General features: G+C 43.3%; 2 protein-coding genes across 2 annotated transcripts; both read right to left on the bottom strand.

Moving 5' to 3' along the window:
* Positions 1 to 34,009: 34,009 nt before the first annotated feature.
* Positions 34,010 to 73,466, bottom strand: LOC138514518 (olfactory receptor 13G1-like). The gene is made up of 4 exons (XM_069629990.1): positions 72,947 to 73,466; positions 37,425 to 37,510; positions 34,598 to 35,517; positions 34,010 to 34,046 (listed from the first exon to the last, which is right to left on the bottom strand). Exons 1-4 carry the CDS (start codon positions 73,464 to 73,466, stop codon positions 34,010 to 34,012), a joined length of 1,563 nt encoding a protein of 520 aa, XP_069486091.1.
* Positions 73,467 to 120,425: 46,959 nt separating this feature from the next.
* Positions 120,426 to 121,562, bottom strand: LOC138514517 (uncharacterized protein F54H12.2-like). The gene has a single exon (XM_069629989.1). The coding sequence runs from the start codon at positions 121,560 to 121,562 to the stop codon at positions 120,426 to 120,428; it is 1,137 nt and encodes a 378-aa protein (XP_069486090.1).
* Positions 121,563 to 144,179: the final 22,617 nt, after the last annotated feature.

The following is a 144,179-nucleotide window of genomic DNA, read 5'->3' as shown; positions in this document are numbered from 1 at the left end:
GTTGGGAACTGTTTTATTTTTATGACCTGCCTTTTTCTCTCCCTTTAACCTAATTATTGGAGTGCCATCTAAGTTACGCGCTCACCTCTGTTTTAACAAAAAGTGGTGTTGTCTAGTGATTGTTAAGGGAGGTGTAAATACTTTTCTGATTGTGTTGGAACTTGCTTTTGATTCATAGTGCTAGTCTATTTTCTAAAGTGTGTGTTAAATAAATAATGATATACTTTTGATAACAAGCTCTGGTCAGTGTTTGCTTGCTCTACTGTGTTTTTGGCCCTATTGTGTATCCTGTGTATACTGCCTAACTCTTCTTGAGAGAAGTCTGACTGCTCAGCCACAGCTACCAGGTAATTCTGGGTGATACAGACTTCTACCAAATGGGTTTACTGCTTACTCCTGTAGTCTTAATCTTTTTGCAGTGGTCCCCAGGGGAACTGCACAGGATTCTGCCTAACAAGGGGGAAGATCAATGATGAAGTATGTGGTGAGATGGCTCCACAGCCATGTGGGGGGCTTATCCTGCTGGAGCAAACTGAGCGGTCTTTGGGTACTGTACTTTCCTCTACAACAAGTAGGACAGTAGATGACATACTGTTTGACTTCTGTGGTAAGACCCAGCCATCAGAACTGTCGCTGAAGGAGATCCATCGTAGAAGAAACCCCTCTATGTCCAGCCAGGGTACTATTGTGTCACCATTCCAGGGCAAACCGCCTTGAGACAGGATCAAGAAGGAAGAGGCATTTGTTGATGAATATAAGTCTGTCTTGTCTGTGGAGCGTATCCTGAGGTTTTTGAGCAGAGGTACCTGCTGGGTAGTAAGGGAGGTTTCCTTCACCTTCTTGAGAAATGAGGAAACATAACACACTATCTTATTACGCGGAAGAATGTATTCAGGTGTGTGGTCCATAGACACCCCTGGAGTGGGTATTCTGGAAAGGGAATCAGCCAGGACATTCTTACTCCCTGGTAGATAGGTTATTACAAAATCATATTGGGAGAAAAAGTGTGCCCATAGGGCCTTCCGGGAGTTGCACACTCCATCTGTTGGATGACTTTGAGATTTTTATGGCCCGTCCTGAGTTGGAAAGGGTGTATGGCACCTTGCAGCAAGTGGTGCCACTTTTGGTATTCCATTTTCATGGCTAGCAGTACCTTCTCTATAATGGAGTAATTTGCCTGGCTGGGGTTGAGCGTTCTGGAGAGATAGGCCATAGAATGTCCCACCCCGTCATGTTCTTGCAACAAGGCTGCCCCTAGGGCCGCTGCTGAGGCGTCGGCCTTGACAATAAAAGGAAGAGTCTGATCAGGCTGGCGAAAAACAGGAGCAAAACAGAACAATTTTTAAGGAGAAGGAAAGCTGCTTCAGCCTTGCTTTGCCAGACAAATGGAGCAGAAGTCTTCTTAAGGACTGTGGTGATGGGGAGGACAGCCTCTGAGAATCGGGGTATGAAGTGACGATAGAAATTGGCTAATCCCAGGAATCTCTGGACCTCTTTGATGGGGGTAGGTGAAGACCATTCAAGAATTGCAGACAGCTTTACAGGATCCATCTCCACTCTTTGTTCAGTAAGGACAAAGCCCAGATAAGGTACAGTTGATAACCCATTTCTCGGGATTGACCAACAAGTGATGTTCTTCGAGATGTTGAAGGACCTGATGGGGATGTTCCCGATGATCCTGTTTAGTCGTAGAATATACCAGGATGTCATCAAGGTACACGATAGAAAGAGTAGGTGGGAAAAATTACGGTCCATGACCGCTGAAAGATGGCGGGTGCGTTCACCAAACCAAAAGGTATAACCATATATTCATAGTGACCGAATGGGGTGCGAAAAGCAGTCTTGCACGCATCCCCCACCCAGACACGTAGCAGATGGTAGGCTTGTCTTAAGTCAAATTTAGAGAAAACCACCACTCCTTGGAACGCCTCCAGGATTTCTTTTATCAGAGGCATGGGATATCTATCCCTGATGGTAACTCGGTTAAGACCCCTGTAGTCAATGCATGGCCTTAACTCAAGGATGTAACAAAGAATAGCGAGGCCCCAGCCAGTGAGTGAGAGAGTTGTATCAACCGGTTTTGCAGTTTTAATTGAGGTACTTGCGGAGCTCCTCCTTCTCTTTGAGGGAGAGCGAAAACATGCTCCCAAAAGGTACCAAAGCATCGGGTACCAAGTCCATAGTGCAATCCTGCGGTCGGTGTGGTGGTAGTTCTTGGGGAATCTTCTCCAAAAAGACCTCACTATACCTGCACAATTCAGTGGGAATATGATGAACTCTGAGGGCAGGCAGAGAAGCTGTTGTGCCTTCTATGGCCTTCACTGTTTCATAGGCAGCACCACCGTAGCAGGGCTTGCGACAAAACCCGGAAGTGAAAGCAATGTTGTTCTTAGACCAGTCGATCACCGGGTTGTGCTTCCGAAGCCATGACACTCGAATGTATCACCGGAAAATGGGCTGCTCTGATAAGATCGAACTGGATGACCTCAGTGTGTTGCAGAATTTCCATTTCCATCATGATGGTGGTATGGGTAATCAAACCACCTTTTGGTCAGTTTCCTTTACAATTCGGTTAATTCCCATCTTGTTGGCCCACAAGATATCCATGAAGTTGCCGGCGGCACCACAATCGATGAGCGCCAGTGTGTCCACCAGTCCTTGCTTCACGAGGAGCTTTATAGCCACCACCATAAGTCTGTTGTCTTCAGTGGGAACAGCAGAAGAGGCTGTGATTGAAACATAGGGGGCCTCATTACCAGTTAGGGGGTAGCCATGCCCTTAATAAGTCTGATCAGATGTCCTTAGCGGGTCCCGCGAGCGGACCTCGTAATAAGGCGATAGGGGGTTAACAGTGCCGGCTTCTCTAACGGTGCCATTCACCCCCTACCACCAGGGTCATAATGAGGCCCAGGGACTTGGAAATAGACCTCAGTAACTTGTCCCTATCAGTTCCAAGGACGCCTGTGTCCCGGGTGACGAGGAGGCACCTCACAACATTCCCGTAATAAGTACTGTATTACTGTTTTACATACCATGTCATAGTAAGTGTGACAAATTGGAGAAACATAGAATATTGTGACACAGAATTGGTATACAGAGACATAAAGTATTGTAGTATTGTGAATTGCATTATCTGTGACGCAAAACTCATAAGGTGGGGGAGAACGTTTTGGGGACAGAATGGGTGCAGAAACACTGTTAGCCCACATCTGTCAAAGCTTGCCAGGTTATGCGGAAAAAAATCACTAAATACCATGATCAATGGATCACAGAGTTAAAATGGGAAGGCCTACCTCAGGTATGGCCCAAAGGAGGATTGTTCGATAAAAATGTCCTAGACATGGTAGCCACATGTCTGTATATGAAATATAAAGCCATACAGTACAATAGAAGAGAGATATTAGATCTGTGGAGGCTTTTTGAGGAAGTACCTACAATTAAGGGAAAAGAACCAATAAAAGAACAGAACTCATCTCCCCTGCGAGTAGGTAGCAATGGGAAGGAGGGGGAAGAAAGGGAAGGACAACAAGAGATTACACAAAACCTCCTGCAAAACCAGACCCAGCTGAGGGGTACAGTGACCCAGTGTATGTGTCAAAGACTACGCCCCCGCCCACGTCCCAACCCACAGCACCTCCCCCATACAAGTGTCCAAGACCAGGTGGACAGGCGAGTACCCCAGCCATAGATATTGAGAAATTCACACACAATCTAGACTCACGATTAACAATGGCCCGAACTGAACTATCCTGATTGAGAGATATATGCAAACAAGGGGATCTGGCACCTCTAGAACAGAACAGATGCAAATGTCTCTTGACAGGTCCATGGAAGAAGGAGGGAGGAAAAAGGGGGAAATACTGTTCCGGATAAATGACACACCAATGAAAATTATAGCGATAGGTCAGGAAATAAATGAGGGGGGCAGAAGGAGGGGGCATGGCATCAGACAGAGAGGAGGAATTTTGGTGCAAGATAGAAGAGCAAGAACAAGAAGAAAGGAGGTTGTGAATTGTAGCAGGTGGGGCACCAGCAGAGATAGAAAAGACCCCTTTGGGAAGGGTGATGGAGGAAGAATGGAATGGGAGGTTGAGAAAAAGAATGGGGCAAATGGCAACACAGGGGAAAAAGGGAACGACAGTGAGTACTAGAAAGATAGCAAAAAGCAAGTTGCAATTGCCACTGATACACAGGGGGGGAGGAAGACCTAATTACATACCCTGCACCCAAATGGATAAGGCAAATTTACTAAAATTATTGCCCCCACTTTCAGGAGGGGTAAGTAAACAGATACACGCATTTGAGAAAAACACTGCCGGGGTTCCCTTGGCAATAGGCGATGTTAAAAGTTTATTAGTGTCCACAGTAGGTGATCAAGCTGACAGGGTTTGGGCAAAGGCAGGTTTTCCTAGAATAACCCTAAAATGTGACCGCCATGATGGAGCATCCTTTAACACAGTAAGAGCAATGGTATGGGATGTACTAATAGACACTTTCCCTGACACACCAGATTTACAGTCTGTAATGCAGTGCACAATGGGAGAGGAGGAGGATGCAATGACCTTCATTTTATGGGTGCAGGAGATGTGGAGGGCAGAGACGGGAACAGCTTGGGCCAATCCACCTCCCTGTTCTACTTCATAATGAAAACAGGCCTCCGAAAAGAAGTTCAGAAGGCTTTTGATAAAATAGCTGGGATAGAAGCCAAAGGCTGGCCATAAATACACATCATTATAGTACATTGTTGCAAAAGAATCAAAGAAAGAGAAAGAGATAGTACAGAAGAGACTGGCCAACAAGGCTGAATTAATTAAGACAAAACTAGTGATGGTCACAGCAGCAGTAGCCGCCCTCCCCACAGAAAGAGAACAAAAGGAGGAGGAAGGGTCGGTAGCAATACAAGCCAGAATGGCAGCAGACTGGGCAGGAAATGGACTGGAGCAGTGGAATGAATGGTGAGGAACAATATGAGGGGCCACAATGGCAAGCAAGGAGCACCCAGGGAGGAAGAGGTGGGTACAGAGGATCAAGAGGTGGTGGATACGGGTACGGAGGGTATGGAGGTCAGGATCTCAGAGGAGGACAAGGGAATTGCTGGAACTCTGGGAGTTGGGGGCATTTCTAAAGGGAGTATCGAAGCCGCCCCATGAACAATTATTAAAATGAACAACGGTATGGACACCCCCACCCAGGGAACCCGCATGGGCTATTAATGGGTGATGGAAGGAGAGAAGAGCAACCTGATCAGAGGTACACAGATGATCGACGAGCAACACCCACAGTCTCGAGAACATATGGCCCCAGTTCGAGGTAACCCCTTTGCCACAACAGAAAATAGTGTCCCCACGCCCTTCGAGGAGTGCCAGTAGTATCAGGCAATGTTTTTGATAATGAGGGAAACACTAGATATTCAGCATAGGACAGCCCACAGAGATCACTTGCGTGTCCAGTACTATCAACTACCCTCAACGCAGCTTAGGAACCACTGGTTGGGCAGATATTGGAAACAAACAGTTCATTTTTATGGTAGATTCGGGAGCAGAAAAATCATGCCTTCGTGAAGGCATTTTTCCATTATCTAATCTTAAAATGGAGATGCAGGGGTTCTCTGGGGCGGTGGTCGAGGTTCCATACACAGAAGAATTGGATGTAACTATCAGTGGAAAAATAGTGCATGCACCCCTATTGTATTATGAAGAATCAGCAATAAATTTGCTTGGGAGGGACCTCCTTAGTAAACTCAATATTACCATTTCCTTTAGAGATCGAGTGATAGTGTGTTCTACCCCTGGGATCTGCAATGCGAGCAATGCATGTAATACACACACGAGCCACGGCACCAGAGGTCCGTGGAATACCAGTTGACTCAGATATGTTCATTCAAAGGCTAAAGACACTGGGGTGGGTTGTACCTGAACTGAAGCATCAGGAATGGTGTCATGATCTCTGCTTTCAAAAGATCAGGACTTGCCCGACTCCCTTGGAAGAAGACCCATAACCCCGGTTCCGAGTGCCAGCCAGTCCCAATTGAGACCTTTTGCACCCTGTCCTGGCGCCAGTGGCACCAGGCTCAAAGATGCCCAGTCCCAGCGCTGGAAGCGCCGGGCTCATAATGCTTGGGTGGACTTACCTGCAGCAGACCATGCTGCTTACTTACCTGCCAGTTGAACCCCTGATCCTCTTCTGTTTGGGACTACTTTTCCTGTTGGGTGGGGCAGGAGCCACTCCCTAGGTTCAGAACACTGGAACTCTTCTGGAAAGCAGGAACTCTTTTCTTACCTAGGCGTGGCTGTGGAAGGAGACACCTAAGCACTACAGGAGGCTATTTAAACCACACCCGATGGATGAATCTTGCTTTGTGTTATTCTGCATTCTCTGCAGCAGAACGTTCATCGTGTCTTCTGCTTCTGATCCTGGGCCTAAGGAAACAAAGGCTTACCATCCTGGAATCCAGTCTTCAGCAGCACCTGTAAAGACAAAGAAAGAACAGGTTAGCACTACGGTCTTCAGTGGCAGCGCATCTCTTACCTGGTCCATCGGCTGTCACCAACGCCTCGCGCTGCATTCCGGCATCTGAAAGACAAAGGCTTACCTACTCTTCGCATGTTCCGGAGGTCTTCGCACTGCATTCCGGCATCTGAAAGACAAAAGCTTACCAGCTCTTCGCACGCTCCGGAGGCCTTCGGCGCTGCATCCCGCATCTGAAAGACAAAAGAAGGTGCGTTTAAAGACATTGGACAACTTTATTACTCACGTGCCATTACTCCTTCCCACGCCGAATCCAGTGGGTATTCCAGCACCCTTCAGCTTCTCTAAAGCTCCGAACTTGTACCTGCAAGATAAAAGGGACAGTTAGTGCGCATCGTGAAGCAGGCAACAAGCGCTTACCTACGTGCTTCCAGGCGCTTCTATTCCTCACGCGGGTTCGATTCTCAACTCTCATCAGCCCGCCATCCGCCATCGCCGGAACTCTGCAAAACAAGAGATATCATTACAAAAGACTTTTAAGACATTTGAAGCGCCCAGAACTTACCGTTCGTGCAGTTAACGACGGACAGCAGTCCTCTGAGGTCAAGAGGCCTGCACCCTTACCCAGTGAAGGAACTGGTTACGGCACCCTGCCCCGAGGCAGATGGAGAGCTCGGCGTTCACTTACCTAAGGTGAGGGCGTTAAACTTTGGGGTTCTACAGGAGAAGAGAAAGGGAAGAGGAGAGAGGCACCCAATAACCCCAGTTCATTAATCCCATATTTTCTATCTGCAGACATCTTACTCTTCGAGTCAGACATACAGTGCACAGAGGTCCAGCCCAAAGAGCCAACCGTGTGTTACACATCACCTTTGAAGATACGGCATTCACCCAGTCAAGACCGGCGCCTCTGCGGGAATCAGGTGAGCGTTACAAATGGAGAGTGCCAGCAGAATTTGAGTTCTGTCTGTAGCATGCCCTGAAATAATGCCAGGAACAGTAATGTCCATAGATTTGCATGGGGTGCAGGTATCCGCACAAAGAAAAGCAGTGATCGGAGTAGACATACACAGATGTGAATGGCGTACAGTATTGTGTATAAATGAAAACATACCCCTGCGAGATTGATCTGATGAGGAGCTTTTCACTGACTCAGACAGTGATGGAGAAATAGTGATGGAGCTAGCAATCCCCTGTTACACAATGATTTGGAAAAGACAAGTGCCCGTAAAGCCTATGGTGGTGTTGGGTGCAAAACCCACATTTTCTAATGATGACATGCAACTGGTGCCACAGGAATTATGGACAACAGGCCCACATGACATAGGATTGCTGTGTTAAGTGACACCAGTAAAAATAAAACTTAAACCGGGGATATTGTTACCCCAGGTAAAACAGTACCCCCTTTCACGAGAAGCAGAAGAAGGGATAAAAGAAACAATATATGCCCTACTGCAGCACGGGATCATAGTGCCTTCAAATTCACCATGTAACACTTGTATTTATCTCATTAAAAAAGCAAAGGGAGGGGATTGGAGGATGATACAGGACCTACGCCCCCTCAATGACGTCATACAAAAAGAATTCCCACTTGTCCCAAATCCAGCATCAATTTTGTGCTGCATACCCAAAGATACATCTTGTTTCACAGTGGTAGATCTGAAGAACGCATTCTTCCCAGTGCCACTGGACCCTGAGTCACAATATTTGACAGCATTCACCCTGGGGGGAAAACATTATGCGCATTGCAGATTAGCCCAGGGATACTGTGAGACCCCAAGCATATTAAACAGAATCTTACATTAAGATCTTGGAAACATTGACACAAAGAGCACAATCATTCAATACATAGATGACCTCTTGATTTGTGGAAAAAATGAGGATGAGTGTAGACAGGACTCTGTAACACTATTGACATTGTTGGCACACAAAGGCTACAAAGTGGACAGAGAAAAATTACAATACTGCTTGACAGATGTATTGTATTTTGGTCAGCTAATATCAAAAGATGGAAAAAGATTAATAACCGATATAGCAGCTGCAGTGTGAGCTGTGAATGAGCCAAAAACAGTGAAGGAAATCCAGAAATTTCTGGGCATGTGCAACTACTGCTGCGCCTGGATATCAGAGTATGCAGGGTACACAAAGCCACTCCTACGAGGCCTCAAAGCACAGAGAGAGAGCGTAGCAATACAATGGACTCAAGAAATGCACACTGCCTTCAGTACACTGAAAGAACTGATATCAAAGGCACCTGTCCTAGCAAACCCAGAGTATGACGGCAAGTTTGATTTATTTTCGCATTGTGATGGGACACTCATGACAGCTGTACTGACACAAAAAAACATCATTGGGCCACAAGCCTATGGGGTACTACAATGGTACACTAGACACAGTGATGCAGGGACACGTCGCTTTGCGAACAAACTCTCACAGCCGCAGTGTTCGGAATTGAAAAAAGTACAAAAATTGCAACGGATGCTCTATGATGTTGTACATGGAGCATTCACTGTTCGCAATATTAGAAATGTCCAAGAGTACATTGACAACACAAAGGGCCACAGCATGTTAGATAATGCTATCAAGTGCAAATATACACATAGTGAGGTGTAACACAGTGAACCCAGTAACATTCCTCACAGAGGCATGCACAGTGGAAGAAATGTAAACACTCCATTGTACCACATACAGATAGGAAGATGATGATACACCCACGGCTAGCGAGGATGAATTGACTGGAGGAGAGGTATATTTCATAGATGGGTCAGCATCAATTAATTCTGAGAAAGGAGAAAAACATGTGGGGGCGGCACTGGTGTGACTAGAAGAAGGTGAATATGAAGTAATAGTGCAAAAGAGATTTACCTCCCATTTTTCAGCACAGGCAGCCGAATTAGTGGCACTAATTGAAGCACTGCACACAGGAAAGGGATGTGCAGTAACGATATACACTGATTCTGTATACATGACCACAACAGTACATGGGGGTTGGCATGCTGGGGAAGGAGAGGGTTTCGAAGGGCAGATGGATCCCCAGTGCAACACGCCAAATTATTAACAGAACTAATAGAAGCACTAAAAGAGCAAACGGTTGTGGCATTGCTGAAATGCCAGGCTCATACAAACAAGGATGATGTCATCTCATTAGGTAACGCAGCAGCGGATGCTGCTGCAAAAGAAGAGCCACATCTAATTAAGGAAACAACAAGTGAGTACATCTTACAAAAGCATGTAAAGGAAGAGCAGAGGGAGGGATACAACTCCATGCCAGTATCTCAAATAATAGAGTTACAGCAAGAAGCGCCAGCAGAAGAAAAAGAGTTACGAGAAAAAAGAGGGTGTAGCTAGTAATCCACTGATCTTCTTTGGCGACAAAAAAACACAGGTAAGGTAGTAATGACCCAGAAACTACTAGAATTAGCTTTCCAACAGCTTCATTTCCCAGCCACAATGTTAAATAACCCATAGCAGCTGAATTTCAGGAAAACTGGTTTGTACCAGGTTTGCAACAGCAAATATCCAAATTGGCAATAGAGTGTACGACATGCCAAATATGCAATTCAGGAATGACATTAACAAAATTACGAGGAACACTGCCTAAACCAATTGGACCATTTAGAGAGCTGCACATAGATTACGCTGATATGGGCGAAAGATGCAATGGATCCCGGTATATGATAGTGGTAGTGCGTCCCTTTTCAAGGTGGGTAGAAGCAGGTCCCTGCGGCCAAACCCAGACACGAAGTGTGCAGCCAAGTTCCTAGTACGGGAAGTGTTCCCGCGCTGGGGAATATGTGACGTGATACGCTCCAACAATGGAACGCATCTCGTTAATGATTTGTTCAAAGAAGTGACTGCATTGTTAGGAATTACTCACAAACTATATCAAATAAGTGACTGCAATGTTAGGAATTACTCACAAACTATGCACGATTTATGACCCGCAATCAAATGGCATTGTTTTGAAAATAAATTGACTTCTTAAGAGCAGACTATCCAAACTATGTTACACCCTGAAAAAGAATTGGGTATATTGTTTGCCCCTGGCCCTGTTCGAGTTAAGGAATCAACCCAGCAAGGACCACCATTTACCCCCCCACGAGATAGTGACAGGCAGACGCATGCACACAGCACACTCACCACTACGAAGGGTATCAGATGCACACGGAAGCGCAACAGTACGAAGAGAAGAGTTTCATGAGTATTTGAAAAAGCTTACAAAAGCAGAGCAGATGATTGCAAGACAGCTAGCATCCACATTTACACAAGAAGCAGCAAATGATACGGTAACACCAGCCACTGACAGCCCTACAGGTCAGCTTATGCCAGGGGAGATGGTATATGTGAGGAGTTTCGTTTGTCGGTGGAATACACCAAGATTTCATGGCCCATATGAAGTGGTGTACTGCACACCCACAGCTGTGAAAGTAAAAGGGCTGAGATATTGGATACATTTTTCTGATGTACGAAAAGCATATGGCAGTGTAGCACAAGATGAAGAGACAGACAGGTCAGAAGAGGTGACACAAACCTAAAAGGAAAAAATTAGACAACTGATGAAGTATGTGAAAGAAAACAAAAATTAAAATGAATATGTGTTGCAGGTGTCAACACTAAGAGAATTGCAGTGCAACTAAGTGGTTAAAAATGCTCTCTCTCTCTCTCTCTCTCTCTCTCTCTCTCTCTCTCTCTCTCTCTCTTTCCCTCTCTATCTCCCTCTCCATCTCCCTCTCCATCTCCCTCTTTTCTTATTTTTATCCATGATCGAGAATATAATGAAGTTGATGAAAGAAATTGAAATTAATATTTACCTTACTTAAAATTAACAGAAATGTGCATACAACAAAATGATATATGAATAACAAAGTATGAATATATATGTTTGCTTAATGCGCCTTTATGTCTCATTCTGTAGGAGCAACCATGGCAACGGAGGGGGCCCCGATGTTAACGACAGTAGAGTAGAAAGAAATGGAAATAGTGGTTTTAACTTGAGAAAGTACAGTTACGAGTGTGGACTTTTCTGTTGTGCAGTGATATTTTTCAATGTTGTTTGGTGCGGTAGCATACAGCGCCATAGCATTTATATCTATAGATCTAAATGAGGGGGGAAATGGGACCAACTTGGTAAAAAAGGGGACTCACTTCATATAGGACGAGTTCAAACTCATTTGGGAACACTATGCAGAATAAAAAATACTTTTCAAGCATACACCGTCTCTTTTGAAATGCTGCAAAATGAAAAGACATGCTACTCGAAAGCTAAAGGGGTAAAATGCCTGAAGGAACCTTTTCTAGTGATAAAAGGCAAATTATATTTGGACAATAAGTTACAAGACAAGCAGATAACATGCAAAGCATAGGCACTACGAGGGCTGGCAGTCGAAAAATTGCAATGGATCCAAAGAATGTGCGCCCGATATGGACTGAACACATTACAAAACTCACGTGGGTCACGGGCCTTGATAAGCCATTCAAGCTGCAGAAAGCAATATCCTACGAACTGTGCTTCCATGGAGAGGGAAAAGTAAAAAAAGTAAACATGGGCACAAACAAGAACTGTAACAAAACGCTCATCATTCCAGACATGAAAAAAGGGACGGCTGCATTAATGGACACTTACTGGGTTTGCGGCAGACAGGCATACATGCACCTCACACAGTCCTGGAGGGGCACGTGCTCTCTGGCAATGCTGCATTCTGCCCTGATGCTGATACCCAAAAGCCATATCCAAGGAGAGAAAAGGCTGTTGGCCGTCAATGATCCAGAACCCCTGCCACCAACTGAAGATGCCCCCATATATGCCCTATCTGATGAAAACATGCAAAGCACTGTCTCAAGAAAAAGAAGGTTGTCAAATTATATCTCCAGGGCATCCTCGGAACTCTTGGCTCAAATCCCAAACAATTTCCAGCTGTCTAACTCTACTGAGAAGTTCTTTGCCTCCCTCGTCCCAAGCATCCAGGCACGGGTCAACTCAAAATGGCTCCAAATAACCCGCTGGTAGCTAATCCAACAGGCCAACGACACAAAAGAAGGATTCAACGTAATCAAGGTGAAGCTAAGGGCCCTGCAGCTGATGACAATGCAGAACAGGTTTGTCCTAGACCTGTTGACAGCCATGGATGGCGGTATTTGCTGAAAGATCGAGCGCACATGCTGCAAGTTTGCACCTTTTGCAGACGCGGAGAATGGAACCCTTTCGCAAGTAATAGCAGCCATGCACAACCTTGGCGAGCATATGCAGGAAGAAGGAGGGGTGCAGCCCAGCACCTGGTTGGATGACATTTTTCATGGGTACCTTCCTGGCTTGGGATGGCTGTCATACTTTTAATACCTACCATCGTTTTCCTGCTTTTGATTTTTTGCGTGTGCCAATTAGGTCTTAGATGCTGCGCAGATGCAGTACCTAACAGTGCAATGATGATGGTGACAATGGGCAATGTAAAAGGAGTGGCACAGATGACACACAAGGCACATGTACAAACAGGGGATGTCTCAGGACCAAAATACAGGCTAACAGCCATATACAATAATGGGTACATTGTAGCCCCGTGAGCTAGCTTAGTATAATGAGGTGTGGATGGACCTGGAGGGAGATGGGGAATGTATCTACATGAGTTGTACTCCAGATGAGTATGCCAGGGCTGGGGAGAATCTCAAGGCAGTATGCAGAGCATGGATGCCACAAAAGGGAGCCCCTACATGGGATGAGGCAGTGGCCAAGGAGGAGGAACATAAAAGGTTGGGTGAACTACAATATTCATTACTTAAGTAACGAAAGGGGGGAATGTATGGGAGGAAAGGTCTTTAAGACCCCATCCCCTCCATTTTAATCCATGTTCAGATTATGTTCGTCCAACGGCCACGCATGCACCTGTGGCCAGGGATGCTGGATAGCTGTGGGACGATCCATATGGATGCAATACTCTGCCAGGAGGCTGACCCCAGACTCCATTTAGTACAACACTCCGACTCCATTTTGTACATGATAAAACAGGCCTCATGAGCTAAAGCAGCCTGCAGGGCTGCAGCTCTCCCCTTGGGATCACTGGGCCAGTTACTTCCCTCACACTCCTGCCCTCTGTGTGCCTGCAGCAGGCCTGTTCTCACAGGAGACTAGGCACGAACCAGCTACAAGAAAAACACTGTATCTTTCGCCTTCCGCAGTCCATCACTGACTTGCAATTGACTGGGCAAACGCTTGGGCTCGAGAAAAACAATAAATCTCCACAAGCATGTCTCATCCCCTTGCAGACCCTACATTTATGACATATGCTTTAGAAAACCCCCAAACCTCGCTCCCCTTTGAAGTAACAGATACATACCCCACACCTGTGTGGCACTCTGTTTCACCCACACTGCTAATCCCTCTGTAAAAGCTATAAATCCTCTTCTGTGGTTGTGTACTAAGGGGCTGATTCTATGTAATAAAACAAGACGATCTTTACCTATTTCACTGTGCATAAAGCTATGGTTTATATGTCTAGGCCCATGCTGTTGGTTGGACATTATACTTCACCAGAAACTCACACTGATGTATGATATGTTAATTTAATTATTCAATCTAATGCAAAGTATGAGGTCAAGATGCTCAATGGTTTTCTAATATTATGTAGGTACAAAAGTGTATTCAACTAAATATACTTTTCTCATATGTATAATATTGTAATTAGAAGCTCATTCATTATTCAATGTACTTACAGCTACAATGATCTAGTTTTACCTCATCCTAATGATCCACACATAACCCCACAGAGTGAACAGGACCCAGCTCAACAGGCTCCAGGGTCTTCTCTCTCTCTCTGCCTTACAGCGCCGCAAACTCAGCCCCCACCATCCTCCCCCCTCATGTGGGGCTGATGGATGAAGACCTTGTTCTCACTGATGCTCTGATGCTACAAATGTAACCTCTCACCCTTCCGCTGAGCCTGCACCAAGTATCCATCCTCCCCTCAGCCCCCTGACTCATGATGCCGCTATGAACTTGCCTTGCATCCCCAGACTCTGCTTAAAGAAATATGGGCAATAAGCCCCTCACCCCAATGCCTTTTTAAGTAAGATTGCATGCCCCTTATCAGCATACCACCCTAGCTCACCCAAGACCCCTGATCCCATGTGTGGCGATATATTCTCTTCACGATAACAAACAATAAATAATCATCTTGTGAGATCTAAAGGAATGGTTAATAAATGAGACAACATAATCTTGTGAATAGGTTAAGCACCTAGACCCATGTATTATTTATTGTCCAGGTCAGATGTCTAGTAACATATTTTTCATATGCCAAAGTGGATAGCTATTGTTCAGGGTATGTGTGGCCAAAAGGGCATCACTAAGTAGCATAAATTGGACATCATCTGACCCTGCACTCCACCCAGAGGAGCCTCGCTGATCCTCACTGGCACCACGTGGAGCACGGGGCATACAGAATACATAGTGTCTAGTCTTCACCATCCATTTCCCACGACTTATGTGCCCCTATAGTTTACATCATCGATGACGTGATTTTAATGTTTTCCTATTGTCTGGCACAGCAGTCTCAGAGTTTGCAGAGTACTCTGCTTGCCCTATTTGGTTTTGATAAACTACTTTTCATCTTCACCCGCACTTGGTCCTGGTCTCATTCCCTTCTGGGGTGTGTCCATTACTGACTTTCATTGGGGAGTTCTCATTGCATTTTTGGGAAACGCTCACTTTCACCGGGTTTGGCTCCAAGTGACAAAGCTGTGGCTCCCTTAGTTACCTAGTTACATTTGTATTAATAGGCTGAAGTATTTGTAACTAATTAATTAACCCTTTTGGTCTTGAACGAATGTATGGATTGCTAGATGTTACAGTTTTTTTTATAGTGCTTGGGTATACACCAAGCAGGTCTTAAAGTTGGAACACTTAAATATTTAAATGTGTTATTGTATTTATGTTCTTGTGTCGTTATGTGTTTATGTTCAATATTTAACGTTTTTGTAAACGAAGCTAAATTGACAACGAAGATGATTTGTTTTGAAAGCTAATTCTTGTGTAAAGTTCAATTTCAAATAATCACAATGAAGATTATTATTATTATTATTATAGGAGCATCAGACACCGCCAATTAATGCATTTTTCTGAAACCTGCATGCATGGGTGTGTGTGTGTAAAGAAAAAAAATAAACACACCCAACAATATCGACATTGTTGCAGCCCTCTGCTAGCGGAAATACTTTTCCTATTTCTTTGGTACCACAAATAAAGGAGAGCCAAACACTTGACAGTAATAGACCTTGCATATAGTATGCAGAGTGAAATTAATCGGCAACTCCCTTCGATCTACATAAACCCCACCGCTGAGCTCTGCCAAGAAGTCAAATGGGGATCAATTAGACATATGGACCACATGTCAAAAATTATAACATTTTCTTCAATGGCCTCTCCTTCGTTCAAATGAGTAAAGCGAACAAAAGGCAGTTACTTAGTCCAACAGTCTCAAATGTCTGCCTCCTCTGCAAGCGATCCGTTGTCTTTTTTCTTAGTCATGCGTATTTTGGTGTGGATACAAGTCTCCTGCTCTTTTTGTCACAATGTCCAATGTAATTGGCTTTACCTACTTTAGTGTCTCCTTGTGATCTTTCTGCAGAGGTCAACTGTTGCAAATACCCAAACCTCACTGGTTGAAAGGAAGCTAAAGGCTGCCACACACATTCAATAAGGTCTTCACCACTTATATCACTAAATGCTTCTCTTTAACCTCTAAGCCCAAATATCTTAAGAGCTACGCATTAATGTGAACTGCAGTTAATAATAAGGATGAATGTCATTGTTTGTAATTGCTTCTTTGGGGATTGCAGTGATTTCAAAGCAGAAAAGTCGTTCTTTTAAACCTGTTGTGATTACGTTCCAGCTGACACTTGCCATCCTTAGCCGTACTGCAAACTATCTGTTTAAATAAAGTATTTTTTTTAAATGTGCTAGCGATAAAGATTCAAAATCTTTTTTGATGGCCATGGCTCAGGGAATGACTCAATCCGAATCTTGCATTGACACCAAAATCTCCGAAGAGGAGTAGGTAGCTCACTTTGCACGTGCCTTTAGGGCTGTTGATGTAGACACCACAGGTCCGTTGGTGGACCTGATTTTACCCACACCTCTTGAGTCAGGGGTCACCACATCTGGATCAGATGACCAAGTCTTGATGACAATTTATTTGGGACAGTAAGATCTATAAAGCCATCAGTCATCTAGCAAGATGTGGCACTGCTGGACCACACATGATACCAGCAGACGTATTAAAGTATGTGTGTGATTGGTGGTCCCACTGCTTAAATCAGTCTTTCCATTCTTTGTTGGAAGCAAGGTTTATCCCACAGCAAGGACTAATTATGTCATCATTCCCCTCTAGAACAAAGGTCCTATCTATGAAGTATCTTTATAAAGATGGATCATTTTGATCGATATTGATTGCAAGATCTTCTGCCACATCAACTTGTCTTAATTAAATAAGTAGATTGGGGTAAATGCTATTCTGAACTTGGCACATGCTGGATGTTTTAGACCTGTGCTTTCTGTTGTGGAACAAGTTTTTGTTTTTTCGTATCTGGCCAAAAAATATTTTGTACCTAAGAAGATGTCTTTATATGGAGTCTTCCTGGATTTCTCATCAGTCTTTCACCTTGTGGACAGAGAGAGGTTATGGGCCAAACTGGCAAATATGGGAATTAACTGAAATGTACTCAATATCATCAGAGCTTTATATTGTAAGTCCACTGTTGCGATCTGATTTGGTCCATTTGGCCAATTCACAAACTAATAGCAATTGTTAAAGGGGTTAAGCAGGGCCTGTTAGCACTGCTCCTCTTCTGTCTGTATAATGGCATGCCAAAATATCACTAAAGACTCCAAAGACGACATGTTATATGTTGGAAGCCAGTGCAGATGATCCTATGTGTGGATGTCTCAGTCCTCCTCCCTAGGATGCCTAATACTTTCAGTGCTCAATTACAGGCATCAGTGACCAATTGCAAAACAATAAACAATGTTATAATGACTCTAAGGTTAATGTGAAATGAGTCACGCATAGACTAAAACGGACACAAAGAACCCATCCACTCATACTATTAAAAAGCTGTTCATTATTTAATTTTATTAACAGTTCAACTTGATTATTTGATAACAATATATCATCCCACCGGTTTTATAACCATGTGGACTTCATAAGATATTTACAAGTCAATTCTCAACATCGTATATTCCTAAAATACATAAATACATACTAAATTCTTCGAACATTGATAATAACATACATTACAACAATGTAACCTAAAAGAACCATTCATATGTACATTTTACTCACCCTACCCAAGTACAAGTATTCAAAAACTCAAAAACACAATATAGTGACAGTATGTGACACGTTTCTAACAGATTATTCATTAAATCGAGAGTGAATCTTGATTTAGCTTGTGTATCAATCAGCCAATATCCTCCTCATATAGTGTCAATAGCTTCTCATTGCACATATCACTACATATTGTAAAACAATATTTGGACCTTTCCCAATGGTTATAAACCTGTTTGGTCGATATGATTGTATCAAATAATCAAGTCCTATTGCAAAACAAACAAACCATCTAATCGATAAATATGAAAGTGAAAATATGTTTGTTTGTTGTGGGATTTGTGGTGAAACATTGTTTCTTATGGAATTGCACACCATTTCACCTATCTGCACCAAATGTTGCATAGTTGTCTGTCAGTACCCTCCAGATATCACTGGCTAAATGATATTTGGACACCCCATCCCATTCCCTGGATTTCATCAAAAGTCAACATTTTTTAGTGGGTTTGTGGCTTGGTGAAATGTTGTTCCTTATACAATTCCACTCTGTTTCACCAATCTACACCACATCTTGCACAGTTACCTGGTGCAACCCTCTGGACATTACTAGCTACATTACATTTGGCCACCCCACCTATTTCCCCTGTTTCAGCACCTTCACACATGAGACGGTTGCCTGAAATCAGGAGAACAACAATGTGGTCGTAGAAGGACTGGTCCCAACATGAGGAACAAAACTCGAGGTTCAGGTCCTAGGATGCACGGTTTCTGAGATATTTGCACTGAAATGCACCACAATGAACCACACCATGCGAGGGTGAGGCAACATGTGGGGAGAGTGCACAGAAGGTCTCAGTATGCAGCAGCACACCAACTCTCACCTACGTCTGCTCTGGGGTATGTCAGCCAGCCACACGCACCCATTCTCAGTGCAGTTTACTTCAGTGTACATCAAGTGATAAGTTAATCAGAACAGCAACCTACAGGATCAGTGTTATTATATCTGTCTACAGAACCCTGTCAGAGAACGGGTACTTCTGCCATTATTGAATAAAGGCAAATCACAAGTTATGGTCCTCAACAACCACCAAAGAAAGAAACAAAAGCTACTTTTCATGATGGCGGGAGAACATATTTTCATTTAGTTGTATGTATTGTGTATTTGTATGGTGCCTATACAACAAATGGTGTTTCAGGGTGCCACAAGGCACAAAAGGGGGGGGGCAAGGGAGAACGATAAGAGAAAACGGTCCTACTAGGCGTTGTGACATTCAGATGGTGCAAGTGCAGTAACAAGAAGTGCGAGGGAGAGGGGGGTGTGAAGTGTTAGGGTGGGAAGGGAAGTGCAGGGCAAAGAGTGCAAGAGAAACACGGGTGGTGGAGGAGGAGGGGAGAAGCCTCGGGGCTAGACAGGGGAGGCCAGGGGGCAAGTTCAGAGAATTGCATGGAGTTCAGAGTAGAAGGTGCACATGCTAAGTGCGAGGAATGGGTGGACTGTACTGGATTCCTGGTGCCCTGCAGCACTCAGAGGGAGACAGTCAGTCAGTCAGTCACTAAGGCAGAGGGAGTGTTAGCAGGGGAGGGGGAGAGGGACGGAAGAGGAGAGAGGTTTCAGGCTGTTTGATCTACTTAGTGATATCAATATCTTCAAACCTTTCATGGAAACCAAACAGAGGATGCAACTAGGAAAGCAGCAGTGGCTGGGAAATCTATTGTCAATCACGTGTGTAATCATTGGGACAACATTGTATCTTAAGGAGAGATGGCTTCCCGAGGGCCAATTGGTGGCATAGTTACTTATGAGGCAGAGTTATGGGGCTGAGACAGAAATTATGCTAGAATCGACATATGCAAACTTTAATTTTGGAAACAGCTTTTATATCAACCCCAGGGTTTCCCGATTGAAGTCTTATATCTTGAGGTGGGCTTTCATAGTCAATGGAAGAGGGTTAAGGATTCTGCAGCCAGGTATGCTTTCAAGAGTGACAGCTCAGTCTAGAGGGCTGGTGGACATGGCCTGGCATGCACACTTCTCCCAATCCTTCATCTCCATATATAGGAAGCATCTTTCACAAGACCAGCAGTGGGTCTTGGGTGCATTCTGGACCCATCCTTCTGACCCATGGACCCATAGAGGTCCCTTTTGATTGAGGTAAAAAATAAATGACTTGCAAGAGCAAGGTCGACTGTGGAGGGTGGTTGGCTTGTCTTGCCCATTTAGAGTGGGTGAACATTTATGTAGCCTGTGCTAGACATATAACTCTATCTGCAAAACCTTGCAAAATTAGACTTCTTTGACACTCTATGATTGGCGAGCGACATGAAAACATTGAAAAGTGTAGTAAGTTATATGTGCAAAATGTGTGAGGCGGATGATGGAAATCTATATCGTTTTATTCTTGAATCTTCAGCCTATGATCTACTAAGGTCAAGTTGTTTTAACCCCCTATTAAGGGGGGTGGGGGGGGTGGCCCATCCTACAGTAACGTTTTGATCTCAGGCAACATAATCAGGGTCTCTGACTATGTGAAAAAATTAGGGGTCTATTTTGACCCCCATCTTTCTTTTATTAAACATGTACTCTATCTTAAATCCTCTTGCTCTTACTACACTCACTTGCTGTGGCAATTTCGTCCTTTTCCCTCAGAGACCAACGGGGCCATGATTGCAACTGCCATTATTAACACCAAGCTGGACTATTGTAACAGCCTATTTATTGGTTCATCTCAGGTAAACATAGGAAATCTCTAGATGATTCAGAACAGAGCGGTCCGGGCAGTCTGCAGCATCGGTCGAAGCACTCATGTTACTAGCGCCCGTAGGAAATTGTCCTGGCTTTTAAAGAATCAGATTTAAAGGCACTATTATTACTCGTCAGGAATTTCCAAAATGCCTTTTCATCGTAGCATCTGCTAGAATAAAGACATTCTTTTTCAGCAAACCTGTGTCCCGTTGAAGAAACTGGGCAGCTCAAGGTTCCATGCCTGGAGCCCACACCTCTGGAACAAGTTGCCGTCAGTTCTTAAGAGCAATGGGCCAATCGCTCAATTCAAAAAATTCAAAAAACAATTGAAGATCCAGATTAATTTCTATTTGCACCCCTATAGTCCGCCCCCTTCTTCTTCGACCTTACATGTTTTTCATTGTATTTGTCTTGTGAGTGCTTTGAGGCCTGTGGGTGTAAAGCGCAATACAAAAAGTGAATAGGTAGATAGATAGATAGATAGATAGATAGATAGATAGATAGATAGATAGATAGATAGATAGATAGATAGATAGATAGATAGATAGATATTACGGAATGAAGAGCTCTTTGAAAATCTGAATGCAGCAATGTCCTTCATTTTGGGGGACTTGATAGGGACACTACAAACTCAACTGCAAGTTGTATAGATGGGGCTTGGAGACAGAGAACAAGTAAGATCGGCAGCCACTGATTTCTGGGCTTACTGGTTTCTACCCACCAGGAGCTACAAGTGGTGAAGTTAAAATGCCTTATTTCTCTTTACCTTTCCCCTGGACTAATATTTATACATCCAGCTTGGCCTTGCAATACGATGAAGTACGATGGCCGATATGGGTGCATATGGTTTTAAATTGCTGTTGATGATATAATTGCTTTTTGTGGGTGGATTTTGTGTTTTAAATCACTGTATTTTGTATTTCACAGTACTGTCTTCTTGGAAATTGGGTGTATCGTGTATATGTTTTTATTATTTTATCTTTCTGTTACGAAAAGGCCTAATCAGTCAAAAGTGTAATAACATCAACCGATAAATCAATCAGTAACAGATTGATGGGATACATCTCGCAACAGCACCAGAAATGCTATTGGATTTTTATATTATTTTGTCCTACTTTTTGTAATTCTAAGAGACAATACATAATCCTCCTGTTGAAGAAAGTTAAGTTGACAAAATGTTGAAGGCTCCTTTAATTTGTAAGATCTTGGAATGTTTTCTTCAGGAAGCTCTGCTTTGCTAAGACGGTCTTCATTCCTTTTTAACATGTTTTTGTTTTTTCATTGTGTATTGTGAAATACATTCATATAAGAATGTTTCCACATTAGAAAAGAGAAAAAGAAGCAAAAAAAAAAAAATGACTAAAATGAACACACGGGCCTCATTACAAGTTTGGAGGTATCCATGTCTGTAATACAGGCAGGTTACCTCCAAACTTGCGAAAAAATCTGGCGCCCCCGAATGGGCAATTACCGGGGTATTCCAACCCAGCCGGATCTGGTTACTGCCCTTTCACGGGTGGCGGAATCGGGTTTTCCCCATTCTCATTTGATCCCCATAGGGCTCAATGGTAATGGGGATGCATCTAACACTGGCACGGTTCATTACTGTGCCGGTGCTACAGGCAAGCTGTGCTCGCGGGTGCCTTTCATTCTGCCAGGTCAGACGTGGCGGAATGAAAGGCACCCGCAAGCACAACTCAGAGTTTGTCCGTCCGGATACATCAGTACCGGAAAGCTTACCAGCACCGTTGTATCGGGACCGGCAAACTCGTAATGAGGCCCACTAACAATGCCTAAAATCCATTAAAAGAGCTTGACATTAAAATTCACAATCCATACAACAATGCTTAAAACATACTAATGTCTAAAATCCATTGAAAGAACCCAACATTACAATTTACAATCAGTAAATCAATAATAAAAACATACTGACCACAAGTTAGCTAAACATATCTTTCAAAAAATCCAAGTGCTGTTAAACCCAAACGGTTATCCCGAAATTTGTTGCCATACAAAACCAGGAGTAGAAGGAGTACTAAAATCACGAAAAAAGAGGTTAAAAGTACAAAATACACTGGTCTTTCAACGACTCACACTCTAGGTGCACATGAACAATAGTTTGAATGATAGTCCCAGAATTTCAAAACCTGCAAGTTCTGCGCCAACTCTCCACTCCCTCTCAGGCCCCCAAAATGTCTATTGTAAGGAGCAAATTATCCCAGAGGCGCAGAAGTTGAGGTCTCCATGAAGAACACGGGAACCAGAACATATATGGTAGCAGTAGCCCAAAGGCTCTAACATCAACAAACACTCCCGGAAATGACTTGAAACTACACACCTTTTGTATAGTAAAAATCCAGTCCCATTGCCTCATTTTCTTTTTTGACAGATGGGGGGGGGTTGTCTGTAAAAGTTGAAAGTCAACATCATATTTCACCATGATATAGTGCAGTCATCAACCCTTTTGTTGAGAGAAGAACAGGATTTCCCCTCCATCATCTGTCTCAATTACCACCACAATGTTGGTTTAACACCTGGCACTACTTTCAAGAATGAACATATTTGCCTCCACGACACATGGGCAGCAATAGGTAATAGGCCCAACTCATACTTAATAACTGAAGCAGGGGGCCCATGGGGCAATTTCAACACCCTGTGCCAAAATCGGCCTTCAACTTTAGACCAGTTCTCAGTCAGATAAAAAAACAAGGTTTTGGCCCCATAGCCACTACTAGAAGTACCTTTTTATTATAAAATGCAATGACTGGAGCCATTGAGAAGTGCCCACATTTGTATTAATTGAAGAGGCCTTTGCAGCTAAAGATGTAATCTTGGTCTTCTGATAAAGGCGGATTTCATTACAACTATGGCCCTCAGTTACATAAAAACCCAGATAAGCAAAATGCGGGACTTGCTCTAGAATTGACTCCCCTACAATCCACCTATGTGTGGAATAGTGTCACTTGTTGCCAGATCTAAATTGGAAGACCTTTGATTTGCTGATGTTGATTATGAGTTAATTACAACTTTTATACTTCGAAAGGGCCACAAGTTGTCTTTGCAGACCAATCAGAGTAAAGTCAATCAGAGCAAGATCATCTTCATACAGAAGATAATTGGCTCTATTGGCTGCTAAAAAAGGAGGGAAGCACTGTGTATCCTTAAAGGCATTGGACTTGTCAGAAATAAAAAGGTTAAAAAGAAGGGATGCTAGCACGCAGCCTTGTTTAAGTCCATGGGAGCTTTTGATCATATTTGAAAGTGTACCAGTAGTATTCGATCTAACCTAGACTGATGTGGTAGTGTGTAGCACAATAATCATGCTTAAAAGAGACATAGGGCTATACGGAACACATATGAGTGCTTGAATTGGGAGTTGGAGGGGGGTGGGATAGGGGGGACGTGTTATAATTGTGAGTGGGCGATTTATGTTCTATCAAGTTATGTATTGTTATAACGCAAAATCTTAATAAAATTTGATTTAAAAAAAAAAAAGAGACATAGGGCAACCCAAATAAAAAAGCTTTCAACACAAAAGGTCCATAGCCACACTGTTGAAAGCCATTGAGAAATCAATAAAAGTAATGAAAACCGGTTTCGACTTTGTTTCAAGAGGCTCAGAACAAAACTGTTTGCATTTGCCCCTACACCCATCATTAAGCCCGTTTGGTGGGGATCAAGTCTTTCTGCCCCCTTAGCTCATGCCAACAAATCCCGTAACAAAATTGATGCAAACGTCCAGTAGGGCAATCGGGCGATAGTTAGTTGAGTCATTTTGCGGTCCCTTTTTATGAATGGGGACCAGAATCAAAGTCAACCAGGAGGCAGGCAGCTTGTTGCGCTCCAAAATCTTCCCAATGATTTTTAATAACAAATCCTCCCAAAAACACAGATTTTCCTTCAACACCATCACAGACAACCCATCCAGGTCGGGAGCCTTACAGTTAGAACTTTGGGTAATAAGACCCATATGGTCTTCCTGATCTATGTTCAAGCACCAGGGTTCCCGACAGATGTAATTCATATGAAACCTATTTTCACGAGGGCCCCCATATATCTTGCTATACTGTTCAACCCATTCAGATTCTGTAATGAGTTTACCTGGGACTTAGTTTGTGAGTCGGAGTTAATAATGCTCCAAAAAGAGTATTTTTAATGGACATTAGGTTAAGCATTAGTTGGGCGTCCTTCAATAACTGGGTATGCCTATAATGACAAAGCCAATTTCCATAGGCAAGTCTAAGACATCTAGGCTCAGTAAGATCAATTATAGGGGTATAAAGCAGAGCTCTCCGTAAATCTTTTTAATTTCCCTGTATCGCAAGATCATAGACATGTCTGTGGTTTCCTATTCGGATTAATCTGATTAAAAAACGCATTCAGCATAGCCACATATGGGACCTGCCTTAACACAGCATGCAAGTCTGTTTTGCCCAAAAATTCCACCAAAATATGAATAAAGGACCTTATATTTTGGTCATTCCATGCCAGGTGATTTCCGCTGGAGTTTACCCTCAAATCCAGTGGAAAACAGTCTGGTTCATGCCCCGTCACATACTCGCCATTTCAAATAAACCGGTAAATGGTTTTAGACATTACATTAAGAGATACAACAGATGTAAATATCCCCTTTATATGCAGGAATTAACAAGAGGGTGTAGCCATCAACAAATGGCAATTCCTTGAGCCACATTTCCCGAAGACCAAAAACGTGTGCCTCAATCAAATTGACAGTACAGCTTTGGAATAAATGGATATACATTTAAGCTTTCTTCCAAGGGGATCTTGCATTTGCTACCCCTGGGAGGTTCCTGGAAACCAGAGATGCTGCCAACCAACTCCAATCTAAATTGTCATTTTCACCAATTGAACCCGCATCAAACACTTCCTCCTTCTGTCATTACCCAAAAAAAACATTTCATTTGGATGGCCAGCTGGGTGGCCAAAAAAGAGCCACCCTTCCTAGTCACTACAGCAGGGGTTTGTGCAGAAGTGGGCGGTTTTCAGTCAAAAGGGCTAATATCATAGCCCCACGTTCTTATACAGTAGGAGGCAGCTGAAATCTGGTTCAAGACCAGACATGAATGCAGTTGTAAAATAACCTTGTCCAAACGTTGGTCATTCCAGAACTCCACCTGGGTGATATCTCCTGCGATAATATGGGAGAGCATTGGAACACTCCTCAACATACTAAGGATGTTTGCTCTATTAAGAACCATAGCTTCCTGGTCTGGGATATATATTTTTTCCAACAGAATCAGATTGAGGGACAGTCTGACTAGAGGTGAGGCACCCCCCCTCCATTGGGCCGCTTGGGGCCCAGGCTTTGCCAATCAAACATTTCTCTCTACCAAAGTATGGAGTATAGGGCCCAGAGGGCCATGTCCAGACCAGACCTGATCACAAGAAAAGGTCAATTGACAAGGGGTTGCTACTTAACCCGCCACTTCTGGTATAGCGTCCAGGATAGCAGACCTCCTGCCGATCCCCTACGTGACGGGAACACCAGTCTAAATTCAACATCCAAGGGATCAAAACCCACCAAAGCGCTAATAGATGGCATCAACAGCCCAGCAAAGGAAGGCAAACTCGCCACTCCCTCACCTACAGCCAACCCTGAGCGCAGACACTCTCTGATGTCCCTCGAGATGACTGGTATGGCCGTCTCACTGGTGCCGCATCCAGGAGGAACATGTCCATTTTGTTGATTCTGGCCCCCAACCACCACTCCATCACCTATTTGAACAGAACCAGAATAGAGCCCCAAAATCTCACCATGTTTGACAGAGGGAGCCTGAGGCAGGAATAGTTTTCTCAAAAATGCACTGTAACACCCAGTGGGTTCTCTTTTTACCATCTTTTTATTTTAGGTTTTTTACTTTCTGCCTCTCCATCCCCCCTCTGATTTTTTTCCTACTTTTCCTCTGCTGAAAAATTGGGAATTTGTCCCTTGCATCGCTCCCACCTGCACCATCCAATACAATTACCTCCACCTCATTTTCCACACTTTCAATCCACTCCACAAGCAGATTCTCTGTCACCTGAAGTACACTTACAATAAGAGTAGAAGTACTGTGGGTGGGAGGCCCATGTTCAATAAAATAAACTTTGGTCAACCAATGGTAAGGCACAAAGAGTAGGTGAGTCTCAAACAACAATGGCCTGGGCCATTTCAAAACAGGGGGAATGCTGTTTTCGGTGCAAGTAACCTTTGCCGGCTGGGCTGCTGATGGGGCCATCTTGCAATCCGAAAATGCTGCCCAGTTGATAAATACTTCAATGTAAGAAAATCTCTAATGTAAACGATTTAAGGCAAGTGCCTGATGCCCAAGTTTCCCACCAACTCTTTTGTTGGTATCGATAAAGACTTTTAGGCTAAAATTAAAATTTGTATGCAGAGTAACAAGCACATGAGCCTCACGGCTGGCCTACGTATTTAAAACACACTCTTTCATCGGCCAGGCACTCACCATAGATAAAGCAGGCGAGGCATCATCAAAAAGTGTGGCTGACTGGTCAAAAGGTCTTACAGCCTCAGTCAGGTTCAACCTAATACTGGCAGTGGGCTGGGACACAGGAGCATCAGCTTTTTTGCCACTACTGACAAAGCCGGTGGCGGGAACCCACTGTTAGGTAAATGCGCAGGGAGAGGGACAGCTATATCACCTGACTCACCATATTTGTATGTTGTGAAATAGTGGTGGCAAAATCAGCCCCTGTAGCAGGGGTCTCCCTGAACGCCCATCAACTCCACCCCACACTCCCTCCCTGACGTTGCTGCATCACTAGAAGGAATGATCAAACCCATGTTTACATCTGATAATTTTAGAACATCCACATTCCCCCTTACAACTTAAGGGTCCTTATCATCATGAATAGGCAAAATGTCCATGTCAGTGAGGTCTCTTTAAAGGCCTTTGCTTGCTGACAGCAGGGCCAGAAACAAGTCATCCATGACTGCTCCATCCAGAATGATAGGGACCGACAAAATCGGATTAACAGGTGTGAGGGCTGCTGCGTATAATGGAATAGATGTTACATCAGTTTGTGGGAGGGCAGTTGCCACACACTCACAGACTTTCTTCTAAAAACAAATAGAGGCTGCTTCACTTTTTTTGCAACTGCCTTTTTCTTTATTAAAACCCCACAGTCAGCAATGTCAATAGACACGATGTTCTCAGTGGAGGCCCGTAAAGCCTCGCAGGGACTTTGAGAAGTGACCTGGGAGATCGGGGGGACATGAAAAATCCCGACTTTCCGGGATGGCAGAATGGGGGGGTCAGAGACAACAGAGCACGCGAAAGCTGTTCGTATACAGGTGCCAGTCACAGGGCCTCGTTACGAGTTTGGAGGCAGCCATGCCCTTAATAAGGGCATGGCTGCCTCCAAACTCGGGTCCGGGTTCCTTGAATGAGGAGTTATCGGGCCATTCCAACCTTGGAGGACCCGGTAATTCCTCATTAAATTTACCCATCCCCATTCCCATTTGAGCCCCCATAGGGCTCAATGGGAATGGGGAGGGAGCTAACAACGGGCCTGTTAATAACGGGCCCGTTGTTAGCTCCCTGGTCCACTTGTGGGACCCATAAAGGATGTCTGGTCTGACCAGACTTCCAGAGCAGGTCCTGCAAGGGAACCTCATAATAGGACGGAATGGGATTAACAGCACCGACACCTTTACCGGCGCCGTTAAACCCATTCCGCCTGCCTCGTAATGAGGCCCACAGTGTTAATGGGCAAATGAGGGAGGCGCAAAGAAAGTGGCTTAAGACTGCCCGTGAACTTGGAGTTAGACATAGGTCGGGCCGCTTCGATACTGAACCCTTCACAACTTTCCATCGAATCCTGAGGGACAGCTGGCACCATGGCTTAAGCACTCGTATTACCTCCGCGCTTCAAAGCATAAATAGAGGTCAACATCCCTGTACTGCAGTCTCCTGTTTATCCTGAATACCGGGATTGTAAGTTCAAAATATTTTTGCCGATGCCTCTCCCACGCCTCTTTTAGGGAACCTTGAATCACTCCAGATTAAAAAAAAGAGAAACACAGACACGTTGCATTCGGCGAACTGGCAAACTGGCTCTCTCAAACTGCCTCACACTGCCTCTTGTAACAATTATATCATTCATATCTGATGCTGTGTAGACATTTTTCATTGATTGCTTTATTCAATTCTAATTGTTTTATGCACGGGGTACATTTATGGTTCATTGTGCAAACTATTGATGATTGACAATTTAATGGTTTTCTTTATATCCTGAACAGTATATGTATTAAATATTTTTTATGGAACTTGTCATTCCTGAAAAAAGCTCATTCAATCAATGAATCATCTCCACAGGTCAGCTTCTTGATTCTTAGTAAATGTGGACTGGGAAACGTTTTCTAAAAATATATATTCATACTTCATGATAGAGTGGGGAGAACAATGCTTATGAGTTATTCTTGTGTAAGGAAACTATAAAAACCTTCTTGTGTTACAGGTTTTACTGGTTTTGCTTGATCTCTCAGGCTATGTCATACTGAGATGTTACATCAACTTTTAAACCCAGATCCCAGTGGCTGCAAACAGAAAGGACACACTGACCTCCCCCACATCACCCTGATTCATGTGGTTCTCCATCACTCCATTAAGTCACTCAAATCATGAAAGTCTTAGGGAGACCTGCATGTTCAACTTAGGCCAGAGGCAGCACCAAGAGGATGTTGACAATGCTCTGCCCTCGACGGCGAGACACTGCAGATGCTTTGCTTATTCAACAAGTGTCCTGTACAATCTACTTAATAATGTAAGTATTTTTTATTGTGAATTGGCTTATAAAAACCATGCACAACAGTCCAAATGTATAATACATTCCATACAACAAAATACAAATGTCCAGTTATTACAAATTACATTTTCCAACAATATAAAATAGCATACATCTTTTAAATCACAATATACAAACTACATAAAATAAGGAGCAAAGTGCAAATAGTCCGATAGTATTCCATATACGGTTTGTATTACTCTTCTATTTGGGAATTCTGATTCCGCACAATAAGACGTTGCCAAGAGATTTCAGAGTGATAAGCATCAAAATCATGTACAAATATCCCAAATGGCCTAATTCTATGTATATACATTTGCCCACACTCTAAGAGTAAATATTTCCAGGTTTCACATACATCGGGCCTTCTCCAAGAGACATCCCATACCTTTTATGGGAATTCCTGCACACTAAACCGGAAACACATATACAAAGGCTGAGATTTCCAATCCGGATATGAATTTAGATAGGAAGGTATATTATCATAGCTCTTTACTAGATTTGTATAATGTCTTTGCAGAGTATAGCTATTAAATAAGTTATACTGATGACTCCAGTCATACTGACAAACGTTATACTTTTCCTTGTTAGGATTACTTACTAAGTCAGCACAATTTCTTCATGTATTAAAAATACTTTATCTATAAACACAAAAACGTTCCTGTCTGAGATTGGAAAAAGTTGTCACTATAGAGAGTGTAATACAATTCCATTTATATATTATCAGATTAAAAGTATTTGTGTGAAAAAGTATCCAAATGCCTACATTTTAAAATGATACTTGTATTGTTTACTCATAGTTGCAATGCCACAGTTTCAGAAAGAACACAAGGGCCAACAATTGGTAATCATATGACAAAGCCCACCTACTGTGGAACAAGACTGCTCAACTGCACTCACACAATGCCCTCCTCTGCTATACTTAATTGGCTTACAGATTGTTCTTCAAACACACACATATACCCACTTCTACTGATATTTGTTAGCTTACAACTGCACAATGTGTAAATATGTTGCATTAGATTACAGTCTGGCCACACTTTCACATTCATCGAAAACAGTATGCAGTAAAATGAAGGCTGGAAATCAAACATGTAGGATACAGTACAGTCATTTTAGGTGGTTGATCACTGATCATTAAATATGACACTGCCAGTGTGGACCCATTGATCATAAAATAAAATAAATTGTAAACTAATAGGTATTGCACCAATTCAAAAAAATCCATTCGAAACTATCTTCTGGACTCTTTAAAATACGTATATTTATGATAAAAAAAATTGGACCCCCATAGTCTCACCACCATAAATAATACATGTCAGTGTGGTCAGTTGAGCTGTAGAGTTTGGTCCACAGAATTGGAAATATTTGGTTTGAATCCCTCACCCCCTAGACCATGTTGCCGCATGAACCACACTGTAGTGTACTTTTCACTTGTCTACAACAGGATGGTAGATAAGACTTGACATGAGTGATGCAAACAATGGGCACGGGATATACAGAAACCAGATTATGGTTGTAGAATACAAGGAAGACTGAAGTTATAAATGCATGTTTGTACAGCATAGTGCATTTTGTGAAGCAGGTTTAGGTGGTAATAGGTACCGAGGCTGTTACTGGAGTTATGTTCACTATTACGTTTCTATCATATAAATTACAGTGCACCAATCATTTGCTCTGTGTGTCAGACCGAGATGTATACGAAACGAAAGTATTCTTGCTGCTGAGTGAAAAAATAGAATTGAATGGCTTTCCTAAATTGGACTGAATACATGAACCGCTAACTAAAATCTTTCCATCTTTCCATTAAGTCCATTAAATATGCATCTACATATATAACATAGAAGCGTAAATGTGAACTGAAATAATATATATATTCTAATGACATTTTTTCGAGGTGACAATAAGAAATATGATAATGCATTCCTTTGGTGTTTACCAAACAGTACCAAAGAGTGAGCAGCATCAGAATACAAACAACAAGGCATTAGACTACATTTAACAAAGGAGCCCTTTGTCACTTCAATGATGGAGAAAATTAAAAAATATATGGACCATGGCGTTTGTGTCAGTCAATAGACAGCAGCATTGTGGAAGTGGCTGCCATACCTGTATAAAAGTATTCATATTGGGTGAGTTACTGTACTCTTGAGTCAACACACTAATAACCTAACATAACCTACATTGGTGTTCCAGGCTTAATAAAATGGAAATTCATTCTTGTTTTCGTTGCAGGAGGAACGGTTCAGTGACTGCTGAGATATGGTGCTAGCATAAATAAAAAGGAAACAGAATGGGTCTATGTCATCATAATTATAGAGTTCTTTAATGACTATCAAGCATATACCAGTCCAATTTTTAGATTGTTAAGGGATCATTCCATTACAGAAAACAAGGAATGGAATGAAATCATTGTCAAACAATTAATCAAAGCAAATCAAGATAATATGTTTACAGTAATATTGAGCAAGAAGTACAACTGAATAAAACAGCACATATTTGAATTTAGCAACAACACGCATACTCATACATTTTCTCACTAAAAATTGGTTATTTTTATTTATACACACAGGTTGTGAGGAAGTGCATGATTTGGGGTAATATTATGGCCAACAAAGCATTAAACATGTGTTGGGCAGTTTGTTTTATATAGTTAAGATGGTGACTGTATTACTGTAACTTTGATCCCTGCTGACATTTTGCTGAAGCAAGGCTAGTTAAATATATTGCACGTACAAATTAAGGTTTTTGCAATGAAGATACAAATCTTGAAAGAATTAAACGTCAATTATGAGATTGATAAATGAACTGTGGTGAACCATATTTAATATATATTAAACTACAATCTTTATGAAAACATCTCTACAGCCCTAAAATATGTGTATTCATATAATCCAGGGTCAAATGTGTCACAATAGACTCTGCAGCATTTACTCTGCATTGTATTTACCTTTCAATCGACCTACTAACATTACTTTCTGGACTTTGGACTTTTCTGCCGGTTAAATGAATACAAAATGATAATATTTCTGAACCACAATATAATTGTTTGCGTTTGTTAGCTTCAATATTTTTAATATTACATTGCAGTGGGATTTCTTACCATAAGCTGACAGACACCTCAGGATCCTTAATGAATGAGGGACACAGGATACTCAGAACAGAGCACTTGGGCGCCTAAACTCCAATGTTTATGTTAAAGAGATAACAGCAGATACTGCACCATCCAAAAATGGGCACATGTTTTTTTCATTTGCCACACTGTATGCCAGCCAGGATATCATTGTGAAGCTTCAGGCATAGTGAGGTAAAACCTTAGAGCGCATTTTTGTAGTGCCAAATTGTATACCAGCCATGTAGCCTTAACTGCTGCATTGGAATCACTAAAACGCCCTGACACTAGTTAGAAGGTGCAAAACCCTTTTTTAGACACTGTGATTAAAATAAAAACTGACTTTGTTTCCCAAATACATGTTTTGAAACTTCTCACTTCAATGCACCTTTCAAAACAAAATTACTAATTTTAGGAAACTAGCAGGGTCCACCTTAAAACTGCTTGCACCTAATTTATTGGTTACATATGAAATTTAATAATGTATTCACCTTTTTTCTGTTAAATGCAATTCTCAGAGTGTGTACTGTTTCTAACCCCTTGTGTCCCCTACTTCCAGGGGTTTTATGGCCTTTTAGATAAGAAAGTAATTTCAGGCCCACATCCCATCCATTATGTTCCACCAGCCAAATAAATGTTCTTTTTTAAAAATGTTGAGAATGATCTGTGCTGTGACTTTCCCTTACAAATCATTTCACTCTGCAACATCTGATGAAGTCTGTCAGACGTTGTAAGCTAATGTTTTGTCCCATCTCTGCCTAGATTTTTTAGTTGGTCCAATAAAAAATATTTGCAGTGAAATACCTTAAATGTTGCTAGAGAAAGTAATCATTTATAATATTCTGTGGATAGAAAAGTTGTGTTTATCACTGATGAGGGAAAAACATTTAATGAAATTGAAATCTTGGAATAGTTTATTACCAGAATGCATGTTCAAACATCAGAACCAACTATTGGAATCATTGATATATTCATACCGCCTCATGTATATTATACATCTGCAATCATGTATAGAACTGCACTTTGCGTAAACAAAACCCTCTTTGGGTGTCATACATGGAAAGCTAACTGTACTGTAACTAGAATTACTGTATGATTGTCAAATAAAGTACCGTCTAGCATAAACATACCTACAATTTTCTTTATACCTTTCAAAGCAGTTTTAACAGATTGCTCATCTGCTGTCATCAAATATTTCACCTAGAGAAGCGCACATTATTTACTATCTTTGATTTGGCAATGTTATAATTTTAGTCAAATTTTGAGATTAATTACATAAGATACCTTTGGTGCCAGAGAATTGCTGCGAGGAGATACCTTTGTACAGGAGCAGGGATATGCATTAATGGAGCATAACTTGCAAGTGCATACTGGTGAAGTGGCACTACTTTGCCAGAGAACAGAATGCAAAACGAAGAGGAGACATTATTGTCAGTGTGGCAACAGGAGGTCATAGTGATATATCAATGTAATGCAATTATGACATTGTCAGAAAGTGGGACATGATGTTGGTGGGGTTAGGAAAGATATTGTTAGGATGAGAAATAGAAAGAAATGCTTTCAGGCACAATAGAGGAAAGATACAATGTCAGAAATGCTCACATATTCTAGCAAAGGGAGACACCTTGATGGAAACATTTCAAGAACAATTTTCTGGGTATTTTGTCAGTAAACACAGTTCTCAGTAGTGGACATTACCCTACTTATATAACTGGTGCAGTTATGGAAAGGGCGAATTTACTGTATTCAATTAAGCAACCTCACGAAGATAAATGTCAGCACAATACATGCTTGAAACATGAATTAAAGCACAACTTAAAACACTAAACATACCATAGAAGGTCACAAGAAAAGAGAAAGTTAACAAACATACACAAAGTACAGAAATTGAAGATACCAATACATCAAACCAAATTGATTTAATAATCGATCATTGGGTAAGACATAGATTACATAATGAATGTTGAAAGAAAGGCCAGGAAACCATGAATCACCTGATGAAGTGAACAATTGTATTGTATTGAAAACATTTTGTCAGTATTGGGCTTTCAAAGATGTGAATAACTGTCTTTCTTTTAAAATATGAGTGTCAGTGGAGCATGCTACTATATCATTGGGAACATTTTTCTGGAAAAGTTCTTAATGAACGCTCGCTTAACCTCTTGGTTCCTTAGGCTGTAGATCAATGGGTTTATTAGGGGGGAAACAACAACATAGACAACAGATACTACTTTGTTCCTGGCACCAGCTCCAAAGTTCAGAGCAGGAAGAACATATGTATATATGATACCCCCGTAGAACAAAGTGACTACCAGTAGGTGAGAGGCACAAGTGGAGAAGGCCTTCTTCTTCTTCGCAGCAGAACGTATCTTCACAATTGATGAGAGAATGCATGTATATGAAATGACTGTAAGGAAGAAGCACATCATGCCCAAGAGGATATCTGCTACCAGGCACACACGGTCAACAATGTGAGTATCAGAGGAGGAAATCATTAGAATTAGTGGAATTTCACAGAAGAAATGGTCCAATTCAGCTCCTACAAAGAAGGACAGCTGCAGGATTAGGCCAGTGTGAATCATGGAGTTGAACATGCCAACAAGCCACACCATTGCTCCCAAAGAAATATAGACCTTCTTGCACATGAGTAATGCATAATGGAGAGGATGGCAGATGGCTACATACCTATCAAATGCCATCACTGCGAGAAGCAGAAGCTCAGTACCCAATGCCCAAGAAATCAGGAATAACTGGGTCATACAGGCAAAATACGAGATTGACTTTGACTCCGACAAGAGGTTCTCCAGGATCTTGGGGATGGTGATGGAAGTACAGCAGAGGTCCAAGACAGCAAGGTTGGCCAGAAAGAAGTACATAGGGGTGTGAAGATGAGTATCCGAGCATATGATAGAGATGATCAAGATGTTCCCCAACATTGCCAGTAGGTAGCTCAACAGGAAAGAAGCAAAGAAAGATGCCTGTAATTGTGGGTAACTCGAAAATCCCATAATGAAGAAATCTGTGGTGGTTGTATTATTTCTTAGTTCTGCTAGAGTGGGATGCATCATCTAGTGGAAGAAAAGCAACAGACATTGAATCAATTCAGACACATCTGGAGGCCATAGTGTCGAATTGTTAGCACCCTAGGAACAGTGTCTAGCTTACATGACATAAAGGAAGATTATACAAATTCTTCCGAATATAACAGTCCATTTGGTTTATAGGCATTGGTATTGGCTATTTGTACACAATACAAGGAAAAGGGATTGTGGGTTTACCTTGGCATGTATAAAAAATGATAAATAAGTTAAAACCAAGTATATCCTAACATTCAGCAGGTTTCACCAGCTTTTCTGGTCAGACCACACGTGCAGTCCGGCACTGGCAAGCAGAACTCGTAATGTGGCGGAGAGGTAACAACGGCGCCGGTAGCAATACTGGTGCCGTTGTTGCCTTTTCGCCACATTCTGAATGAGGCCCAATGTATCATTGATATGCCACAATTTTAAGGTAACTCTTTCAATGGTTTCAAGTGTTCCTAATTTCTCTATTTAGAATGTAATTTTATTTGAACTATCTCTTTCCACTGCGGGGTACCAGGCATTTGCCGACTGAAAGCGATTTTCTATCCGAAGATGGCTTGATAGTCCAATTTTACCAGTGTCAATGTTTTATCAAAGAGACATCTGTTGGCTGTCAGCTATTTGTCTGGTACTAAGTATATAATTTCCAATAATTCTGTCCAGAATTGTCACATTTTGATGCAGATGCAGCGAATGGGAGTGAAGCGTCCTTTGGCTGTATTACATCTGCAACATTTTTTGGAGTCTTGTCAGCACAGTTTAATCACTTTTTTGCATTGCCCTGTGAATCTTGTAGGTCATGTTTTCAGTTATTTTCTGCTTGCCAACTGTTGCGGTTAATATGTTTGTGTTTAATATGGCTATTGCCTTTCCTAACCTGGGGTTATCTCGACAGATGCCTTTGTTTCTCCAGAGCAATGCTCACTGATTGCTTTGAGGAAGTGTAAGCGCTTCAAATTTTTGCAGATTGGGAGTTCGAATTTTCTAGTAAGTTCTCTTACTTATTTAATTTTGCAGACTTCACACGTGAATTCCTGCATTGTCTCTGTGTCTAAGTTCCTCTCAAGTTAATCTCTTTGCAAATAATGCACATCTTGGAGTGCTTGACAACTTCAACACCTTGTGTATGTCCTAGTAAGCTTCCTTCTCTGTGGACCTTCTGATTCTTCTTACAATACAAATTTACTGATTATCCCCTTATATCTTGATATGTGTTTTACATCCACACTAGTCTTGCATTCTGCTTTTTCAGCATTGCTTTTTCCAGATTGACCAATTCCAGTGTCTGAGGCTTGGGCATCTGTACTACCCTGCTACTGTGTTCTAGAATTGTGGATTTATAGTAATATTTCATGTACAGGAGACCAAATCCCCCCTTGCACACAGGTATTTGTAGTGTCCTTATTGACAGGCTAGAGTGCCCCACATGAAATTAGAACATATTGGTTCAATCCAAAATGTTTGTTTTGGGAATTGAAGTGGGCCTTGTTAGAAGTCTGGCGGTCTGGAAATAAGGGTGCCGGTAGCAACGTACTGGCACCCTTTCCGCACCTCCAGACTTTGAGAATGCCTGCAGGGGCCAGTGCTCACGGCATGGTTAGTAACGGTGCCAGTGCTTCCGTGTCCCCATTCCTGTGGAGTCCCATGGGACTTCACTGGAATGGGGACATACACTTTCCACTGCCTGACATCCCGACCCATCACCACCTGGAATATCCCAGTGCCAAGGGATATCAGGCAGTGGAACCATGTTACGAGGTTGGCGGCCTTGTATTGAAGCATGTTTGAGATAGGGTAAATAAGTTTCAGAAATATGGTCATTTTGATAACATTCATTTTCCAACCATGGGATTTCAGTCATATGGCATTATCATTGGTTTTCCACAGTTTACTTTACAGCCTGCAACTTGGCAGTAGTCTTCAATTCCTTCAAAGATGATTTCTTTGACATGGTTAACCATGGCTTTATCCATGCAACCTGTGTGTAAAGATTGCATGTATGCAATTATTTCTGAAGTTCCTTTTGTGTAGGTCCTCGCATTGGAAAGGCCCAGAAGGTTTTTTCTCTGCATCCACACTTAATATTTTGGCTAGGAACTGTTTCTATTTACAGTAACACAGGATAACCACCTGGTTTTGGGTCTGATGGTTAGCTTTACTACAGCTGACAAACACTGCTTGGTCCAGGTGTAATAAATGTAGCATTTTGTCTTCAACTCTCAATCCTTTTTCTGAGAATGTATGTGAGGATCTTGCTTACCATGTTAATAAGAGATATTAACCTATACATGCAACATTTTTCAGCATAATTTCCTTGTTTTGAGGTCACATTTATGACTGACTTTGGTATCAATGACTCTTTGAACGTCTGATGAAAATATGTATTTGGAATTGCTTTATTAATTAATGATTGTCAAACACTACAGAATGGAGCAGATGCCAAACTCAATCAGTAGGCCGTGTGGGCCTGGCCACTTTCTTTTCTGCATTGATCCCATGTGCCAACCAACTTCACCTGTGGGAATGGAGGTGCAAATCTTTAATTTCTTGTGCTGTTAAGGAAAGACATGTGCATTTCCCCAGGTATGTCTACATCTCTGTCGTACCCGTAAATGTGTGTGGGCATAGCATTGTGAAACAAATCTGCAAAAATCACTGCTTTTTCCCTGTTTTTGAATCTTATATTCCTCTGCATGTCTTGGCAGTCTATTTTTTCCATCAAGAATGTGGCCACCTTAGTACCCATTTTCCAATTTGCACTGCCATATAAAGAATAGTTATCTTTCAATCTGTCAGTGTATTTCTAATTCATTTTATATTTGTGTCATTCTATGTTTTAGTTCTTCATGTGGAAATTGTTTCCATATACTTAATCACTTCTTGTAACATCTTTAGATGTGCGTTTCCCTCTGTTCTCCTTGGTCAGATGGCTCATGAATCTTCTGTCTATTGTGAGAAACCTGAGGGTATCCTCACTCCTACTCCCCCTTGATCCTCTTATCACGTGGCCAGGGAAAGCCATTTGCTCCCGAACCTGGGGGTGGAGAAACGAGAGGGGATCACCTGGCTGGAGGGGCCCTCAGGGATTGGAAGTGGGTACCCACAGGTATCCCACTTTCCCTATTCCACGTCATTCATGGGCTATTGTCAAGCAGCTCCCCTCATTTTCCTACATATTTCCTATGACACTACTGAGATGAGGAAGAAGCAACTAGCAGTAGGGAACACCAGTAACTCCTTTCACCACTGTTGGATGAGGAAAATGTTTGCAAAGTGCTGTGAAAGTCAGGCATGTTCCTCTAACTATAGTCAGGCAGGTTCAATTAAGAGCTCACACCTACAACCTGTAAAGAGGTTGCAGGTGTAAAGGAAGAGACCAAGAGAGCAGCACATTGAACAAAAGGGAGGCCTGTGTGGGAGAGGTCAGCAGGGGACCCTCCTCATGAGGAGGCAGCTGTGGTGGGTCCTGCAGAGATGCCAGGACACTGGCAGACAACCCCGGAGACCTGTGGAGCCCAGGAGAGGTTGGGCCATTGGACATCCTTAGGTGTGGGAGCCTATGTGGTCTGGCAAATGCAGCTGGAGCTGCGAGCAGGGGAGGCGCAAGAAACTGCTGACAGCATCAGCAGAAGCAGAGTGGATCTGCCAGCAATATCAGAGAGGCATCAAAGGTGCAAGTGGGGCGCCCAGTCAAAGGAAAACTAGCATGCGGAGCGGAAGGAGTTCAGCGCAACAGAACCAATGGGGACCGGTGAGTGAAAGGGAGCATCACTCGAGACCGGGCCGCTTTAAGGGTGCTGGATGTAAGCAGATTGAATGTCGAGTGAGCTGAAAATCAAACACAGAATGGGAACAAACACAAAGTCACAGGTGGATTGGGAATCAAGCAGCTAGTAAATAATGATTGAAAAGGCATGTATATAGAATATAGAACTAATGAAAATTTTATGATATCAAATACCAAACTGCATGAAAACTTTGAGAGCAAAGCTACGAGTTAATGAAAATTAAATGGGAAAGCACCCATTTGAAAGCAACACATGAAACATGAACACAAGTGCGAAAGAGCATGATGGAAAGGTGGGGAGTAAACTAAGACCACCGCAAAGTGAACCTTGTGAATAAATACAGTCCAGCAACAGCCAAAACTGGCATAGGATGTGAGACACCGTGTGGGGAAGCCAAGAGGCTAATCAGGAGAAGGCAGGAGAGTGTGAAACTGCACATAAAGCAATGAGGCTGATAAGAGGAAGCTAAGTGAATGTGAATTGGTACACGGGGCAGATGAAGAAGAACCTATGTGGGCTAAAGAGCTTAAGGTTCCTGGTTACAAGACCTGTGATGGGTGGACCATGTGGTCGGACAACTGTGCCTAAACCAGGGAACCCTCCATTGTGAATGTTAAAGACATTGCTAAACAAATAAAAAAGGAGCACTGTGAATGAACTTTTAATGCAATCCAGAAGGAGTATTGAGTTGATCTGGAGTTGTGTTAAACATTGAAAGACTGAGACCAATATAAGTTGCTGCATTTAAGTCTTGGGGAAGGGAACCCTGAGACTTGATGAACTGCCATGCTGCCTTGAGGACGGCACCTGAATACCCTTTTTCTTTTGAATGTGTTACCTTAAGCTTGGGGAAGGGAACCCCAAGGATTGTGCAGAACTGTATTGCCTTGAACTCGGGTAAGGAAACCTCAAGGATTTGTGAAACGTTCTTGAACTTGGAGAAGGGGAGCTGAAGAGGAAGCTAATAGCTGGAAGAAGCTCAGAACTTTGTGTTAATCACCATTTCATGTATTACTGACATCCCTACACATTTCTTAGCTTTAGTTGTGAGGGCAAGGATAGGTTTTGGACACAGACATACTTTTAAGTTGAACTTTCTGAATCAGACTTTTCTTAGTTTCGTTCAGGTAGGGAAATCCCACCTTAGCATAGGGCAAGTTAGGCCTTCAACCATCCTTCCATTTGATTCAATAAACCATCTTATTTTGAAATGTGTCTGTCGTCTGTGTCTTGCTTCATGATGCCTTCACAGTACATACACCTTCACTGTTAACCTGACTACATGTTTATCATCAATCCGGCCGCTGTTTGTTTCTAAGAAGAATTTAACAACTCCAGTTATGCTAGCTAAGCTTAGACAAATGTATTTGTTTATAAAGATTAAGATGACAGAGCCTCTTCATTGTTGTATATATTAAATTGACATAAATGAATAATACAATACCATAGTGATTACAGTGTTCAAGTGGAACATTGAAGAAATGTTTTAGATAATATGATGTCAAACTTATCTGGAGCTATATAGGTTGCCCGGGTTTGTGGGCACAAAGACTACAGCACTTTAGCTGATTTTTGTATAAGGTTTTTATGTTGTCTGAGGCCTTTTGGATAAAGCTGCTTTTAGGAAGACTTGATTTGCTAATTAGAGCAGTGACTGTTTTACGTGAAATACATTTGTTGGAAGATGAATAGAATGTGATAGTTTGTAGCTGTATGTACGATTTTATTATCTTTCTTTTGACTTTATTTAAGCAATAAGCACCGAGCCGCAGGGGCATTACTGAGTCAGGTAATGCTGTCACAACCACCAAACCTGCAACACTCGCCTCCACCAATTCTGTATCTCAGGCACACATGTTTGTTCCAAAGCGCCCCCATAGGGTTCATCGTGCATTTAGACCTCTCTACTGCTCCACCAAGAGAGTGTGGAATGAGCCCAGCTGGACCCAGGCATGGGGATTATGGCACCGGATACAACATAGGTTATTTAAGTGACCATCCAACATGGAGGGGAAAGAGCCCAAATGCTATTGAGGGCTGCTGTCTAGTCTCCAGGTGTGGCAGGGTGTGACTGCTATATAAGCCACACCCAGACTTGCGGTCACGCTTCACATTGTTCTGCCAGCAGGCAGTGGCACACTCGCCGTGATCAGCTCTGAGGATGCCAGCCAGCCTTAGAAGAGCCTCCCTTCGCTCTCCAGAGAAACTCATCACCTGTTGCCATCATTGGGTCTGCGGCCCCTCTGCAACATGCCCACTTTGCTCCGGCTCTTCGCAACAGCTGCTGATCGGGTCCGCGGCCCCTCTGCAACACGCCCAAGTCTGCTCCGGCTCTTCACATCAACTGATCGGGTCCGCAGCTCCTCCGCTTCACATCCACTTCGGCCCGGCTCTTCCATCAGCTGTCTTGGTCATCCGCAGGTAATCAGCTGCTTCAACATCCTCTTCAGCCATGCTCCTGTGTCCCGCCCAATCAAAGCCCTGCAAAGAGAAAGGGAACAGTAAGTTTAGGAAAGAAGTGTATAAAAACGGACATTGGCAACTTCTTCATTGTGCACACACAACGGTCCAAGGCAAAACAGACACAGACTCAAATAAGATAAAAGCTTGCCAACAAAGGACAATAACAGGCAAGCCAGCAGCAAGATAAGCTACTGAGCTACAATTGCATTCTCGAAAAGCGCAGCAGAGCTCCAAGCCACAGCAGGTCTGGGCAGGGCTATACACCAGTGAAGCGACTGGTGGATTGAACTATTGCGCCCCTGCTAGGGATACAAGCAGGATGGAGAGCTAATCTTATCACATAAGGTGAGCACGCATACACGCAAGCGGGGTGGTTAAGGGAAGTCAGGGGGGACAGGGCGGATTCCAGCTACCACTAAGCTTCTTAACCCATCTCTGTCTGTCTTCTTGGTTTCCCACAGACACAGTCGTCCAGTGAGCAAGAAAAGTGCCAAGGTGAGGTTCCTGATACTCCCGCAGACCGAAGTTGAGCGTGACAAATGCTCCGGGCCCATAGTTATAATGCTTAAAAGGGCTTTTTGCTATTAGTACCCCAGCCCGCAAAACCGGGGTACTAATAGCATTTTTTCTGTTCCGAAAGGCTACCGCATTTTGAAACAGAAAAAAATAATTTTGAAAAAAATGGATGTCAGGGAAGGGAAAATGGCATCCATTTTCCCTTTCCATGGTGGCCATCGGGAACTGACGCGCTGGGAACAGAATTGTTCCCAGTGTGTTCATGCTCGAAAAAGGAGAAATAAGAAGGTAAGTCGGGTTGCGAGGGCGGACAGTGGATTGTTTGCAGGGAAGGGAGAAGGATGAAAGAAAAAATGTACCTGAATCACCAGCGGGGGAGGATGGCAGCCTCCAGCCGTGTGGAGGCTCAGAGCGAGGATTGCCCGTTTCAAGCCTCATCATTGGCTGGGGGGCTGCCACACTTCCCGCCGGGAACAAAGACAAGGAATCGAGGGATTCCCGGTCGGGTAAAGCCCCGGCGAGGGCCAATCAGAATGTTTGTTAATTATATTTGAAATATTGTGAAAGGTTTGATATTAAACCAAAGCACAATAACAAAGGTTTAATGCCTTAATTTATTGTTTTTCTTAAAGCTTCATCATTAAGTAGTGACATATTGAACTGACCCTTCATGCCAATCAGTGTTATATTTATTGTATTGACAAGTGATGAGCCAGGCAAATGTTACCTCAGGTTGATTCTCATGAATCTTGTAGTACATCATGTGATATCTGAAGCATGAATATGCATCTTTTGTGATGCATAGAAAGTAAAGTCTTTACTTAAAACAAAGAATTGCCATCAAAAATCTGTTATGGCTAGTTCATATTGTAGGTGAATTGCCATTTTGTCTTTCTTTCTTTCTACTAATACCAAGACGTTTGTATCTATCCATTTACCTCATTCAAATATGAATTATTCTCTCATTACTGGTTTGTTTTAGTTAGGTTTTGTGAGTTTATTCAACTACTCATAAATATTTTTGTAAGTTGCTATTGGACATGTTTACAACAACTTAAGTGGTGTCTACATTGCTTAAGGGCGAGGCAGGCTTAAAAGAATCTGGCTTCTGTGTCACATATCTTACGGTTCAGGTTTTGGAGGAGCAATATCAAGCCTATTGACACAGTTCTGGATGTGCTATGTGGCATAGTCACATGCCTAGGGTTGGGGGAGGGGGCCTGAGAAATTCTGGAGGCAAGAGGAAACTGCAGGGTGATAAAAGTACTGGAGCTGGTACGTGAGCTATTCCCCAGTGCCCCTCTCCTCTCCACAACCTCAGAATGCAAGTGTTCCCTATACCACAGACAAAAGGGTGCCAGTACAGTCCATGAGTGCATCTGCAACAGATCAAGATGGATAAGAAATAGGACTTCACAATCTGCGAGTTCGGGACCACTCAACTCAGCAAGCTTGAATGGAAGTGGTCCTGTGATCAGCAGCACCTGGACCCTGGGATCCAATCCCTTGTCAGCAGATAGAGATAGGACTGAGGCATTCAGTTTAACATTTTGTGTACATAACTGTCATGATTCCTGCCCCTCATGTCCCCAGCCCTCCAAGATGTCAGGCTGGAGCCAGGCCACGATCACCTACATGGCCCTCAAGGGCCTCTCCATCCCTCCAAAGACCCACTTGGAGTCAGACTTGGCGCTTGTGGCACCAGACTCACTCACTCCCATAGGATAACATTGGGGAATGGACTTGTAGTGCATAGATGGGAACAAGATGGATGCCCCCACATATTTCGGTTCCCAGAACTGCATGTGCAGTCTAGTCTTTTGGGTGTGGTTTAGCCCAGAGACACCTGGGATACCCAGAGACTATTTAAACCACGCCCAGGATGAGAAACATGCTTTGTGTTTTCTGCACCTGCAGCGTGACACTCACCGTGTTCAGATTGGTCTCCAGTAGGCCTGCATCTTTCTTCTGCGCTCAGCTCCTGCAAGAACAAGAACACCGTTAGGAACAGCCTTACCTTGGGGTGCTTCTGCCCATCATTCATCGCTTCTTCTGTTCTGCGGGCATCTTCGGCGGTGTCATTCCCATCCCGGCACACCGCTTCCTAAGGAAAAGGAAAAGGAAAAGGAAAAGAACAGAAAAAAGGCATTAGTAAGCATTCAGCAAATCTTTGCTTATTTTTAAAGACTGTACAAGCTTCAAACGCTTACCTGAATCCTATCCGCTCTGGGGGAACTCTGTCTCCGGAAATTCTCATCCATCTGCAAGAGGGAAAAGACACTCCAGGTTAGCGTGGAAACATCTAGAGTCACTGCATACCGCGCTTACTCACCGCATTTCTTCTTCCTAACCGGCATCCATGCTGAAAATGTCACGGCACCTAAAAGACACAGAAAAAGAACTCAGTTCAATGCAAATACGAAAGGGTCACATCGCACATGCGCTCTCACTCACCTTCAGTGCTACTCATCTCAGCAGCACGTCGCCATCCCCGGACGCCGGCCATCATCTAAGGAAGGAGAGGAACGAAGTTAGAGAACTGTTCAAAAGACTCATTATACTTAACTTTCAGACTCTTGCCAGGGAATTAACTAGGCAGCAACGAGCCTGCATCAATCAACGCGCCCCTGCACTGAAAGCAGGATAGAGAGCACACTTTCCAAGAAAACAAGCTGAGCTGTGGATCAAAGGGAAGGGTTGGACCCTGGAGAAGAAGGGGTTTAAGCACACAGAGACAATAGGGAGTTAACCTCTACCAATCCTGTGCTTCAGGCCCAGTCTCCAGTCGAGTAGACTCCAGGGAAGGGTTCGAGATCGTAAAAGGTCAGAACAGGCTGAGTGACGTCCCCGTGGATACCAGGTGAGCGTTACAATAACCTGACAGAGTGAACTTACCAGGTCCACACTTTGAATGGACATTACAATGTTGTTAAAATGCCCAATAAAATTCCATTACCTAAAGTTAAGGCGAGAGCAGGCTTACCAACAAAGTGTGGCATGGTAGACGGGTAGGATAGACAAAGAGGCTGACACAGTGGTCGGTGTTGGAAACAGTAAAGAGTTTATTCCAAATGATGCCTATGTCAAAGGTCACAAAAAATGTCCACTTCATGGTTAAGCAAAATGTTCTGTCTACCCCAACCTGGGATTTCTCTTAACAACCCAGGACTTTGTCTTTGAGTTATGTGCATGCTCACTTCCAGATCAGTTGTTCATTGAGTGTGATGGTCAGGGCCATCCCTGCCCAGAGCCTGGATCACTCAGTAGGTCTCCTCCATCAGAGCTAGACAGTGGTTGAGCGTTGACAAGAATTGTCCACCTGTGTGAGGTCTAATGGGTTTGGGCCAAGGCCATCCTTGGTAGATTCACTAGCTGTCAAAATTGAACAAGCAAACTCACTGACTTGTTCTCTTTGTTGGAGTGAAGGATAGGTATAGTCACCTATGTAGCCCACAAAGTGTTCAAAAGGGGTACTGGGATGATACTGCATGAGTTTCAGGGAAACTAACTAGAGAACCCCTCAAGGGGAAGGAAACCATCATGACAGATGGTGAGGTCCAGGAGTCAGCGAATAGCAGAAGTCTGGGTTCTCTAACTTCCATATGAAACCAGGATTGCATGAGTAAGGAAGGGGGGAAAATAATGAAGGACACTAGCGGGAATGCTGGAAGGAGGAGGAATCCAATGCCAAAAGCTGGAAGAACCTAGGAAAAGGAACGCTGGTGAAGGAAGAATCTCAGAGAAAGCTAAGAGCATCTGCGAAAGACTAGTGTTGTGGTGCAACTGAGGCCGCCATCTTGGGTGAGGATGCACAATAATCCAGGTAAGTTTGATGCTTCCTGAGGCCTATCTAGGATCATGGTTACCAAGACAATCCCTGTATAATGACTCTTCTACCCCCACCCAAATCTGCACCATCTCTTATCTCCCCCCTCTTCTTCTTCATTCTGCTCTGGAACATCCTTGTTCTCTCTTGCTAATATAGGCCCTTGTTATTCTCCTGTCTCCTCAGGTATGGTGCTGATATCTTCCCCTCCTTGCTCCTTCACTTGGCCAGCTAGAAATTACTTCCACATTTAGCTCCCTCCATGGTGGGTGTAATGCAGATGGTATTGCGTTGCCCACCTTCCCACTACTCCTTCAGACAGTAACTTTCTTTTACTCCAAACTCCCCCAAAAAATTGTCCTCTCACTGATGATCCACCTCTCCATTCCTTAATAACTCCCCTCATTCCGATGGCATCTGTTTCTTCCTCCAGCCTCCTTCGTGCTCCCTACAACCTCCATCTATCCTTGCCTGCCCTCCTCTCACTACTCTTTTTCTTGCCACTTTCTGCCAAACTCCTTGCGCAAACTCCTACTTGAACATCCCACTAAGCCAGACCGATCTGGCTGGTTTTCATAGGAAAGTCATTCCTCTCCTTGACAATCCCCTTGTGTATTGAAAGAATTTCTGTTTTCTGATTCATGTATATGTTAGCTGTCATGTAGCTTTGAAAGGGGCTCAACTGTAATTACATGAAGGACCACCGCCATCTTGGATTCTGGTGGAGCCATAATCAAACATGAAGTTTCCATCATCTACCAGTAAGCCTTGCTGTTAAAGTCTGTATGAGTCTGGGTCACCCCATTCTGCTGGTATGCTGTTCGGGAGTCGCCAAGACATCTGGCAAGTATGAAAAATGGTTTAAGGTATACAAGTTCCTTTCATTGCAGAGAATTTGTAAATTGGTAAACCCCATGATGCTTGTACATTGTTGATCATTTGTGTCCATGTTCGTGTATTCTTATCACACCATTGAAAATTTGCTAATTTGCAGGACTTCTGAGTGATACTCATGTGCGAATAAAATTGTGAGAGGGCTTACCATCCCTTCGATTACACCCAATGGTTTGCATGCACAAATGGAAAGAATCGCCACTATCCTAGACAAGGATCTGCGTTTGCCAGACATAACAGTTGTGTATCTAACTATAACCCTAGCCCTGGAATACAGGCATTCAGGGGCCAATGATGGCCACCTCCTCTGACAGAGAGAGAGAGACACACAAGATGGTCTTGTGACCCCTGAGGTCTTTGAGGCAACAAAACAGCCTCATTTTGTGAAATGGAGAAGGGTTCAAAAGGGAAACAACCCAGTAAAATGGCTTCCATCTAGTGTCACCATTTTACACAAATCAAGAATAGCCTCTTGGATAGCAAAGAAAGAGGGTACCCTCTGAGGGCCACTAAGGGGTACCTATGGGCTACTGCTGCCTTAGGAACAATATGGACTTTTAATTAAAATAAAGACCAAACAGCATAAAAAGCAGCAAGAACTACAGATGCGGCTTCCTCATCACTTAAGAAGTAGGCTTTTTGCCTAACATCCAGTACTACAGCAGAGGGAGAGAATGGATGTTCCTGCTTCTCAGCTACCCAAAACATATGCAACTCTGTTTTCTTAAGAGTAAGGCTTCCACAAGGAGCCAGTGAAGAACATAGGAGAAAACATTTGAGAAGGAGAGAGAAACTGCTCAAAATACTTCAGCAGAATTAAAGGTAATTCAGTAAGGTAGGAATCAGTGAGAACAGGAAACAATACAATCAAATAATGTTCTGGATAGCAATTAGGTCATTACAGAAACAAAACAGTCTCTTTGAGGCAATGCAAGATGGATTAAACGTGTGCAGAGATGCCAAACCATGTTTAGAAAGAGAAACCTTGAATGATAATGACATTCACAGTGAGTGCTTACAGATACTTGACAAATTACAGAGTAAATTAAGTGCTCAACCCATTTATACCAATGATTTATTAGATGACAATGTGACAATACATATTCAATTCAAAGAAAGTCAGGAATTGTCTACAAAACCCATCATAAAAGATATGGTTTTGCAGGCTAAATTTGAACAGCTACAACAGAATATAATAATAATTAAAAAGCAATGGACCCAATCAGTCCAAGATGAAGACAATGGGCCTCATCACGACCCTGGCGGGCGCGGTATGAATGGTGCCAGTAAGGTACCGGCACCGTTCATACCGGGCCGCTACATTACGAGTTTGCTCGCGGGTTGCGGTATGCACGTCTGGTCTGGCCATACGTGCATACCGGCACCCACAAGCAGACCAGGATGCTAACAAAGGACCCGTCATTAATGGGTCCATTGTTAGCATCCTCCCCATTCCCATTGAGCCCTATCGGGGCTCAAATGGGAATGGGGACGTACCTGGTCCGGGTCCCGAAAATGGGAATTACCGAGCCTGCAAAAGTCAGAATGGCCCGGAAATTCCCTTTTTTCGGAACCCGGAGACACGAGTTTGGAGGTAGCCATGTCGTTAATGACGGCATGGCTACCTCCAAACTTCTAATGAAGCTCAATGTTATTCAAGAAATACACCAAAACAAATCACAATTGCATGCACGCAGTGCTCAAAGTAAGGTGTCTTCATGAGAGCTAGCGAAATGAAGAGAAGAGAATGTGACATTTGGAGAAAAGTCAGATACATAAAAATGCATGACTTGTCCAGATGGTGCAGTTGCTGATTGAAGAATTGAAGAAAGTTAGCTGGCAGTCCACGAATCATGAGACACTGAATGAAACACCTGCCTGTAAGTAAGTAAATGATTCCTGGCTAGATGTGTTACAAAAGCACTCAAGAAATACTGACCTAAAAACTAGAGTATAGTCAGACCACTGTGATTCAATGTAGGGAATAACTAGTGCAATGTAATCTACAAATAATTATTGATATGCATAACAATGCTATGTTAAGATGAGAAATTAAAGAATATATGTTGGGTTTAGCATCTGAAGAATGGAGACTCTCTTCTATTCCTGAAACAAACTCTCAACTGCCCTGATCTTTCCTGAGAAATACAAGTTGAGATGGTACATATGGCCATTGTGAAGACATATGGGGTGTCAGATATACCATTTCCCTTTCCCAAACACACTGCAACAAATAGGAAGAGCCAAGGCGTCCCAGGCATACACAGAGGAATATCTGTACCATCTGGGGAGAGGAGGGAGGTTGGCTCACTTGCTATATAAGGAGTGAACAGGATGGGGAATAAGAGTACTCCCAAGCTCAGAATCAGTAAGATAATGTTTCAACATGAGTTAAGAGATCAAGACGTGGAATGTATAATCTAACAGCGAGACAATTTAGCCCAACATGCCTAACCTTAAGCAACAAGGAATACAATCCAGAAATGGCATTTAAAAAAAACCCTCATGCACCAGGGAATACGAGTAAATCACAGATCCTCTAGTTAAATGTGGAAATACTGTTTCTGAGTGTCAACAGGACGAAGTGCCATATATTATTCACCAAATCAGAAAAGATTTGAGACCCCAAACCTAGAAAAGAATTGGTGAAAAAAGAAGAAAATGACCCCTGTACCATACACATAGGAAACCTTCCTAAAATCATTATGACAGAGAGAGTAAATATGTAAGCAGAGAGGGAGGTTCAAGCATTGGCTCGTATTCGGATGTGGGAAGTTGGATCCAAGTAAGGAGATATAGAAATCGAAAACCCCAATCACATTTTGTGAAAGACTCAGACAGATTAAGGCTACACAAAGCTCTATGACCCCCTATCATAAAAATGCAAAATAAACTGTTTGGGGGTTTCTAGAATTGGACCAACAGGTGATGGCATTGTTTGGTTTGAAAAATGACCAAAATAACTTTGAGAACATAATATTGAGTTTCTTTTGTTGACAAAATCATTATGAATGGCCCTGCTAAAAAGGAGCCATTTAAAAAAATATGTTCAACTCATGGTAACCCACTATAAGCCTGGAAGGCACCCTATAATGTAATGTTTTACTGAGGACCAACTAGGGAGTTTACTCAAGAACTCAAGCGTGCATCTGCCCACATTTTCAACATGTCAATACTGAAAGTTGGGACTTTAAACCTACTTTCTTTCATGCGCTTCCAAAATATGTAGTTACTCAGTCAATAATTTCGATGACTGGATGTCACTCAAATTGATTATCTCCTAAGCTACAAGGACCTAAAGGACCTATGGATTATCAAGCCCAATAATTCCCAAAATTAAAGAAAAGAACCCCTAACAAACGCCTACACAAGCCTCGAATTGGATAGCTCTGAAGTGAAAGGTACACGTCCATTGGATTTAAAAATGGGGCAAAGACTTACTCTTCTCTTCTGCTGATACTAACATGCAGGTAGAGAATAACTTTTGTTCTAATCTAGCCAACTAGTCTTCCACATGGCATGCAAAACACTGATCCAAAAAACTGAAAGCGTACATAGACCTCAGTATTTAGGTTCTAGGCCTATTCTGGGCTACAAACATTTTCCACCATCAGAGAGGTATACTCAAAATTCAGGATCAGGTTACCAAGGAATTTACAATCAGAATGTATCCCAGGACAGAAATATATCACCTCTTCCTAGAACCAACTTTTCTCTGTCCCCTACTAGGCTCCAGGATAACAGATCCCAGTACCAAGGTGAGTGAAGACCGAGCAATAGATACAATAATAGTTATCAGAGTTACCTGAATTTCTCCCCTAGAAGATATTGTTACATTATGGAAAAACAGAAATATGACAAAAGACCATCCTGTAGTCAAGTGGGTGCAGAATAGATTTCATATATTGAGCGACAGGTGAAACAATTGGCTTGTTGCATTGGTCAGATGATCTGATCTCAACACAGATATCCTTATCCTTATGCTCACTGTAGCATTGTCTAAACTGAGTAAACAAGTCAGAGTGGACAATAACAAGAGGGAAATATGCACAGTATAAATCTACAAGGAGAAGAGGAAGGGAAATCCTGTAGGCATTCAGATCAAACACTGGCAGAAGCTTATTTGACATCCCGTGAATATACCACTGAATTTTAAGAAAAATTGGTAAAGACCAAAATAACCCTTCTTCATCCATTTAGATAAAATCAGATAAAACAAGAGCGTAAAGTTAAGTGAATAGAAAAATGTGACAATTAATTTGAGAAATACAAGAACCTTTTGGAGACAGAACCAAGTGTTTTCTCTTTCAAAGATGAAATGCCACCTCCCAAAGAACAAAATCTGAACTCAAAGAAATGTGATAACAAGACTAAAGTAAATAACAAAATTAACCAACAAAAATCTGGAGAGCAGACCCAGAAAGTCGAAAATAGAGATAACAAAAAAAAGAGGTTAGTTCTTAATTTCCAGACCTTTCCATTGCTTACACTTCAAGCAGTGGCAGTGACCTTTAAATGAGACAGGAGATTAAGTGCTTGCTCATTATGTGATTTTGAAATAGATTTTTAATCCTAGGGAGTCCTTGACCAGCCCACCTGAATTTGAGCTTGTGGAAGATGCCTACGATGTGGCAGTCCAAGGTCAAAATAATGAAACTCTAAACATGAGAAATACATTCAGATATATCCATTAATTCACACTTTCTCTGTACGTTGGAATTGAAAGAGCAATGTTTTGTGCACATATCTAATTTCAGGGACAGTGTGACTTTTGGCTCTTATAGGTACAGGGTCTCAAGTCACCTTGATATCTTGAGAAGTATTTAATACTCTGCACCAAGAAAGATGGGAAAGTCATTATATTACCCTGAAACCCATCAATGGAGAACTACACAGTTTTGATGGAAAAGAGATTTCGGTGTACAGGGTTACTTTGATAGAAATCAGAATAGGGACACATAGACTCATCTGGTGATAGCCATGGCTGATTAGGGCATACATGTCTTACTGTGGAATGATTTAATTTGAAGGCTTACACATTTCATATATTGTGTGAAACTGGTTCTTTGGACCCAAACTTGCCCCCTGATCATTTTAAAAAGAAGTGCCAATTTATATCAGTATGAATTGTACTTTTCATCTAAATGAAATATATCCAGATTGAGTGGAAATTCATGTTCAAAATGCTCAAGTCACTGACATCACTATCATATATGTGTAAGAACAAGGTGAGAGTGGATAGTTTTCCAATCTGGATGGCAAGTTTTATCTGCAACGGATCTCCAGCAAATTTCTCATGCAACTGCTACATAACTCAGAAAATGAAATAAGAAGTCTAAGTAAGATACAAAGTAAAGGATAGCTCATATCCCTCCCTATTCAAATTACATTAAAGGTTGTAAGGGTCCTGTTCTCTCAAATGTTTGCTTTATTCAAGAAAGTAGCTTCATCAGTGAAAAACTGTTTAGAACATTACAGAAATATGAGAACGTTCCCACATTGAAACTAAAACATAAATAGGAAACTGGACTTGAAAAGATTAATTCAAAATACCTAGGTACTAGCCAGTGTATACTGAACATCATAATTGGAACCAAATCAATAAATCAATATTGCTGGGACACAAGAAATGTAATTTTGAAATGTTTATATCAGTGATGGCATATTGCATATAGCATTGATTAGCAATTAATTTGGATTTGATCAACCACAAAGTCTTGTCCAGAATCAAGGGAAACCTGATGGATTTGAATGAGCTTCAGGGGGCATTTAGGTCAGCTCAATTGCTGAAATATGCTTCTGAAGTTCAAAACAAAGTAGACATTATTATTCCTGGAAATGCTTGGCAATGCACATTGTCAATAAAAATCAGAAAAGGACAAGCCTTCTTTACTGAAGAAGCTTTTATTAATTTAAATGACATTCTTCAACAACAAGGACTGCCTCTGCATCCAACTCTACCATAAGATCTTAAAAACAATACCATTCTGACATTGGTTGACAGCAATGATCAAGAAACATCCATTTTAATGGCTGTCGATTCCAACACGTGTCAATGGACCTTACTAATCTAATCATTGGTCCAATACCTGAAGATTGTTATAACAATACTGATAGCAGACCAGAGACTCTCTATACTCGACAAGGAGGTAATGTTATGCTCTACTCCCTATACCCTTATGGGGTGGAGAATGTGACCTGTGACATTCTTGAATATGAGATAGTGTTCCGAGTCACCAGTAACAAGCTTGATGTTAAGTAATCCTCCAACAAGGTAGATGCCATAAATATAGATCTTTCTATACAAGTTGAAGATACTTACAAAGTTGCTAGTCCAGAAATATTTCCAGGCTTCTGTTAGATGTTTGCAGAACAGATCAAGATGACTGATGCCTGTGAGACAGATGAATAAAGACACAAATTGAGACAAGTGTTTTTAGATTTCTAGAAAATATTTAATGTTGAGTTATATGATTGTGGACAAATATCACTTCATTACATGGCAATACTTACATACCATAATAGGGTGAAAGTATTTGGAAAACAGCACAAGTTTCCTTTCGCATTAATGGAATCACTCACAGAGAATATCACAAAAGTTGAAACCTGTGGGATTATTCATAAGATCCAAAGTACCTTTGATAACCAGGTACCATGAATATAAAAACACAATTTTAAAATGACCTAAAGGAACTGAACAAGACGGTATACATTTCAAGGAGGCCTCTCCCTTATATCAATCAACAAGTCACATAGATCCATAGTTCTGAAGCATACTCTTCTCTCCATTTGACTAATGGGAAATTTACTGTTTAAATACACCAAAATAAATGTACCTTACATTTGGGGGCAGTAGTACGCATGGTACATTTTTACGTACATTAGAGTTGGAATGGGTAACATATTCCTACACTTAAGGCATGACTGACCTTGTACAAAAATGGAACTGCACCTATGTTGATAACCTATATATTAACATTTACATTTCCGAAGAGCCCTTGGTGGAGAGCGACTATGTGTTGAATGAATTGTTGAATGCAGGCACACATTTTTCTCTTCAGAAAGCACAGTGGTACAGAACCAAGGTAACCTTTCTAAACCGTGGAATTGCAGCCGTTAGCCTTAATCCTGAAAAAAATAAGGTTGAGGTTTTAGTGAAATTGAAGAATCCTACATACCTACATTGAGTTACTAAGTCTGTTACGAATGACCAACTGCAGTTGTAAATTCAGAGAGAATCATGCAGAGATCCCCCAGCCCACGGTCCATTTACTAAAGCAAGTCAGAGTATGGGGGACTTTCAAACATAGGTTGTGAAACAACTGAAAAGACATTTTTCACCGGTTCCTTGCTTGACCTACTCTATTAATAATAATACATTTTTCCTTCAAACAGGATTTTCCCACACTTGTTTAACTGCGGTCTTGTACCAGAAGCATGACCAGGTTAATACAATCATTTTACATGCAAGTAAAACACTGTCACCTATTGAAAGTATGTTTAATTTCTGCAATATATTGCCCCTGGCAATAGGACGGTGTTCAAAAACTATGACCCGTTGATCTGTGGCAGCATATTATAGCTGAGACCTACCGCAAGCCTCTACAATATTTCTAAAACAACTGAATGTGGTCTGGAAATATTGCAAATTCAAGGGTTAATTCCTGGATCCTTTAAATTCAGGGCTAACCTGTAGAAATTCAAAATAACTGATACTATGCAGGCAAATCAAAAATCTCTTCACATATTGTACAGAGGAAACACCTGTCAGGAAATGTCCATAGTTTATGTGGATGGGTGTTCTTTCCATATCACTGACCATAAAAAGAATGAACTATTATTGGAAATGCTGGCATGAATGACATTCCATAACCCATAGCTACTTATAAGCGTGTTCCCGGAGTGAAGGAACTAATGGCTGTGTATAAAGCTGTCCTTTCTCCTGTATATTACCAAATCCAGGAACTAGCAATAATTACTGATTTAGATTATGTCTGCAATGGATGTGTTGAACACTTGATCAATTTGCAAGACAGGGGTATGTTGTGTGTCATTAACAAATCCTTAAAACACAAGAAATTGAGAGCACTGCAGAGCAACCTTCAAGATGGCCACATCATACGTGAGCTCTGTGCCTATGCCCATCTTCTGTGCCACAGTGCCGGTAACGCCATTGATTCTCCAGAATGTAATAGCCTGGGAGACACTGGATGCCTCTTCACACCAATTGACTCTCTGAGGGGCACGGCTGAACCATGCCTGGTGCTGAGATTGCCCAGGCCTACTTCACGCCTACTGGCCCATGCTCCATGCGCGCCTGCAGTGCACGTGAATGGGGTTATCCATCCACTCCACTAAGCTCCAGGAACAAGCAGCCCGGCACATCGGACATAGCCTCTCCTCATAATCTTTGTCGCTGCTCCACCCCACTTTGCTGGGAACTCTGGCTGCTGTCCAAAGCTGGTGGTGACATTTAGACAGTAGGCATGCCTCAGTGGTGATCTTTATTCCTGCACCACGGGTACCCCAGTGAGGGGCGGCCTACTAATGCGTGTGTGAGACAGCGTGTCACCTGTCCTCCTCTCCCAATGGAGCTACTTCACATGGACCCTAGCAGCAGTAATTATACAAAGCCAACTACAGTGAGACTCTTCCACACTCTATGACCTAGTAGCGCAGGCCCATCCAGTTGTCCCCAGTTTAATATCCTTTGTCTCTCCTCGGCTTTGTATCTGGCACTTTGACTAAGGGCACCTGGTGCGCCAAGAGACATGAAAATGGATGTGTTCACACGGCAAGCCCCCAAATACAGACCAAAGGGGGATGGCAGTGTTGAGAGCAAATCACACCCCCCAGTCCCTGAGATGCCCAACGTCCATCTTCTTCCCAATAATATGCAAACTGGCTTCACCTCAGTCAATAGAAAATGTGATGATGTTACTGTTAGCATCAGTACACTGTAAAATAAACTCAACAAAGAGGTGGCTAGAATCACAGAGGTAGAGGGCAGGATCAGCACGTCAGAGGATGACCTGACAGCAGTGAAGGGAGGCCTCACCCAATTGACCCACAACACGCAACACACAGTGGCTAAGTGTGAGGACTTCTAGTCCCAATCCTGCCATAATAATATTTGTATAATCGGTGTCCCTGCACAGACACCCAGCGGCCAACTGGAAGACTTTGTAGAAAAGATATTGTTGGATATGTTGGGGGCTGTCTCACTGTCACTGCATTTTACAATGGTGCATGCACATCGAGCTATTGCACCCAAGTCCAAGCCTCAAATGCTACCTTGGCCAATTGTGGCTCAAACTTTTAATTACAGAGACTGCAACTTGATTCTGTATCAAGCCTGTGAATAAGGCTAGCTGAGATTTGAAGCTTGCAAGATTTACATCTACCCAGACTTCACGGCAGCAGTACAGGCAGAAAGGAAAATGTTCATCAGTTTCAAGAAGATTCTGCATGATAGATCTGTTCCAAATGCAATGCATTTTCCAACAAAACTGTGCTTCCAGCACAAAGGCCCTGTCTGGGTGCTCTCTGGTACAATCCACCTTAGATAATAAAATCCTCAACCTAAGAAACAAAACCATCCTCAGGAAACCACAAATCATCTGTATTAGCTAAGATATCCCCTCACTCTTCACACCCAGCTCTCTCCCTTTCAAATTCTCACATGTCTCCGCAGAAGACACTCTCCACATCCAATGCCTCAAAGCATCTAACTGAACAGGCGACATTTACCCGGCCCACATTGTCAAGCTTTTTGCGGAACCCCTCGACCTTACCATTGCCAAATTCATCAACGCCTCCTTCAGCTCCTGCTCTGTGCCCAATACCATAAAAAACGCCATGTGTGACACCACTGCTGAAAAAACCCTCCCTTGACCCCACCAAGCCGACCAACTACAGTCCTATCACAACAGTACCCTTCCTCCTGAAAATCCTAGATCACACCTAGAAACCCACTTAAAAACTAACAACTTACTTGGCATGCATTCATCTGGATTCAGAACCAGACATAGCGCAGAATCCACTCTCCTTGATCTAAAGACCCAACTCTGCAACATTTGTGATAAGACCTCTTGGCAGCCTTCGATTCCGTCAACCACAACATCCTCTGCCACCGCCTCCTGACCACCTTCAACCACTCCCAAGAAGCAGACAAATGGCTTGAGTCCTGACTGAGCGAGCGAACCTCTAGGATTCTCACTGAAGCCGAAGCTGCCAACCCCATCCCAGTATCCTACGCAATCCCACAAGAGTCCTGCCTCTCTCCCACTTTGTACAATATGTACACCAAGCCCTTCTTTGACCGCCTGGACAATCTGAACATACGCTATACAAATTTTGCTGACAATATGCAGATCCCTCTCAAACACACGGGCACCCATGAACTTAACTCTGCTAATAATAAACACTTTTACAGCATCATTCATGCATGGATGGCCAACCACCACCTCTGATGAATGATTTAATGGAACTGCTTATTGTCGGCTTCCTTCACCAACTCAAGCACCTCGACCCCAGCCTTCACCTCCTTTCTCAATCAGGGAAATAGCATCTTTATATCTCATGATGTCAAAACACTAGGGATCTACCTTGATGCAGAACTCAACATGCACCAACAAGTGAAAGCTGTAGCCTCATCCACGGCAGACTCGACTAAACTAATTAACCTTAGAAAGTAAAAAGATGCGCAAATTCAAAAGAAACACCTATGACTACTATAACAATGAGCTATACACCTGGATGGACAAGTATAGACAGCCTGGACAACCTCAACATTCTACGAATGCTTCTGATCATTCCAGCTCAGACTCAGACATTCAGTCTCGCCCAGGCACTTCAAGAATACCAACTCCTGGTAATGAAGAGCATATTACCGCTACAGAGAATACCACAAGAAATGAAGATTGAAAACCCAGAGAAGAGAGACCACTCAGGCAGCCTTTTTTAGACAAAGGGAAAGGAAGAATAGAACCAGGAGGGGCCACAGGAAAAGAAACCTTGCAGAAACCAGAGTCAAGGTATCCGAACAGGAGAGTCTAATTATTAAAATATCCAAACGGAATTTGAGCAATATAGATAAACAAATCCTCCAAAAGTGACTCAGATTTGTATCAAAGCATAGCACAAACCTTTTCAATACCAAAATAGAACTTTTCAAATTTGTTCGGAAATTGAAATTGAGGGCATTCTTCACTGATTTTGAGATACCCGATGAACATAGAACCAACAATTATCTCAAACTTAAATCCAAGAGCTCCTTCATACCACCATTACCTCACAGCACTACAGACATTTTCCATGAAGCAATCATACGAGATTTGAGGAAGATCTCCTTTAAGACGCCTAAATTTCGCAATCTGAACCGTAGGGATTTGTCAGTATTTAGGAATTTGTATGAGGATGAGATGATCACCATTCGACCGGCAGATAAAGGCGGCGCTCTAGTGGTAATGGACTCTACTGACCATCATGATGAATGTCTAAGACAATTGAGCGACACTAACATCTATAAAGCCTTACCTTGTAATCCAATCAGAGAGATTTCAAACAATCTCAAACACCACATCTCTATTTGCTCCCCAAAATCCATAAATCTCTTCTGAAACCTCCTGGACGACCAATTGTGGCTGCCACCCACAGCATTCTCAAACCTTTAGGCATCTATATTCACACAATTCTGCAGCCACTTATACAGAAACATCCAATCTACATCAAAGACACTACACATTTTTTGAACAGATTGTCGAACATCCAATTGGAAGAACATGATCTCTTAGTGACCATCGATGTGAACAGTCTATATACTTCCATTCCGCATTGTTTTGGAAAATTAGCAGTGGACTGGCTGCTTTTACAAGAAGAGGAAATAGGGGCATCTAAAGAATGGGTCATGATGCTACTTGAATTTATTGCACAAAATGCTTATTTTCAGTACGAGAAACAATATTTTTCACAAATCAGTGGCACGGCCATGGGGGCAACTATGGCTCCAGTGTATGCAAACTCATTTATTTTGAAATTTGAAGAAGATCATATCATTAAACATCCAGTCTGGCACCTTTACATCAAGCACTGGGGCTGGTACATTGACGATAACTTCCTAGTTTGGACTGGTCAACAGGCAAACCTTGATTCATTTCTAGAATATATCAACTTGATTGATAAAAGAATTCAATTGACATATGAAATAGGGCAGCCTAGTGTACACTTTCTAGATGTTGCAGTGACTCCAAATGGACCATTATTCAACACAGAAGTCTACCATAAACCGACCGATAGAAACAACCTACTTCATAGGATGAGTTTCCATCCAGCAGCCACTATACGTAGTTTACCATATAGTCAACTACTACGCATAAAAAGACTCACCAATATAGATTCCAAATATGAACAAGAAAAAGAAGAACTGCTCAATAAATTCAAAGCGACAAAAAGACCAAAAAGTAAAGATATCCCAAATGGTCTACGTCAGTAAATACAGTGTACAGTCCTCTAAAATCAAGAAAATAATCCTTAAGCATTGGCCGATGCTAACTTGCTATGACAAATTTCAGAATCTGTTTCAAGAAAGACCGTTTTTTGCTAATCAACGAAGTAGCAACTTGAGGGACCTGCTAGTCTACACCAAACCCAAAATGACTAAGAAAGTTCTGTCAAAAAGACAAGGGACATTCCCATGCATGTCATGCAGTAATTGCAATAAAATCATAAACGGCAATACAGTCACACACCTGAGAACTGTAGAAAAGATAAAAATCAAGGACTACTGAACTTGCATGTCAGAAGGTGTTTTATACTGCATCAAGTGCCCTTGCGGGTTATTGTACATTGGCCAGACAGGCAGAAAGGCACAAGTAAGATGGAATGAACATAAATCAAATGTTAGAACCAACAACCATCACTCTCCAGTGGCCAGACATTTTAATCAAGCAAAACATCAGATATCACAAATGCGATTTCAAATTCTTGAAGTAGTCCAAATGACAAACATCAGAACCAGTGCTACTAAAAGACTAGAGCAACGCAAAGCCTATTGGATTGAGAGGCTGGACACCGTATCGCCTTGTGGGCTCAATAAAGAGCTCAACATGCATTGCTTCATATGAAAAATACATTAAGTTGATATTGCTTGGTTTGAATTTAAGTATATCTTTTTCTCTATTATTTATTATTTTCTATGTTTCTTCTTTTTTCTTTTTTCTTTCCTTTCTTCTTAGCAAATACTCACAATGCAATTTCACTGGCTGGAGTTAAGCTAGAGATAATGCTGAAAGGTACGTTTAGCGTTATGCATAGACATGAGTGCTCTATTGCTTTGCAAACTTTCTAATTAGGTTATAAACATCGACAAAGAAAGACTGGTAAGGTCGACATCATTTGGCCATTGTATTTACCTTAATATTATGGCCTGTGTATTATCTGTATTAAGTCAGATTGTGTGTGTAGATTCAATATGGATTGAATATCTACATTTATCCTCAATATGTATGATGAAGTAATGACTCACCACTTGAACTGTATCATTGACCATTAACATGCCTTTGTATTTATATGTTTTCATGATTATTGAAATTAGCGTTGTGCTGCGCACAGGCATAACGTAATTACTTGCCGTTATAGTTTCCATGGGACAGAGTTTTAAGTAAACACCCAGTCTCTCTTGAAGTATTGACAGAATGCTTCACATATTAACATAAATAGGCTGCTTTACCAGTTTATTTTAACTTTGTAAGACGTAATGTTACCAAGCGTGCATATTCAAAATATACACTTTCAGCATTTCCGTACCTACGTATTCACAGCTTCAAGCCTATTGATTCTAACGTTGTGTTTTCAATAATTAGCAGGCGCTCTCTCACAGCTAAGGCTTGTTGAACTGTTACCATAGATACATAGACACATTAGCAGCAGTCTTTCTAGTCAGGTTGCTATGACAACCACTCTCACTAACGCTGAGCAACGTAATCACGTAACATTCTATACAAGAACGTTTCCTTGGCAATGCTCATGTTTAACCAGATCTGTCCGCCGCGCACGGATTTCCACAACGCTGAGAATTGTCTTCTTCTTTCAAACGCCACAAGGTAGGAGAACATTTTAAATAATAGCAAGCTTATTGAGCGTAGTACTGCAAGTCAGAGTCTCATTCTCGTTATTTATATTTCTTACAATGGACAGGCAGTTCCAACTGCGAACCTGCATGTTTATCATCACGGGTCGGCACATATACATCTAGGCTGTCAGGAACAATGCACGCCATGGCATCTTTCGCTACCTCCAATATTGATAGTTACAATATTCTATATGGTAAGCGCAATTCAATTTATGTAAACTCCTATTTAACACAATAAGATAAGTGGAATGATATCAATTGGATGTCTAAGTACCATACACAATCTGTTTTGCAGAGAGGATTGTTATAGCGGATTTACCATAGAGGAATTATTTGAAATGCGCAACATATGCGCCTAGAGCAGAAATGTGTATTAAATGAGAGCTTCTTGACATATCAACATGTAAAACGAGGTATGTGTACTTTTATTCAATATTAAGTGCAATTAAACATCGCAGTTTACAACAATATGAAACCGGATAATTTTATTTACAGGATTACATCTTTAATGTCTCATAGGCACAAACCTACGTATAATTAACTCAAGGCGATTATATGTGAAAACCAATGGGAAATTTGCGATACATTTCATCCCAGGAGATAATTCCCAGCTTTGATTGATGCAAATTGAAATATCACTATGATGACCAAGTAATAAGGAAGTACATAATTGCAGGTATTTCCTCATGGGCGTAGTTACTCATGGTAATCATTATGATTGTTTTTGTGTGTAAGTATTCCATATGATTTTTGTACTTTGTGTTTCCTTTTTTTGTACTATAGAAATTCGCCCTGATGAAGGACCAGGCAAAGGTCCGAAATGCATTGGCATATAATTTCTGCTTCTCTTAAATTGATGAATTAAAAAAGTTACTTATAACAAAACTCGATTGGGATTTCTTCTCCACACCAACTGCTGGAACAGCGGATACCTTGGATTAAATTAAGTCCATAATTTATTCATCATTAAGACATATATTGATTCAATATTTTTCAGTAGTTTTTACTACGATTGGCGACCCAAGGTCTGATGACAATTTTTCTCATCAGACATTACTCAAGTTTGTGTTTTCCCAGTTTAGTGTATACTGGTTCACTTGGTGACACTATTAATTGCTTATTCTACAATAGCTAATAGTTAATTTAAACCTCACATCTACCTAACCGGTGCGTCCCAACCTCTGTTTCGACTAAACTTATCAACCTTTCCAGAAAGTTCCTCACCCCTAGTAACTGCCTCACCCTAGCCAGAGCCATTAACAGCAGTAATGTTAATGATATATTATTTATATAGCGCCTTAATCCAAAGCGCTTTAAAGAGCACAGATTTACATACACTATCACCCAACCGAAATTTATCGACCTTGGAAGGATGAAAGGCTGAGTTGGCCTTGCCGGGATTCGAACCTGTGACCTGCAGATCACACTCAGATTGCAGCAGCGAGCGCTCAACCCGCTGAGCTATCTTGCCAGCAGTAAATTGGACTACTGCAATGCCATCCTCGCAGGGACCTCCTCCAACAAGCTGATTAAACTACAGCTGACCCAGAACAATGCCCTCAGAGCAGTATGGGGCTTTAAGTGATCATATCACATCTCCTCAATCTGACACAAAGTTCACTGACTTCCTATCAAGGCCCGTACTGAATTCAAAATACTGTCCATCACTCATCGATGCCTTCACAATACCGCCCCACGTTACCTCACCCACCGCATCACCAAAAAATCCAGCCAGGCATCCTGCGCTCCTACACCCCCCTATCCTCCAGAAAAAGAGCAGGTGGATCCAGCTTCTCTGTCATCGCACCTACATTATGGAACACTCTCCCTCCATCCATCAGAGATGAACGCTCTTACCTTATCTTTCACAAACAAATCAAAATAGCTCTGTTCAACACATTTTCATGAATCTGTACCATGAAACTGTACCAGTTGGTAGACCATCACTTTTCATGAAACGGAACCGTGTACCTGCCTAATGTATTTTCTACTCTGTAATCTAGCGTGGTGATACCTCGGGGTCTTGGGCACTAACAACAAATGAAACAAACACATAAATAAAATACTTAAAAAAGGCAAGACTTTTTTTTACACTACCAGAGGAAGCAGCCACCTAACATACATTGAGGCTAATATCCCCATACCTAATGCCGTTTCGAATGGATGTGTCATCACAACTGCAGACACCATTGAGTAGGCTGGAGTGCTACTTAACTTTGTTCTAAGTCACCCGACTGTATTTACTGCACTACACTCAGTTGTTCTGCCCATGTTGGCACCAAAGTGGATTCCTCATTTCAATCATTCCTCTGAATGCAACAGGCATGGATCCCGGGCCAGAGTGCCAAGAGCTACCCCCCCATGCATGACTGCTGATTTGATAATGGTTTTATGTTGTTGTTGGGGATATTCTAGGCGGACACCGCCGAATTGGGAATGGTGGTGAGGGTGGGTTGGGTTGTCGAAAGTACGGGGGAATGTTTAAATTGCTTGGCTAGCAACTATGACATTAATTGTAGCAGATTCTGGTCCTGTGAGCAGTGTTTCACTCCTTGTCTAAATCTTATAAGGAGTGATTCTGACATAGTGTGACACCCTGATGTGGCTGTATTGAGCTGGAGCGTGAGGTTTCTGGGTAACCCGGTGAAAGCCTGGAAACCTCTTGCTTATATGGACAGGCACAAGGCCCATTTCATCTTTTTGCAGGACATACATGCTACATTGTCTATTAACACAACATTCATTAGGGCCTGGGGAACCAGTTGGTACTGCACCTTATAGTCATCACAAGCTAGAGGGGCCATGACCATTATACATAAGTCACTGCAATTCACAATACTAGGCTCAAGGGTTGACTCAATGGGCTGCTACGTCATTGTGCAGGGTACGCTCCTCAATAGAGAGTTTTTACTCATAAACACTTACAGCCCAAATACTGATGACGCGGCCTTCTGGGAAAATAAACGCTATTTCTGAATCTCATCCAGAATCAGGTTTGTCTGTATAAGAAAGTCAATCAAACTGTATTGATGAAGGATGTCTCCAAGTCTAAAAAGAAATGCATGTGTTTCCGTGGCACGGGCCTATAGTTGGGTCCAATGCATTCCGCCTGCAAGTCCATCCTCAGGGACCAATATCTAAATAGAAATACAAAGATACAATAGCATAAAACAACTCCTGGAAAAATCTCATTCAACTATAGAAAACAATGTAAAGGAAAAAATGCAAACACAAGTGATCCTACCTGCATTTATATAATCTTCTAAGGATGTGTTCTCAATATTGTGAAAAGAGTAATGCGTTATACATCCAAATAACAGAGCAAAGTGATATCGATAACCCAAGAAAACACATACATATTTTATATGATAAAATTCCCTATTGGTGTACTCTGTAATGGTGCCACGTAGGGGCTAACAGTCCTGCAATTCAAGAATGAAAAAAAAAACAAGTATGAACAAAATGTTCTCAAGAATGACCAACAGGTAGCACCAGATGTATAATAATCTGCAAGCGTTCTTACCTCCATTCTATTGAGAAACAGCATCCTGGATGCAGTGAGTGCGAACTTTGGGTGATGAATACATTCTTTATATAAAGTTAGAATGAAAATGGCAGCAGACTACCAATGTGGTGACGTCATTGCGTGTGACAATGTTTTTAATACCAAAATACTGATTAACAATGAGTTAGTGAAATTAAAGTGACAAGTGGAAATGCCAATAGAAACAGATTACAATCATGTGACTATATGTCCTGCATGCTCCCTCCAAACCAGCTTCTGTATCACGCCAGACACAACATGCTCCCACACCTCACATTGCAAGCTTGCCCACAGCGAAGCGGCAGGGTTTGCGCCGGTTCTCTTCATGTCCTTATAGCACTATGCAATATGGAGGAGTCAACAACATCACCCTGGACTACGTTGGAAGTTACCATGGCGGCTGTATTTTCGCCGCAGCGGCGTCTGCTCCATTCTCACCGCTTTACGCGGCATGCCAGTCAGGTTACGCTATAAACAGACGCTGGGCGTGGCAAGCATTGCTTCTCAGCTGTGATTTTTCCAGCGTTTGGTGTTTCGTTTTGCTTCACTTACCTTCTTGGATCTTGACCTTGGATTTGGTTTTGGACTTCTTGTTTTTTCCCTTTGGTTACGGCACTTGGCTCTGAACATCATTTGTACTGCTACGACTCTGAACTTTCAATAAGGACTGCCTCTGCCTCTCCCTTGCGACGACGTTTCGGTATGATTCACCCGGCAAATGACGTGGATCCTGTTCTTTCCTGGAATGCCTCTAGATTCCCCTTTTTGTGCATCATCTGGTTTTTTGGAACTTGACTCTAACGGAGCTACCCCTTGAGATGCTGCTGCTGCTGCTGTTGGCATATATTGAGGTAAAATGTACACATCACTTAGTGGAACACTGTTGCAAAAGTCCTGCTCTTTTCTTAGAGCCCTGCCTTTGCTACCTGATTGGTAGGTGCCTTTGCTTACTCCAGTTACTGTGTGTAGTTCTTTACTTTACTTTATTACATTTATATAGTGCAGCCATAGACCCTGAGACATGGGGGTGGCGACTGAACACACACAACAAATAACAGAGATCATAGAGAAACATATGTAAGTGCTAAAAAAGACGTACTCCTCGTCAGATAAAAACTATATATAAGTTAATTTAAAAGGTGAGTCTTCAGCCTTTACTTAAAGAATTCAAGTGACTCGATGAATCTCATGTCCAAGGGGAGAGGCTTCCAGACCTTCGGTCCAATAGAGAAGAAAGCTAAGTTGGCCACTTTATTAGTTCGACATTTCGGAACGAGTTGTAGGTGGTGATTATTAAACCTTAGTGTTCTAATATTGTTTCTCTTGATAAGGAGCTGTTGTAGGTATTCAGGCATGTAGCCAAGTCTACATTTTTGTACAAGATTCTGGGCTACACGGGCAGCCAGTGGAGATCACGACGTGACGTGATATCTATATTTAAGTTTCATAACAGCTCTTATTGTCGGACGTTATTGGACGTTAGCTTGGACATGAGTTCTAAGAGCACAGTCTTAGTTCTAAAGCCAACCCAGAATCCAGACTGATGGTCGTTCAAAACAGGATATTTCTTTAGGTGATCTACAATTTGTAAAAAGGCCACGCGATCAAGGATCTTAAGAAGGAACGCCGTATTGGTAATAGGCTGATATGTGTTTGGGATGTCGACTGAAAGGCCAGGCTTTTTCAAGATGGGCATGACCCAGGCCTTCTTAAGATACTGTGGGACCGTAGGAGATTATAGAGGCATTAACAAATTTACAGATAGAGGTGATTAAGGAGGGGGCACAATTTTTAATCAACATGGTGGTGTAAATATCATTCTTACATTTCGTGGGCTTAAGTTGATTAATAATGATTCTTTTCCGTAACAGGGGATAGGTTAAAAATAGGAATGAGCGGAGATCTTTGAAAGGACCAATCCGCAGGCTTGGACTAAATACATTTTAGGTTGTTACTCTTTTCCAGGATGTTTTCCTTGATAGTATCACATTACTTATGCATAGCCTGTTGCATTACATTACACCAAGAGACATCATCCTTTTCATGTACTTACTGTCATAATCCTGTTTTCTTCCCCTGCTACAGACACCTGCGAATACAGTGCTCCCGCTCCTGTTCCAGCCACCTGTGGCTCCAATAACTGAACAGCGAGTATATTACTAACTCCCTGTTCGGTGCTTGGGGGTGGAGGTATATTTAACCTATGCTGCCTCAAGTCTAGACAACATGCAAATGGATATGGTCATAAACTGGAACATGTATCCGGTAAGTTAATATGCTAATATTACATTTAATTGAGACATTTGAAAAAAATAAAGATATGTGCATGTGTCATAGGATAAAATCAGGAACTGTAGTTAATAGCTAGTAAATGCATGTGGTAACATTACTAGAGTGCTAAGTACAAATACCAGAAATGTTTGAGAAAGATTAAAAATATATAAAAACAAAGTGGGGTAACCAATGGAGATTACATATGTGGAATAAGTTAATCAGTAAATGTCATTCGGTGGCAACAAATATCGCTACACGAAGCAGATCTTAACATGGAGGATCAAAGATAGTCATATTATAAGAAAGTACTTTAGGTTGACCAATATAGAAACAAAAAGTCAGTGCATAAATTAATCTTAACATGAAGGATCAAATAAAGTACTGTTACAATAGGAAGTACTTTGGGATAATTGCAGTCATGAAACAGGGTGGGGAAGAGAAAAAAAAGGGGGAAAGAAGAGGTACTCCTCAATTGAGTCCAAAATAGCAGTAGAAGTTACATTCCTTATTAAGACCACCTGGATACAGTGAATTCAAACACTTGATCCAAAATGCTTCCCATTAAACCAAAAATAATGCCAAGCCTTGTTCTCCAGGTTTGATGTTGGTAACTTCCAAAATGTGAAACTTCATTTGTGATATCTGGTGACCTTCTTCCAGAAAGTGCTGCATCTCTCTTGACTTCACATTTTTCATGCTTAGATTTGAACAATGCTCGTTCCACCTCAATTTGGCCTTCCTACCAGACTGTCTCACGTAATATTTGCCAAAAGGGCACGTGATACTGTAGATGATACTGTGGCTGTCAGAAGTAGAAGTTCTTTAGATGAATCTTCTTCCTCGATTATGGATGATGTACCAGATTCCCTTTAAATACAGTGCTACAATTGGTGCCTTAGAGGTGTGGAAAACTAACACTGTGTTTGGGGCGTGTTTTATCTTGTCCACTGTCATTCCTAACCAACATATCTTTCCGATTCATACTTTTAGTGTAAGCAAAAACTAGGGGATCTTTATACAAAGGACCGAGTAACTTGTCATCTGACAGAAAGTGCCAATAATTCTAGATACATCTTTTAATCTTGTCTGGGCCTGTCTGGGAATGGCTGGGCTATATTACATTTCTGTGAAAATGCCAGTCAGGTCCCATGTCCCTGCTCAAGGACTAGCCTTGATGCCATGCACTTCTCTACATCACATGAGCACACGTTGATGGAGCAACTCCACTGATAAGCATCAGAAGCACAATAGCATGACACCAAGTAAAAAGAGCATAAACTCTTCTCACTTATTCACGAGTGCTGTTTTCTTCAATTTCATGTTGCTGCACTACCGTAACAAAAGGTAGACTTGGCATGCTTTCCGCACCTGTTATGTCCAGCACTCCACGGCTGTGTCTCATGACATTATTTCATCCTCCCGTCTACCTGACCTACCAAAGCCATCCCCTCCCATCACCCCTCAGTGTCACTCCTAGAGCACGCTCTACAGCCCTCCAATACCTAGAGCTCACCCTGACGCTCTCTGTTCTGAAAGACTTCAGAAAAACATATGCTGCAGTAAGAGGAATACACAGATTCGGCATTCAAAGCCTTCTACTAACTGGGTGTGTGCCCATGACCCGCTTCTGCTGCGCCATTTGTTCCATTCATGCTCTTGCCATCCATGTCCGATGTAGCCTCCAGCCTACTAGAGTGGCTTTCCAGCTACATGCCCAGGTCCCAATATGCTACTTGAATCTCCTCACGCCAACCATACCTTGGTGTGAAGCATTCTAATGATACTCACTTGCGGGTGTTTTTGATAAATATACTTGTTTATGCACTGTACCGGCCAGTTTATGTAAATTGCCTGAAGCCGACCTAATTTGAGTGGTCAGCGTTGTGCTGTATTTGTAACGTAGTCTGTCTGAAATCTACCTACTTTGAATTGTCAGACTTGTGCTGTATCTGTAACTTAACTTGTCTGCAAGCGACCTGATTTGATTTGTCATCCTTGTACTGTTTTTTGCACACAAAAATAAATTAAATAAAGCCCTCTTTAGAGTATTTAGAAACTTTCACCAAAGAAGGTATAGCTGTAGTGCTCTTCTGAGTCAGAAGGGTATTTCTAGAATGCCTTCAGACCTTCTCTATGGATTCCTGTATCACTGATTCAAGATAACCTCTGGCAAATAAATGTTTGTCACCTGTCTTCCTAAAGTCTGGTGCATTCTTGTTCATCTTGTAGTATCCTCTTAACACACAGAAACTATCTGCATGGGAGAATCTTGATAGACTAGGAGGATGGAAGTTAAGTCTGTGGAGATGGTTATTCAGGTCTGTTGGTTAACGGAACAAATTAGTTGCAAGTGAATGATGCAAGTGAGCATAGAGTCTTCAGTGGGTTCATCAGGGAAATTAGGCTATTTTAGCCTAAAAGCAGTTTGCATTCTGTATTAGTGCAGTCTGAGCAACAGTGCCAAAATCTGAGTGAGAGCTAGTACACTTTACTACAAACGACTATACCCACACACTTGTGCCTGCTCTGTGAAAAGTGGGGAACCAACATTCTCGGTTTCATATTTTTCAATTTAAGGTACTGCACAGTCTATACAACACACCAGCAAAAATTAAACTCATGGATTCAGATAACATCGGTCGATGCCGCACGTGCAGCGATGCGATGGGCGATTGCATTCACATTCTCTGGGCCTGCCCTGCATTGCACTCTAATACAACAAGACATTCTTCCTCGTAAAAACATACCATTTTTAAGAGAATTTATTATCTGGTGTCCGAATTAATCCAAGAAACACTCTTTCTGGGTGGCAGTCTGCGACACTCTCTCAATGATAGTGGGAGCCATTCTATAGCCTAACCTGCAATTGTCTGTGTTTAGTTTGCTTAACAATGTGCCTCTACTTCAGCGGAGATTGAGGCTACTTGTTAGCAAAATGTTTCATACTTCTGGACAGGGTTCAAAGGTCAACGCCTACGGTCGCTGGCTGGCTCGCGATGACACCTGGGCGAATGATATGGAAGAAATGTATGTCACCACGATGCCCAGGGCATCTAAAGTCATGGATATTTGGGCAATCTTTAAGAACCATCTAATACAAAGGCCTCCCACTTGAAATCTGTAATTTTAGTTACCACACCGAAGCGATGAAGGATGCTCTGAATACTTCTCCTGATGTGCCCACAAATGTACATGTGGATTTTGACTGTATGCCATATGTGCTACAGCTGCTCTACAACTGAGCTATACCTTCATTTGCATTGTGATTGTTCACTGGTCATATTGTAAGTGACCTCTTCTGAAAATTGTGACTGAACAACTGTGTAACAGAAGGCATCCAAGCAAATACATAATGTTTAAAAAAAATGTAAAATAAAAATAAAACACAGGAAGTTAATCCAAACAATAGATGATTTAGGGACATGAAACAATGTAAGATTTTTCTGGAAGGAGATAAAAGGACACTCAAAGGTAGAAGGTTCGGACAACACGGGGAATGGTGTAACTGATCAATTAGCCAAAACTGAAGATCTTATTGGGAATGCATTAGTATGGAACATCTCCTCAGAGAAATATAAGTAATAGCAGTGAGTCAATCACACACTTGTGCTGAAAGTGAGCTTTCCAATCTTCAATGGATTAGAGATGCTCTAGATCTTGATTTAATTAGTGCTCATTAAGGAGATCTAATTATTAGGAAACATCACAAGATACAGAGAACCGCTTTCTCAAAAAATTGTCAGGAGAAGAGATATCTTTGAGTTTCAATGAAGTTTCAGAACATTTCTAAGAATTAGGATGCACTTTTTTGTTAGGAAACCCCAATCTGGTTACAATAATTGGGAGGTACCTACCTCATTCTAAAGCATAATCTTAAAGCATGCCCATGATTGATTGACATCTGGCCATCAGGTATTTTAAAATTGCTTATACGCTACACATGGGTTCATACTTAACCCATATTTAAAGTGGCATCTGTTATATACTTAGTTACAATCTTGTTCTCCCATTCAATGGGAATGAAATTACCATGGTGTGAGCTACAGATACTATTTATTGGTCCAGTGATATTTCTGCCCATGGCAACAAGTATATGTTTACAGTTACTTACGTATTTACTAAATGGACTGAATGTCCGACAGCCCTACATTGTAAGGCAGAGACTGCTGTCACTTTATTATTCCACCACATCTTTTCCTTCTTCAACTTTCATCAAATGATTGAGTCTGACAAAGTCACTCATTTTAACTAGGAAGTGATGACCAAGATTTGGAAAATACTTGGCATCAATAGAAAGGTACACATCTCCTACCATCTGGTATCTAGCTGAGGAGTAGAGCAATATGACTAAACAATTGTGGGAATTCTGAAGAAGTTTGTGGTTGATTCTTGACCTAGTGAGTAAATGTGATTACCACTAGCTCTGATGGCTCGGAGATCCACCCAAATGTCCCTTTTATAAAACATCGCTGGTACAAAAATAGTATTGCATCAACATTTGTTATGCGGAACACAGACACAAATGTTGGTAAATGTCTCTTCTACGCATTAATATGTAGACAATCTTCACAAATACCTTCAACAGGCCTATCCTCAAAAAGTCAAAGAAAAGCCTTTTGTAAATAGACACAATTGTTGAGACCTGAAAACCTCAAAAGGGGAATATGAAATAAGTGACCTAGCCTATCTTTTGAGTTTCTGAAGGATTCCAGCTAAGGAGAAGAAGTTCCTACTTTCTTGGAAAAGGGCTTTTGCAATTATAGATACAAAATATATGGCTGCCTATAAAATAAAAACACCCAAAGCAGATCAGGTAGAGGAACACTGGGTTTATTTTTTTGCATTTATCAACTTTATTGATTTTACAAATTGTTTGCTTTTGCTTAATTCTCTTGTCCTTTCCCCGGCCTATGTTTTGTGCTCTTTGTATTTTCAGCTTGGTGGTATTTGATTTTCTTCTTTGAGGCATCCTGCCAGGGCCGCTTCGAGGATCTTTGCCGTTCCAATGGTCCAACTGGTTTTCTTTCCACTCAGTAGTCGGTTCCAGCAAGTTTCTTCTTCTCGCAGAGAAAATGGTTCAAGGAGAGGTTTTAAGTATGCTTTTCTAAAGGCTGATGTTTCGGGGCACCTCATCAGCAGGTGTCAAACTGATTCTGTTTCTGAAGGGTCCCTGTCTTAGTCTACAGCTAAGTCTACAGCTAAGTCTATAGCTAAGTCTACAGCTAAGTCTATAGTCTACAGCTGCTGGTGTTGGATAGTCCCCTGAGCACTCAAATTGCATTGGTTTGAAGGAGATTTAACTTGGCCCTTATGAAAGTTTGTCTCAAGCGTTTATCTGGGAAGCTTCTGAGAACTTGTTCAATTTCATTCAGTTTTTACTTTGCCTTGGGAGATGGGTAAGTAGTTTGTTTGAATCTGCCTTGTCTTGGGTTTCTATCCAGTCCAGTACCTCCAGCTTTCTCTTAACTTTCGTTGGGTTTTGAAATAGGTCCTCTTTGTTGCAGCCAGCTTGCTCTAATAGTTTTTTCTTAGCTGCCCAGGCTGAAAGCATTTTGCATCCTCCTGTCTGTAATTCTTGATTTATCAGTTTGTATTGAGGAGCTGAGTCCGAGATAATCACTTTTCTGTATAGTGACATTTCACTTGAGTTGACTGCTGCTTTTAGAGATAAGAGTCCTAGTTCTCTCCCTGTTGCTGAGACAGCTGTTGATGTTGGGAGGCGGAGTACTTGCCGCCAGAAGTATCCTTCTAGCTTGGCCCACAGACTTGACAGAATTGTCAGGATGGCTTTCCCGCCATATGTCAATGAGGGGACAACTTTGCTTTATAGAACTTCATCACTGGTAACAGCGAAAAGCGTCAGAATTTTCTGTCCAGAGCTTGGGCCTGGGAGGTGAGTTTCGGGGATTTTTCCCAGAGGTGGGTCTGCATTTTCGCTTTGTTGCCTGAGCTATCAATTATTATCCCAAGTAACATACATTCTTTGACGAGTTCAATTTTGGTTTTGTCGATACTCCAGTGATGGGTTTTTCTTTTTGTTGTAGTTTTCGCGATGATCAGAATTTTTGTTTTCCCTATGTTGATCTCAAGATTGTTTTTTGATATGTAACTGGCCAGGTTGTTCAGCAGTTGGCGTTGGAGACCGATCGGGGTCTGGTCTATCAGGATGATATCGTCAGCGTAAAGTAGCCTTGAGACTGGGCACCCCCCTATTTTCGGTGGAAAGGATCTAAGCTCTTCGCATGACTCTTTGTCATCTCCAGGGAAGGCAGTGAATAAGGTGGGCGCCAAGGGGCAGCCTTGATTCGGTCCTCTGTTGGTATTGATCTCATCTGTCAGGGTCCCTATTTGATTGAGTTTCACTCTCATTGTGGTGTCTGTGTGGAGAGCTTTGATTGGTTCCAAGATCTGTTTAGGGCAGTTCCATGCATCCACTTTGGACCAAAGTAAATCTCGGTCTACCTTGTGAAAAGCTTGAGTTAGGTCGACGAAGGACATGAATACCTTCTTTTGTTGTGCCCGCGATTTACTTTTTATTATGCTCAGTAGCATAATATTTACTGTTGTCCCAATGTTCTTCATGAAGCCAGCTTGAAATGGGTCATCCCCAAGGGAGCAGTTGGGCCATCGTTGGACGCTTCCTAAAAGGAACGAGCCCTAGATTTTTCCTATTGTATCCAACAGCCCTATTGGGCGGTAGTTGGCGGGATCGGATCTGTCTCCCTTTTTGAAGATTGGTACGACTATCGCCGACGTCCAGGAACTAGGTATTGTCTTTGTCGGGTTTATTTCTTTGAAGACGATACTGATGAAGGAGGCCCATTCGGCTGGATGGTTTTTTAGGTCTATATTCATTACTCCGCCCGGGCCTGGAGCTCTGAAGGATTTTAGTTTTTGAATCGCTCTTTCTATATCGGCTTTGTTGGAAAAGTCTTCCCAAGGGACAGGACCCGAAGACTTCAACGGTATGTGTTTCTGAGCCGGCGTGTGGAACAGAGCGTTAAAGTGCCTCTGCCATCTTTCCTCACTCACCGCGTTAACTAGTGATGGACCTTCTTTTTTGTCGACCGATTTTATGAGAGACCAGAATTCTCCAGAGTTTCTGTCGTTGACCTTCCTCAGCATCTCCTCTGAGTCATGTTGAAGGAGTGTTGCTCGGTAGAATTTGATCCATCCCGCATATTTCTTTGCCTCTTCTTGGAACTTTTTTGGAGATTTTGAATTAGACGCCTGTCGCTTTAATTTGGGTAGGTCACAGCGTGTCTCCACCAGAAGAGTGTCATAGTGATGGATGCCTCTCTTTGCCCCTTCGTGATGTTTAAACGGCCTGGCTTTGTATGTGATATGCAGTGGCTGGTAGTCGATTTCTGTCCTATTGGCCTTGTCATTATTTTCCAGTTTCTTTTTATAGCTTAACGACAGTTCCAATATTCTTTCTGTTGTTAAACATAGGCGGACTTGTTCGTTAGTCACTTCGACTTTATCAGTCATTATCAGGTTTGAGGGCCTTTGGGAGATCCACGTAATGTGCAGGATTGTCATGATCTCTGCTTCCAAAAGGTCAGGGTTTTCCCAACTCCCTTGGAAGCAGATCCATAACCCAGGTTCCGAGTGCCAACCAGTCCCAATTGGGACCTTTTGGACCCAGTCCTGGCGCCAGCGGCACCAGGCTCATAAATATGCCCAGTCCCAGCGCTGGAAGCGCCGGGCTCATAATGCTTGGGTGGACTTACCTGCAGCAGACCATGCTGCTTACTTGCCTGCCAGTTGAGCCTCTGATCCTCTTCTGTTTGCAACTACTTTTCCTGTTGGGTGGGGCAGGAGCCACTCCCTAGGTTCAGAACAGTGGAACTCTTCTGGAAAGCAGGAACTCTTTTCTTACCTAGGCGTGGCTGTGGAAGGAGACACCTAAGCACTACAGGAGGCTATTTAAACCACACCCGATGGATGAATCTTGCTTTGCGTTATTCTGCATCCTCTGCAGCAGAACGCTCATCGTGTCTTCTGCATCTGATCCTGGGCCTAAGGAAAAAGGCTTACCATCCTGAATCCAGTCTTCAGCAACACCTATAAAGACAAGAAAGAACAGGTTAGCATTACGGTCTTCAGTGACAGCTCTTCACTTACCTGGGCCATCGGCTGTCACCAACGCCTCGCGCTGCATTCTGAAAGACAAAGGCTTACCTACTCTTTGTGCGCGCCGGAGGTCTTCACACTGCATTCCGGCATCTGAAAGACAAAAGCTTACCAACTCTTCGCACGCTCCGGAGGCCTTCGGCGCTGCATCCCGCATCTGAAAGACAAAACAAGGTGCGTTTAAAGACATTGGGGAACTTTAATACTCACGTGCCATTACTCCTTTCCACATCTAATCCAGTGGGTATTCCAGCACCCTGCAGCCGCTACGAACTTTTACCTGCAAAATAAAAAGACAGTTAGAGCGCATCGTGAAGCAGGCAACAAGCGCTTACTTACGTGCTTCCAGGCGCTTCTATTCATCACAGGGGCTCCATCTTCAACTCACTTCAGCCCGTCATCCACCATCGCCGGAACCCTGCAAAACAAGAGACATCATTACTAAAGACTTTAAAGACATTAGAATTACTCGAAACTTACCGTTTGTGCAGTAAACGACGGACAGCAGTCCTCTGAAGTCAAGAGGCCTGCTCCCCTTATCCAGTGAAGAAACTGGTTACAGCACCCTGCCCCGAGGCAGATGGAGAGCACGGCGTTCACTTACCTAAGACATCTTACCCTTCGAGTCAAACATACAGTGCACAGAGGTCCAGCCCAAAGAGCCAGCCGTGTGTTACACATCACCTTTGAAGATACGGTATACGCCCAGTCAAGACCGGCGCCTCTACGGGAATCAGGTGAGCGTTACAAGGATGTTATGATCACTGGCATTAGATCTTGTTATGTTGAAGGATGTTACTAGATTGAACATTGCCTCAGAGGCGAATATATAGTCAATGGTTTCTTTTTGACGGTCTCTCTCCCATGTTGGAATTAGGGCTGCTTGTTGGGAAATGTGTTCAGTGTTGTGGAAATGTCTTGAATCCATCAAATTCGCCTATTTTTGGCCCCTGTAGTCCCCCTTCCGCTTGGCATTATTTGCTGGCGAGGATTCTTTTGTAGTCGGGCAATTCGCATTTAGGTCTCCACATATGACTATCAGCATTGTTTCCGAGTTGGGTTGGATGTCATCTATTTCTGCTTCCAGGGTTCGTAAGAATCTTTTGTCCGTGGTGGCTTTGGGGTTCCAGTAGGTTGTTATAATGACCATTGATGATTCCTGGGTCTTTTCGCTCTGTGGGTCTGATCTGGTCCACTTTACCTACACAGAGAGGTGGATTTGCGAGCAGGAATGCTTTTTTTGGAAAGACAGGCCACGGCCTGAGTGGACTGCAATCAGGAGGCCGGCTGTTGGGCGGCCCATCAGGCCTTTTGTAGCTGGTGACTCTTCTATTGCGTATCCGTTCATTGCTGGCGCAGTTGTCAGCCAGGTCTCTTGGAGTGCTATTATATCGAAAACACCCAGGTTAGTTTCTCCTTTTGTCGTCAAATGTTTAAAGCCATGTGTGTTCCACAAAGCCATTTTTAATAATGTTGGTGTAGGTTTCTTTGTGTCTCCATTGCTTGGGATTGCATTCTTTTCTTGTCTCGATGCTGGTTGGTATTTATTTGCTGATGAAGATGCTGTTTTCGGAAGCCAGGCCCACAATTGTTTTATTGGGCCAGAAGATAGAGAGTTTTGTTTAGTTTTTGTGTTGTGGTCTGGTTGGCCGTTCGTTGCTGATTCCTTAGCACATGTGTTGACCTTTCCCAATGGGTGGTCTTCTCTAGCTGCTGATTTAGGCTTTTCCGTTTTGTCTTTTCTTAGATCTTCAATGGTCTTGGTATGCTGTTTTTGGTGTTGGCACCGGGTTTATATTAATCAGCTGAAAACCTGTCATCCCTGTTTAATTCTCAGGCAGATAGAGGGACTATCCCAACCCACGGATGAGCTGACATCTGAGTAAAAATGGAATCTGCTTAAGAAAGGTAAGTAACTATGTTTGGATGAAAGGATTACTGTCTGCATATTAATGTTAAGATTTGTTAAAGAAGAAAACAACAGTGTAGGATGGCCAAATATCCTCTGTATTCATGTGTCATGAATTACATGATATGCCTATAAGGAACAAGTTACTTACCTGTAACTGTTGTTCTCCAGCATGGGTCTGGCATGGATTCACATGCTCATGAATATTCCCCGTCGTCAGGCTGGGAATCCTCGGTAAAGAAAAAACCAGTATCAGTTTCGTTTCTGATCTGTCTTTCGTAGTAATAACCAATCACTGGTCTCTGCGTCATACTGACCACAGCCAATGACTGCCCTCTACCTAAGCACCGCCTCTGGCAGCCATCTTCAGATTTGGAAGCACGTGAAGTGGCAGTATGACCAAGTGAAGAGCCGCAGAGGGGTAGGCGGGAGGGTTCGCATGTGAATCCATGCCAGACCCATGCTGGAGAACAACAGTTACAGGTAAGTAACTTGTTCCTTCTCCAGCATGGGGTCTGGCATGGATTCACATGCTCATGAATAAAGAATACATAGCAGTACACACATGCACAACCACGGGAGGTGGCAAAGGCTCAACATTAAGCATCACATCAACTCAACATTAAGCATCTTACCTCCTCACCAGGCTCACCTCAGGCGAACAGGTTGCGCAGCACTGCTTGGCCGACCCTGGACTCCTCCCTGGAATCCCGGTCGACGCAGTAGAATTTCGTGAAGGTGTGCGTCGACCTCCACGTAGCAGCCCTGCATATGTCCAGCAGGGGCACACCAGATAGGAACGCCGTGGTAGCTGCGATCGCTCTGGTGGAATGGGCTCTCGGACGGCCAGGCAGCGGTCGGTTTGCCAACCGGTGACAGTACATGATACAGCCGGAGAGCCATCTGGAGATGGAAGCCTTCGAGAGAGCCTTCCCCTGATTGACAGGTCCAAAGTTCACAAAGAGTTGTGACGTCTTCCGAAAACCTTTCGTGCGGTCCACGTAGAACTTCAGCGCTCTAGCTACATCCAGCGAGTGCAAAGTCCTCTCAGCCGGCGACGAAGGCGACGGGAAGAACACAGGTAACACCAAGGGTTCGTTGAGATGAAAGTCCGACGGTACCTTGGGCATGAAGGAGGGGTGCGTCCTGAGCACTACCCTCGTGTCGTGGAAAGTCAAGTACGGGGCCTTGCAGGAAAGGGCCTGGATCTCTCCCACTCGTCGTGCGGAGGTGATGGCCACGAGAAAAGCTGTTTTCCACGATAGAAACTTCAACGGGGCCGAGTGCAGAGGCTCGAACGGAGGTCCCATGAGTTTGGTCAGCACCACGTTGAGCTCCCACGCCGGGGCCGGAGCCTTCACCGGCGGGAACGATCTGAACAGTCCCTTCATGAACTCTTTCACCAGACGATGAGACCACAAGGACGTCCGGCCCGTGGTTCTGGTGTATCGGGAGATCGCAGCAAGATGAATCTTGATGGACGCGTGTGCCAGACCAGCTTTGGCCAGCGTCAGCAGGTACGGCAGCACTTGGGGAGCCGTAATCCGTAGAGGGTTAATCTTCTGTGCGTGGCACCAGACAGAGAACCTCTTCCATTTGTGTCCGTAGCATTTAAGAGTCGAGGACGCCCTGGCCTTTGCAAGAACCTCTCTGCAATCGGCCGGTATGTCGTATCCTCCAAACTCTAGCGCTGCAGGAGCCAGGCCTGCAAGTTCAGCGACTTCGGGTCGTGGTGGAGGATGGCGCCTCCTTCCCTGGAGAGTAGATCCGCATCCGCCGGCAGCTTGATTGGCGGGGACGCCGACAAGTCCAGAAGGTCCGGGAACCATATCTGCCTCGGCCACGCAGGTGCGACGAGGATCATCCTGCACCGTGACCTCTTGAGCTGGTTGACGAGCCGGATTAGCAGAGGCAAGGGAGGGAACGCGTAGAGGAACAGGCCCTCCCAGGGGAACGAGAAAGCATCGCCCATGCTCCTCGTCTGGGGAAACCTGCTGGCGAACCTCCGGCACTTGGTGTTCGTCGCCGTCGCGAACAGGTCGATCTGGGGTGTGCCCCACCGTCGGAAGAGGCGATCCACCAGATCCTGCCGTAGTTCCCACTCGTGGCACGAGCGCAGCTCCCTGCTGAGTGAGTCGGCGATGGTGTTTTTTATCCCTGCCAGATGAAACGGCACCAGAAGAATCCCTTGGGCGACGGCCCAATGCCACAGGTCCTGCGCCTCCTTGGACAGCGCTGGGGACCTGGTTCCGCCCTGTTTCCTGATGTAAAACATGGTGGTGGTGTTGTCGGTGAAGATCCTCACCACCTTGCCCTTGAGGGACGGAAGGAAGGACCTGAGGGCCCAAAACACTGCACGGAGCTCCAGGACGTTGATATGCAGGGACTTCTCCGTCGGGAGCCAGAGTCCCCTTGCGTGCAGATTTTCGGTGTGCGCTCCCCACCCTTCTAGGGAGGCATCCGTGGTCACAGTCACCTGGTGGGCTGGGGTCTGGAAGTCCATGCCCGCCGTCAGATGCGCGCGGGTGCCCCACCACCGTATCGCTCGTCGGAAACTCTCGTCGAGCTTGATCCTTTCCTCGAAGCTGCCCGTCGTCTGGATCCAGCGCGCATCCAGGAACTCTTGCAACGGGCGCATCCGGAGCCTGCACATGGGAATGAGGTAGATGCAGGAAGACATCATCCCGAGGAGGGACTTGATGGACCTCACCTTGGCCGCGTCGGCCACCAACATCCGTTGCACCTTGCCCAAGATGGTCCTGGTCCTCTCCTCCGACGGGGAGGCCAGAAGGGACACTGTGTCGAGCCTCGCTCCCAGAAACAGTGCGACTTGCGCGGGCACCAGGTGGGATTTGGCGTAGTTCACGGAGAATCCCAGGTCCGTGAGGAGTTGGACGGTCCTTGCCGTGTGGACCACGGCGAGCTCCCTCGTCTTGGCGCGGATGAGCCAGTCGTCCAGGTAGGGGTAGACGTGAATCCCCTCGCGGCGCAGCTGCGCCGCCACCGGTGCGAGGCACTTGGTGAAAACCCTGGGTGCCGACCGCAGTCCGAAGGGAAGGGCTTTGAACTGGTAATGACGCCCTTGGACCACGAATCTGAGGAATTTTCGGTGCCCCTTTAGGATGGGAATGTGGAAGTAGGCATCCTCCAAATCCAACGACGATAGGAAGTCTCCTTCCTCCAGCTGACCCAGGACGTGCTGGAGGATGACCATCCGGAACTTCTGCGCCTTGATGAACTTGTTCAGGCGTCGCAGGTCCAGGATGGGGCGCCATCCTCCCGTCTTCTTCTTCACGAGGAAGTAACGCGAGTAGACTCCGGAGCCCCGAAGCCTCTTTGGGACGAGTTCGATGGCGCCCTTTCTGAGCATCGCCTTTACCTCCAGGAGAAGTTGAGGGACGTGAAGTTCTTTCCTGGCCACGGGGGGGACGCGCGGGCACCTTCTTTGAAACTCGAGCGCGTGGCCCCGGGCCAGGGCGTCCAGCACCCAACGGTCGGTGGAGATGGACTCCCACACGCTGACGAAGCCCGCCAGCCGGCCTCCCACCGGGGTGCTTCGGTGGGGGCCCGACCCCACGGCCGGTTAAATCCTGCTTGGACGCGGCCTTGCCGCCTTGGCCTCCTTGGCGACGACGGCGGGGTCCGCCAGACTTGCCTCGTCCTCTGTAGGCCTCTTGCGACGACGAGCGGGCCGCTTGACGGTAGGAAGCGAAACCGCCGCCGGAACCTTTGGAGGCGCCCTTGCCTCCGCCGCTCCGAAAGGGCGTCCGCCGTTGCTGCAGTACTCCAAGGGCCCGGGCCGTCTCAGTATCCGCCTTGATGGCCTGAAGGGAATCGTCCACTGTCTTCCCAAACAGGTTGTTCCCGTCGAAGGGCATGTCCAGGACCCTGGTCTGGACGTCCTGCCGAAAGTCCGTAGCCTTGAGCCATCCGCGACGTCGAAGGCAAACGCCGTTGCCCATCTGGCGGAACCCAGTGTCGGCGATGTCCGTAGCCACGGTGATGGCGTGGTCCGAGGCCACCTCACCTTCCTGCAGGATCTCAAGGGCCTCCGCCCTCTTGTCGTCCGGCAGAAAATCCAGCAGGGGAGCTATCTTGTACCAGAGTTCCCTGTCGTAGCGGGCCACGATAGCCAAGGCGTTGGCCGCTTTAATCGTCGTCGACGCCGACGAGATGACTCTGCGTCCCATGGCATCCAATTTCTTTCCCTCGCCGTCCGGCGGGGAAGTCGACGTGGAGGCCGCACCCCCCCCCCGCTTTCTTCCTGGCTGCCGCGGAGACGACGGAGTCCGGGGTAGGCTGCGCCCGGAGGCATAGGGGGGCCGAGTCCGGGACCCGGTACTTTTTCTCGTACCGGTCTCTTTTCGCTGGCGTCGTGGTAGGGTTCTTGAGGAGGGAAAGGCCCTCATCCCAAATGTCGTCCAACAGAGGCACTGCGAGGACCGTCTTCCTCTTGGTCTCGCGCCGTTGGTAAAGGAAGCCTTCCTTTTTCTTCTCCTCAGGGCAGAGTTGGAAAAGCTCGGATGCCCTGGCGATCATTGAGTGGAACGATCCAATCTCGTCGGGCGGAGAAGCCCTGGTGGGAGGCGACGACGGAAAATCCTCGTCGTATGCCTCGTCGTCCGTACCCGTCGCTGCCGTGTCAGTCCCCGTATCATCCCCTCGGGTGGACGGGGAGGAGGGCTGGACGGGGCGCGACGGTTGAAAAGGAGGCGGTGGATGGATCCTTCTTTTCTTGGTAGGGGGAACACCAGAAGGTCCCGGTTCTGGATCCCCCGACGGGAGAGGTTCCTCCGTCGGTAACGGTAGTCTCGTCCTTATCTCGGAGCATAAGGACTGTATAGCCAACAAAATGACCGCTGAGTTGTCTTGCGGCGCTGGCAGAGGGGAATCCGACGGGCGAGCAGGGGCCCCGTCGGTATCCTCGACGATGTCGTCGTCGTCACCTGCGTCGGGGCCCATTCCGACGGGCTGGTCTTGTTCCACGCCTAGGCCGTGGCTTAAGACCTCGATCAGTTCCTCTTCTGAGGTTGAGGCCGAATCTACGATGACGCCCTGCCCCCCCTTCTTCCCCACGGAGGGTTTCACGGGGGTCCTATCGATGGGCACGAAAGAAGACTCCCTCCGAGGAGGCAGGGAGATTCTGGGCCCCGAGGCCGCCACCACTGGTGCAGCCTCCACAGGCTGGGCCAGGGCCGCCGCGACCGCTTCGATAGAGGGCTTGGTCGAATGGATCAAGGCCTTCACCACCTTAGGTGCGCTCACCGCCTTATCCTTGAGGGAGGGGGCACTGCCACGCTCCTCCTCTGCCTTAGAGCTCGACCGGGGTCTCTCCAGGAGCTTCGCCGGGTGCTCGGCCTTCCTCTTACCCGACCCAGAGCGTTGGCTCGTGGTTGATGGTGCCGGGGAGGGTGCGCCCTGCCTGGCGCCCGTAGAGCCCGACCGTTCGGCGCTCCCGGTGCCAGCGGACTCGCGGTGCTTGGCCTTATGTTGGGCCCCCGTCACCGGGGCGCCCTCAAAGGTCTTAGAAGACCGCTCAGATTTCTTCTTCTTCTCGCCAGACGGGCTCTTACCCTCCAGCCAGCTGGCGAGACGTTGATGGCGGTCCTTCATGGTCCGTTCCGACATGTTGCCGCAAAACGCACAGTCCTTCTCCACGTGCGTCTTGTCCCAATGAAGGCAGTAAAGGCAGAAAGAGTGTTTGTCCTCCTTGAAGACGTTCTGCAGCTGGCATCCAGGGCAGGCCCTGAACAGCTTTCCGGGCGTCGAGCTTCCCTTCTCCTGGGCCATCTCCGAGACCGGGCCTGAGAAGCTTCTGGAGTCCTCCGAAGTGTAGCTTGACGAAATCTTCACCCTTGAGGGGCACAGATGAATCCGACACGGGTCCCCGTTGATCGGATGTAGGATCGGTGGAGCTTGAGGCTCTTTTGACCAAAAGAATCGAAGTTTTTGTGAAAAAGCGCGAAAAAATAGCACTAACGCTCGAGAGCAATAGCACGAGGATCCCAACACATGAACGTGCGGTAAAAATCTGAAGATGGCTGCCAGAGGCGGTGCTTAGGTAGAGGGCAGTCATTGGCTGTGGTCAGTATGACGCAGAGACCAGTGATTGGTTATTACTACGAAAGACAGATCAGAAACGAAACTGATACTGGTTTTTTCTTTACCGAGGATTCCCAGCCTGACGACGGGGAATATTCATGAGCATGTGAATCCATGCCAGACCCCATGCTGGAGAATTAGACTATTTTTTCGGTACTGATGCCTGCTCGAAAAGATTGCAGTAGCTGATATCCAGAGATACATACTTTAGCAACCACCATATGCTAATACTCACCATCCATACACAAATTAAACATGAAGATATCTGCGCGGCGTGTGTGACCTTGAGGTTAACCATGGGGGCTGTAGGACATGTTGGTTGGCTAAAAACAGTTTTAAGGCATCCAGATTCATTAACTAACTTAATGAATACGAAGTGGAAACATGGGATGGGCAGACTGAGATCTACATTAGGACAAGTTTGGAACAACTGGCCTTTGAAACAGGGCTAATCAGACAAATCCAGATGGCCGTCCTCAAAGGTAAACATCAAAGGCCTTTTACATAGAATTATGTGATGACAGGTGGCTGATGTGTCGGCAGGTGTGAAAAACCAGATGGGAGGCCTACCCTAAGTTGAACATGGAGGCTAAAATAAGAAGAATAAACAGATAGTATAAGAGCAGGTTGAGAAGAAGAAGGTTTTCAGCCTCAATGGGCATTGGCAACAGATGTTTTCAGTGCTTTGTAGTGGAAAAATCAGACTGATATGGCAAATGCTGTCCAAGGCCAAGGGGGATACTCTGGGTAGTATGATAAATCAAATTCCTGAGTGTAAATGGAAAAAGTACATAACGTCTAATTTTGTGACCTATGTAGAGGAAAACTTTGAAAAAAGACAGTAGGGGAGATGGTTACTAAAACCAAGTGTTAATGACTTATACACTGCCATTGCAAAATTGAAGGGTTCAGAAGCACAGTGGCCTAACATACTGTCAAATGCTGTATTAAAAGATGATCCTAGGGCATGTGCACTGGTGCTGAAAATGTGGTTTTAAAATGTGTCTTATGGAAAATTAGTCCCTGCAACATGGCTAAAGTCTATCCTGCCAATATACAAAAACGGTGACAGAAAAAGACAGGCGAAATATAGATTACTATCTCTGTTAGATATTTCAGGCACATTGTTCTCCACATGTGTTCTACATGCCTTGCAGCACTGGACAGACAAAAACATGATACTGGATTTCACGGAAACTGGTTTCCACCCTGGTTCTGCTACCACAGACAACATCAGGTTCCTGGATACACTGATTAGTGAGGCCGCCAAAAAAAAGAAAACCTGGTTTATATCTGATTTGGGTGGATTTCAGTGCAGCATTTGATACAGTGAATCAGGCCCGTCTATGGCAGAAGTTGCGCACATGGGACTGTCCCGAATGGATGTTGGGGATTTTAATCCCTATCCACTCTGGTAACCGGGAACAAGTGCGGTTGAACAACCTAGGATCTATGACGACTCCAGTGAAGGTAAATAGGGGGTTAGACAAGGCTGTGTCTTGACCCCGTATTATTTTGCCTCGATTAGGGGGATTTGCCCTTAAGACTCTAACTGGGGATGGATGTCCTGTTAAGATTGGCTGCTGACATATAGCTACTTTATTATACGCTGATGATCTTTTATTGCTCGACCGTACAATAAGGGGAGTAAAAAATACATTTAAGTTACTGATCGAGTATGCAAACCAGAATGACCTAGTCATTATTATGAGCAAGACAAACATGATGGTAGTATTGGGCAGTAAGATAGCTAGGGCCAACTGACCCCCCACAAGGAGGACTACGTCAATAGTCATCTATATTTGGGAGTGGAGTTGATGGCTGATGCAGACTATTGGGCTATTGGTGAGGGCAAGAAAAGAAAGGCTAGACAATTAACTTGTCTAATAAATACATTTGTGAAACAAACAGCTGGCTATTCACTCAAAAGGATCCTTAAGCTTTACAAACAGAGCTTTTCGCCAGCCCTCTTTGGCATTCTTGAAGCATTAGCCATGAGGGACCTGACATGGCTAAACATGCTAGAAGGACAATTTTGGAAGAAGCTCTTGAATCTATCCCATATGACGCCAAAGGCCTATATACGCTTAGAATTTTTATTTGTTTCCCTTATGAGTCAAGCGCTTATATGTAGGGGTTCACTTTTTGTTAAATCAAGAGTCCTGCATATAAGCCAATTGTTGCAATTTATGGGTTCGACCTATGACAACAGTAGCTCCAACAATTACGTAAAACTGAATGAGGAGTGTTTCACTAATAAAGAGTGGACCCCCGACTTTGAACGCGGTACTAAGTTTGAGGTCCTGAATGTGTTATACAAAGAAAAGGTGGAGCAGTGGGACTGGATAAATCATTACCTACATTTGCAAACATTGCATAATTTCAAATTTGTACTGGGTATCGGGCATTGTTATCTTAAAACCCAGCACTATCTTTTGAAAAGTCCTAGTTCGGCTGTCTGCAAATTGCAAACAAACCAGTTGCTATTTTTAGCACTGCAAGGTGTCTACTCCAAGCTCCCAGTGGAACAGAGAATTGTAAGTCCCAGGAGATCACCAAGGCATGTTCTGACACTTTGTCCTAAAATGGGATCCATATACATGTCAAAACCTGGGCAGTTTGTTGGAAGCTGTTAGGCCATAAAAAGTGATGAGTTTTGGGGTTCTTGTCTAAATACTGAACTGGAATCTGTGCTAATGGCACTGTACCATATTTGGAAAGCAGTATCCGAATGATTGTACACGTAACACAAGTGCCCACGGTAATGAATATAAAGAGACATTAATGCATAGGGATTATCTTGTAACCTACAAGAAATACACTCAAAATTATATGAAACCTTTGATGTTATTAAATGTTATGAATTTTAATAGGATTACAAAATGAACTGTTGGCTTATTTGTTTTTTTCGATGATTGGATTTTATGCTCATATCAAATTAAGATTTTACGGCTACAGATTTCATGTACTTTAAAGTGTAATTTAGAGCAATGCTGGTAGTGAGTGTTTAAAAATAAGAAATTATGAAATTTTGTAAAGATTCTTATGAAAATGTTTTGTTTTTGTAAAGGTTTTTTTTATGAATCAATACAAATAAATAAATAAATAAATGTATGCCTATAATATTAACAGCTCTAAACTTGAAGCCAGGGCACAATCAGCCTGTAGCCACATATGTGGCTCCAGGCTTACGCCAGACATATTGTTATATGTTGTTACTCCTGTAACTTTCATGGATTTGCATTCCAACTATTGACTTTGCCGGGTTTCTCCTCTCAAACACAATTGGAAATATGCAAAACTTTTCAGAATGCATTATGGACTTAATTGTTTCTCTTGAAACCAAAAAGCCTGATGCATATATAACATATATTTCTTTATTTCTATCCTGCATGCACAAGATAAGAGATTGTCTAAGCATTAAGTTTATCTGCAGACCTAGTCCAGTTTGAAGAATGCAAAAATATATCCACATAGGAATCCACATTATATTAGCAGAAATGACACAAGTTTAGGCTAACATTGATAAAACGAAGGTTGAATGCTTTGTTAGGACACACAGACAGTATAACATGTTTTGTATAAAGCACGTATTTCTATTTTATTATTTGGCAAAAGGCCATTTTGATCAAACCTACAATTTCATATGTGAGCGACAGATAACAAGATTGGCTTCAATTCAAATATGCCCAAAGAAGATGTTTTGTTTCAATGTTCCTACTGATTATATGAATTACATAATTATATTTCAGACCATGAAGGAACAGGTCCTGCGACACTGCTGCAACACTACATTTCGAGGTGCCTGAGTAAGAAAAGCAAGCAGATTTAATGAGGGGATCTGATTTTAAGAGTTGCTCAAATAATTTAGAGGCAAAACTAATTTTCAAAGTTGAACTGCATCGGAAACAAGCAGCAAACATCTTTTATAAGCCTTCACCCTGAGACAGTTAAACTGCTTATGGGCTAAAAACTGGCACTTTGCCAATTTTTCCAAAGTCAAATGTTTTGATCATTTGAATATTTTCATAGCTGAAATAAGCAATTTTTGCCCAGTTTCTCAACATAAATTTTTCTTTTCCATTGGAGGACTAGTAATAGACACCATTATGTATTGTTGTTAGGTTAGCCTTGCAATCTTGCATGTGCTCGTAACGCACTGGGTTTAGGGTGTGTGGCAAGCCGGAAGAAGGTCTCAGACCAGAGCACATGTTCGTAAAGGCAGTAGTTGAAGTGTAAGAAAAGAAGTATTGGGACTATGTTCTGTGCTGGCCTGCTCCAGCTGCCAACAAACCCCATCACCAAGGCCCCTCACACATGCAATTCAAACCCCCAAACAAACACGTCTGTTGGTTTAAAAGAATGTTCAGTGCAGTTTTAACATCTTCCTGCACTTTTATTTTAAACCTAAAACATTATGAAATGGTTTATTCTTTAAATAAAAGTATAGGAACAGTTTTTAAGTAGAGGAACACCATCCCCACTGCTCCCACCCAATTCGACCACTGCTTGAAGGGTTTTATTTAACTTAAAGAAAACACCTTTCTAACCATATTGCGAACAGTTGAGTTCCCTTCCTAACAAACTATACTAAAGGTATGCATCAATAGTCAAAATAACAAATATGGTCGTCTGTCCAAATCCTATTCTCTAATCTAGACCTTCCACTTAGAAACATATGAAAGAAAGTTAGGCAGTATGCTCTGCCTTCAGAGTTGTTCACTCCAACTCTCTCAGGGTTTCAAGGACTCCCTCCAGGTTTCAGGTCCAAACCTTGTGTAAAGACTGGGGAGGGGTATCTATACATCTGACCTCCATATGGAAGGGTAAAGGCACAGAACCCCCCAGCAAGGCTCTGAATTTTATAACAATGGATGAGCAGCTAGTCTTAAGCTGTTAGGAGGTGATGCAGGCAGGTTCTTAAGTACAGTGTTCCCCAAAGCCCCCCACAAAGGAATGTCCACACTCTAAGTTAGGTGATAACGCAGCTTCTGTATATAAAATCAGGGCTCTAGAATATATACACATATAAATAATACCACTTTTTACTTGGAATACTTATTCAAAGAATTGCAAATATAGATATACTCTATGTGGTACCATACATTACTTAAATCCAGTATTAGATGCACTACCTGCAGACAGTTATAAATAGGCAGGTGAATTCATAAGTGAGGTGCAACAGCATAGAATAGGTAAGAAAGGCAGGTTAGTTTTGAACAGTGGGAGAATACTTCCTTTAGCTTAGATAGATAATTCTGAGCGAGGATCCCTCCACCTGGGCAGCCTGTAAAGGAAATGTTAGGGAGTAACTTATGTTGTCTTTTACAGCCCAGTCCAATAATGTTCAATAACTGTGTGCTTTCCTTGAAAGGTTCTACCACCCCACAGTACCCGAGAGGCCACAGGAGAACAGGATCCAAGATGAATATGTGACCCCTGAGCGACTCCTGAGGCTAGTGGATGCTCATACTCATCACAGTACCTTTGGTGCCTTGGCAGGCAAAGTGGCAGAGATTTGCAGCTTTACTCGACAATTCCCTCTGAGAATAGACCCCCTTTGGAAAAAGGAACAACTGGGATGCTGAGTCCAAGAATAAAAGGGAACCAAAGTCTTTCTGAAGTGCAACGGTTTTACTCTTCGCAGTGCTCTCCTTTGGTCGCCAATTTCTCCAGCTGTAAAAGTCCTGTTATGATGAAACCTGCTGTGGGCTCCTTAAAGGCTTGGAAAATGAGAGCAAGACCTGTGGAATCCTTTGATGAATTCTGCCGGTGACGGGTGCATAGGTCACTTTTGTTGTCGGATTTCAGAATATTGCGGTTTTCTGACTTTCGGTTCTTTGGTGCAGCAGCCGTAATACGGACGTCTGGACGACTTCAGGCAATCTGGACTCAACCACTGAAGTGGACCTTGGACCCTCACCTAGTCTGGACTCTCAAGACATCTTCAATAGCTTCTGGTGGTGGGAAACCCACCAATGGACCTTCCCCAGCATCCAATGACTGTGGGATCTCTCTGGTGGGAGACAGTGGTCAGTGCTAACAGCAAGGATGTCCTTTGAAATGTTCTTAGGCAGTTTTGCACTTTCACAGCTCTGGAAGTCCAGCAGCACTATGCCAGGGTACCTGCTCTTCTGGGCAGTAGACAACAGCAGCTTCCAGCGGTCTCGAAATGCAGCTCCGGACCCTGGGTGTCACCAATGGACTTCTCTCGCTCAAGATGTCTGGCACTCCTCTTCAGGACTTCAACGACCCTCTTCTCCGGACAGCAGGCACACAGGACTGACTTCCAGGATACTTCGATGAAGAGCAGCAGCTTTGCACAATGGTCCCTCGTAGCTCAGGGAGAGGTCTCCTTTGCAAGCCCTCTCTGGATCAGTCCATGGGAGACATGACAGCTTTCAGATTACATTGAAGAAATGCAGCAGCAGACTTCTCTTCCAGCTGGGCTTCAAGGAACAGTTTCTTCTTGCTTCAGCTTTGACTTCAGCTTCTGAACAAATTTGGTAAGTGTGAGATCCCCAGATATACACATCCATCCCTCATTCACTCTGGCTGAGCCTTGCTCAGTCAGCCATTCACACAGAAAGGCATTCATGCAGGCAGGCCGCCAATCAGGCTCACAAGCATTCAGGTCACTCACTCCACCCAGACAACCACAACAAAGAAAGTGGATTGGGGCAAATACACAGCCTTTCAGCAGACTACACTGCATTTGTGTCAGTTTCAGTCTTGGCTGTCTCATTCATTGTGTCACACACACAAAAACCAGACACCCACAACAGAGAATGTGAGCTGACTTCCAACTCCATTCACACAGGTCCCACACTTAGGGTGTACTCACAACACACAACACCTTGGAAGGCTCCAGTCAGTCTTCAGGAGAAATGGAACAGAGACAGGGCATCCCAGGACTTTGGGAAACAAGGTAAAAGGCAACAGAAACCAAGCTCACACAGGGGCGATCTTGCCTTCTATCAGGAATCCATTGATTCTATGGCAGAACTTGGGTGTCCCAAAAATGGATGACACTGACAAGTCATCATGTAGCTACCACCAGCCCATAACCTGGTCTTTGGGCAACCCAAAGGTACCCAAAAAGACAAAGGGGTGCAAGGGTGTACCCCCAATCACGGGTGTCATAAGGTTATCCGAGGGGTGTTCAGCAAAAAATAAAAGGAAAAGATGCACTGCTAGAGGTCCAGTACAACAGTGGCAGAAAACATATGGAAAACACACAGATAAGTGCTAGGACTAGGAGTAGGAGGCCCTATCCCTCCATAAGACATTTCCAGCATCACACCTTGCCAGTAGAAACACTTCTCCCTGGTCTAACAGTTCTTATCCATCCTATCAAATTTCATAAGGTTTCTCAGGTTTTAAAAGAAAAGTCTCAAGTTTCAAAAAGATCAACTGTCCCACTTGTCACAGGAGAAGGGATGCCTCTTTAATTCCTTTCCATCACTTATGTGGGTGTTTCCCCACTAGATTCACATCTTGCTTGTTTCTTGGTTTCCCGTGGATGTGTTCCTCACTTGTCTAATTGGGCCACTCTGGTTTACTCTGACCCAAATCTCACTTATCTTCCTTTGCCCCTTTTTTATATATGTCTCTCGTGGTTCCCGGGAATTGTTGTGAGCTGTTTGGCTGGTTGTAATATTCAGGTTTCTTGGGTTCCGGTAGCCCTGATTATTACATGCTTCCTCTTCTCTTTCTGGGCCTTGATGCTCCTCATAGGGATTTAGGATATTCCTCATTTCTCCTGCTTTCACTCTCGAGTCTCTCCACCCATCACAGGGTTTGATCCCGTGAGTTGTTGGCCGCTCGGCAGCAGTGGCATTCTTCACAGCTTCCTGGCATTCTCTTTCTGATGTTTGCAGTTTTGCCACACCGCTAGTCTGAGCACATCTCTGCTTCTCTAGTTCTTCAGTGCGAGTGGTGGACTTGTTACTCTTTCGCTCTCTGGGTTCAGCACTGTTTCCTGGGCTCCAGGCCCACCACATCCTTGCGTGGTTACGTCTCCAGATGAGGCTGACTGTTAGGCCTTGGCCACACCAACTCTGCACTTCCCAGTGCCTGGTCAGCAGCATCTTGCTTTCTCTCCCGTCGCTCTCCACACCACAGCAAGCTCCACTGTGCAGCATTGTTCCACCTCTCAATGACATTGGCACATTGAAGGTTCGCCTTTGCGTTTCACTTCTTCCTTCTCTCTTTCATTCAAGGGGAATAGTCCCTTTATTCTCTTTCTGAGACACAAATGGGGCAAGTTGTTGATGTTCACCAGTCAAGCTCACAGAGTAACCAACATCATCTTGAGCCGAACATCCAAAGGTATTTTCAATGTCATTTTGAGTCCCACAGTTGAACGTAAAAGAACAGTTTCTCTGATTCCCATGTATGCAGAAAATGTCTTAGTTATAAGGAGTTCTTTATCTGAATGGGAGTCTTTGTCCTAAGCACTCTATCCACTAGATTCTGGAAGGTTGCAGGAGCCCCATTTAGCCCAAAGGGGAAGATTTTACATTGGTAGAGCCTTTGGGGTGTAGAGAAAACTGATCCTCCCAGTCATCTGGATTCTGAGGGCCTTGCCAATATTCCTTTGTCAGGTCTAATGCAGAGATATATCAAGTTGTACCTAGTTTTTTTGATAAAATCACAGGGGAGCGCTGTGTTGCTTAAAACCTCCTTTCCTTGTGGAGCGTGTGGTGTGTGTTCCATATTCCAGTAAGCACCGAGGCAGGAGGTGGCCTGGAGTTGTTGAGGATCTGCTGAACTTTGCCAATGTAGTTGTCCTCCATGAACACAAGAAGGTACGCGTTCTTTTTCTACTTTATTTGGCTGTTACTCTCCCCACATTATGCATGTCTTGCGCAGTAGTAAATGCTTCAGTTCGACTTCAGATCTTACGGGGTTGCCCGACGAAGAATTTAAATCAGCTACTGCTCCCTCAATAACAGTGGGTGTGCAGGAGGCCGCGTCTGTCCCCATAATTTTGGAACAGTGCCATGGATTTCTGCAATTCAAATTCTTTCTAATGGCTGTGTTGGTTCATTATACTCTGCACATATAGGGACATCTGGTGCAAGGATTGATAATGAAGGTTCTGGTTCCCTTCATCATGTGGACCCGGATGATCTGCGGAATTCCATAGATTCCAATTTAATCTCTGATGTTTCGATTTTAGCACCTGGAATCTCCTCGGAACTGGAAAAAGGTTCTGCCTTTCTCTTGCGGTTTCTACACAGCCCCCAAAAGAATACTTCAGCTGCCCCAATTGTAATTTTGGAGGAGGTTCAGTTGTTCAGGACTGCTTGAACTTTTACGCCAGTTTATTTCCACCAGGATGCTGACTCCCCATGCATTCCCTTAGCTCCATGAACCGCGCTAATGCATAGCGTTTTTTGACCAGCCGGGCCCTGATTTTTTTCGAACTGTTCTTCACCCAAGACCAAAAGAGCTTCTGCACATCTCATGATCAGCGCACTTCATCCCTATCGCAAGCTCCTGTTCCCCACAGTGACCAGGACGTACCAGCTATTGATGCTTTCTCCTTTCCGATTTTATCTCGGATCCTGGACTCCATGGACAGAGGCCATGATGTAACTCAGTTTAAACTACTGGAGGTTTGCACTGTATTAAAGGGCCTGGCTGAAAAAGAACATTGAATTGAAGGTTTTGTGACCATGCTGGGCATGTCAGATTCAATGCAAGCAAAATATGGTGTCGGCTCAGGTCAGAAATCAGTCATCTCTATTTCCTGTCAAACATCTTTTGCTGAGCCTGATATTGTGAATGTGCTACAGTGTGCTTCAGGCTCCTCGTTGGATAAACTGCCACTAGGGTAGTGGATGGGTTTCAAACGAGCTTGAAAGAGGGGGGCAAGTTTCCCTTTGATCTGATCAATTGTGTTGCACTTATTTCCGGTATTAACTCTTCTGAGTTGGCTCTTTGCTAGGCTATGTGTGCAGCTGGAACAGTGCCAGGGACAGGCAGTACACCCAGTTTTTCTTTAGGGAGTTACATAGTTTGGATAATCTGCTTTTGAGGAGGCTGTTTATTTTCTCTACCACCCCATTTGCTTGTGGTGGTAAATTGAGCACATTTTGTGTTTTATCCCCAGCATTGACGTCACTTCTTTGAATAGTTAATTGAAGAAATGTGTTCCATTATCTGATCGCATGACCTCAAAAATAGTCCCCATCGGGGGAATACCTCTCTCACTAGGAACTTTGCCATGCACTTTGCATCCAAGTGGGCACAGGGCCCTGCTCCCACCCATCAAGAAAAGGGACACCCCACCACATTCAAGTATTGGTCCTCGTTACACCTTTTTCCCATATCTGCATGGTCAATGTGCAGCTCACGGAAGGTGCCTATAGGGCGGGTCAGAGTGCCCCGCTGTGTTCTTAGAGTCATCCCTGTTTTGAACACTTGAAACGTGGTATACTGGACCACCATTTTTTTTAGGTACTTCTGTAAGTTCGGAATGAACCAATCTTCCTGGAGATCGGCAGCTATGTAGAGTTTTGAACTGTGTGCTGGAAAGTGTAGCTGTTCAAATGCTATGTATAATAATTCCACTGGCATGACAAGTTTCCCTGCTGTGTATTGTCTACATAGCAGATCAGTAGGTGATTGGGTACAACCCCATTTAAGCCATGACTTTTGTTCTGCTGTTGGTGCTCTGCTTTGCAGCTCTATCACCTGTGCTATGGAGAGTACATTATAAGCATCTGTTTTGGGAGTCTCTCCTTTGCTTATTATGATCCAACATTCTGTACTCCTGGGTACTGGTAGATACGCTGCTTCTTTGGCTGCCGTGTCTGCTGCTGTGTTTCCCAAAGTTATTCCATCTCTGTTCTGTGTGAGGGCTTGGCATTTCACTATTGCCACTACAGGACGTTCTGCAAGGGCCAGAATCAATTCGTTTAGCAATTTCATATGTTGCAATGGGGATTCATCAGCCCTCCTAAAACCCCTCCTTCTCGATCTTGATAGTTCAGCATGTATCATAGTTGTTACATACGCTGAATCAGAATAACTAGTCACACGGCATGCTTTTGCTGTGTGAAGTGCTTCAATGAGTGCCATGAGTTCCCCTGCTTGAGCGGAATTATGGATGGGCAAATGTTTCTTAATTAGTGTTTCATACGCTCCTTCTTCCATTCTCACTACTGCAGCCCCTACATGCTTTTCTCCTCTAGGGCATATTCTTTGGTCTTTGAAATGTCATCCCCTTCTCCCTCGTATGTTGCACAGTAATATTCTTGCATATCTTGGATAGTGCATGGTTCTAAGAAACGTGGCAGGGTTAACTGTCTTACACCTCACCACATGAATATTGGGGCTGGACAGAATAATTTCATAAACTGATGCTCTCTGTGTATTTAGGGTGGATTTTCATCATTCCAGTACCACGAACAGTGAGTGTCAACATACAGAGTGACGGAGCATCCCATGACAACTGTTGAGCTTTTCTCAATAGCAAAGATGGCAGCTGAAAGGGCCTGTTCGCACACGACCTGACCTTGCATCACTGAATCTAGTGTGCCACTATAATAGGCAAGTGGTTTGTGTCCCATTGAACTTTTTTGTGTCAGTACTGCTGTCATGAGAGTGCCATTTGAGTGTGAAAAGAGATAAAATTCCTGATCATAGTCGGGGGTTGCTAGTACTGGGGCGATTGAAATTAAACCTTTTAGGTCATTGAAAGCTGTTATTATTTCTGCTGTCCCTGTGATACATGTCTTTTGCTCTCTGTGCTGCCTTCAATCCTTGCAAGAGAGGCCTTATGTACGCACATAATCTAGGATCCATGCTCTGCAGTAGTTGCAGAGTCATAGGAACTTTTGCATTTCTTTCACTGTGTTTGGTTTGGCAGTGGCTCATACTTTTGCCGCTCTGTCAGGAATTGTTCTTTTGCCACCTTTGGAAATAAATTGGCCCAAGTACAGGACCTCAGCCAAACAGTACTGGAGCTTTTCCTTGTCCACCTTGTACACCTTCTGTGCTAGGAGTTGAAGCAGGACAATGGAATCTCTTCGACAGCTTCCTTCGTTCTCACTGCAGACCAGTAGGTTGTCTACATACTGAATGACTGCTAGGAACTTGAATGTTGCCAAGATCTTCATACAGTATCCTATTGAATATGCTGGGACTCTCGCAATACTCTTGGGGCAATCAACTGTGTTCATATCTCCTCCCTCCCATGTTAAAAGCTACGAGGTACTGTGATTCAGGGTCGAGGGGCACTGAGAAAAAGGCGTTTTTTAAATCCACCACGTTAAAGTGAGTGGCTTATTTTGGGATGTGCACAAGATGGAGGCAGGATTTGGGACTGTTAGGGAGAATTCTCCAAATGTGCTAATGTCCCTTACCTTTTGAGACAACCAGCAACTTTGCTGGATTTCTAGGATTTGATTTTCGACCTGGAAAGAGTATGAGCCTTTTTTTCCCCACTCTTTCATGTATTTTGAAGTGTATTTTACTTTTGTGTTCTTTGGTTATAGTGTTTTAAACAAACTCCATGGCATCATCTTTTTCTGTGCATCACAGAGCACCTTCAGTGCAGTCGCATAGGGGGTGTCTTTCAAACTCGCTAGGTTTAAATACCTTCCCTGGGACTGACTACTGTCTCCGAGGGCATGTGAAGTTAAATTGGCTTTACTAGTCTCTTTAAATTTACTGACCCTTCACCCCATTTCTTACTATAGGGTGAAGGATGGGTGCCTAGCTTTCCCTGAGTCAAAACATTCAGGTAAAAGTAAAATGTTACCCTTTCCTACTTTAAATGGCTAGTGTCAGTGGTTTAGATCAACTACCATGATTTTTCCCTACCGCTAACAACGGTAGCTAAAAATAGGGTCAGCCATGTTTTTCAATATGGCGTCCAAGACCTATATGTAAAAACAGACTCTGGTCATCTTTTTTTGCCATTTCTTTTAGGAAAGGTCCTTCTTGTGTTTGTCTATGCGCGCCAAACCAGGTTTGGTCCCTTTGTTCGTTGGCCTTTGGCAGGCTTCAGTGCTGAAGCCCTCCTCTGGCGCCAGTGTATCTGGGGTGGACAGGATGTGAGGGAGGTGCCCGAAACTCCCTGTGCTTATTCTCCTAGGAAACCTGAATGCACTCTGGGGTGATTGGCCGTCTGGCTGTCTGGCAAGGACAGCCACCCTGCTGTGTGAGTGACAGCCAGGCTGGAATGAATGGGGGAAAACTGTATAAAAAAAGGTCTCTGGGACTTGGAAAGCAGAGCCGACCACTGGAACGAAAGAACCGAAGAGGAGAGGAAGGAAGAGGACTGCTGCAACTCCTGGATGACCGGTGAAGCCCTGCTGCAGGTTCGAATTGCCTGAAACTCTGCGAAGAGAGAAGCCCTTCAAGGTTAACTTCTTTCCTTGAGTTTGGTGGGAACAACCAACTCGCAAGCCACCTGGACACCATCCTATTCTGGTCGAATTTTCTTCAGAGTGCTGTTGAAAACCAGATAGCCAGAGAGAAGAAAACCAGGGGGACTTTAAGGCGCTCGCACCTTAAACCGACATCTTTCTACAGCTTTTGGCCTCTTCCCTGGGCAGTGCAGGAACCTCTCGACATCCTCCTTCTTGTCCGCACAACTGAAGCTCAGGAACAGCGAGATCTGCTCGAACTGCCAGGAACAACTGCCTCAGCGACAGCTTTCTTCATTGACAAGGTACCGTGCAAACGCGGTCCGGAAATCTTTTCGGCCATCGAGAAAGTGCATGAAACTACAAAGGCTTGTCCTTCCCTAAACATTTGTCAAACTTTTCACCTAGCCAAATCCTTTAAAAATCCGTTCAAAGACTTAACCATTGCATACCAGATCTGTGCTATCCTATACAAAAGACTCTGAACCATTGACTTTGTCCCAGGCCTATTGAGAAAAATTTCCTATTTGTATTTAACTGAAACCCTTTGCCCTGCCTATGAATGTATTTGGGTTGTCTATTCTTATAACCTTGTCTTTTCCCTCCCTTATTAAGTATCCGAAGTGCCGTTTTGCTCATACTTCAGTTTTGAGCTAAACTTGTTCAATTACTTACCGGTTGTATTTTTGTGGTGTATTAGTGTGTGATATTGAGCTGCTTATGCTAGTGTAATGTTTTATAACTGACGGAGAAATAAATCTATATTCTTTTACAAAGAAACCTTGAGAAAGTTTTTACTTGAATCACTGTATTTGTTGGTCCTTTGTGTAACTTGTTCTACTGCTCACTTAAAACTCCTGAGATAAGTCTGACTGCTCAGCCCTCGCTACCACTTTACTGTGTAGTACAGGCTGTACCAAAGGTGAAATTGTGCTGACACTTGTAGTCCTAATAACCTGTAGTGTTCCCAAAGGGTACTGCAGCTGATTCTGCCTCACAGGGACAAGAGGAAATACTTTCTGGACAATATCGTTGAGAGGGCAGAGGTCCTGGATCATCCTCCAACTCCCCTCTATAGCTTTCTTAATGGGGTACACAGCAGTGTTACAAGGGGAAGTAGAGGGGACAATTATGCTTTGCACTAAGAGTGCTTGCAGTGTCTCTTGAATCCCTTCCTCTTCTTCCCTTGACAGGGGGTACTGCTTCACTCTGCGTAGTATAGCTCCTGGCTTAAGTGTTATCTTTACAAGGGTCACTTCCCTTAACAATCCCACATCATGGGGGTTGGTAGTCCACAGGTGGGGCAGGACCTGCTGCATGTCTTTCTCACAAAAGGGCGGTGGTCCACTGACGATAGCCATGAGGGGGCTTGGCACTTTTCTGTACTGCACCATAATATCACAAGGAATACTGATTTCTAACACAAGCTCTGCATCATTGTTGTCGTCAGTGAACAAATCTTCATCATTTAATTCACGCAATGGTATATTGAGATAAATTCACAGCACTATGCGCCACTAGCACCCATGAATGTCAGTACCAATTACATCAATTCTTTTAGCAGACACTTGCACCCCTTCTAGATCTAAGGACACAATGGCACCAGCAAACATTTCAGGGGTTGCTTCGGGACAAAAGACAAAATATGGTACTCTCCATTCCTTCCTAGTAAGTTCAGGTACTGCTCTTGCTAGGACTCGAATTCCATGAACACACATGTCCGGGTTCACTGGTATCCCTCTCACTTTTAGTTCATTGGCCACAGCATGGATTATCAACATAGCTCTAAGGGAACACATGCCGGGGGTGGAGCAGACAATCCCTCTCTCAGTGAATGATATGGTCATGTTTAATTTGCTGAGCAAGTCTCTTCCCAATAAATTCACGGGGGGACTTTCATAATAAAGTAGAGGTGCTTACACTACCTTTCCCCCTATCTTAACATTCAAATCTTCTGTGTAAGGAACCGTGAACACAGCCCCGGAGAATGCTTGCGTATCGAGAGTTTGACCAGATAACGGAAGTCACATTCACAGAAACATGGCTTTTCCGCACTCGAGTCCACCATGAAGAAGAACTGTTTGTTTCCTATCTCCGACCCCACCAGTGGTTCCTCTTCTGGATGCACGGTAGTCGATAGTACTGGACACGCAAGTGCTCTCTGCGGGCTGTCCTATTCGGATAGGTGTCTCTACCCAGGCAAGAAAAAGGGTCTCCTCACAGTACACAGGCCCCTGGTATAACACTGGTGTACCTTTCAGGGCGGTGGCAAAAGGGTCGTTGTTCCTACTTGTTGGGTGGGGCAGTTCTAGGGTGATTGCATCATGTGAGCGGGGTGATGGAAAGTACCATGGCCAGGCATTGATGGAGTAACTGGGGGTAGGCATTACAGTTGGCTCCCAGTATCTATAAAAATATATCTAGAGTTAGAAATCTTGAACCAGTGGTAAAAAGATCACTTGTCCTGTTATCATCCTACAAAAACTTGTTTTTTAAACTTTGATGGTTTGGCTACTGAGAGGCTGATAGGGTTTTCAAGCTTGGCAAAAAAAGAGACACTACAATATCTGAATTCTTATGTCAAGCAGTAAATAAATGTCTGACAGATGGAGGGGTTATCAATCCTAACAGAGACAAAAGTCAGACAGAGGAAGGGTCTAGGAATAAAGAGACACAATTGAAATCTAAAGAACCCATACCAGCAATAATAGAGCTAAAATCTGCATACATGCCACTTCAATCAGCAAAAACTGAGTCAAGAAACAACATGACATCTAATCAGAGGGGTATGCCACCACAGAGGACACACCCCAAACTCCTGTGTTCCAATCTGTTGATCCAATCAAGAGTCTTACACTAGCCGTGGATATCTGGTAAATGTCCCCAGGGTGGGATTTCACCCCGATATGTCAGGCATAAATAACAATCAAAATCAAATGTACAATGGCCGGTACCAGACACTGGGGACACACAGCAGATTTGACCCTGTTACAATGGTGTATGGTCACCAAGAAAGACCAATGTATGTGGATAGATTAATTGAAAATGGAAATCAGCATAGGGGACAATTCCCATGAAAGACAAAATATGAACTATGTCCCTCGCCTTTATAACCAATCACCACCACCAGTCGACCATGGTCAAAGGATGGTCACTCCGCGTTCCCCACCACCTATGGCTCATGAGTTCAGAAGTAACACAAATAGAAATCAAACTCCGGAGAGGTACCAGAATAGGCACTATCAGGGTGAGTTTAACCAATACAGGCCCAGGCCGCAAAGAGAAGAATCCAGGGTCATGGACAGGGTTCAATGCCTAGCGGGCCAAGTCAAAATGTCGTCTAAAGAAATAGGAAAGCTCTGTGCAGTTCAAAAACAGCAGCCAAGTGAAGGTACAGAATGCCATTGGAGTGATCTTGTGCGTTCTGACAAGTGACTATTTAATAGCCCCTGCACTGATAGAAATACCGAAATTCAAGAATCACCTTTGTATATTCATCCTGAATTGCCTGCGGATTAAAAAATAAGAATACAAATGAATGAAAGTGAGACAGGGAATGCCAACACACACAAAAAGGGAGTGTGTTTCAATTTAGAGTTGAATCAGACTATTGAAGTGTGTGAAAATGAAGAACAAAAGGGGAAAATGAACAAGAAATACCTAAAGAACAGAGAGACAGATTTAAATAAAACATCCAATGTGAAAATAAAACTCCTGATGAAGAGGTAAGATTGGTAGTTATAATATCGTCCCTAAATAGTCAGAATACTTTAGAGCTCCAGACAGAACAAATGGTAGCTCAAAAGGATGGCGCAGGTCTGTCACCTGAGGAGTATTTTGAACCACACTTATTCCAAGAGACAAAAAGGACAGGCACCATGCAAAACACAGATAAGTGTCATGTGGCAGAAAATGACAGGCTGCCACACGACATTTGTGAAAATGTTCAGTCAAAAAGTTGCAGTGTGAACACTGGTAGTCCCAGATCAGAGGGGCAGTCAGTGGCTACACTCCAAATGTGTTCTGAGCACAGGAAAATAGACAAAGAAATCCAAAATAAAGTGGGTAAAAAGGAGGGAAAAATATCACTCCACATACCCATGTGTTTAGCAATGTGTAACGCTCACCTGGTATCCATGGGGACGCCATTCAGCCTGTTCTGACCTCTTACGACCTCAAACCCTTCCCTGGAGTCTACTCGACTGGAGACTGGGCCTGAAACACAGTATTGGTAGAGTTTAACTCCCTATTGTCTCTGTGTGTTTGAACCCCTTCTTCCCCGGGGTCCAACCCTTAGCTTTGATCCACAGCTCACCTTGTTTTTTTGGATAGTGTGCTCTCCGTCCTGCTTTCAGCACAGGGGCGCGCTGATTGATGCGGGCTCATTGCTGCCTAGTTAGTTCACTGGCAAGAGTCCAACAGGTAAGTATAATGAGTCTTTTGAACAGTTCTCTAACTTCGTTCCTTTCCTTCATTAGATGATGGCAGGCGTCCGGGGATGGCGGCGTGCTGCTGAGATGAGTAGCGCTGAAGGTGAGGGAGAGCGCGATGCGCGATGCGACCCTTTCGTATTTGTATTGAACTGAGTTCTTTTTCTGTGTCTTTTAGGTGCCGCAACATTTTACGCATGAATGCCGGTTAAGGAGAAATAATGCGGTGAGTAAGCGTGGTATGCGGCGCCTTTAGATGTTTCCACGCTAAACTGAGTGTCTTTTCCCTCTTGCAAATGGATGAGAAGTTCCGGAGACAGAGTTCTCCCAGAGCGGCTGGGATTCACATAAGCGTTTGAAGCTCGTACGGTCTTTAAAATAAGCGAAGATTTGCTGAATGCTTACTAATGCCTTTTTTCTGTTCTTTTCCCTTTTCCTGAGGAAGCGGCGGGCCGGGATGGGATGACACTGCTGAAGATGCCCGCAGAACAGAAGGAGAGATAAATGATGGGCAGAAGCGCCGCAAGGTAGGGCTGTTCCAAACGATGTTCTTGTTCTTGCAGGAGCTGAGCGCAGAAGAAAGATGCAGGCCTACTGGAGACCAATACGAACACAGTGAGTGTCACGGTGCAGGTGCAGAAAACGCAGAGCGTGTTTCTCAGCCTGGGCATGTCTTAAATAGTCTCTGGGTATCCCAGGTGTCTCTGGGCTGAACCACACCCAAAAGACTAGACGGCACATGCAGTTCTTGGAAACACAATATGTGGGGGCATCCATCTTGTCCCCATCAATAAACTACAAGTCCAATCCCCAATGTTATCCTATGGGAGTGTGTGAGTCTGGTGCCACAAGCGCTAAGTCTGACTCCAAGTGGGTCTTTGGAGAGATGGAGAGGCCCTTGAGGGCCATGCAGGTGATTGTGGCCTGGCTCCAGCCTGACATCTTGGAAGGCTGGGGACATGAGGGGCAGGAATCATGACACAATGAGTGAAAAGGGGTTAAGAAAGGTGAGTCCTGAAATCAGCAAAAACCCGCACTTTTGTGTGTGATAGAGGAGGCTGAGGACAGGTATCATGCTCCTATCACTGTGCAAGAGAAATGTAATGTATTTGCAATGATTGACACAGGGGCCCAGGCCACGATAATGTCAAAGGAGTTAGTGAAAAGTATCAATGAAGGGAGATCCCCACAAAATCACGTAAAGGTGAGACAAAACGAAGGCCCTGTGCACAACTACAATGGTGAAGAAATCCGTATTGCAGGTATCACGGAGGTTGACATAAAGATAGGGAAGCATCAGATGAGACAGGACATATTGATCACATCCATTAGTAAAATACCATTTCTCATAGGGACGAATTGCCTGAAGAGGTTATCGCTCCTCATTGATGGGAGAAAAAAAGGGGTTATTATGGTCCCTAGCCAAAAAACCATTGAGGTCTAAGAAAATAATGACACAAAACAACAATGTAAGAGAATGCCATGCTGTGGCTAAATCAGAAAGTGCAGTAGAGGTATTTCTTCAGAATTGCTTTGTGCCTAGTGTCACTGTCATTCTCATGTGTCAGGGTGAAATGTGGGTGAAAAAGAGAATCAGTCTCTGGAGATTTATTTGTAACCCAAGGAAAAAATGGCAAACAGAAATAGATGAAAACACATTGTGCTTTTATCTAAAGGAAGAGAAATGCTAGCGAATTGTCACTCCAGAGATAAACACAGAAAAAACAATTTCACCCCTTTCTGAAATACACATGGGAGATGGGCAGCCAAGGATCTCTATCCATAAGAAAATTGCAAACCATCAGAATGGAGCTGTTAGAGCAGCAAATGGCCTAAGTAAACATTCAAAGATCTCAGTCGAGAGGAGGAATCTTTACTGGCTTCCAGTTGGTCAAAGAATTACATTAATAGTTTTTAAATGCCTATCTGGTACGGCACCCAAATATCTCTCGGATAAAATACAGAAAGTACCTCTTAGGAGAAATCTGCGATCCAACAATAATAAGGATTTACTTCAACCTCGCCAACTCCTAAAAATAGTTGGTAGTATCAATTTTAGCTTCTGGACCCCAAGATTTGGAATTCACCGCCTCCGTCTATAAAAAAAAACTGTGGATCCATTAGCACTTTTAAAAAGCAGCTCAAGACTTGGTTGTTTGATGATGGCACTGAGTAATCTCTCTTTACTTCATGCTCTGGTTTCCTGATTTTCTGTCGGCTTGCGCTTTATGTTTTTATGTTCTGTTCTTGTCCATGTGAGCGCTGTGAGGCCCTTAGGCAATTTAGCACTATATAAAAAGCAATATAGATAGATAGATATAAATGGGCATTCTTAAATGATAGAAGCCACTTCAGCACTTGAGCATTAAAGAAGTTTCATTAATGAGAAAGTACTACAGCAGATAATTGACAGTGAGGGGATCCCGAAATTCAGAATAAATAACCAACACATCTTTGGTTTGGATGATCCAGAGTCAGGGCAAAGGGTTGTAGGAATATGCATGTTAAAGAGTACAATTGGTCCTAAGAGTATCCATCACAATGCGTGGATCGTGAGCAGGACACAAAATACATTTTACTTGGGAAATGACATCAAAAGGTTTGGTCCAGATTAGGAATTCGAGGACAAAAGACAAGATTATCATTGCGCGCAGAGGCACATATGAATTTGAATTGCAGATGAGAAAGGATGTTACCATCACCCATTCACGAGACAAGTTACAATATCGTTACAATACAGACAGGGACAACAATTAAAAGACAAAAATTAAAAGAATCTGATGCATTTGTATGTCTGAATGAATCCATGAGGCAGCAAGGACTAGAATGCAAATATACACCAGTGATAGAGATTGGGCAGGGACCCATTAACATTCTGGTGGACAATAAAGGATGCCAGCACATTCATTTAGAAGACAATTCAGTGATAGGAATGGCAATACAAAAATCTCATTGTACTGCAGATTTCATTAATGCAGTAATTGGGAGCATCCCTGAAAGACATGTGACTGTGCAGGGTGAGTTGCCAGAATCTTTGGACTCTCAACCTAACAGAATCTTTAAAGTTCAGTCTGTGTATCTTTATGAGTCAAGTGAAGTTGTGTGCTGTCATCAATATGATTGCATCCTATTCAAATTAAATGAGGCTAAAACAGAAAAGCAGCATATTGAAATGGAATCCAATATTCCAAAATATTTAAGTGTGTCGACTCTCCAAATAGATACAGCCACACAGTTAGAGAAAAGTACATTTCTCTGTTAGAGGACTTCCCGGAGTTCTCTAAAAGGTAGATGAGCAGATTCAGGCTGCAGATGCTGCAGATGCCTGCACAAACGAAGAAGAAAAGGACCAATTAAGAAAAATATTTATGGAATTCAAAGTGGTTTTTGCCAAAGACGCATATGATTGTGGATTAACACATTTGCATGTTGCCACATTAAGAGAATGACATGATAGGGAACATTTGTGCGACAATATAGGTTGCTCCTGGCAAGTTTGGAATCACTAGCTGAAATAATTAAAAATTTAGAATCCAGAGGAATTACTAGGCCAATTCATAGCACATCAAACACTCCCATATTAGGTGTGTTAAAACCTAATGGCCAATGGTTTTTGTGTGCAGATCTATGAGAATTAAACAAAAGGGTACTGGTCTCAAAGTGGCCCCTTCCATTTATTGATCAGGGTCTTGCACAAGTTCACGGGTGAAAGGTGTTCACCACATTAGATCTTACAGCTGGATACTGGTGTGTACCACTGGCTGAAGAGATCTGCAATTTGTTTACATGTTCTTTTGACAAATCACAACATATGCATGGTCCCGAGCATCTTTTGGATATGTCGATAGTCAGAGTGAATTTGGGATATTCCTGAGCAAGGCGCTCCCAGGTGCAGCCGAAAGGCAGACAATAGTTTACGTGGATGATGTGCTGATTAAGAATGCAGATCTGAAAAAGCCATTTCAATGAAATTAGACATATACTTGGCAGTTTATTTGTTTGTTTGTTTATTATTTATAGCGCGCACCAAACCCGAGGGTAACCGGGCGCGTTGTTCAAGGATACTTTAAACTTTACAGGTTACGCATGCTTACAAGTGGTGGTTATACATCGTAGAAATTACATAATGCAGGACAGTAGGGAGAATATACAATGTGCATAATATAAACATATAACATAATATAAACAGAATATACAATGTGCATAATATAAACATATAACATAATATGTACAGGAAATATGCAGTAGGAAGATAGAGAGTATATAATTATGTGCATAGTACGTCTGTAGGACAGTAGTTATGTTAGTGTAGGGCGGGACTATCGGTCATTTTCTTTGATCCAGTGGATACAGTTAGATCTGAAGAGAGCGTAGGATTGGGTAGATCTCAGGCCGGGCGGGAGGGAGTTCCAAAGCTGGGCAGCTTTGACCGGGAAGCTGTTTCCTCCGGCCGTACTTAGTTTAAATGGGGGTATCACTAACTGGTTGGAGTATGCTTCTCTGGTGGGTCTAGTGGAGATTTTTCTGTTGAATTTAGCAGCTAGGTATTTGGGTGCTAGATGGTTGATACTTTTGAAAGTTAGAGAAGCTGTCTTGAGTTTGATTTTGTCCGCTGTGGAGAGCCAGTTGGATTGTCTTCTAGCCTCTGAAATATGCTCCCTTCTTGGAATTCCTAAGGCAGCTCTAAGAGCATTGTTCTGTAGTGTTTGGATCTTTTGCAACGTATGTTTATTGGCCCCTAAGTATAGTGCGTTGCAATAGTCCAATTTCGACAGCACTAATGCTCGAGCAAGGGTTAGGCAGTTGGCAGTGGATAGTTACAAAAGGCTGGGGCAAAGGTATCCTTACAGAAAGCACAATGATATGATATAATATAATATGATATAGCATTTATAACGCGCCTATACACAAGTGTTTCAAGGCACGACGAGGCAAGGGGGGGGAACAAAGGGAGGACAGACGACGATCCTACTAGGCCAGGTTTCATTCAGATCGCGCAAGTGCATGGGAAGGGAGGAAAAAAAAAGTGCAGGGTGGGAGGGAGAGGGGAAAGTGCAGTACATGGGAAAGTGGAATAAATAAGATAAATAAACAAATAAAACAGCCAGCTAGTAGCAAGTGAAAGATGGTGTAAAAGGAAAGTGAACCTCTTAGGTCATGAGGTGACCGAGAATGGGTTAAACCTGCTAAATAAGAAAGTGGAGGCGATACATAAATCAAAAGATCCTACCAATCTGAAAGGGTTAAAATGTTTATATAGGATGACTTGTTATAACAGGAAATGTATTGAGAATTATGCAGAGATTGCACAACCTTTAACGAGATTACTAAAACAGGGTGTACCCTGGAAATGGGAAAAGGAACAATGTGAAGCAGTGGCCAGGCTAAAAGAATGTCGCATGAAGGCGCCAAGTCTGGCATATCCCATAAAGAACCAAGATTTTTTGAAGCGGTAGGATTCACTGATTAATGCATGTCAGCAGTGTTATATCAAAAGCATTATGTGAGTAACAAAACTATTGCATATGCCAGCAAGGCCTCGTCACTGGTTGAAACTAAGTGATTGTAAAAAAGCACTGCTAACCACTATCTGGGCGTTACAACATTTCCATCCTATAACTCAAGGGGAAAGAGTAATTATTGAAACAAATCACCAGCCCATGCAGTGTCTGCAAAGTAAGAGGTTCAAATCAGGGAATTCGGCCCAGTCAAGAATGACTTCCTGGACATTGGCCCTTCAGGGATTTCCTGTGGAAGTAATATATGGACAAAATAAGAAGGTCCCGGTTGCCCAAGGGCTAGCAGATTTGCATGATTGTGCAGCGGAATGTGCATCTGATGCCACAGCAATAGAATCAAGTTTGAATTAATTTGGACAATCCCCACAAAAAGCGTTCAATGAAGAGATATGTAGGGATTTACCAACTGTGTATGTAGATGATTGTGCATACCATGAGGAAAATGACACAGAAAAAAGTGGCATGAATAGGAATATCTGGTTTAAATGTGACAAAATCCCAAGAGTAAGCATGAGGATTGAGCCTAGAAGTAGTCAGCTGGCAGAATTGGCTGCTATTTACAAAGCAGTCGCTACCGCAGTAGAAAACAAACTCAAATGGATAGTGTTAGTGGCTGATTCTAATTATGAACGAAATAGTTTTGTAGAATATTTACCTGGCTGGAAGGTTAAAGGTATGCTCGCCTAAAACAAAAAAAACACTTAAACATGGCAAGATGATTCAAGCCATAGTCAAAAGTGTGTCAAAAAATGATTTCAGAATACATTGGAGAAAAATCTGAGGCCATTTGTAGACGCCGGGTGAGGACAAAGAGCGGAATGACAAGGCAGATCAGTTATGCAAAATTGGAGCTGTAATGGGAGAGTTGCTTCCTATTGAACCCTGTTTGGTGAGATACAGGTAGATGTGATAACACGCTCCAAAACTCCAAAAACAGTTGGCAGCATGTGGGGCAATGGAGTTTTGACACTCCAGATCAGAACCTGGTCAAAACGCAAAAGGAAGGTCTGATTTTAGGCATGTTGCATAATCATCTGTTGGATGCAGAGCAATATCCTCTGACTGAAGAAGATTGCAAAGGGAAAGAGAAGTTGAGGGTGTTGCTAAAAAACAAAAAGAGAATTAGGTTACAAGATGGACTGATGATTAGAGAATCTGTGACAGGCCAAATACAGTGGGCAGTGCCTTTGTCATGCTCATGATGCCATAGCTGCAGGACACAGGTGTACACAGAAAACATTGGCAATTTTAAAAGATTATGCTCATTGGCCACACATGTCGCAAGATGCTGAACTATACACCACAGGGTGTCTAGTATGTGCACAATTTCAACCTGCTTCACCTACTCATAGAGCACCATTAATGAAAAGGGGTTTAACCTTCCCATGGTCTGATTTGCAAATTGACTATGTCGGGCCTGTAAAAAGATCTGTAATGGAAATCGGTATATGTTAACGGTTACTTGTTTAATGTCCAAATGAGTGGAGTGCATTCCAGCCCCGTATTGCAGTGTGCAAACGGCAGCCACATTACTTGTGAATCACATTTTGTCAAGATGGGGTCTACCTCAAAGGATAGAGTCAGACCGGGGAAATCATTTCACTAGTGCATTGATGATAAAGATATGGCAGATTTTGGGTGTGAAAAGAAAACTACAAATTTCTTACCGGCCTTCCTCTTCTGGGGGATTGGAACACTGTAACAGGTCAATAGTGGATATGTTAAAGAAATTTGTGGCTGAAGCAGGTTCTAGCTGGGACTTCGGCTTTCGTTGGTGTTAAAGGCCATTAGGTCGACACCTGCTAAATCAACAAATCTCAGCCCTCATGAAATATTGACAGGAAGAAAAATGGTGTACAACCTTTGCTTTCCAAGACCAATGAACAAACCTCTGTAAATGCCTCCACATTTCACGAATATGTGAAAGAGTAGAGGAAGCACTTACAGCATGCATTTGCATTTGTGCAGCGGAATTGGAAAAGGCCGCTGATGGGGCAAAAACATATTATGATAGGAAGACATCTGCAAAAGAGTACACGGTAGGACATTAGATGTACACGTTTAACTTTGGAAAGGGAAGACATGCATTTCTTGCAGCTTGGCAAGTGCCATATAAAATTACATACAAGATCTTGAGGATAGTGTATAGGATTGCTAAAAAGGAGGTTGAGATGACAGTTGAGCAGTTTGTCCATGTTAACCAAATCAAACCTTTCCACCAGAAACATGAGGTGAAGAGGCTTGAGCAAGTTGAGGCTAGTCAAACAAATAATAATAATGAGTGCAAAATGGAAGGTTGCCATAGCCAGTGAGTAGATGTAAATATTACTAGTACAGGGTAAGTGCCAATTGTTTTTGTATAGAAGTAGAATGTGTGGGGGGGTTGTATTTTTGAAATTGTTTAGGTTGCATGGCATGTTATGTCTCTGATTTGAATAATAATTTTAATAGGTTTGATTTCAGGTCTTCCAGCATGGCACATAATGCCTATAGTTTGCGCTAAATAATAATGCAAGACAGTAGTGGAGTAACCCCCCTTTCATCAAACTCAAAATGGGGCGTGGTTTGCATAATGTGACAGGTGGCCACGCCCCCTTTACCCGGAAGTCCCGCCCTAACCGGATGTCCCGCCCTTTGGGGTGTCCATGGTAACGCAGGTCCCTCCTTACCGGATGTCCTGTGCTGTAGTGACGTCATGTGTTGTGTTGAGGGGCGTGGTGGTGTAGGAAAGGGCGTTTCTGGGGGGTGATGTCGTGGGTGAGGTAATATTTTGGGGGCTAGGCGTGGTCTAGCAGGTGTGGTGACATCACGGGCGTGTCCCTGAAGTTTTTTCTAAGGCCTAACCTAACAGTGACGTCATGGCTTGTGTTTAGGGCGTGGTGGTGTAGATAAGGGCGTTTCCTGGTGGTGATGTCGTGGATGAGGTAATATTTTGGGGGCTATGCGTGTCCCAGCAGGGATGGTGACATCACAGGCGTGTTCCTGAAGTTTTTTCTAAGGCCTAACCTAACAGTGACGTCATGGCTTGTGTTTAGGGTGGTGGTGTAGGAAAGGGTGTTTCCCGGTGGTGATGTCGTGCATGAGGTAATATTTTGGGGGCTAGGCGTGGTCCAGCAGGGATGATGACATCCCTCTGGGGTCAAGGTCCAGGGTTTTGAAGAGATGATGTAGGTATGAAGTTGTGATGTCAGGGGGGCAGGCCGGGGGGCGTTGTGGGGGTGATGTAGTTGTGGGTCCTCCCCTAGGGGTGGAGTATGGTGTATATATACAGAAGGAGCTCTGGAGAGAGGTAGACGGCGCTGTGTGGCTGTGTGTGTGGCTGTGTGTGTGGCTGTGTGTGTGGCTGTGTGTGGCTGTGTGTGGCTGTGTGTGGCTGTGTGTGGCTGTGTGTGGCTGTGTGTGGCTGTGTGTGTGTGGCTGTGTGTGTGTGGCTGTGTGTGTGTGGCTGTGTCTGTGGCTGTGTCTGTGTCTGTGTCTGTGTCTGTCTGTGTGTGTGTGTGTGTGTGTGTGTGTGTGTAGAAAATAAATAAGAAAAGATTAACAGTTATAAATGTTGAGCTGTGTTGTGGTAAAATGTGGTGCAGAAAAAAAAAGCTTTGGTTTTTTATGGATGAATCATCCAGGCAATGTAGAGTTAAGTGGAGTCTTTAAAGAAGCTTTGTGACGTTGAGGGAACGATCAATATTTCGGTAGCACTCTGATGTGTAGCATTGGCTCATGTTTGTAAAACAAGTCTTACTTTCGTTTTGTATGGAGCATGGAGTTTTAAGCAGTGTCATTGTATGTATTTGTAGAGTGTACGTGTACCATTTGGAAGGCCACGTCCGCAGATCTAAGAGGTTAGGGTCCTGTCTCTGACGATATACGTTTGTATGTAAATTGATATAAAGTGGGCTGACTAGCTAAACATTAAACAATCTAGGTTATAAATATACCGGTAACAGGAAAGCAGTCTTTTCATTTACACTTTTGCGCCTGAAGTCATGGAGTTTGGAAACGAAGTAAGTGCATTTTGTTTTTTTTTATCTTTAAAAAATGATTCAAGGTGTATAATTATTGATTCCTTTTATTTAGAGATTCGAAGCACCGTCCTTTTACGATGAATTTGACTGCCAAAAAATATTAGACAAGGGTATGTGTATTTTGTTTTATAAGTGTAGAATTAATGTTATACTTGGAAAAAGGTTAAATTGTTTGAAAAAGAGTCCTGTGAGTAAAACAAAAGGCAATGTAAACGTAGGAGGTTCTGCAAAACCAAAAGAATTGTATTTAGGGTTTGTGTATGAGGCTAATAAAGCTATACTGTGTGTTTTATTTATAATAGATACGACTAAAGATGAGAACATAGGCGCTTTACAAGGTAATCTGGATGCTTAAAACCTGTTTGTTGTTTGCCGCTTTGTAAAGGATATATGTGTAGGTAATCTCTAATATTGATTAGTTAGACACGCGGTGGAGAGCAAAGGACTGAGTTTTTGAAAGGTTTCAGGCAGTCATTGTTTTAGACTTGTGAATTTGAGAGTTTTAAATGTAGGGTGGACAGACAATTATTTGAGCCTATTCAAATAAAATATATTTTTAATCTAGAAATGAATGAAAAAAAAAGAAAACAGCGGCCACATACTATTTTAGATAAAATAAAGATGTTTCAGATGCTTATGGGATCCGTGCAATGTAAAAAAAAAAAAGAAGCTGTATTTGACTAGTCAATCTATAATATTGATTTTTTCTTTGACCAGGACACCGTGGATAAATATTGAACAGCAGTGTATAAATGAACATGGCCATCGTAACTTTTTAAAATGAATTATTTGGGTTGCAAGTTAATGGCTTTTATGAAAAATGTGTTTAGTTTAAAGCTGTAATAGAAACATGAAGTTTTAAAGTGGAGGGTGCAACCTTTAAACGGTATTTTGAGTTTGTATTTGGTTATGGTGCGTTTGTTACACTGTGTAAAGACACGAGGCGGCTTATGTATTTAGACACGTGTGTTTTGTAAATTATATTTTAGAGTGTTTTTTATTTGAACACCTGAAGTCTTAGGATATTAGGGTTCAAGGTGTAATCACATATGAATTAAAAATGTATGCTTTTGTATTAACATTATAGTAGACCGTGTCTATGGGAAAAAGGCTTCCCAAAAGAGGAAGCATGTAAATGTTGCTAATTCTAAACTTGTGAAAGACACACCGGCGTGTACGAAAGGTAATCCAATTAATTTTAATTTTATAGTGGTGTGTGTGTTTGGCTGCAGTATGTAAGGATTAATGTTATAATGTTTTTATGTAGATTTACAATTGTTGGGAAAAGCAGAACATGTTGCGGGTCAGCCGAAAAGAAAGCGCTTAGAGGTGGATACGCATGGTACGTGATTTATGTTTGCTTAGCAGCTTTAAGGCTTATGATAGTTTATTTTTTTATTTTTTATGGGTTTTGTATGCTTTAGAAGGAAACAATTATTAGGATTTATGAGCTTCTTTGGTTATAAGGAATCACACTTATGTTTTAGTTTTGTAAACATGTATCTGATTATGTTATGGTCAATTTTTTTAGGGTCTAGTGTTGTGAATAAGTCTAAAGGATTAGCACATGGTACCTCTGGATGGCAGGCCGCCGATCGTGTGAAAAAAACAGGCCAGAACATAGAGCATTTTAAGGGGATTTTGAAAAGGACCTATTCAGGGGACAGCACGCAAGGTATGTTATTTATGCTTGCTAGCTTTATAGATTAAAGGTTTATAAAGGTATCTAGGGGATATATTATTATAGGTGTTTTTGTGATTTTATTGTTTTAAAAGGAAGCATGTATGAGGTTATAGGATGGTGTATGTTTATAAGGAACAGGCTTTTGCTTCGAGTTTGTAATTTTCTTTTAATTATGTTTATTTTTAGGGTCTAGTGTTGCGCTTACGCCCTTTGCGGTCCCACCAACGACTCGTGTGAAGAAAACAGGTCAGCCCTACACAGAACACTTTAGCACAACACGGGAGGAGGTTATCAGGAGTGTTTGAGGCTCCAAAAATGTTTAAAGAACTCTAAACTAAGTTTGAAAAAAGATGTACGGTTTACAGGGATTCAACCTGTTTTAAATATGACTAACTCTGAAGCTGTGGAAGATCAAAGTATTCAGGTAACTCCGGCTGATCCCCCTCAGGCCCGGTCTGTTAGATGTGATAAAAAAAACAAGGTCTCGTGTAAAGGTTATACCACCTATAGACCCATCATCTAATAGATCGCAGCTGGAGAGTATAGGTTGTGGCGATATTACCCCGTCTAATGTGCTTTCATCTTTAAAGGTAGTAGCCCCTTTAGACCCAATACAGGCCGTCGTTAGGGCACAGTCTCCTGATTATGGATACTGTACACCGCCCCATACCTATTCCCCCACAATGCCCAGCAGTGAGAGGTATGTTGATATTCCCCAAAATTTAGAACCAGCGTTGGAGGTACCAGGTGTACCAATAGCCCCTGATTCTGAAAATGTTATAATAATTATAGACTCCCCTATAAAAGAACCTCTTGGAGATTTTCCTGCTTTAGACCCAATACAGGATACCATTAGGCAACAGTCTCTGGATTGTGGAGATTATTCAATACCCCATACGTGTTTACCTACAAGCCCCAACAGTGAACAGTGTGCTGATATTTTCCAGAATTTCAAACAGGTCCCTTTGGTACCAGATATACCAACAGCCCGTGCTTCTGAACCTGTTATAATAATTATAGACTCACCTGTAAAAGAGCCTATTGTAAATCCACCTATAAAAGAGTCTGTTGTAAATCCCCCTATAAAAGAGCCTATTATAGTTAACTCAGACTCCCACATAAAATTAGCTTGTGAAGAATTTGTATATGCCTCAGTTATTTGTAGGTTAAATGACCCCCCTAAGCCGTTAGATCTTTCAAGCACAGGGCCAAATGGTGTGAACAAACGGGTGTGTGCAGTGAACAATTTTCACAAGCTTGATAATAAACCGTTGTCTCCCCGACATACCTTTAAACATGTTAACACACCAGCCGCCCGGGTGACGGTTCCCTGTTATAAAAGGGGTGACACTGCTAAGCGATTATTTGAGGTAGATGTATTAAATAGTAAAAAAGGAAAACATCTACCAGGGATACAGAAGAAAGTAAACTTAGGCTGCCAGAGGTATAGATTAAAGCAAAAGGGTACTAAAAAAGCTTTAATTGATACACGTCGAGGTGTTTGTAAGGCCAAACACCTTTCGTTCAAGATGAAATCTAAAACCAATGTACTGGCCCAAGACTATAAAAAACAGTCTTTAAAAAATAAAGCTAGGGCTGTTCCAAATCTGTTGACAATCCCTACAACAGCATTAAGGACTGGGTTAGGTCCTGGGAAGTCCACAAATGGTATAGATGTAATGACACCCCCTAGCACCATAGGGTATGGTTTGGAAGATGTGCATACACCCCCTAGGCCTGTAGACACACCACATTTACCTGTAAAAGGTACAAAGGCCTTGCGTTTAAAATGGCTTTGCTCGAGGAGACAGAGGAAAATGTTTTTGAAACGCTTAAAAAAAGCAAAAGCTATCATTACCCGCCGTGCAAAGTAAGATTTAGAGCTTCACTCTCCAGATACACCTGACACGTTTGATACAGAAACTGTTTATTTTACAGAGTTTGGGAACTTACCATCATGATATACCAAAATATAAAAGTGTTGAATACTATGAAGTTTTTCGTTTTATGAATCTAGATAGGATAACCTCAACAGGTCACGCACTATTAGTGATAACAGAATCGGTTGAGAGGCTTGTTTCCCACATTTTGGAATCTGCTGGTCCTAAAGACTTTGTCTAGATCCGTTTAGACAGTTCTACTTTAAATAGACCTCTTTTTACCAGACGAACCCACCAACAGGTGTTTGATGTTTTAGAGTTTTTAGAAAATATTGGCCGTTTGCTACAAAGTAAGGCTGAGCTTCTTGTAACGAAACCCTTAAGAATTATAACTGTGATTGTTAGATCTAGAGAGGGTGGCGTGTACAGGCCTTTAAAGAAAACACTCTACAGTATGATTGTGGCTAAGAAGAAGCATTGGCTTTTGGATTTTAACTATGGGGACTTAAATATAGGTATGGCTGCCAGTATCATAGGTCTGCTGGAGCCTAGAACTGTTACTGACGGTTACATACAAAGAAAGGCTTTAGAGGTCCACCAGACTCTGGGTATACCCCCTGACGTCATGGTTGGTTTTAATGAAGTGTGCCTATTTGAAGATTACTTTGGGGTGCCGATCAAAATTTTGTATAATGAAGACCGGATTTGGAAATATTTTCCCCAGGGTGACACATAATAAAAAGACTGTCTACCTTTTACATCATGAGAAACACTATTACGGCATTTTAAACCTACAAGGTTTTCTAGGGGTAAAGAATTTATGTCCTTTTTGTTGTCATATATACAACAATCGAATGGCTCACAAATGTAGATTACATTGTCACATGTGTCAAAGAGATGGGTGTCTTGTGTTGGACGAATCAAATTTTAAATGTCCCAAATGTAAAACTTTTGCCCTGTCTGAACAATGCCTTAAAAAACACATTGAGAAAGCAGCGCAGGGTTTAGCCCAATGTTATTTGAAAACGGACTGTGTTTCATGCGGTCGCTTTATAAATGCTAATCATGAATGCCGTGGTAAAATTTGCCCTAGATGTAAAATTGAAGTTGTTTCATTGGAGGACCATTTGTGTTACATGCCAGTTCCAAAAGATGTGGCTAAAACTGAGGATTACATTGTGTTTGATATAGAGTGTATGCAAGAGACAGGCATACACGTCCCAAACTATGTTTATGCCAAACATTTGACGGGTGATAAGACGTGGTCCTTTTATGGTATAGACTGCATTAAGCGTTTTATTACTAATTTCTTGGATGAAAAATTTAGGGGGTATAGCTTTCTGGCACACAACAGTCAGGGGTATGATTCCTTCTTTTTTGATACATGAAATGATTAAAGAACGAGTAGCAGTCAAACTGGTAATGCATGGTGCAAAGCTAAAACTTTTAGAGGTAATACCCTTTAAAATTCGGTTTATTGACAGCTTAAATTTTTTGCCTATGAAGTTAAGTAAGTTGCCTAAAGCTTTTGGATTTCCAGGGTCGAAAGGTTATTTTCCGCATTTTTTTAATACCCAGCAGAATCAAAACTATGTGGGTCCTATTCCTCCTGTGGAGTGCTATGGTTCAGAATTTATGATGTATGAAGAAAAGGAGGCATTTCTAAAATGGTACTCAGAGGCCCGTAAAGATGTTTTTGATTTTAAGAGGGAGCTAAAAAGGTATTGTCGCGAAGATGTTAATATTTTGAGAACAGCATGTAACATTTTTAGAAACGGTATCATTGAGCTAACCCAAAAGGAGCACATTTTGAAACCCAATACTCCTGAGGAGTTAAAATATGTGACGTATGTTGATCCATTCACTTTTATCACGCTAGCTAGCATGTGTATGCATATATATAAACAACTGTTTCTTGAGCCTGAAACAATAGCCCTAGTGCAAATCGACTTGTATCATGGAAAACAAAAACGTTTTTCTACCCCTTCTATGCAGTGGTTGATGTACTTGTGCCATCAAGATGGTATACCTATACAACATGCCCTGCGTGGAGGGGAAAAAAAGATTGGTCCCTATTTTTTAGATGGGGAGGAATTGGCCTACGAATTTAATGGTTGTTTTTTTTTTCAGGGGTGCCCCCGATGCTATAAGGAGAATGACTATAACACCATGATGGGTTGTACTAATGACCATTTACATAGAAGAACACTTTTAAAAAAGAATTTTCTTGAAAACAAGGGTTTGCGCGTTATTACACTTTGGGAACATGAATGGACAGATATGCTAAAAAATGATGAGGGGCTAAACATTTTTTTGAAACAAACAAATCTACCAGAACCCTTAGAACCCTGTGATGCTCTCTTTGGGGGAAGGACTAATGCTGTTAAACTTTACCACGCGATAGCTCCTGGTGAAAAGATTCATTACTTTGACTACACCAGTCTCTACCCCTTTGTTAACAATTCAAAACCATACCCGCTAGGACACCCCAAAATTATCTATGATTAAATGTCAGGTGTACCCCCCTAAAAACTTTATTTCCCAGTGCTCCCTCAAAGAGTTTCTGGAAAACTAATGTTCCCACTTTGTATGACTTGTGCCACTACAAAACAAACTGAGAAATGCACACACAGTGACGAGGAACGCTCTATTACTGGTACCTGGTGTACTGTTGAGATACAAGTGGCCTTACAGAAAGGATACCGGCTGGGTAGGATTTATGAAATATGGCACTTTGGGAAAGCTACAGTAGAGCTGTTCACAAAATACATTTGTCTTTTTCTTCGAGACAAACAGGAAGCGTCGGGTTACCCCGAAAGTTGCAAGGATGATGAATCCCGACAGCGGTATATAGACGAGTATTACAAACACCAAGGGATACGGTTAAGACTCGAGTTTATTGAAAACAATCCCTCTACACTTCAGTTAGCTAAACTGTGTTTAAATTCCTTATGGGGTAAATTTGCGCAAAGAACCAACCTTCGAAACACAACTATTATAACAGACCCCGAAGAGTTGACCGCTTATCTTTTTGACCTGGGCTATGACATTTTAAGCTTACAGTTTATAGATGAGGAAACAGTGTGTCTTTGCTGGAAGTATGCCAAAGAGTTCCCAACGTGCTCCAACAACATAAACATTTTTATTGCATGTTTTACAACAGCCCACGCCCGTTTGCAGCTTTATAAAGTCATGGATGCCCTCCAAGACCGTTGTTTGTACCACGATACTGACTCTGTTATTTTTGTTAGCTCACCCGGTGACGAGGACCTGCCCCTGGGTGATTATCTAGGTAATTTAACAAGCAAACTAGCTCCGGGAGAGCACATTGTAGAATTCGTTTCTGCAGGTCCCAAAACCTATTCCTATAGGACATCCAACCGTGTTGTCTGTATGAAAGTAAAGGGTATCACTTTAAATGTTAGCAAAAGTATAAAAATTAATTTTGAGAGTTTAAAGGAGCTGGTGCAAGAATACTCTTTAAACAACATAACCAAAAATATCACAGTTCATCAACCTTCAATAGTGCGTAAAAAGAAACAATGGGAGATTAGCAGTGAAACGCTGCAAAAAACCTTGAGGGTAGTATTTGATAAGGGTGTGCTTACTGCTAATTACAAAACATTACCCTATGGTTATTGAAAAGGGAACAACGTATACAATGGATACTCGGTTACAACACCCTTTTTCATGCGTGTTAGCGGGACCTTCTAGCTGTGGTAAAAGCTATTTTATTAAGCAGCTATTAGAAAACGCACCCTCTGTTATGAATACCATTCCTGAAAATGTTATCTGGTTTTTTTCTTGCTGGCAGCCCTTGTATAATGAATTGGCATCTAAAATACCACATCTGAAGTTTGTGGAGGGCTTACCAAATTCTTTGAATGACGACCGCTTGCTACCACCAAATCTTGTTAATATGATTATTGTAGATGATCTTATGATGGAAGGAGGGCATAGCTCGGAAATCGAGAAAGCTTTTACACAATACTCACATCACAGGAACCTTAGCATTTGCTACATTGTTCAAAATGTATTCTACCGCGGAAAGGGCAACCGCTCCATAACATTAAACGCCAGCTATTTAGTGTTGTTTAAAAACCCTAGAGATAAACATCAACTAACCTTCCTAGCGAGACAGATGTACCCGGGTAATACCCGTTTTTTTATGGAGGCTTTTGAAGACGCTACCTTAAAACCTTACGGTTACCTCTTGGTGGATCTAAAAACAAACACTTTAGAAGACTACAGATTGAAGACCGGTGTTTTCCCTCCTGATATACCCGTGGTTTACATACAAAAGACGTCTAGAAAACCACAGTGAAAAACAATCTTTCCTCATTAGCGACGACGACCAGCGACCATGACGGCCCGTATACGTAGGAATTTTGCTCTTCTTAAAATGCTAGTAACAGCTCTACCCCAACAACGGAAGGCCATTTTGTGCTCAGCCTCTGATGATCTAGTATCGGCTATAGCAGAGATTGCCTTCAACACTATAAAAGTTAACGTTCCGTTATCCACCCAGCAACTAGGTGTTTTAAAAAAGAAAAAAACCCTCCTTAAAAATCTGAGTAACAAGAGGTCGTCTATAAAAACCAAAAGAAAGCTTCTAAAACAATCTGGGGGTTTTATAGGGGAACTCCTAGGTTTGGCATTGCCTCTAATTACTAGGCTTTTAGGGGGTGGTTAATGGAGCATGCCCAAAAGATGTATTTGGTTGACAAACGTCAGTTGGAGGGTATAAGTACCCCGAAGCGGGAAGAAGCAGATATCCGAAAATCAGCCACTTTAAGGCTTGACTCTGAAATGCAAGAGGTTTTAAAGCGGCATGATTTATCAGACTATGATAAAGTGGGGCTCTATTCAACTTTTCTACAAAAATACTTAACATACTTTAGACAGGTTGAAAATGAGAAAAATAAACTGATGTTGTACATGCCCCCTGAAGACCCTGCAATTAGCTCTAAGCCCTCCCTTTCAACCTCTGCCCCGGATCCTATCGTAATGGAGGTTTTGGATACTATTAACCCCCGTTATCGGAAAAATGCAGAACCTTTGATGAACAAAATGGGAAGTGAAAAAAACGTGGCAACATGGAACAACAAGGGAGAATTTATCTATAAAGGAACAGTTGTTAAAGGATCAAATGTTCACGATTTAGTTCGCAGCATTACCAACCCTCAGGCTTTTGGAAGACACACAAAACCTCGAGGTTGGGACCTGTTTATGCAAGCAGCTGCCGATGTGAACCTGCCCGCAACTTTAATTGGAAATATGGGACATCGCGAACTGTTGGAAAATTTAAAAGACTCTGAGATCAAACCTTTAACAGCAGCTATTGAATCATCTGAAATGTCAATAAAAAAAAAGAAAAAAAATTAAAGCCAGTAAACGAGCCTCTTGGTTTAACGTGTAACCCATTTTTTTTTTCTTTAACAAAATCTTTAACCGTTGTAAAATATGTATATACATGTATATCTTTTTTTTTTTTTTTTTTACTATAACTTTTCCAGTCTGCAAAAAAAAACTTAAAAAATAATAAGTTCATTGCAATAAAAATATTATTCATACTTTCAAAGGCGTTATGTCTAATGATTTTGATCATGTCTAACATGTTTATAACATATTAAATAAATGAAAAAATAAGACAAAAAAGACTGTTTCAATTAAAAAAGAAAATGTGTTTATTTATATGTGTACACAATTTAAGGTTTAGTAAAAAGAGTACATTTTTGCCAATGATCAAAAACATTTACAGGGAATCTCCGAAAGCTGTTCTTATTCACAAAAGCAGCAACCATGACATCATTTTGTCGGAGGTCCAGTGAATAAGTCTGCATAACCCTTATCAGCGAGTGTTTCTCAGACATGTTAGATACAAAGTAACAGGAGTGCTGGCCACATGTGATGTCCTCAGGATGTTGCACAGGTGTTTTATTATAATGTATAACGGGTGCTATATCCTTCACATAGTCCAGGATAGCGCCTCTGTATATGGGGTGGCTGGGAAACACCCCAGGCTGTCAAAGACTGTTATCGTATCCTTGTTTATAAACATACCTATCCAATGGGTGCCTTCCTGATCTTGGGGATCGGTGTTCGCCACAAGACTAATGGGTCGCTCATCACTTATGTCTCTTGGAAGGTTATCACATGAATACACACCCTTGAATGTTTTCTTAGCGCGTTTGTCTTTACTTAGAAAATGCTTGATCTGGTAAGTATCCATTACATGTCGTACAGGACTTGTCGTTGATTGTGGAGTTCCATAACCGTAGAGCCATAATAATTAGATTCACCGTGTTGGGTAAATTTGCAGCAAAGCGTACCTGCGTAGATTCCCATTTCTAATAAGATTATAATGGCCGGTTGATGTATTATCAGGTCTCAAATCAAAAGCTTAGAGAGAGTATAACCCCCATCATAATCGTCCCGGGGTATCACAAAACCTTTATCATGCAGATGTTTACCGCTGATGGAGACAAGTCCCAAATACTCCCTAATTGTATTTTTTTGTTGAAAACTGGGACTGTAGGCTTTAGACGGTATAACGACCCCGTCTTTAAAAAGAGCGGCGTAGTTGATGTTGTAATGTTTAAAATTAAAAGGGTTGCTGGTGTAAGCCCCAGAAAAAGCTGTGTTGTCCACAAAACCAATGATGATTATTTTTGGTAACTGTCCAAGGAATAAGTTATCTTGACTGGCGACACGGCTACCCGCTGGATCACTGAAAATTTTCAAAGATGTCCGCTCCACCGGATATTTTAAGTTTGATACTTGTAGAGCATCAGCATGAGCTAATCTGACCGTGGGTGACACATTCACCCTTTTAATAAATAAACTAGCTGATACTATAATCAGCTTGTAGGCTTCAGCATCATCGCTGTTGAGGCAAAAAGCATCTTTACTTCTAGAAAGTTTAATTTTCAAATCAACGCCATTTACTATTAGTTTCTCCTGGAAAAATAGATCGGAGTGTAGACGGCCTAGTAAATCAAAATTTCTGCTCCCTCTGGCATGTGTAGCTCTTTTTATAAAACCTGCATTAGCCCCATCTAGAGCATAATCCTCCATATGGCCTGCTGTGTCCTTATAGAAAAGCACCGCTGTAAACTGAGTATCCAAAGCGTCATTGCTGTAGTTCAAAATGCTTTCTATATAGGCCCTGTACGCATACATGTTGTCGCTCTGTGTAATCAGCCGGTCGCCTAGAGTAATATCCACTTGATTAAAGAGGGTAGCCACAGGGTAAGCAATCGTAGCAACTTTAGCCGTTGCGGGGATAGCTGATCCATCAGCTTTTGTTATTTTACAAGTGAGGTAAAGTAACGTGTCATTTAAAACCAGATACATCTCTGTTGAGCCTGATATATAATACTCTACAGGCGCTAGCGGAGATAGTGCAGCAAGGGGAGCCACTTCCATGAAAAAGCTGTTTTCAATGCTAGTTTGTGTCGGGGGTACAGCAAACAGATCGAGTTCAGATTTCACACATTCCCCCGACGCACAATGGATAAACGCCATCTTTTAGAAAATATTAATGCCGGGCTGTTTTTTTTTTTCTTGACCGATCTGTTCTTGCGAGTTCTTTTTCTCTTCTGAGCCGTTTTCGTTGCTGATCCTAGTTTTTTATGCATTCCTGGAGGGCCCCATCTGTGCAGTGATTTCCTTTTTCTTTTGTTTGTGTTGTTTGTCACATAAACCAGCCCAGAACCCTCTTGCGGTGGTTGGTTAAAACGATTTGCGATGGATGTTGTAGCCGTAGACACCACATCTTTAGCAATATTTGTGGCTGCTGTTTTCACATGTGGTTTGGCTAATTCAAACCCCTTTCGTAGAAACAGCATAGCCCTTCGAAAGAGGCTTCTAAAAATACTTCCGAAACCCGCACCATACATAACGGGTGCCCCTTGAAAGTAAGGTTGATTGCCATAACCAGCTTGTCGGCGGTAATAATCCCTATAAACGTACGGCTCCCCATAGTTTTTCATAAATACCATGTTTTTTTAATAGTCTTTTTCTCGCCTAGGACGGAGGTGTAGTTTCACTAGGACCTTCCCGTATTTAAATGACACCAACTCCCCCTGATCATCCCTTATCTGTATATTGATGGTGTCAAAATGACTCTTAGAAACCGGTATATAATCAGGTTTAATATATTGTATATTAACAATGCCATTATTTTCACCTTTCACCTGGGCTGTTCTCATTAGCGGGGCGTACGAGTCACCGACCCTTTGATATTCTACTATATCACTGTAGATCATAAGACTGTAAAATCCCCCATCAATATCAGCACGTGTTTTGTCCAAATCTTTAGTACTTTTTACATGTTGAACGGTTCCCAAAACACGAAAGTTTCCCAGTACATATAAACTCGGTGGTAAGATCCGTCGATTTTAGAAATACTTTTCTCTGAACCTTATCCAGAAACAATTGTATATCAGAATAGCGTTCAATGTTTGCGAGACTTTTATTGATAGCCTCATACAAAACTTGTATACTGCTGTAAAATCCATGAGGAAAACCGGCGTGTAACAGTTCGATAGGACCTTCACGTTTGATGGTAAATTTGGTCTCTCTTCTAGACACAGTGTCCCAGGTATGGGGGTATTGTATCTCCAATAGACCCGCTTCCCACAATCCTTGTAAATCAACGGGTTTAGCCATTTTAACACAATAATTTGATATTTCATTGTTTGGGAATGTATCGTGAGAAGCGTTACTGGGTAAGGTGATATAAAATCCACTGCTTTCCATCTTCTCAGGGACCGCCTTTGCTTTGTAGATCCTTTAGAGATGAAGCGCTAACCCAACTGTTAAATTTCTCAGGCCACCCTGTCCATTTTACCAGACTTTGTTTTTTATTTCCTTTACCTTTACTCTGAAGAATTTTCTCAACCCTATAAAAGCGTTGGGGCTCATTGGTGACCTTCTGTAACTCTTTGGTATAAAAATTACCGCTCACACCATCACCATCAGAATCAACCAGCTGATAGATGTAAACCCCCTCTTTCACAGTTACTTTGGTCACTATAAATATTTCATCCGTAAATGATTGCTGATACCCCTTTGTAAAGACACCTTTAAGCTTAGAAACTCGGACATGGTCCCCCACGTGAAAGGATGGTTTCTTGACCTTCTTCTTTACCATGTCAGCGTACAAGTTTTTCCAAACAGTTAGAGAATTTTCAGACGTTACAGAATTTGGAGTCATTTTTATAGAGCGATGATAGCTATGGTTGTACGCCTCTATGAAACGTTGTAATACGTCCACATAACGATGTGTATTCTTTGCTGTAAAATATCGCCAAATCTTAGATTTTAAGGTTCTATTAAAGCGCTCAACAACAGCCGCCTTAACTTCGTTATACGTTACAAAATGATACAGTTATGTTGTTTTAAAAGATTTTGGAAGGGTCTATTTAAAAACTCCTTACCAGCATCCGTTTGTAATTTTACAGGCACCCAGCCTTTGCTAAAAACATGTTTAAAAGCTGCCGTCACTCTTGATCCAGTCTTATCCTTCAAAACTTCGGCAAAGGCGTATTTTGATAAAATATCAATAACCGTCAAGATGTACTGCGCCTCGTCGTTCTGCTTCCCATAGGTCCGCATATCCACAATATCACCCTGCCATTGTTCGTCTATTTGGGAAACCACTGTTCTTCTTCTGTTAAAACGTTTTCTAGCATTTTTATGAAGACTATATGCCTCTTCACCAGATAACCATTCCTTAACAGCTCCGCGTGAGATAGGTTTCTTGTCATGTTGTAATTTTTTATAAAGAGCATCAACACCCCCATAACTGCCAACACCGCTTTCATCATAATAGCTTTCATGCATGCTTCAATAAGAGATGTTCACCGTTGAAACACTTCAAAAAATAAACAAAGGCATAAAGGGTGAAAGATGATTTTATTACAACTCTTATACATATAGCGTCTGGCACAACGTGACCCTTTTTGATATTTTTTCTGCAGCCTTATAAATAGCATTATACAAAACTCCCCGTTCCCCCCGCATATAACTCTGTATACATAAAACACTTGAGGCATTTAAAAGTTCATACAATTCGCGGTCCTGTAAAACGTATCCTTTAATGCTAAAGTAATGTTCATACAATTGCTCCAACAGCTGATGTAACACCTCTCTAGGGTGTAAATATAAAGAACCCACATCATATTTGTACAAATGCCAGTATTCATCCAATACCGGGAGCCATGTGTTGGTACATATGTTACCTATACACATCAAACTTTTACAAATTGGCTCTGGTCGGGGGGTAGGTATCTGTAGATATTTCAGGGTATCTGGGGCAATTTCCGATATCCGCTCTTTCAGCATATCGTATAACAGTTTTTCCACACATACACGGCCCGGTTTCAGTTTACCATCCACACGCCTTGCTGGCCCTTCAGAAATCTTATCCTAGAATCAAATATACACATATAAGAAACAAAACTCTGTTTATTTCTCCTCTCTCTTTAAAACAGTCTACGGCGTGCTACACAAGGCTTCAGGGCATTCCCAAAAGTGTATAGGTCACAAAAATCTTTGTCCTTTAAACGGGCTACCCTGTTTCTAAAACGCACAGGACCAGCCATGTGTAAAGATCTCAATTTTTTCTCGGGATTGCGACAATGGTATATTTCTATCCATGTTTTAGATAGAACACTCTCCATACTAGCATGTACATGCATGCCCATGCCTTTATATACAGCTTTAAGCAGCTGAAAAACTTTATATGAATTCAACAGAAAACATATCCGACGTATTGCTCTAGCGTGATAATTCAGAAGTAAACAGTCATGAGCATCCTGTTGCGGGTCATCACTTTTATGTCCATAACACCAGCGGTAATAATCACGCTTCAAACACACTTTCACTACACAGGCCGCAAAAGCCTGAACAGTTGAGGTTTCCAAAAAAGTCATAGCTTCCTCTTCTTCTTCATCAGAACTTTCAAAGCGCTTTAAACAAACACACTTCTTACACATATTGCGGGCTTGTGTTGCTGGACTTTCGATCATTTTTGAACAGCACACACAGTAAAAATTGACGGTATTAAATGAAGACCGCTGACTTTCAGTACCGTCAACTTTATCTGCCGTTTTCTGCAATTCAAAAAAGAAAGAAATGTAACTATTCAATACATATATATATATATATTTTTATTTTTTTTAACATAGTCCACACACACACACACACACACACACACCCCTTTTCCTACATACCAATTTACACAGAACAGGTCCCTCCGCCTCCATAGCAACAGCTGCATCCATAGACAAACCGGCCTCCACAGCATCTGCTGTCTCCATAAACAGCCTATCTTCATCAGCGCTTGTTTCCAACTCCGGGGTCATGGCTACCTCTGGAAACAGCTCGTCCAAAACCCCCAGATCCGCATACAAAGGCTCTTCAGAAGTCTTCATAGATTCGTCCATAGCCTTCAGATCGGCCTCTGTATAGTCTGCATCCATTATACCAGCCTCTACACCATCAGCATCTTTAAATGGATAAGAATCAGGAGGTGTCATATCACCCAGATTCATTAAAAAAATGCCCTGGCTCAACTCATCCTCATACGCTATTCCACTATAAGTGGGACCTTGCGATTCCTCATCAGCTACAGGAATTATTGTTGTCGGACTTCTAAGACTATCAGCCTTTTCAGCGGTGTTGCTGACGTCTTCCCCTCCTGTATTCTTAGAGTAGTAGCTGTAACGCTTCATGATTCAGGGGTATTCTAAGCGTTATGCAAATAGTACAGTCAGACTCCAAGAGCGCCGTCTACCTCTCTCCAGAGCTCCTTCTGTATATATACACCATACTCCACCCCTAGGGGAGGACCCACAACTACATCACCCCCACAACGTCCCCCGGCCTGCCCCCCTGACATCACAACTTCATACCTACATCATCTCATCAAAACCCTGGACCTTGACCCCAGAGGGATGTCATCATCCCTGCTGGACCACGCCTAGCCCCCAAAATATTACCTCATGCACAACATCACCACCGGGAAACACCCTTTCCTACACCACCACGCCCTAAACACAAGCCATGACGTCACTGTTAGGTTAGGCCTTAGAAAAAACTTCAGGGACACGCCTAGCCCCCAAAATATTACCTCATCCACGACATCACCACCGGGAAACCCCCTTATCTACACCACCACGCCCTAAACACAAGCCATGACATCACTACTGGGTTAGGCCTTAGGGGAAACTTCAGGGACACGCCCGTGATGTCACCACACCTGCTAGACCACGCCTAGCCCCCAAAATATTACCTCACCCACGACATCACCCCCCCGGAAACGCCCTTTCCTACACCACCACGCCCCTCAACACAACACATGACGTCACTACAGCACAGGACATCCGGTAAGGAGGGACCTGCGTTACCATGGACACCCCAAAGGGCGGGACATCCGTTTAGGGCGGGACTTCTGGGTAAAGGGGGCGTGGCCACATGTCACATTATGCAAACCACGCCCCATTTTGAGTTTGATGAAAGGGGGGTTACTCCACTACTCAAGACATTTAATTTCAGATTTTTCCAGTGGATAAGGGAATGAAAAAAGGTATTGTGCTTTGTATTTAATGTGTTGTTTTCTTTTTACTCTAGAAAATTAACTAATTGCCTCGTAAGTGCTGGATCCTTGGAGCGCCGGACCCCTGGTGGATGCCACTGGATCGGAGACCCCTGGAAAGCCACCGGACCCAAGAAGGGGGGTGAAGATAAAGTCTCCAGAGACCGTGAAGATGGTGACCAGAGATGAGGACTGGCTGTTTTTCCTGCGTTGAAGAATAAAAGGAGAAAATGTTCGGCTAATAGTCACAATGTTAATTGTGAGCATTTCAGGTGCCGGGGTTGCAAAGGCACACGTTTTGATAGAGCCAGGACCGGCATCTGGAATTTCAGTAGAAGAAGCATCATGTTTTTTATCTTAGGGAATAGAAGGTTGTTATATCAGAACCTGTACATTAGCCTAAATCCTGACTTCATCACTGAAATGTTTTTGAATGAAACAGAGGTAAAGCCATTTATTCCTGATGCAGCAGATCCTGGAGTGTCTGGGGGTGTGAGGTGGTCATTAGTAACGTTGAGGTTGATGAACTGGCCCATGCTTAGTTAATTAAGGATAGGTGGTTAGTAAGCACCTCAATGGCAAATGATACGATTACTCACCTTAACTATAGATGTTTTATTGTGAAACAGTTGCTGCATAATCCATTGTTCATGTCTGTCTCAAAGGATACAGTGGTGTCAGTGGGTGGACTGATCCTGTTTCATGCTGATGATGATTTGTGGGAGGGAAAGGTGGAAAACATTGAGTTTCTTTAGAAAAATATGTTTCCCATTGATCCAGACGTGGAGTTCTTGCTGACGCATAAAAATGGGCATACAGTTAGAATTAATCTGAATAAAGATAACATTACTGTGAGCAGTCTAGGCTTGCTGGAGGAAGATAGGTTCAATTGGGGGACATAGGTTGAAAGAGGTTTAGTGGTTTTAACAGTTCCAATAACATTTATTTTGATATGGTTAATTGCTCTCACCATTAAGATAAAAATGTTTATCCTCGTTTTGATGCCAACGGGGAGGGAGAAAATTTGATTGGGAGCAACACATACATTTTAAAGCATTTGATGTTGTTTTCTCCTGCAGTGATGTCCAGTGGATACCAGCAGTAGAAAAAAGGAGGGAGTATGTAGGAATAACAGAGGACTGTGTAACAGGGGTCTATTAGCTTCATGCATATGTAGTGTTATTGTGGGCTTTGCAATGAAACATAGAAATGCAAACATCAGAAGTGGCAAATGCAGCCGGTGCGCGCACCAAATGGGAAATGCACACATCCAGAAACAGAGAGTATATGTTTAAGGGTGTTTTTCTAATATTTCATTTGACTGACTTGCAGTGCATCTAAATACTAAAATAAACTAACAGGCTAATTCCTTCCCAGTAACCTGTAATATGTCCTTAACAAATTAGTGCAAACTGGTCCAGATGAAATAAATTGAAAACGATGTTGGAAATGCTCTTCTGCAATGAGGTTTCAGTTAGGAGCTGTGTGGCTTCATTCAATGAGATGTACCACGTGGGGTTAGTGAGATGGTCAGAGCGAGGGGAAGGTTTATCTTTTGAGTGACAGGGGAAGATTAGAAATGGGTGTGCAAGTTCATATATTCAGAAACTTCCTGGGAGACATTGCTGGGCAGACATCCACCGGCATCCAGGGAGTGACATTTTTGAGGTACCCACAAGCTGGGCTGAGACATTGCAGGCAGGAAGCCTGGGACGCTTTGATGAAACAGTGTTGGTAGGCTTGCTGGCGTCGTGACATTCCTTATCGGTGGGCGAACCAAGTGAGAAGGTTTTCCATATTCAGCTGTGCCAGGAATCTCGCAAAGTTCTAGGTAAATATGAGTCATAAGTAAGGATTTACTGCATGAACATATGAGGGGCAGCAAGAAGGAAAGGCGGGTTTCTGTGTGAAATGTTTCTCAATATTTTGTATGTAGGCACTGTCAAATGTTCATGAAGAAGTCGCATTGCTGTGTGATTTTTATTTTCTCTCTCAAACTGCATCGCCTGCCAATTTCATCGCGTGGAAGGTCATTTATTAAGATGGTGCTCAGTGGGGCCTTTTAATGTGTGTGAATATTTCCATGTAAAATGGCTTGTACCGCATAATGTATTTTATCTGAGCCGATTTAAATCCCATTAGTATATACAATTCGAAATACAAAACAAATGTGTTTTGTTTCCATGACTGCACTCATTAGCACAGAGACTGAGAGTTCACAGGGACTAGGCTTATTTTACCATAGATGGTAATTCATTTTACCATAGGTGGTAAAATCTGAAGTAGGTTTTTTGGTTTTCCTAGTGAGTGAGTTTAGGAGTGCATGGTGTGTGTATACAATTTCCTGTTCCTAGTGTGATATGTTTTGCACTTCGGCTGTTGGAGCATACGTCAGCATCATAGATAAGTTGATGAGGGGAAGTGATATTGCCACATACTAAGTGTAATATGTCCAGTAGCTGGAACTGTAAACAATCCTAGGATAAAGGACAGGTATTAGAATACATTCTGAGGAAGGTTTACCCACTATAAAACAATCCACAAATGCATCACTGCAATGATAATATACCACAATAAGATAGCACTATTTACCACAATAATAAAACACCCCAAGAGTAGGTGTAACTCCTCCAGAAAATATTTCTAACAAGTCCCCTGAACCATACTCAACTTGAAGGTAACTGAAGGCTATGCACTAGTATTGGATTGTAACCCATCCTAATATCAGCTGGCCCTGATAATTAGCCAGTCTCTAGATATTTGAGTAGGCATCAGGAACCAAATGTCAATGTCAGCAGAGAGATAACTATTAGCATAATGCCTGACCTTAGTATACAACCCACAGACACATGTTCATGTCACTGCTGAAGGCATTTATGGGCCTGAGGATATTCCCTCAAGCATCCCACCAATAATGCAGGAGTTTGGGGGAAATTGTGTACAGTCCCTTGAGTGTCAGAGTGAGTGTAACCATGGCATTTACAAAAAATAGGGTAACTTTGACTCAAACTAGTAAAGACCCATAACAATATTTTAGAGAACAGGGACAATATCAGATGTTGAACTAAGGTTAGGATGGTTACAAAGAAGGTTGGCGGGTGGACACATCATCTGACAATTAGCTTTAAAGCTAGCAACCCCCATTGCTAAATGAAGGTGGTGCTAGAACAAGGCATCATACAGGGGGTACACCCCTACTTGCTTTCGATCCAGAGTAATATGCTTTACACTGATAGGAGCGGCCAGCTTCCAGATCTGGCCATACTGGAGAGAGTTCCGGAGTCTGGATGACAGAGAGAATCCGCTCTGATGGCAATATGCCCAGAGGAAAGTAGGAGTGAAGACCTGTAAGAACCCACAATAGCAGAAGTCCGAGAATACCAAGCAGATGGCCAGTGGGAGGTGGACTAGCAAGAGAGAGAAGGTAAGAAGAGACAGCCCAGGGAAAGCCGTGGAGAGACAGCGGAGAACAGAGATGGGCGAACCGAGAGAGAGAGAGAGAGAGAGAGAGAGAGAGAGAGAGAGAGAGAGAGAGAGAGAGAGAGAGAGAGAGAGAGAGAGAGAGAGAGAGAGAGAGAGAGAGAGAGAGAGCTCCTTCACGAGAATGTGAGGAGGGTGGGACTTGGGGGGAGCAATAGAGGGAGAGCCAGAAAGAGCCATAAATGTATGGCTGAGAGAAACAAATAACGTTTTGGGGGTACGGCAGAGAGAAAAGGGGGAGAAGAGCTCAGCAGAGTTAAGAATGGATACACAGCGTGTAAATCTTCAGGAGCGAGAAATACACAGGGTTGCAATGCGCCGACTGCCGGGAGGGCTGGGAATAAGAACCTCCTGGCGGCAGCCATGATGGGGAAAGACTACACCGTGTGAAGCAGAGCGGGCTGAGGAATGTGGAGGGATTCAATGGCGGTAACCACACCAATGATCCCAAATGCGCCAGCTCATGACAGTATGCCCCTTTTCACCCCGAGAATTCCCTGGTCTACTGGATGGGCAAGATGGAACCTATGGCACAAAACAGGGGCATGCACGAAGGACCTGGATTCCCAAGAGTCTTCAGAGTCCGGTAACCTTTCCAGTTCACCGAGTATTCCACAGTGGGGAGCAGAGAGACCCATGTTTCTTTCTGTTTGTTGATATAACATCGAAGATAATGCTCCAGAGTTCCATTGAGATGTTCGGTCTGGCCATTGGTCTAGGGGTAAAAACCAGATGATAAAGCCCTCTCGATGACAAGTTTGATGCACATAGCCTTCCATAACTTGGAGGTATATTGGCTGCCTCTGTCTAACAGGATCTTCTCTGGGAGCCCATGTAAGAGATAGATGTCTCGGATGAGTACCTCTGCCATGCTAAAGGTGGATGGAGTGCCAGGTAGGGGGGAAACGTGTGCCAATTTAGAAAACAAATCCACCATGACCATTTTACATGTACAGCCTTGTGAGGTGGGGAGATCCACAATGAAGTCAGTGGATGAATGGCTCCAGGGCTTGGTAGGTGGAGGAGCCTGCTCCAGCAGGCCGATGGGTCTCTGGCACACACCGGGCAGGATTTAGTGTACTCTCCTACATCAGAAGACAGATAAGGCCAGTAGATGGAGCATGTAACTAGTTTCAAAGTACCCTTCTTGCCACGATGCCCAGCAGTGCTGTGGTCATGGCCCCACGACAATATGATGAGACAAAGTTTCTTTATGGGTATGTACAGTTGGTGGTGAACAAAGAGGAGACCGTCCTTCTCTTCCACGAGTATATCCGATTTACTAGGCAGTGATGGCTTAGTACTGATGACGGCATCTTTGACTTCTTGGAGGAAAGTGGACACCTGGAGGATTATTCTGTTTCTGGGAAAGAACTTATCAGACTTGGTCTCCGAAAAGTGATCCACTGCATCATGTTGTGACAAGGCATCCGCTAGAGTGTTCTGGCTACCCGTTAAGTACATGATCACAAAATCTTACTGGGCAGAAAAATGGGCCCATCTTGCCTGGCGAGAGTTGACACATTCCAAGCGTTGTAGTGTTTTGAGATTCTTATGATCTGTGCGCATGACAAAGGGGTGTGTACCACCTAGAAGGAGATGCCTCCATTCTTTGCAGGCTGTCTTCATGGCAAGAAGCTCCTTTTCTAAAATGGAGTAGTTACCTTGGCTGGAGGTCAGGGTCTTAGACAATTATGCCACGGGGTGTTCCACTCCATCATGTTCCTGAAGTAAGACAGCTCCTAAGGCACTGGCAGAGGAGTCGGCTTCTATGATGAAGGCCTTGGACAGGTTGGGTTGGCGTAATATGGGTGCGGAACAAAACAGGTCTTTAAGCTGTTGTAGCACTGACGCAGTTTCTTCTGACCACCTGAATGTCTTAGTGACTTTCTTTAACAGCCCTGTGATGGGTAGGACCACATTTGAAAAGTAAGCGATGAATTTGCGATAAATGTTTGCAAGGCCTAAAGATTTGGTACTTCTTTTACAGAGGACGGAGCAGGCCAGCTGAGAATCGCCGAGAACTTCTTAGGGTCCATCATAATGCCCTGGCTGAAGAGGATGAAACCTAGATATGGCACAGTGGACACGCCAAATAGGCTCTTTTTTGGGTTTGACGAGTAGATGGTGTGCTTGAAGATGTTGGATCACAACCCGTAGATGTTTTGAGTGTTCCTGTGAGAGAATGCCATGATGTCGTCTAAATAGATTATGACTGAAAGGAATAAGAGGTTAAAAAGATTCTGTCCATAAAACGTTGAAATATGACTGAGGCATTGACTAATACGAAGGGCATGACTTTGTATTCAAAGTGCCCGTAGGTTCTTCTAAATGCTGTCTTTCATTCATCACCCTCTCGGACTCTAAGCAGGTGGTAGGCGCTTCAAAGGTCCAGTTTGGAAAAAACGGTGGCCCCCTGGACTACTTCCAGAATGTCAGAGATAAGGGGCATGGGATAGCAATCTCTGATTATGACCTTGTTGAGTCGCCTGAAGTCAATACAAGGCCTAAGCTCTGGGGAGTGCCTCTTGGGGATAAAGAACAAAGACGCTCTAGCTGGTAAACAGGAGGGCTGGATCAGGCCACTTTCTAGATTGGAAAGCAAGTACTCATGCAAAGCTTTCTTTTCGGTCAATGACAGCAGATATCAGGCCAAAAGTATCAAAGCTCCTGACATCAGGTCAATGGTGCAGTCTTATGAACGGTGAGGAGGGAGGTTGTGGGTGAATTTGTCGGTGAGTACGTGTACCGCTCACCTGATATCCACGGGGACGTCACTCAGCCGGTCCTGGCCTCTTATGACATCGAACCCTTCCCTGGAGGCTATTCGACTAAACACAGGATTGGTAGAGTTTAACTCCCTATTGTCTCTGTGTGCTTGAACCCTTTCCACCCGGGGGTCCAACCCTTCCCTTTGATCCACAGCTCACCTTGTTTTCTTGGATGGTGTGCTCTCTGTCCTGCTTTCAGCACAAGGGTGCGTTGATTGATGTGGGCTCGTTGGTGCCTAGTTACTTCACTGGCGAGAGTCCGACTGGTAAGTATAATGAGTCTTTGAACAGTTCTCTAACTTCCTTCCTTTCCTTCTTAGATGATGGCCGGAGTCCGGGGATGGCGGCGTGCTGCTGAGATGAGTGTCGCTGAAGGTGAGTGAGAGCGTGATGCGCGATGCACCCTTTTCATATTTGTATTGAACTGAGTTCTTTTTTTGTGTCTTTTAGGTGCTGTGACGTTGTCAGCGTGGATGCTGGTTATGAAGATCAAATGCGGTGAGTAAATGCGGTATGCGGCGCCTCTAGATTTTTCAACGCTAACCTGGAGTGTCTTTTCCCCTTCGCAGATGGATGAGAAGTTCCGGAGACAGAGTTCCCCCAGAGCGGCTGGGATTCAGGTAAGCGTTTGAAGCTTGTACTGTATTTAAAAAAAAAATAAGCGAAGAGCTGTAAAATGCTTACTAATGCCTTTTCTCTGTTCTTTTCCTCTTCATTAGGAAGCGGCGTGCCGAGATGGGAATGACACCGCCGAAGATGCCCGCAGAACAGAAGGAGCGTTGAATGATGGGCAGAAGGGCTGCAAGGTGAGGCTGTTCCTAACGGTGTTCTTGTTCTTGCAGGAGCTGAGCGCAGAAGAAAGATGCAGGCCCACTGGAGACTGATCCGAACACGGTGAGTGTCACGCTGCAGGTGCAGAAAATGCAAAGCATGCTTCTCAGCCTGGGTATGGCTTAAATAGTCTCCTGGTGCATCTGGGATGAACCAAACCCAAAAGACTAGACCGCACATGCAGTTCTGGGAACCAAAATATGTGGGGGCATCCATCTTGTCTGCATCAATGCATTACAAGTCCAATCCCCAATGTTATCCTACGGGAGTGAGTGAGTCTGGTGCCACAAGCGCCAAGTCTGACTCCAACTGAGTCTTTGGAGGGATGGAGAGGCCCTTGAGGGCCATGTAGGTGATCGTGGCCTGGCTCCAGCCTAACATCTTGGAGGGCTGGGGACAAGAGGGGCAGGAATCATGACTTTACCTCTTCATACTCTTTATGTTCTGCTGGTATTCAGTTTACTGCCTGAGCACCTGTAGGGTTAATCGGCACGGCTGTATCCGCTTTGTAATGGGCATCCGGCAGACAATGGTGTCAGCAAAAGGAAGAGTGAAACCCAAGAACGTTATTGGCCCGATTAATTGTTGGATTGTGTTTGGGCAACCATGAAATGCCCAGTATGACTGGGGAGTGGGCTGTGCAGATGATATAAAAGGTCATCTTTTCATGTGTTGCAGTACAGTGACTAGAAGAACTTCTGTGGTGTGGGTGATGAGCTCAGAGGTTTTCCATCGACCCCCTTCTACCTTCTGATCTTCCTCTTTCTCGATGCAAAGTATGCCGGCAGCCCACTGGGTGTCTATAAAATTCCCTGCAGCCCCACAATCAATAAGAGCGAGGGTGTCGATCTTCTGCCCTTTCACCAATATCTGCAAGGCAACTACCATACGTCATGAATCTTCCGTGGTTTCTGATGGTGTAACAGCCAAGGAGATATAGGGACTTCTGGAATGACCTGGGTAACACGTCCCTTCTAGGACCAAGGACGTCTGCTTCCCGAGCGTCGAGGTGGTACCTCGCAGCAATTCCGGAGCAGATGGTCATTGGACCCGCAATACATAGAAAGCCTTGTGTCTCCCCTATGTTTTCGCTCTTCTCGAGTTAAGGCAGCTCGGGCATAGCCGATCTGCATAGGTTCATCCTTTGCTGGATGTAAAGTGGACGGAGCTGCTGCTGCTTGTGGGATGTGAGAGCTGAACTGGCCTTGTGCCTTCCTTTTTTCTGTCTTCCATTCCCCTAGGCGGTACTCGATCTGCAGAACCTTGGATAACAAATCAGAAAAAGTAGAACGACGTGGGATTCTGGCTAGCTCGTCTTTAAGTTCTTTTTTAAGTCCATGACGGAAAATCGCAAACTGAGCTGGTTCCAGCCACCTGGCTTCTGCAGCCAGGCGTTTGAAGTGAGTTATATAGGTGAGCAGATCTGTCGATCCCTGGTGTACATCCAAAAGTTCCTCGCAAGCCCCAAGATAATGCCTGTAATCGTGAAGTACGGGGTTGTTGTTCGTAACCATAGGTGTCGCCCAGGCTAAGGCTTTGACGGACAAGTTGGAGAACGTGAAGCCCACTCGGGAATGATCTGAGGCGTAGGTATTAGCCCTAAAAGAAAAGTCCACGATGCAGGCTTCCACAAACTCCTTAAGCCTTTTAGGGGAAACACCAAACTTTCTAGAGGAGAGTGCCATTGGAGGCAGATCCACCGGTTGGGGATCACGGGCAGAGACCAGATGGCATAATACTGTCTTCAGGTTCTGTACCTCTAAGGTGAGGCCTTGTACAGCAGCCACCAGTTCCTCGCTATCGGATACAGTGCATTCCCCCACACCCTCATCTGAGCTGCTGGACCTGAAGTGGAGTTGACTTCTTCTTTCCTCAGCTGCGGTAGTCTTTTTTTGTGAAGGTATGGTCTGCCTCAGGAAGACGCTACAGTGGTCGCTTGAGGAGTAAGCAGGCCAGTGTCCCCGCTCCCGCGACAGCCAATGGAAAGGGGGAAAAGCCTGAATTGGTACAAAAAAACGTTGTCGAATTACCTTTGACTGGTGAAGCAATCTCCTTTCCAGATTTTGCAGGCTGATGCCCAGAGGCTAATCCAGGGGACCCAGCAGGAGTGTTACACAATGTTTGCCCTAATAGGAGAGAGCAGGTTCCATGTCTGGCCATACTGGAGGGAGTTCCGGAGCCTGAGAATACAAAGCAGACGGCCAGCATGATGTGGACCAGTGAGAGATAGAAGGTAAGAAGAGAGAGCCTGGGGAAAGCCGGGGAGAGACAGCAGAGAACAGAGCTGGGCTGAACCGAGAGTGAGAGAGCTGTTCTGTGAGAACGCGGGGAGGGTGGGACTCGTGGCAAGTGAAAGAGGGAGAGCCAGGCAGAGCCATAAGGGAACGGGTTAGAGAAACAAACATCGCCGTGGGGGTACGGCAGAGAGAAAAGAGGGAGAGGAGCTCAGTAGAGCTAAGAATGGATACACAGCGTTTAAACCCTCACGCAGGGTTGCAACCTGCCAACTGGGGGGAGGACTGGGAACAAGAACCTCCCAGCTGAGGCCATGCCAGAGAAAGACTAGGTCGCATAAAGCGGTTCAGACTGAGGAACGTGGTGGGATAGATCATTGGCGGTAAGCAAGCCAATGATCCCATATGCAACAGCACGTGACATCATGTGAATCAGATTCATCTAGAGCCTTTAGTAAATATGAATGGACATGTATATGCACATCACATTTTATATGTTGGGACCCTGAGAAGGCCCCTTGTATTTTCGATAACATTGTCTCAGACCAAGTGCCCTTCCTAAATAATCTGATTAATGTTGAGATTTCGTCTAGAACTAACCTGATAACTTGTTATGGGATTGAAATATTCCTTCGATCCCTTGCAGGTAATTGTATGGTCGAAAATAGGATGGATACAGGCCACCTCAAAGAAGGGCTGGTTTAATCATGCTTGTAGAATGGTTAAAAAACATCTAATTACGGCCTTGAAATTGAAGCCTCCAGACTGTAGGTCCATTGCTATAAGGCCTGTGATCAACAAAAAAAGCAGACCTGGCTGACAATGCCTGTGATAAACTCTTGGCCTCCTTTCATGCAAATGATATTATAACGTTTTGTGCACTGGTGAATACTAGCCCATTCCACCAGAGAACTTTTTTGAACTGGCCAGCATTATCCTAGCCAAGTTGTGGGTAGGGAATTTCCATTCTAAGGCATTATACACAGGCTATCCCCAGTCTCCTCCTAGTGCTGGTATAACAGATGGTCCAACCACCTTATGAGCCCATGAAATAGTAAGTAACCAATGATATGCCAAATCAAGCAAGACCTTCTCATGAACATATGTATTCGAGGAAATTCAGCATAAAAAATCAGGCAATGCGCCCGGGTCAGCGAGGGTTCCTGCTGATTTATTCAACTACGTCCCACAATTTTGGGTGGTCATCCTGTTCTTCTTATTTAATGTAATGTTGGCCTGGAACACATATCATTCATCCTGGAGAGACACACTACTGTCTGCAGTCTATACAAATGTTAACTGTGCCCACCCCACCAGTCATCTTCCCATTTCCATTTTGGACAGTTCATATACAATATTTGCCTGCACCTTATATTTCTATTTAACTAATGGGTGGAGACGAATTTAGTGAAGGTATGGTCAATGCAAATCAGGCTCTTAATCGCTATCTGACCCTGTCAAAATCTTATTATATCAAGTAAGAATCAATTTGTGTGGTCTTCATGGATCTCCCTACAGCTTTTGACCTAGTCAGTAGGTCGAAGCTGTGGATAGTATTGCGACAGCAGGGTTTGCCAAAGAACCTGTTAAAGTTGCTTATAAAATTCCATAATGGTAATCAAGCAGCTGTTGAAATTGGATGTCTAGGGGAACATACCTCATGGTTTTAAAATGGCAGGGTTTTATGACAGGGGTGTTATGGCAACCCTTTTTGTTCTCACTACGTATAAATAACCTAAGAAATGCACCACTGATGGGCTCAGTTGATGCACCTATTTTTGGCACAACGATATCCTGGTCCTTGCATACAGAGATGGTTTTGGCTTTATTGCCAAGAACCCTGTTTCCCTACAAAATTGAATGACCAGATATCTCAGGTTCATGGCCTTCCTGGATTTAAAGGTGATTGCCACTAAATCTGTGATCGTCAATTTCAGCCCCAAGAAATCCACCAAAGGGTTCTTTATTTACACCACCTGGTTGTTTAAGATGTGTAGTGAGATGCATAATATAAATGATGAAAGGCACACACAAAATGAAGACACACGGCAGGGTGAACCAACCGATTCAGAAGGAGATGCTAGACGACCCATTGCTTGCGCATATAGCATTTGACCTCACTCTCAGATCCTGCATGTCACGGCTTTCCTATTACTGAGTCTCATTCAGCACTTTGTGCTGCACACTGTACCTCCCACTGCCACCAGTGTCGTAGGCCCTCTTGGCCCTCCAGTCATTAGTGTTTTAGGTCTTTGTGCTAAAGTCGAATCTAGATGTCAGTTTGTTTGAATACCTTCATTGCATCTCTACAACTTAAAAATGTACCAAATGCTGCTTTCCAGTCACTAGTGTTTTAGGTCTTTGTGCTTAAGTCGAATCTAGATGTCAGTTTGTTTGAAAACCCTCAATGCATCTCTACAACTTAAATGCACTAAAATGTACCAAATGCTGCTTTCAAGTCACTAGTGTTTTAGGTCTTTGTGCTAAAGTCGAATCTAGATGTCAGTATGCTTGAACACCCCCACTGCATCTCTACAATGTAAAGGTACTAAATGTTAGTTCACTGTACCTACCAGACATTAACAACTCAGGCATATCACTGAAGTATCTACGGCCAAAATTAATATCTAGACGCCAGCTCACAGTATGCTCCTGGAATAGTCAAAAAATGTCCCCTACTTGCCTCACGAAAGTCACCTTGACCCTAATACTTTTCACCGCTATATCCAGAATAATGGCCTTCACTCTCAAAACCAGCCCTCCCAACGATAGAAACCTGAGACTCAGGTCCAGACTACCTAGTATCTATGAACCTGTAGGAAACCACCAGAATAATGCCAACAGACGTACTACCGCCCAACCAAAAAACCTGCACCGCTCACTCAAACAATCCAATCACACCGGTGATCAAACTTCCACTACAACTTGCACAACTATGGATACCCTGTCACTTAAAACCCGTCAAACCAGCAAACCCAATAGTTCTCTAACACAACTAGGGTCTCTCATTAATATGAGATCAGTGGTGGCACATGCCGCAGAAATTGTGGACATCCTAAATAATGACAACTCTGACCTACTGGCCATAACTGAGACCTGGCTTCAGGAGGCTGCAGGACCAAAACTAATGCTAGCAGTGCGCAATAAATACCAAATTCTCAGAGCTGACAGTCCTAATGTCAGAGGCGGCGGACTAGCCATCATCTGCAAATCCACCCATCCCATCAGACTTGCCACATCAGTCTGCTACTCATCCTGTGAAGTATTCACAGCCAAAATGCCCCTCTCTAACAACCGCATGGTCTCAATCTACTTAATATATAAACCGCCAGGGCGTCTAGGCACCTTTGAAGACGATTTAACTAGCCTTATAGCCAACAACACCAAAGACCACTCCCAAACCCTACTACTGGGAGACTTTAACCTCGGCTTTAATGAAACTGACAATAAACACTCAGAGTCAGTTGCAGCCCTGCTCAAGGACCACGGCCTTGATCAAAAAGTCCTTTCCCCCACCCACATCAAAGGAAGGACCCTCGATTGGGTATCGCAACTGAACTGCAACATCAGTATCACCGATATTGTTCCACAAACATGGACGGATCATCATCTAATAACCTTCTTTGCCACTCTAGATCTCCCTAGCCCCAAAATCAACAACATGGTTCCCCCTCTCCAGACCAGAAGTAAGAAGGACATGACTGCTGAAAACATTATCCCTCTCCTCCTTCCAGCCATATCGGGATTGGAAAGTAACAACCCGGATAACCTGGTAAATACTTTCAATGATGCTATGACCAAAGCATTAGACGCATTTGCTCCAGTCAAACTACGCAAAGCTAAACAGGAAGCCCATTTAAATGCCTGGTTTACGCCCCACCTCAAATCGCTGAGACTACAAAAAAGAAAGCTCCAATCCATCTGGCACCACTCTCCTACTGAATACAAAAAAAACAACCTAACCGAATTTGCCAAATCTTACAAAAAAGAAATGATCAAAACCAAGAAGGACACTTTTAATGACAGGATCGCAAAAAAAGCCAACTCTAATACTAAAGAGCTCTTCGCCATCCTCCGCGAGCTGGAATCCCCCATTCAACCAATAGACAATGCCCCTAAAAACAAAGCTTGGTGCACACACATACAAAACACCCTTGCTAACAAAATGTCCTCACTTCAATGTAAAATTGCTAAAAGAAAAAGGCCACACTGCCACCTCTTGACCAACAAATACCCCAATCTCAGGAGAATAAGACTACTGCTCCATTTAGATTCAAGTCTATCTCCATAATTGACACAGAAAAAATAATACTCTCCCTCAAACCCTCAAACTGTAAGGGCGACTCCTGCCCAGCACAATTAATAAAGGACACAGCTAGGGATCTAGCTCCCTTCATTTCCAAGCTCATAAACTCTTCCTTTAAATCCAACATGGTACCCACCAACCTCAAAGAATCATGGGTCCTCCCACTATAAAAAAAAAAAACTCCCCACCAATTACAGACCAATCACCACAGTGCCTTTTCTACTAAAAATCCTGGACAGAACTGCCTATATACAAATCCAGGATTACCTGGAGGCTGACCACCTCCTTGGCTCACGGCAATCTGGCTACCGCCCACTCCATGGCGCGGAAACAGCTCTGTTAGACCTCAGGACACAAATTGAGGAACTTAAGGATAACGGGAAAACAGCCCTGCTCCTCTTACTGGACTTGTTGGCTGCTTTTGACTTGGTGGACCATGCAGTCTTATGCAACCACATCGAATCTGTCGCCAATTTCACCGGAGATGCTATCGCTTGGGTCCAATCCTTCTTAGCAAATCGCACCATGCAAGTCTTCTCCACCTCTGACTCAGCTGACCCTATCAAAATAACCTGTAGTGTCCCACAAGGATCCTGTGTCTCCCCCACCATGTACAATATCTTAACTAAGCCTTTGTTTGACAAGTTGGACAGACTGGGTGTCATATACACGAACTACGCAGATGATACCCAGATCCTCATACGCCTTTCAGGCGACTACGAGACTCAGCATTGGTGAATAAGATATACACCCTCATTCAGGCATGGATGGCCGCACATGGCCACTGCCTGAATGACGATAAAACGGAACTAATAATCCTAGGCTCTGAAGCCAACATCCAAAAATGATGCCCAAACTACACAATCTTCAGCATTGATAACAACCCTATCAAGGTGATGTCTGTGATTAAAACCCTTGGATTCCATCTGACTCCTCCCTCACCCTCAAGAAGCAGGTCAACTCCCTCACCTCTTCTAATACCTACACCTGCAAACTCACCCGTGCATCTAGACCATACCTTTCCAGTGGCAGCTGCATTACATTAGCTAACACCCTTATTATGTCTAGGTTATATTACTGCAATGCCCTGTGCTCTGGAACCAATAAATACATCACCGACAAACTTCAAAGACTACAGAACAATGTCCTAAGAGCAGCACTAAGTATCCCCTACAGAGAGCACATCACTAGTTGCAGGAAAGAGGTTAACTGGTTAAAAATAACGGACAGAATCCTACTTAAAACAGCATCCCTCACATCTAAATGTCTAAACAACCTAGCCCCCCGTATCTAATGGAAAAAATCAACAGGAACATCTCCACGCCACCCACAAGATCTGCCAACACCTCCAAACTAGAGATTCCAAGGTTTAAATGTTCCACCGCAGGAGGCACTAGCTTTCCTGTCAAAGCTGCTCACTGCTGGAACAAATTACCACTTGACCTTAGAACGGAACAACCGTACCCAAAATTCAGGCACAAGATAATCAATTGGCTGCGCGCCAATGACACATAACTTGACTTACACCTAGCTTACTCCCACCTCAGCCACGACCTATCCTTTGCCGGGACACCCCTAGACATGCTCTGTTTCTGTGCATATGTTTGTATATATTCTTGTATATATCTGCTTTTTGCCGTTTGTGTTTTATAGGCATATGATTGTATATACTCCCACATATATTTGCTCTTTTTGCCATTGTGCTGTATATAATCATGCCAAATACTGTAACAAGCTTAAGTTTTCATGTAAACTGTTGCGCCTGGCTACCCATGGGTTCGGAGCGCATTACCAAATAAATAAACAAACAAACAAAATAACAAACTCTGATATACAGCTTTTGGATAAGGCCTGGCGGTTGCTGTTCTTGTCTCATCATTTGTGAGTCCAGAAACATCCCTGGCAGAATAACTTCCCCAAGAAGAGAGATGGGGGAGATACCTCACATAGAGCATAGCCCAAAAGCAAGGCTCCACAAACAGACCAACTATACGAGAAGGAGAAGACAAGAAAGCAGACATGGGCACTTTGGTGACAAATGGTGGTGACTTACTTTCAATTTCTGAAATATCTAATGGTGACCATGTTTTCACAGATCCAAAACCCAAGCTAGAAGAGCATCCATGTAGTGAGTTTCTTGAGACTGTTTTCCAAATGCAGATGTTTGGTGAGATGATGATAGCAGATGAAGTACATCCACAAAATGAAAATACTTTTAGGAGATAAACTTTTTTACAGATTGATATGATATGATATATGATATGGCATTTATAACTCGCCTATACACAAGTGTTTCAAGGTGCGACGAGGCAAGGGAGGGGGAACAGAGGGAAGACAGACAACAATCTTACTAGGCCATGTGACATTGAGTTTGCGCAAGTGCAGGGGCAGGGGGAAAGGGAAAGTGCGGGGCAATGGGGAGGGGCAGTGCAGTACATAGGATCAGCAGTAGTAAATAAATAAAATAAATACAAATAATAATAGGTAAAAAGTGCTAATGGCAAGTGCAAAGGTAAATGCAGACATCAAGTGTCAAGGGCTGGTGGAGGCTGTAGGGATACAGAAATAGCCCCCAAGTGCAGGGGTTGCCCGGGAGGCTGTGCATGTGAGCAGCTGGTGGGGGAGGGGACCTGAGCCTGAGATCAGAGGGTGCCAGGTGACCAGTGCGGTTTCAGTCAGGAGTTCAGCAGGAGAAAGGAGGGGAGAAAGCAGAAGCAAAGAGGAAAGTCTTGAGGTGCTTCTGGAACCGGAGATGGTTCTCCTCAAGTTACAGGGAGGCAGGGAGGCAGGGAGGCTGTTCCCGAGGGAGGCCCCAGCCGAAGAAAGAGATCTACCACCAACAAGTTAGGAGAATGATACTTCACAAACATTTAAAATAGGTAAGCCAAATGTTCGACTTAACCCTGTTGATCCCTAAGTTAAGGTCCCAGGTAAGGCATAGTCAGATGCCAGTGTCCATAATACAAGTAGGCTCTTACATTTCAGAAACACACAGAGAACACTGGACAAAAAGGATTCAATCACTTCCAAAGAAGGGTAATACCTCTTTCAACATGACACTAACTCTGGAAAAAAGCCACACTGGGATGAGGAGAGTCAACCCAGAAATCAGCAAAAATCATACTTCTTATGTCTTCCCAAGAGGTGCTAAAACTGATATTATGCTCTCTTCTTAGAACAGAGCATATCTTTGAAATGATTGATGCAGGTGAAAGGTCTTTGTCTTCTCAAGGAAGCTTGTAGATGGCACCAATAAAAGAATACAACAGAAACACACCCTAAAACTGCAGCCTTTGGCATGTACCATATATCAATTCAACAGAGCATTAATGCCAGTGGAAGGAACCACTGAAGTTGCTGTTAAAGTAGGAAAACACAGGTTGAGACATTTGGTGGTCATAACCAGTGTAAATGAGGCACAATTCGTGATAGGCACATTTTAACTGAAGAGGTCCTCACCTCATACTTATAGTGTTAAAGGGCAGGGCTGGACTGTCCTTCAAGGAACTCTGGAGATTTCCTGATAGGCCCTTGCACCCTGGGCCTCTTTTGTGTGGTATTTTCAAATGTTCCCATAGGGAAAGGGTTGGGCTTGCTAGAAATAGGTAATGGGGCCACTTGGAACAATATTTCCAAGCCCTCTTTTGGTTCCCAGTCATCCCCTGTTATAGGGATGCTCTTCTCCTTCTCCCGGGGACCCTTAATCTCCAGAAGGCATCCCACCAACCCATGCCTCCACTGGAATAGTCACCCCATAGCCCCATCCAACAATTCAGTTGAAGTGCACCTACATGATGGGTGTCACCATCATTGTAGTGCATGAATCATAGAAGATAGAGAACCTTCAAGCACTTGAGGTCTGTTTATACATCAAGAAACGATTAAAGGCACTGATATGTGTAACCACATTGAGATATT

The sequence above is a fragment of the Ambystoma mexicanum genome, chromosome 12, assembly GCF_040938575.1.
Source record: "Ambystoma mexicanum isolate Mex_15411 chromosome 12, UKY_AmexF1_1, whole genome shotgun sequence".
Lineage (NCBI taxonomy): Eukaryota > Metazoa > Chordata > Amphibia > Caudata > Ambystomatidae > Ambystoma > Ambystoma mexicanum.
The sequence above is the reverse complement of the archived record's forward strand: the minus strand, read 5'-3'. Positions and strand labels throughout refer to the sequence as shown.

Excerpts from the sequence above, each read along its gene's own strand:
- LOC138514518 (XM_069629990.1), bottom strand. The coding sequence starts at position 73,466 with ATGTCCTTCGTCGACCTAACTCAAGCTTTTCACAAGGTAGACCGAGAT. Across the intron at positions 37,511-72,946 it reads AATTGAACTCGTCAAAGAAT|GTTGCATGGATAAAGCCATG; the intron begins GTATGTTACTTG and ends CTTTACACACAG. Across the intron at positions 34,047-34,597 it reads AACCAAGAGGTTAAGCGAGC|CATTTCTGACATTGTATCTT; the intron begins GTTCATTAAGAA and ends AGAATATGTGAG.
- LOC138514517 (XM_069629989.1), bottom strand. The coding sequence starts at position 121,562 with ATGGCGTTTATCCATTGTGCGTCGGGGGAATGTGTGAAATCTGAACTC.